The sequence below is a fragment of the Mesoplodon bidens genome (genome assembly GCF_964165515.1).
Source record: "Mesoplodon bidens genome assembly, chromosome: 7".
Lineage (NCBI taxonomy): Eukaryota > Metazoa > Chordata > Mammalia > Artiodactyla > Ziphiidae > Mesoplodon > Mesoplodon bidens.
Window position 1 is genome coordinate 55,104,109 of NC_138164.1, and position 142,470 is coordinate 55,246,578.

The 142,470-nt window shown below is 44.7% G+C and overlaps 5 protein-coding genes across 6 annotated transcripts in view; all 5 read left to right on the forward strand.

The window, feature by feature from the left end:
• Window positions 1-2,993: 2,993 nt before the first annotated feature.
• Window positions 2,994-70,284, forward strand: SCUBE2 (signal peptide, CUB domain and EGF like domain containing 2). The gene is made up of 23 exons (XM_081241454.1): window positions 2,994-3,129; window positions 4,332-4,454; window positions 10,119-10,244; window positions 14,574-14,708; window positions 19,786-19,911; window positions 22,279-22,395; window positions 23,361-23,450; window positions 28,687-28,803; window positions 29,762-29,884; window positions 32,604-32,720; window positions 34,311-34,433; window positions 34,862-34,978; window positions 35,225-35,311; window positions 37,025-37,129; window positions 39,733-39,888; window positions 40,282-40,488; window positions 55,676-55,846; window positions 58,068-58,235; window positions 58,949-59,110; window positions 63,122-63,319; window positions 64,752-64,904; window positions 69,011-69,090; window positions 70,001-70,284. The coding sequence occupies exons 1-23, from the start codon at window positions 3,009-3,011 to the stop codon at window positions 70,151-70,153; spliced, it is 3,075 nt and encodes a 1,024-aa protein (XP_081097580.1). The 5' UTR covers window positions 2,994-3,008; the 3' UTR covers window positions 70,154-70,284.
• A 12,323-nt stretch (window positions 70,285-82,607) lies between these two features.
• On the forward strand, window positions 82,608-107,098 carry NRIP3 (nuclear receptor interacting protein 3). 2 transcript variants are annotated; one of them, XM_081239097.1, is made up of 7 exons: window positions 82,608-82,847; window positions 97,518-97,679; window positions 98,193-98,275; window positions 100,365-100,504; window positions 101,137-101,189; window positions 101,305-101,399; window positions 107,019-107,098. In XM_081239097.1, the coding sequence occupies exons 1-7, from the start codon at window positions 82,674-82,676 to the stop codon at window positions 107,023-107,025; spliced, it is 714 nt and encodes a 237-aa protein (XP_081095223.1). In that variant the 5' UTR covers window positions 82,608-82,673; the 3' UTR covers window positions 107,026-107,098. The 2 variants fall into 2 exon arrangements, with proteins under 2 accessions (XP_081095223.1, XP_081095222.1); XM_081239096.1 differs by lacking the exon at window positions 107,019-107,098 and adding an exon at window positions 101,713-104,358.
• A 7,347-nt stretch (window positions 107,099-114,445) lies between these two features.
• Window positions 114,446-129,186, forward strand: LOC308619875 (transmembrane protein 9B). The gene is made up of 6 exons (XM_081239094.1): window positions 114,446-114,907; window positions 117,227-117,318; window positions 121,024-121,132; window positions 123,707-123,841; window positions 127,987-128,160; window positions 128,656-129,186. The coding sequence occupies exons 1-5, from the start codon at window positions 114,542-114,544 to the stop codon at window positions 128,140-128,142; spliced, it is 858 nt and encodes a 285-aa protein (XP_081095220.1). The 5' UTR covers window positions 114,446-114,541; the 3' UTR covers window positions 128,143-128,160; window positions 128,656-129,186.
• A 4,430-nt stretch (window positions 129,187-133,616) lies between these two features.
• Window positions 133,617-137,381, forward strand: LOC308620437 (achaete-scute homolog 3-like). The gene is made up of 2 exons (XM_081239986.1): window positions 133,617-136,410; window positions 136,608-137,381. The coding sequence occupies exon 2, from the start codon at window positions 136,620-136,622 to the stop codon at window positions 137,163-137,165; it is 546 nt and encodes a 181-aa protein (XP_081096112.1). The 5' UTR covers window positions 133,617-136,410; window positions 136,608-136,619; the 3' UTR covers window positions 137,166-137,381.
• LOC308620439 (uncharacterized protein C11orf16-like) overlaps window positions 137,381-142,470 on the forward strand; it is a 10,073-nt gene continuing 4,983 nt past the window's right edge. The window contains 3 exon segments of the mRNA XM_081239988.1: window positions 137,381-137,482; window positions 140,756-140,940; window positions 142,198-142,355. Coding sequence (XP_081096114.1) covers window positions 140,774-140,940; window positions 142,198-142,355 — 325 coding nt within the window. The 5' untranslated portion in view covers window positions 137,381-137,482; window positions 140,756-140,773.

Sequence of the window (142,470 nt, forward strand, 5' to 3'; positions counted from 1 at the left end):
AGGAAGAGGATGGTTTTGAGAGATGGTAAGAAGGTCGAGTTGACATGAGGGTTTGGCTGTGGTGGGAAGAGAGAAAATGGAGTCTAGGATGACTGCCAGGTCTCTGACCTGGTGTTGGCAGAATGGTGGTGCCCTTCTCTCTAAGAGAGGAAGTGCTTGAGAAGGAGCAGGTTTGAGGAAGAAGATGAACTCCATTTTGAACATCTTGAATCTGAGGGACCTGTGGGAGATCAAGGTGGAGGTATCCAGTAGACAATTGGAGACAATACACAGAACTGAAGCTAAAGGGAGGTTTCTATTATGGAAACAAGGGAATGAGTGAACCATCAGGGAGAGGATGTTGAAAGAGGAGGATCCCAAGAAGATGACCGAGAAGGCATTTCCTGAGAGGCTGGAAAATCAGGAGCTTGCCTGATGCCATGAAAACCCAAGGGAGGGAGAGTTTCTAAAAGGAATTTCCAAAGGCTGCTGAAGAGTCAAAAAAGATGGGCACTGAAAGGTGTCCAGTGAATGCAGAGTTTACCTTAGCCATATGCAGTTCAGGAACACCCGCAGCTTCTGCTTCCACAGTCTTCTTAGTGCCAGCAGCCCACACCAGTGGCTGGGGCTGGCTGGGCTGTCTCTACCCTCCAGTCTGGTTCATGGCCTCTCAGCCTGAGGGAGGGGAGAGGGAGTTTCAGCCTTAGTCCAGGGACAGTGTGGGGACCTGAGTGGGACAATAGAGGGCAGACGGCAGCTAGCTCAGGGCCCATGAAGTTCCTCCTGACACTGGAACACTGAAAACATTGACATTTGAGCACACATTTCCCCTGAAGCCTTTCCCCTATGGAAATTCCTGGTTGTAAACCATACTGACTTTAATCTGAAGTGTCAGAAAGGTTGCCGGGGAATCTGGGAGCCGACCAGCTGAAAGCACGGTTGTATGGAAGTTAGGGCAAACAAAATAGGATTCAGAACATTTTTGGAGATCTGTGCCAGTGGTAAACTTTTCTGGGAAACACGGGGAAAACTTACGCTCTTAGACAAAAAAGCATTGGGTCTCATAATTAATTTGTATTCTTACTGAAATATAAACTTGGGGAAACAGTTGACGGGAAGAACAGTGCATCTTATTTCTTACCAGGCACAAGGGGCTGGAGGAGGCTCCTGTAGAGTTTAATGGGCAGCTTTATGTATTTATATGCTTTGACTGGAGCTAACGAGGTCTGTGCCACACAATGGGCAGTTTCCAGTTGGATTTTAAAAGAAAATAACTTTGATCATTTCAAAAGCAATGAAGCCTGATGCAGCGGAGAGAAAAGAAGGCAGTAATTTATGGCTACCATTAAGAACACAAAGGCAAAGGCGGAGAGAACGTTTCACTAAGTGAAGATTTACAAATGTGTAAAAATAACTCTTATTACTAGAAATAGCTGAGTGTCTCTCTCCACACCAAACAAAAGGGGGAGGAAGGGAGGGGTGAAAGACAGAAAAAGGGATGCAACCTGCTTGCCTTTGCTGGGGATGAAAAGGTCAAAAGAAAAACAACCACAGAAAAGTTATTTTCTCAGATTCTCCATTAGACAGCAACACTAGGAATGAAGACCCAAAGAGTCAGTCCCAGCCTGGGTGCCGTGGGGATGGGACGGGCAGGGGCAGCCGAGGAGTGGTGCAGAGTGGGGAGCTCTGAGAGGGTGCTGGACCCTAGGAAGACAGGTTTTTGTGCATGAGCTCGGTGTGGATTTTTTGTGATGTTTATTTTTTTCTGATTATCAAAGGAATGAATATATATACACACACATACATACATATATGTGTGCATATATTCACAGGAGAAAATTTAATAAATACAGAGAAGCTCAAACAAAGAACATTAAAATCCCTGAGTATGGTGTTTTGTTGCATCTGAGAATTGCTACTACCTTCGTTCCTGGAGCGATGCTGATGCTGCGTGTGGTTGGCTCCAGTCACCTGTGCCTAGGGTGGTGTGGGAAGGCCCTGTGCAGGTGTGTTCCCTTATAAGGATGTCTTGCTTGGAGGGCCAGGTGACAAGCACTGCTTGTATCTGCAGCTGGCCAGAGCTGATGTTTATGAGTTCGGGTGGTCGTAGATACCACCTGTGCCCATGTTGGGCTGTCTTGTCCCTGGTGGCTCACCCTTGACATTCTGGCCCCCTTTTCCTTCACCTTTAAGCTGCTCTGAAGATACATTTAACCGGTTTTCAGTGAAATGAACACTTTGTGCTGTGCTTCTGGGCCCAGCACTGTGCCAGAGAGGTACAGTCTCAGCAGTGCCCCATGGGGAGACAAGTGGGCCACTGTCCTCCCAGGACTTGGGGGCAGGGGATCAGAGAAGGCCTGGGTTGGGCAGAACGGAGAAGGGTGTAGACAGTGTGTGCTGAGGTGAGCAGAGAAGCTGGGCTCACCCTCTCCGCTGAGTTCTCTTGAGGATCCGAAGTCTGTGGAATCACTTTCATTCCATCCACATTCCCCCTCCTAAGTGGAGAGATGGGTAAGCCCTATAGGTGGTTTTGGGGTTTGGGGACTATAGGACTCTGAGCTACACAGGACACTTTCTGGGTGCCCCGTGTCCGAGTATTTCAGGGTAGAAGTGCTGTTTGTCTTCACAAGAGGGACCGGGTCAGGTTGGAGGACGCCGCGAACGGGCGGAGCACGAGGCTCTCCGCGGGCCGGAGCGCCGCGGCGGTGCGGGAGCAGCGAGTTTGCGGCGGGGGCCTGCGCGGCGGGGGCCTCGCGGCCCGCCGGGTCCGCCCCCGCCAGGCTGACAGCAGTCCTCTGGCCACCGCGGCCGCGCCCCCTCCGCCCCGGCCGGGAGGGGGAAGGGAGGGGGCCGGGAGGGGCGGCCCGGGGAGGACTGTGTGAAAATGAGGCCGGGGCTCGGGGGCCGGGCGGGGCCGGGCCGGGGGTGTCAGAGCGCGGCGGGCAAGGCGCCCGCACACACCTCCCGGAGCCGCCGCCGCGCTCGCCGCCCGCGCTCCGCCGTCTCTGCCCGCAGCCGCCGCGCCTTCCATGGGGGTCGCGGGCCTTGGCTGCCCCTGGGCGGCCCGGGCGCTGCTGCCGCTGCTGCTACCGCTGCTGCTGACGGCGGCCGTCCCGCCCGGTTGGGGCCGCCCCGCGGGGCCGCCAGAGGGTGAGTGTCCGGCCGTGGGGGCGCACCTGGCACAGCGGGCAGGGAGGGCGCCGAGAAGGGGTCCCGTGCCCCTCACGGGGCGCCCGGGGCGAGCGGGGCCGGGGCTCGGCTGCGGAGCTCCGCGTGGCCCCCCTTCCCCTGGGGCCGCACCCGCAGGCCAGGCAGAGGCGCTGCCACCGCGCGGGCCAGAGGCCCAGGGCCTGAGTGCGCGGCCCGGCCTCGGACCCGGGGCTGATGACAGTTCCCGCCCCGATCCCTGGGGAGCGCCTGCTGGGCAGACTCGCGAGGGCTGAGCGGGGAGCAGGGCTTTGGAGTCTCCTTGCGGAGATGGGGAAACTGAGGGGTCCGGCCGAAGTCCAAAGTGAGGTTATGGCAGCCGCGCTCCTTTCTTCTGGGGCCGGGAAGCTCTCCTGGGGGCTTCAGGGTCGGCTCCAGGGATTTTTCTGTCTGTGGAACAGCTGCTGCTTGAGAATCTGGGAATACCCGTTGTGCACTAACTGGACTTGGAATACTTTCAAAACTCTTTTGTTTTTAATTAACATCCTGGAAGGGTATCAGCCAAGGAAAGGCTTCTGCCAAGGCCGGTTTCCAGGTTGAGAGGGTGGTCAGCGGTGAAGGGGTGGAGGGGGGCACCATTACCTCTCTGCATGGTCGGAGGGTTCAGGATGGTGTTCTCAGAGCCCAGGGTGAGCTTTCCCCCGATACCCAAACCCTGAGAAAGCCGACAGACACTGCTCAGTTTTCAGAGCATTTTTGCCAACTTGCTCTTTCCTTCAGCAGGCCTTTACCATCGCCTACTCATGTGCCAGGCACTGTGCTTTGCCTCAGGGACACAGGTCCAATCTGTAATAAAGACACCATCTAGATGGGGAGGCAGGCAGGAAAACAGTGACAATGTGATATGTGAGCATATTCTGGGGGACACCTCACCTACACTCTGGGGTCCTGGCAGGCTTCCTAGAGGAGGTGGATTTGAGCTGAGTCGTGAAGGCCAGTGGAGAGGGTATCCCAGTCAGAGGGAACAGGCTGTGCCTGGAAACAGGGGCCTGGACATGGTCCACTTCATCCCAGGGGCTCCCAAGCAGTTTATCTGGTGAGGCATGAAGTGGGATGGGCTGGTGGGAGATGATGCTAGAGAGGGGCCAAGGCCAGGTCACCAGGGCTTGGGGCAGCATATCAGGAACTGCTGTGCTCTTTTGCAGACGTGGACGAGTGTGCCCAGGGGCTAGATGACTGCCACACCAATGCCCTGTGTCAGAACACACCCACCTCCTACAAGTGCTCCTGCAGGCCTGGCTACCAAGGGGAGGGCAGGCAGTGTGAGGGTAAGTGACTTGGGGACCAGCAGTGGGTGGGCCAGCAGGGGAAGCTCCCTACCTCCTCAGCTCTTGTCGTGGCCACTTGCGTTGGTAAAAGTGCTTCAACAGCCCTCCCACCCCCACCCCGGGTCACATCACCTACTCTCTGAATTACATGTCAGATCCTCCTTAAAAAACAGGGAACATCAGGTCTTCCCGAGAGCTGATCATACAGTTTTATCTGGCTCTGAAATGTCCTTTTGTCTAGCTTCTGCAAAGGAAAAGAGCTGCTTTAGTACCTTTTGGTCCCGCTCAGTTTGGGGGCAGAAAGTCAACAGCCATGTTGATCAGGAGAGCCATGCTTGCCAGAACAGGGTTGATCCTGTGCTGATCCTGTTCCTCCCTGGGGCAGCACCCTTGCTCTGAAGTCTGAGTGCCAGAGTCCTGCCGTCCCCTGAGGTTCTGGTGACTCTATCTTGTCCTTGACTTCTGGTGGTTTGGCGTTGTGACCTGCCAAGCTTTAGAGCTGCACCAGGAGCCTGCCTCATTTGGAGCTGCAAGTTGGCCCTGGAAAGATGTGTGGAGGGATATTTTAAGCCCTTAGAGCTCCAGATCTGGGAGCCTGAAGTCTGGACTTTGCCATTTTGTGTTCTGGGCCGCGGGGGATTAGCTCAGTGTCATTGAGAACTAGCTGCAGACTGGACTCTCATAGGAAGAGGCTGCTTGGGGCATGGAAACTGTGGCATGTTGGAGCTGGCATGGCTCTTCAGGGAGCTCTGAGCCAATCCTCTCCCTCGTGTTACTGATGGGGACACTGAGGCTCAGGGGAATCAGGAAAGGGGTTGTGGGCATGATCACACAATTAGCCGGCAGGTGAAAAAAAGTCAGATTCCCACTCTAGCTCTGTCCCTGACCCCACGTCTCTGCTGTTCACGCAGCCTCCTGGTGTCCCTCTTTGGTTGAGTGAGAAATCCTAATAAATTTATGGTCTCCTTTGTGCAGGAGGAGCAAAACTCCTGCCTCTCCTATCAAAGGAGACGTGCTCCTGGTCAGGTTTGCGGCAAGTGGAATTGGTGGTCCATCCATAAAGCCCTTCTGTTTCTTCAGGCTCATATTTTCCCAGAGACAGACAGCCATCTCTCTCTCTATCTGCCCTACATCATGGGAGGCCAAAAGAGTACTCTCTCTGAAACATCTCTCTGCCAGTTCCTCCATACCACATCCTCACCATATCAAATATTCTATTTACAGTACTGGAATTCACACATGTTGGTACCCTGTTTGGGGTAAAAAATGTTCACTTTTTCACTGTGACCTTCAGTCACTGTATGCTCTCTGGGGGTAGAAACCATGCCAAGTTTTCTTTTGGATAAAGTACTTGTTTAGTAAATAGTGTTGAATGACAAGTGGCAAAAGTGTGGTTATTCTTAGCTGTTAGGTTTGGCTTATCACAAATGAAATTGAATTGCTAACAGTTTAGAGTGAAAAGTCTACTATTTAGTTTAAAATAATTAATGATTGACTGGCATCACTGCTTTTATACCTTTAAATTGGTTTTAAAATAATATGTGATTATTGTTATAGAAAGTCAATACAAAGCAATACAAAAATGTATAAAATAGAAAAGTAAAGACCTTCCTGTTTATCCACAGGTAATCACTATTAACAGAGAGCATATATTCTCCCTGTTAAGAAGGATTTGATCTTTTGAATACTTGTAGTGTTTATAAACCTAGTGAATAAGGATGACCCTGTTTAGTTTGGATTTCTGGTACAGGGATCCAGAAATGGAAACTTTCTTCCAGGAAGGAAAAGGAAAGAAAATGGGGATTGCAAAGATTCAAAAATATAGATATTCAAAGATGTAACTCTTTTATGTGCATTTCCTGGCTTATTAGTTTTTAAGCCTCTTGGGTCCAATCTGTGGTATCATTTGTGTTGTGATTATCACCGAAGTCACTTGCCCCTATTTAAGTTCAAGGATGGGAACGGGTTTGCTCAGAATGAACAGAATTTTATCCTCCACAAATTTCTTCTGCCAAAATGTTGGAAAAATGAAAGTATGGGCCCTGAATAAGTATTTTTAAAATAATGTGATTCAGAAGTGGCTTTAGGTAAATGATGTTTTATGCTAAATGATCTTTGCTTATATCCCAGACTTTGGGGAGGGGATGTTTCAGTGGTCAATATTAATTATATGGTCCTTATTTCTCAGTTTAAGGAACTGAATCAGGTTTAATAGGGATGAATCTAGACTTGACCTTTGTATTTTTTTTTTTTTACTTTTTATTTTGAAATAATTTTAGATTTCAGAAAATTTGCAAAACTAGTGCAGAACTCTTCACATATGTCTGTCACTTATCTTACCCTAATGTTAACAATTTATATAACCATCGTACAGTGTCAAAACCAGGAAATTAACACTGGCACAATATTATTAACTAAACTATAGACTTACTAAAATGTCACCAGTTTTTCCCTATCAGTTTTTCTATTTTTTTTCTTCCAGAATCCAACTCAAAGTCCCACATTACATTTAACTGTTGTCTCCTTAGTCTCTTCCATTCTGTGACAGTTCCTCAGTCTTTCCTGGTCTTTCATGGCAGTGACACATTGATGAGTACTGTTCAGTTCTTTTGTCGGCTTTATGTTTTCACATGATGAGAAGTAGTATGGTAGGAACTGACGCAATAAGAGAATGTCCTATGTCCTCTCAATAAAATTGAGGCTACGCATTTGTAGTAATACAACAGTGAAGCTTTCGGCAAAGCTGCTACAGAAGTGCTATTGTGTGCTTTTCAGTGCATCACATCTGGGGCACATGATGGCAACATTCCCACTACAGGTGATGTTAATCTTGATCATCTGGTTAAAATGGTGTATTCTGGGTTTCTCCACTACAGAGTTACTATTTTTTCCCCTTTATATATATATATTTTATATATATATATATCGGGGCAGATACTTTCAGCCTATGCTGATTTTAGCATCCAACTGTGGATCTTGCCTGCAACAATTATTACTGTGATATGTGACTCTCGGTAATTTTGTATTTCTCTAGTTTCTTACACATCTATTAATTGGGATTCTTCTGTAAGGAAGATCTGTCCCTCCTCCCCCATTTATTTATGCATTGATTTATGTGTTTATGTATTTATGCCAGTATGGACTCATGGGTATTTATTTAATTATATAGTTATTTATTTTTGGCTCAAGTTGTTCCAACTTTAGCCATTGGGAGCTCCTTCACATGGTCTCCTGTGTCCTGTTGACATGCCTCCATCCTTTTTTGAGAAATTCCTAATTTTCTGGTACCACAAAATGCTCCAGCCTCAACCTGTATTTTCCCCTCCCCAGCCCTGGAATCAATTACTTCTCCGGGAGCACTGGTTTTCCTTTTATTGGAAAACGATGTATAGAAACCAAGATCTGGATGCTTGGTGTTTTCATTGTTACTGGGATGTCATTCCTCCTAGGCCCTCTCAGTGGACAGAGCTAGGAAATATATGTATGTATACTAACCCACACATACACACTTATCTATTTTTATTCCTTGTATCTATCCATTTCTATATATATATTAAAAACAGTGAGTTACACTGATACTTCAGATTCCAAAACAGTATCACAGGATTTATTCTAACCTCCTTCTTGGCTTATTCATAACTTCTTTCTCCAACAGTGAGAAACCTGGCTCTCATTATCTGCAATATATGCACCTATTTGTTCAATCCCAGTATACACATAAAGTATTTACAGAATTACTACTCTATAATCCTGGGAGTAAAATGGATTTAATAATTAGGGTACAGTATTTGTATACAACTATTTTTATATTTGGCTTTATAACATCCAGTCAAGCTACTATTTTTCAAACATACTTAGGCTAGTACTTTTCTTCCCCATCCCCTACAGTGTGGTGTGTTACTCATTTACAGTACAGTTAGGTTCATTTGTTTCTCTCTGTGTTCCTTTTTTTTTTTTTTTTTTGCGGTACGCGGGCCTCTCACTGTTGTGGCCTCTCCCGTTGCAGAGCATAGGCTCCAGACGCGCAGGCTCAGAAGCCATGGCTCACAGTCCCAGCCGCTCCGCGGCATGTGGGATCTTCCCGGGCCGGGGCATGAACCCATGTCCCCTGCATCGGCAGGCGGACTCTCAACCACTGCGCCACCAGGGAAGCCCTGTCTTTTTTATTATAACTGTTCTAGGGAGTGTGAAATGGTATCTCATTGTGATTATAATTAGAATTTCTCCAATAATTAATGATGTACATTTTTTTCATGTGCTTATTAGCCATTAGCATACTGTCTCTGGTAAAATGTCGATTCAAATCTCTTGCCCATTCTAAAGTTGGGTTTTTTGTCTTCTTATTGAATTGTAAGAGTTCTTTATAAGCCCTTTATAAGGTATGTGATTTGCAGATATTTTCTACCAATTTGTGACTTCTCTTCATTTTCTTAATGTCTTTTGAAGTACAAAAGTTTTAAATTTTCACAAAGTCCAACTTATTAATTTTTAGATTTATGGATTGTGTGTTTGGTGTTGTATCTGGTGTTGTATCTAAAAAATCTTTACCTAACCCAAGGTCTCAAAGATTTTCTCATGAAAGTTTTATATTTTCTCTTAAAAGCTTTCTAGTTTTAGCTCTTACATTTAGGTCTCTAATGCATTTTTTTATTTTTGTGTATGGTCTGAGTTAAGGGCCTAAATCAACCTTTTTTGCATATGGATATCCAACTGTCTCAGCACCATTTGTTGAAAAGACTATCATTTCTGCCAATAAATTGCCTTAGCACTTTTGTCTAAAATCAAGTGACCATAAATATAAGGGTTTATTTCTGGACTCTGATCTGTTCCAGTGATCTATTTGTCTGCCTCTATGCCTGTACCACACACTGTCTTGATAACTGTAGCTTTATAGTAAGTGAAAATCCTCCAAATCTGTTCTCCTTTTTTCAAAATTGTTTTCCCTCTTCTGAGTCTTTTGCATTTCCATATAAATTGTAAGATAAGTTTGTCAAGTTTTGCAAAAAAAGCATGCTGGAATTTTGTGTGTGTGTATGTGTGTGTGTGTGTGTGTGTGTACCTCCTTATTTTTTACATGAAGATAACATACTACAGATACTCTTTTGCATTTTGGTTTTTTTTTTACTTATTAGTATATTCTAGAAATCACTCCAAATCAGTTCATAGAGATCTATCTCATTGTTTCTTTTTAACAGTTGCATAGTATTCCACCAAGTAAATGTACCTTAATTCTTCAACTGCTTGCTGTTCATGGGCATTTAGTTCATTTCCAATATTTTGTAATTACAAATGCTGCAGCGAATAACCTTATGCATATTTATTTTTCTGTTGTTGGAGATTGCTAGATGTGGGATGGCTGATTAAAAGGTAAATGCAGGGCTCCCCTGGTGGCGCAGTGGTTGAGAGTCCGCCTGCCGATGCAGGGGACATGGGTTGGTGCCCCGGTCCGGGAAGATCCCACATGTCGCGGAGTAGCCGGGCCCGTGAGCCATGGCCGCTGAGCCTGTGCGTCCGGAGCCTGCTCTTCGCAACGGGAGAGGCCACAACAGTGAGAGGCCCGCGTACAGCCAAAAAAAATAAAAATAAAAAAATAAAAGGCAAATGCATATTTCTCCACACTAAAGAAATAGTGCTTGTGTGGTTTACTTCTGTTTTACTCCTCAGATATTGATGAATGTGAAAATGAACTCAATGGAGGCTGTGTCCATGACTGTTTGAACATTCCCGGCAATTATCGCTGCACTTGTTTTGATGGCTTCATGTTGGCTCATGACGGTCATAATTGTCTTGGTAAGGAAAATGGTTGGAAATGGTAATTCTCCTTTACCTACCCTCCGGCACCTCCACCCCTTTCTTTTCTTTGACAAAAACATACTCATTAAAAGAAAAATGGAAGCAAAGACCTTTGTTTTCTGGCTGCCTAGAAATCACATTCCCTGATAGAAAACCAGGTTAAGTATTTTAGTTTTTATGTGATCATTCATAATATAAATCCTCCATTAGTCCAAGGAGGTGGATGGACATTGACATTACTACTTATTGATTTTCTGCCATTGACTTGTTACCTTTAAGATCTTTGGTCTTGTGTTAAAAGGGTCTTGACTTATAACCATTTCTTCAATGGTAAGTGTCTCTCTTCCAGAATCATGTAAAACTACTTGTCCTGAAGATTCCACATGTGTGCTTGGATCTCAGCCAGGTAGACCCTCCTCTTTTTTCTTAAAAGAGAGAGAAATTCAAATAGAAACCTTCCATTAACATCCTCCTAGTATTCCACAAACCAGAAACATCTGTTGGAGTTTCAGTCTCTGAGTTAGGGACTGCAAAGAGTATTGTTTACATTGGTTCCTTATGCCAGGAATAAAACAGAATTTAAAAATAGCAAGCAGTTGGATAGGATTGAATGTTGGATGGTCTTAGAAGATGCAGCACACCTGGAAGGCAAGTGTTTGTGGTCTGTTTGCACTTTAAGACTGGTGTTAGCAGTGGTACAGGAGGACGTGGGACCCAGATGGCGTCAGATTCCTTTGACACTGATGATCCTTCATGTGGCTGACCCACTTATATCCACTTGGCTAACCAAGGCGCAGCTTGAGCCAGGCCCTGGCTCTGTGGGGACAGCTATTCAGATGCTTCCTTGCTGTGCAGTGGGAATGGCCACTTGATCAAATGCTTTGAGATCAGCATAAAAGTCACTAAATGAGTACAGGCAGAACTTGTATTTTTCGTGTTGGGGAAGGAGAGTATTTGGGACTAAGCCCTGATATGACCTTTATCATGTCACCTGGAGCCCCCTCCTGATGTAGACTCTGTCCCTTCCTGTCTGAGCCCTGTGTGAGAGGTCAAGCACTGGTCAGACCGCTTGGCCTTCTAAGTCTGCAGCTATCAGGAAGAATTGATTGAGGGCTGGGGAGTCACTAACCCTTCTGCAGACCTTCTAGGCCATTAGCACCACAAAAAGACACATTAGAGAGACAATCCTGAGAGCAGCAATAAATTGAGATTAATTAAAAACTTTAAAAAAAAGAAAGAAATCACTTTTATTGTGTAATTTGTTGAGAAGCATACAGTGTGGGTTTTTTTTAAAAACCATTTTCTAGGGGAAATCACTCATTTCCCTTTGATTAGCCAATGGCATTTTGAGGATTTGTATTTGATGGAAGACCCAGTCATCACAGTTGTGCCCAAACCCACAGCTTGGAGGAAGTATGAGCTTCCTAAGAACAAAAAGTGCACACTTCCAAGAGTTAAGGACCTGGGCCAGCTTGGGTGGGGGTGGTTTGGAGTAAAGGCCTGAGGCCCCAAGTCCTTCCTGGCCTGACTGCTAACACAGGTATTTCAGCAGAGTATCTCCATTTCCCCTCTTTGGGGTCTTTGTGGGTTTGGTAGCAAGGGTCTGCCTTGGAGAAAAACCCTGAGTATATCCACTGAGTATATCTGAAGGGGCTAAGGATTCTATGAAAAGGAAGGCATGAGAAAATACAGTGGTACATTGAGAAGAGCAGGACCAGCACACATAGAGACTTCGCTGCCATTTGGACTTGAAAGAGCAGAAGCATTTTGTGACAAGAGAGGAGCTCAGTTAGCCGCTGATATATTAGCCAGGATATGCAGAGTACAGACACCACTTAGCTCTGGCACTAGACCCAGAGTGCTCGGAGATCCTGGGTGCCTGTGAACCTGAAAAACAAAATGAAGCTCTTCCACACAGCTCAGCCCACCTGAATTCAGCTTCTATTTATTGAATGTCTGGGAGCACAACATAGCTACTAGGTCCTGTAGCACATTGGCATCACTTGAGAAGTTTAAAATGACACCACTGCCCAGGTCTCATCCAAGGCTAGTTAGATCAGTGTCTTAGGAGGTGGGGTCCAGACATCAGGGTTCTAACATGCAAACAGGGTTGTAAAACACTGTTTTACATTCTGCAGAAACTCACCAGCCTAGTGATACACATTTGTGCATGTGAACTTTTGTATTAATTCAATCAGAGTGCATCACCCAACTTGATACATTTCTAATTGCTTTGGAGAAAAGGAATAGTGGGTTAAACACGGGGTGGGGCGGTGCAGCTCAGAGGGGAGCACACCTTTACTTAGAACCAGGCCAGGATTTGGTGTTCAGGGAAACATCTCTCCTGCTCACCCCAGGCCTCGCTGTGGAACAGCAGGGCCAGGTGTGTTCCAGCACATCTCACCCTCTGGAATGTGCTCCCTTCACCCTTTGGCACAGAGAAGGGCAAGTCTGTTAGGCTTCAGGGGATGGCTTAAGTCCCATCAGTTTAGAAAGACATCTGCTGGGTAGTGTGGGAGGACGGATGACTGTAAAATCTGAAGCTTGAAACCAGATAACAGATATTTAAATGTGAATGTTCTTGATACGGATGCCCCCAGGAGCTAGTGACAGGCACATGGGAAGCCAGGGCTAGAGAAAATAAATTGCTTTTACATTAGCCTTCTCCTTGAGCTTCTGTCATGTCTGAGATTTTTCTAGAATTTTACTCTTCTTTAACTCTGGTGATGCTGTGCTCTCCTGCTTGTTTGTTCATGCATTGAAGAGTTAATATGTGCCTGCAGGTTCCAGGGCTATGCTAAATTAAAAAAAAAATCTGTCCTCAAGGAGTTTGCAATCTAGTGGAGATGCATAAGTAAAAGATTTTGAGGAGTCAAAAGGTACAAATTAAAAAAAAGAGATTTTGAAAATGCATGGTGGTAAGTGTATTGATGGAGCCGCGCACAAGGTAGTATGTGACGCAGTGGAAGGAAGGCCCCCTAACCTTGCCCTGGGGGCATAGCACTGGGGCGAGGCTCCCTCCCTCCCTGCCGATGGCTCCTTTTCTGGGGCTCCTGCTGTCTCCTGCTACCCCTAGTGTTCTCCACATCCTACCTCTGGCCATCTCCTTTCTCTCCCCTTCTCTCCCTTCCTACACTCCTGCCTTTGACTTTCTCATCTGCATCCACCACTTTATTGGGACACCACAAGTAAGTGGTTTTCAAGGCTGTCTTTACACCAGGCTCAGGCTTCCCACAGCCTGTTGGAGCTAGCCCTGAATGTCAGCATCTCACACTTTCCACCTCCCTGCCCTGCTGGGGACCAACCACATCTCCACACCCAATTCTGTACCCAGCACTGGTCTTCCCCATGTTTCTCAGCCACCTCACCCCATGTCCACATGGCACCTTGTCCACAGTCCCCTTCTATTTCTTCCATCCTAGGCATCCCCACTGCTAGGCCCCAGGTCCGGTCCCCTCCTAGCGCCAGCCGTGGCTATTTCAGGCAAACGTGTGAAGCTGGACTTCCAGGCTTTCAGTTCTTCCCCTTCCCCGTGTCCTTCCCTCAGCTGCTGCCTTATCCTTCCCAACACGAGGGGCTGACCATGTCACCCTGCTCCAAGGGTTCCCAGTTGCCTCTCAAATGAAGCAGGAACTTCTTTGCTATTCAAGGTCCTCTGCAGTGTGACACAGTCTGTCTTCCCAGCTCTGTCTCCTGTAACTTCCCTGCATGTACCGTGCTTCAGCCAAATTGAATAACACTCTGTTATCTAAACATACTCTGTGCCTCCCAGCCTTCGTACTATGCTCACACCCTTTCTTTTGCCTAGAATCCCTTCTCCTGATTTAAAATGGAAGAAACACTGCAGAGCTCATACCTTCATCAGCTTTTCCATAAAACCCATCCCGATATCCACAGCCAGAGGTGACTTCTTTCCTTTGTACCACCATTTACCTTATCTCACGATTACTTGTACAGTTGTCTTTTTCCCTCTGCTGAAGGAGATGCTCCAGAGCAAAGGAATTCGATCTTACTCATCTGTGTTTTATTGTCTTCTCTAGCATGGTGCTTAGGAAAGAGAAGGTGTTCAATAAATACTTACTGAACTGATTATCCAGGTGTCCAGGTGGAGGGCCTATTTAAGGGAGCTCTAGACCCATGAGGGCTGGATTAATTACCTGCTGCCCCACTGGCTTCAGTTCTGAGAGCTTCTGTGATGCAAGGACCTGACGAGAGACCTCGTCTCTGCTTAGCAGGAGCCCCTGGGCTGCCGGGGCAGGGTGGTGGTGGGTGGGGCGGTGTGTGAAGCAGTCACAAAAGCAAAGGCTAAGCCTTCTCCCCCTCCAGATGTGGACGAGTGCCTGGAGAACAATGGCGGCTGCCAGCACACCTGTGTCAACGTCATGGGAAGCTACGAGTGCCGCTGCAAGGAGGGGTTTTTCCTGAGTGACAATCAGCACACGTGCATTCACCGCTCAGAAGGTAGCTCTGCTCGGCTGGGGGCAGGGGGCAGGGTCACATCTGAGAATCCCCCACCCCCATCCTCAAAGGCTCTAGAGGGGAAGCACGGGGTTTAGAAAGCCTGGAGGCCTGAGGACAAGTGGGAAGGTTATTTTAGCTGCACCTTTCTCACCCTGCTAAAAAAGTGTGTTGGACTGGGTGAGCTCTGAGGTCTCTTCAAACTCTCACATTCTCTGATTCTAATCTCTAAATGGAGTACATTTCAAACATGACTAGACGTCTCAGGAGAAATGCAATGGATGATCTGCCCAGTTTTTCAGAAAGGTGCTGGAAACCACAGCACATTTTTGGGGGACGGAGGGGCTGGAGCTTTCCTTTGGAGACTCAGTGAACTGCCCTGTTTTCAGCAAGACCTGGCATTCCCTGTGTTTTGCGTTTTTGAACTCTGAGCTTCTGGGACTCCAGGGGGCAGGTGGACCCCCTCCCCAGACTGGGTGTCTCTATACTATGGTTTTCTTCACCCATGTTGTCATTTACCATTCCTCCATAAATGTGCAGAAAATTCTTCTCCTCTGATGGCTCGTTCTCTCTGCTTTGAGTTTATACCTATTTTATTCTTCTATTAGTTCAGTGGATTCTCAGGAGGGAGAGGAATTAAGTACCTGTGGCCCATCAGCCACTTTGAACTCAGTGATGTGCTTTTAATTCTCTGCTCTTTCTTAAGCCAAAGAACCACATTTAAAAAAAAATTCTATTTATTTATTTTCGGCTGTGTTGGGTCTTTGTTGCTGCGTGCAGGCTTTCTCTAGTTGTGGTGAGCAGGGGCTACTCTTCGTTGCGGTGCGCGGGCTTCTCATTGTGGTGGCTTCTCTTGTTGCAGAGCACGGGCTCTAGGCGCACAGGCTTCAGTAGTTGTGGCTCGCGGGCTCAGCAGTTGTGGCTCACGGGCTCAGTAGTTGTGGCTCGCGGGCTCTAGAGTGCAGGCTCAGTAGCTGTTGCGCACGGGCTTAGTTGCTTCGCGGCATGTAGGATCTTCCCAGACCAGGGCTTGAACCCGTGTCCCCTGCATTGGCAGGTGGATTCTTAACCACTGTGCCACCAGGGAAGTCCCCAAAGAACCACATTTTGATGGCTGTATGTCTCCCAAGGTTGCCTGTGCCTGTTTTTAAGGGAAGTGCCCAAAATCCTAGACTATTAATTCCTTTTGGCATGTGCTGCGTATTCATCCTCATAACTTAAGAATGTGGTGATTTTCAGTTCTTCTTCTATTTGTAGGTTTTTAGATTTATTGTTTTAATCATGGTGGTTTTAATGATTTTTCAAGGGTTTCTTTGTGGAAGATGATTTTTGCCTCATTTTCCAAGAATCATGGGCCCTTTCTTATCCCTAACCAGAAGGCCTGTTTGGGTACTAAAAAGAAGAGTCAGGGAAATGGGGAGTCGGATGCTCTTATTCCCCAAGCCTGCTCATTGTCAGTGTGGAAGCTGGGTGGTCATAGACTCCGACCCTAATCAGGTGGATCTCTTATCTCATGCAGATATGTGGCCCTTGATTAAGTAGCAGTTAGGTTTCATTTTCACTTTCCTGCCGGGGTTCTCTGGACTCTTGGGTGAGCTCTGCCTCTGGTCAGAGGCTGAACTAAGATGCCAGCAGCACGAATGATCTGGATCTCAGGGCCTCTCCCTTTTGGTTGCTCGAAGCTGCTTCCTGGAAAGTCACTCTGGCTTTCTCTTCAGGCAGTGGGGAGGGGGGTGGCGCCCTGTAGGTCAAGCCAGGGCTTGAACACCCCCAGTACGGGTCCCACCACTCACGAAGCCACTCTCGGTGATTAAGATCACCTCTTACTCTCACTCTTCCAGAGCAGTGGCTCAGCCCCTTTCTCCTGTCCCAGACTGGACAAGGCTCCAAGCCCCCCAGACTGATTACAGACACGGGCTCCTCATACCAGGAGTAAATACAAGAGCAGTTCCTTTCCGCAATTTGTGTTTTCTAAATTTTCTACGATTCAGACATTCTTAGAACCCCTGAAGAGTATTTAAAATGAGCATATTTGTCTGGAGCTAAAAACCAAAATACAAGAATTTGAGTTGTGGTCTGGAAGCACTCTCTGTGATTTTCTGTTGTGTTTCAACCTGATTGCTGGGCAAATTCATGGCAGCGTGAGCCAGCAGATTGGAGAGGTCTGCAGCTGCCCCCTTCCATCCTAGGGTTTTAACTCTTCAAATAGAGCCATCTGTAAACAGTGTTACTGTAGGGTTTCCTCCTTGATGTGCACATTAAACCCTTAGAAACTGTATTAAAATAGACGTTAAAACCCATAGCTGATACTCTGAAGATGGTTGAAAGAAGGTAAACACCGCAAGCTAGTATTTTCTAGTGTAGCTGTTGTTGTTTTTAATAATTATTTACTAAATGTTCTTTAATATAGGGGATCTTAATAGCTGATTCTGAGAGAAACTCAAGCTATTGTGTTTTTTTCATCCTTAGAGACCCCAAAGCTCTGATAAAGAGACTGTGTGTTTTCACCCATGTAATGGGGGTAGGCTAGAGGGAGACACACCACCCCAGCCTGCCTTTGTGCCTATTCATGGGAGCTCAGGCTCTCAAAATGAGCATTCCTCTTTTGTTTTGTCCGCTCCGAGAGTATTTTTAGATGTTTGCACTGCTGCCTTTTTGGAGTAGTAAGGAAGGTGTCAGGTTAGTGAGGAAGAGGCTGTGCTCTCAGCAGAGGCTGTTTCCCCCTTTTCTTTCCCTATTTACAAGGCATACTTTTATTTGGTTTCCAGAAATATTCTTCAGTGAGACCCTGAGCCTGCGGACCACCAGAATGGGATATTTCTCACATTTCTGAGCTGTTTCCTTCCTGGTGAACTAACGACCCGAAACAGGCCTGCCAGGGCAGTTTCTGGGGGAGCCAGAACCATAGCCAGAACCAGATCCATCTGCCACCCCTAGCAGTGACCTTGTTTTGAGCCAGGGGACTGTGAAAAGCTTCGGGGTCAACTCTTAAAAAGCCCTTAGCATTTCCAGAGCCATTTAAACCTCCGATGTCTCCTGGTAACTTTAGGTCTTGCTTGATATGATATGACATCAGGGGGCAACTTCTTTGTATCCCCATGGTATCTGGCACACAGTCAGTTCTTACAAAGTATCTCTTGTGTAAATGGATTGCTCTGAGGCAGTAAAGGTCACTTTGCAAATGTCTGAACAGACTTGTAAACAGAATGAAAAAGAAGAAGAGGAAGAAGCAGCTGACCTGTTTAGGAGTGTACCTCGCAGGTGTTACTGCTGCTTTTTCTTGGGCACTGTTACGTTTACCCTTGGGTGCTCCTGGGCCCTATTATTTCAAATGTTCTGCTGATCTTACAAAGGTAATGCTTGCTGGGCCTTCCTAGGAGGACAGGACACTGCTTCTGGAGGCAGCTCTTACCTTCTGTGCCATCTTATTACTGGGAGCAAATAACGCCTTCAGAAGTCACCGGCCAGAGCAAAGAGAGAGCTTTCCACTGACCCCGTGCAAGCTTCTTTCTGTGTTAATTGACAGCAGCCCTTGGCACGGGTGAATGAATCCCAGCAACTTCCAGCAGATTGAGTGGTGGAGTTCAAACAGCTTGTAACTGTCAGATAAAAAACAAGATAGTTTTAAGAGAATATGGGATGTATTAACTGTTGCTCTGTCTTTTGGAATAGGAATGACATCTGTTTGTATTAAAACAATCATTCCAGTTAAGCACAGATCAACGGCCCCATGGTGAGAACTGGAGAGAAATGACTTTTGACTTCATTAGAACCAATTGGCTAAGGTTTTAGGGGCACAGTACGGAACAGTATTGGATCCTAGCGAAGCTGAATGAAAGCTTTTTGTACTCATGTTAAAACAGTGCCACTTCCAGTATTAGAAAATGTCTTGTTAGTGGAGAATCAATGAGAACAAAATCCCTACTCTTGAAGATGTTTTAGAGTTAACATTGCACAAATGCAAAGAAGCATCACATGAATACGTACTTATTAATGATGTACAAACCAAGAAGAGGTTTTGAGGTTACTCTTGGGTTTGATAACGGTTCCTTCAGAGTGCTGGGAGGCGGCAGAGCCCCCTAAAGGATTGGTACTGAGAAGAGGCCTGATGGTGGCAAACCACACAGGTGTCTACTTGGCTATGACCCCATCATTTAGATGCATGTTAAACCATCCAGGAAAATAACCCTGTTTCCTACCACATTTACCACAAGATCGGGCCTAATGAAAATTACAGTATACCTGAGAAGGATTTTACAGCAGCAAAAGGAAACCACATATATGAGGTCTCTCTCTGTTCTCTCTGCTGTTGTCCTCCAAGCCCACTGAGGGAGGGCCCAGGGACTAACTGAAGGTGGTCACATAAGAGAGGTCCCTGGGCAGGTGTCCATGGGGTGATGCTGAAATATGGTAGTCACAGTCACCTCCAAAGTGTGGATTTGGTGGGGGTAGAGTGGAGGGTTGAAATTTTCTGAAAGTCATCTTCAAGAATATGTGAAAAGGTTGGGAATCTTCATCAGTCTATCTGCAGATTTTTGTAGAGAGATTCTCCTTTTCTGTTTGTATTCTTGATCAGCATGGGTAACAACATGGCAGAGATAAGAGTCTGAGGACATGTTCCTGTGGTCCACAGGTTCTGATTCCACACCCAACAGAGAGCTCCTGGTGGGTACTTTCTTTTTTTTTTTTTTTTTTTTTAAATTTTTTTGGCCACGCCATGGGGGAATCTTAGTTTCCCAACCAGGGACTCAACCCGGGCCCTCAGCAGTGAAAGCTCGGAGTCCTACCCACTGGACCACCAGGGAATTCCCTCCTGGTGGGTACTTTCTTTTCAGTGTATTGGGAGAGCTCCTACCTCTTTTGGGGAATTGAAACATCCTATCTCTTGGGTGACATAAGAAAGTTTTCATATCTTTGTTAAATGATGTGGCTTGATTTGAGTGATGTATTCTTTTAAAACGTGGGACTGATGGACACCCAGGCAGGCAGGTCTGTGGCCCACCCCCCAGACCCTTGCCTCACTCCCGGGGTCAGGATTCTGTTGCAACCTGGTCACTGGCTGCGTGCTGCTGTTTTGCAGAGGGTCTGAGCTGCATGAATAAGAATCACGGCTGTAGTCACATCTGCAAGGAGGCCCCGAGGGGCAGCGTTGCCTGCGAGTGCAGGCCTGGTTTTGAGCTGGCCAAGAACCAGAGAGACTGCACCTGTAAGTACAGACTGGCACACAGCTGTGCTGGGAACCATCCTACCCCAGAGGTTGTCTTGTGCAGCCCAGCATCAGAAACATCAGGGAAGGCAGTCACGTGAGATATTGAGGGTAATCTCCTGTAGGGAAGGGAAATGATGTTTTCTAAAAGAACCAGTCGGAAGGAAATAGCACTCAGGAGTAAGGAGTGTGAATGTTGGGGGCCAGGTCTCTCTGTTCCCATAGAATAGAGTCAAATTTCCTCATCTGGCAGTTCTTTGGTACCTGGTGCCTGCTTCTTATACAAGCCTCATCAGCCTCCTTTCTCCAGACACAAGACTCCTGGCTTTTGGAGAAAGCCCCCATTCTTTCATGCCTCCAAGGCTTTTCCAAGCCTTCCTTCCTTCCTAGCTTGGTGAATTCTCACTCAATTTTTAATATCCTGCCTAACTTCTAATCATGATAAAGATAATAGCTACTGGGGGAGCATTTATTATGTGCAAAGCCTTGTCTAAAGAGGTGCCATATTGCATTTAATTCTTACAGTCACCACCTTATGAGCTAAGTGGAGAAAATCGTGGAGAAGGTAAAGCTACAAGGTCACACAGGAAGTAAGTGGCAAATGTAGGATTCACACGTAGGCCTGCCTAACTGTAAGGCTTGTGCTCCTAGTCGCCATGCTACATAACCTCAGAAGCCTTCCCCGATGGCCTCAGACAAGGCGGCCAGTTTGTATTTTGGCTCCCATAGCGCTGTTTATTCCTTGATGGTAGCACGTGGCACTCTGGGGTTGAATCGTGTGTTTGATTCAACCACACGATTGGGTTGAATCTGGAGTTGAATTTATGTGTCTGTCTCCCCAGCTACAAGCCCCACCAAGTCAGGGATCTTGTCTTATTTTTGCCTCCCAGTCTTCCCCTGGGTGTGCTCAATCCACATTTGTTTAATGGATGAGTCAATGAATGGTGTACACAGTCCAGACGCAGCTGCCACATGATGAAGAAACACAATAATAGCTCCAATGGATAATAGGAAACAACCGGTCATTAAAGGTGCTTCTAAACCACTATTTACGCCAGAGGAAACACTGAGAGTTTCCCTGTAGGAACTCTTCCCAAAGTCATGGACACTCTAGAAGACGCCTGCAGTTTGCTGGGGATGGTTTACAGTGAGTAGACCTCAGTGGTTAAGAGAAGGAGAGGCAGTTTCGTCAGTGAGAGACTCCTCTCTGTTGTCTCCACCGCAAACCAGAGTGCAACCTCAAAGCCTGACAAACCAGGGCTGATGCTACCATCACCAACAACAGGTTCTGACAGCCTCACAGGGCCCCTAAAAGTGGGGCTGGCTCCAGCTGTCTTCAAAAGGAGGACCCAGGTCTCTACAGGAGAGTCACCTGTGGAGTGACACTCAGCATTTTACAGCTTTTTGGGAGCCAGTAGAATACCTGAAAACTTACTTTAAAAAATTTAAAACGTTTTTAAGGTATCACTGCTCAAATAATATTATAAGATTATATTCAGATATTATAAAACTTGAGGATATAATAAAGAAAAAATACAGAATTCCACCACACAATCAGTTGTTTTGTTTTTTTCATACTCCTATTTTGTTGTTGATATGCGTACACAGTTTTTACACAGCTATAGTAACAGAACAGTTTTTTTTCACAGCGCAAATATGTTTTTAGTTCTTTTAAATTAGAAAATTAAAAATGGTTGTGTGAGAGTTTAAACAGTCCAAAGAAACATGTAACGTTTCCCCCTTTTCCTTTGCCCTTTCCTTTGCCAGAGGTAACCACTGTTGAGTTTGACGAATAGATAGTTTTGTAGTTGGCTTTTTCCCCCCTTGGCTTGTCATCAATGTGTTCATACATAATCTTTGTAATTATTGGTTAATGTTGCATTAACTGTGTGCAAAGAGTCATCATTTCCTCTGATTACCCTCCCTTTTAACTAATCCACATGGAATCTGATGAGAGAAATCCTAACATATACATACAAATTAAATATTGTCTGTTCCAGACATAAAGTGTAACAGCATTTCCAAATGCCCTAGTACTTCTTGTGATAGAGCAAAGCAGTAGTTTGGAATCTTTTGGTATAATTTCCTTTAAATAGTGAAAAATCTCCCCTGACCTTCCCATGTCCATCTTTCTGTATAACGTTGCTCTAAATCTGTCATTCAGCATTTCTACAAGTCGTATCGTGACTACCTGCTGATATAGACAGGGACGTGGTCTGAGTCAAGGTTCTCTCTTTTATGCACAATTCCTAGCACATGCTAGGTGCTTGAATACTTCCTGAATGAAAATCAGAGTTCTTCGGGAGCAAATACAGCCCCAGTTGTGGAAATCTCCGTGCTTTATGGTTTGATTCATTTTCCTCTCAGTGACCTGTAACCATGGAAACGGCGGATGCCATCACTCCTGTGAGGACACTGCTGCAGGCCCAGAGTGTAGCTGCCATCCCCAGTACAAGATGCACACGGATGGAAGGAGCTGCCTTGGTGAATGGTGACCCCAACACTGGGTTAGGGTCTTCCCCAGCCTGCTCACCCCAACCCAGCCCCAACCCTAACGATTAATATTGTTTAGTACTAGAGGCAGGGTGTTTCCAGTGCACATGCCCTCAAGCATGTCCCATGCTGCCTCACATGTGGCAGTGGAAGTAGTCCAGGCCCGGACTGGGGGCCCCTTTCTCCCTGTGAGACCTTGGAAAGCCCTTTTATTTTATTTTATTTTATTTTATTTTTTTGCAGTATGCGGGCCTCTCACTGTTGTGGCCTCTCCCATTGCGGAGCACAGGCTCCGGACGCGCAGGCTCAGCGGCCATGGCTCACGGGCCTAGCCGCTCCGCGGCATGTGGGATCTTCCCAGACCGGGGCACGAACCCGTATCCCCTGCATCGGCAGGCGGACTCTCAATCACTGCGCCACCAGAGAAGCCCTGGAAAGCCCTTTTTCCTCTCCTGGACTAGGCTGCTCCTGAAGCTGGTATTCTGGAGATTGGAACAGCACATCCCAAAAGGCCAGGGCAACGCAAAGTTAAAGCTAGCTGTTCATGATGACAGGTGGCCTTTGCCATCAGCAGGAGCCATGGTTGCATATTTCTGGTGGGATGCCTGCCTGCCCTGCTCTTCATGGCGTGTCCTTTGCTAGCTCCATTTCAGGTGTTCCCCAATCCAAGATTCTTTTTGTCCTGGACTGAGGGTTCTGGAGTGAATCTGAAGCTTGCGTTCCCCAAGGTCTCTGGTTAGTACAGTAGAATAAAAAAATCTTTTCCATATTTAATGTCTATTAAGGCTCTGAGGCCATTTAACACAGAGCCTCATTACAACATATTTTTATTGAATGAACAGAGTCACATTTCTCACATTGTTCTCATGTCTGGGATTTCCACAGAAGTGGTTGTGCAGGGGATGAACAATCTGACTCATTCAGTCTGAGAACTGTGCTGTTTGCATCTCTTGCAGAGCGAGAGGACGCTGCCCTGGAGGTGATGGAGAATAATGCCACATCCGTGGCGGATGGGGATAAACGGGTAAAACGGCGGCTGCTCATGGGTAGGCACCTCACCCACCCTCCCCCACCACTGACGTTGTCCCTTTCCCTCCCCAACTTACCGCATCAGGCCTGAACCTGGGGCCCATGTGTCCTCAGACCAGCTGAATTAGTCAGCAGCTCCTGTCCAGCCAGGGTGTGTCTGCTCTCCACTCACTGCTATTGCTTAGTCACCATCCAGGACCCCTGGTATTGTGGGAAGAGCGCCGGCCCAGCCATCAGAATAACTGGGTTAGCGTCATAATGCTGCTGAGACTTGCGCTGAGACTTGGGCAAACTGTCCCGAGCCGCTGTGTCCTGGTCTTCCTCTAAAATCAGTGTAATACAGTTGACCTCTTAGGGTTATCAGGAAGCTCGGTTAAGACAATAATATGCAAAAGTGCCCAGAGTCATCCGCTGTCTGGGACTTAGTGGGTGGTCAGTGCATGTCAGACCACCCCACCTCTGAGTAATTGTGATGAGAGAGGCATTTTGGGCAGCCCCTATTTAGCATATGGCAACTTGGCTGGGTTTTTGTCCACTGAGTCTTCTGTTTCGGACTCAGCCCATGTTAATGGCAGAAGAGATGAATGGAGAAGAGTGGCACTTGGCTGGGGGACACAGGAAGGTCTGGCAGCCGGTCTGCTGGAGCTGGAGGTAACTGCAGACGTTCAGCGGTGGCTGTGAGGGTGGGCATCAGATCATTTGACGTTATTATTCTGGAGAAAGCTCGACCTGGCCTCAAGAAAACTGATCTTTCAATAGCTTCTGGATTTAATAGGTAAGATATTAAGCAGCCATTGGTTACCAGGCACGTGACATTTCTGAGCTCTTTTCTGCCCTATTAAAATTATTATTTTTAATTGCCTTAAAACAGTACATATGAATAATATAAAAACCTTTAAAACTTAATTAGCACTGTTAAGCTTGTAATGCAATACATCATTTCCCTATCTCCTAACTAGCCATTTGCCAGGGGCCATAATTTTCAATTCTCCTAGTTGTTTCTTCTTCTCCTGACTCCCCCTCCCACATGTTTCTGAAAAGGGAAGTGTATACAGTTATTTCTTTTTTAATAAATTTATTTATTAATTTTGGCTGCGTTGGGTCTTCGTTGCTGTGTGCGAGCTTTTCTCTAGTTGCAGCCAGCGGGGGCTACTCTTCGTTGCTCTGTGCAGGCTTCTCGTTGCGGTGGCTTCTCTTGTTGCAGAGCACAGGCTCTAGGCACACGGGCTTCTGTATTTGTGGCACATGGGCTCAGTAGTTGTGGCTCACAGGCTCTAGAGTGCAGGCTCAGTAGTTGTGGCGCACGGGCTTAGTTGCTCCGTGGCATGTGGGATGTTCCCAGACCAGGGCTCGAACCTGTGTCCCCTGCATTGGCAGGCAGATTCTTAACCACTACACCACCAGGGAAATCCTACAGTTATTTCTTGATGTATCAGGTTTTATTTGTTTTGTTTTGTTTTTGTTTTTGCTGGCCGCACTGCACGGCTTGTTGGATCTTAGTTTCCTGACCAGAGATTGAACCTGCGCCCTTGGCAATGAGAGTGCGGAGTCTTAATCACTGGACCGCCGGGGAATTCCCTTGATATGTCAGTTCTAGATATTAGCTTTTGACTTCCTACCACAGAATACTAAGTTATATCTCCCTTCTGTCCCCTTCCCCCATACCCTTAATATAGTTTTATCACAATTTACATATTATGAATATCTAAATATGATTCACCCCTGAGTCATGTAATGTGCTATGATTATGTTTTCTTTGTTTGCTTAGTTTTCTTAGTACCTCTTACCAATTTTTTTGCAAATTTCTGGCAGAGCTCTAAAACCTTTACAATGTGTTCAAATACAGCAGGTAACTTATCAATTCTATTTTCTTCTTAAAAAGTCTCTTCTGAGGCTTCCACCCTGCTCTAGCAGGGCCTGAATCCTGGGCCAGTTGCACCTCTGTCATCCTGGCCTTTCCCTGAGCCACAGCCTGGGAATTCCCTTCCTCGTGCTCCTGTTTTGGTGGATCCCATGTCTTCTTTTTTGTTAGTTTACATGGGTAGATATAGATTTTTTAAAAACTTTGCATACCTGAAAATGCCTTTATAGTCTACCTTCACCCTTTCTTGAGAATTTGGCTCAGGATAGAATTCAAAGTTGGGAAAAATATTCCATCAGAGTTTTAAATAGCGCTCTGTTGTTTTGAGCATTCAGTGTTCTTTCAAGAAGTCTAAGTCACTTTTATTCTTTTTTTTTTTTTTTTTTTTTTGCGGTACGCGGGCCTCTCACTGTTGTGGCCTCTCCCGTTGCGGAGCACAGGCTCTGGACGCGCAGGCCCAGCGGCCATGGGTCACGGGCCCAGCCGCTCCGTGGCATGTGGGATCTTCCCGGACTGGGGCACAAACCCGTGTCCCCTGAATCGGCAGGTGGACTCTCAACCACTGCGCCACCAGGGAAGCCCCCACTTTTATTCTTGATTATTTGTATGGAACCTACGAGAGCTTCTCTCTGGATGTTCTCAGGGTCTCCTTTTTGTCCCTGGTGATCTGAAATTTCACAACGATGTCCGCACTGTGGGATTTGTCCCACTTGTTATTCTGAGCACTGAGTAGGCCTTTTTAAGGGGGACATTCGCATCCCCTGGTTCCGAGAAATCTTCTTATATTTTTCTTTTGATAACTTTCTTCACTTTTCTCTTTCTCTCTGGGACTCCTATTAGCTGGCTGTTGTAATTCCTGGATTGCTCCTCAAATTTCTTCTTTTTTCTCTTCTTGATATTTTTGTTCTACTTTCTAGGAGATCTTTCATTTTTTTCTTCTAATCCTTCTGTAGGGTTCTTTTTAAATTTCAGCTTTTGTAGTTTAATTTTTTAAGAATTTTACTTTAGTCTTTTGTTGTAGGAACCTGTTCTTATTTCATGGATGCTTTTCTTACCTCCCTGAGGAAATTAATGATAAGATTTTCTAACTTCTCTGTTGTTCCCTGTATTATCTTTGCTTTCCTCAGGTTCCTTTTCCCTTGTTTGTTTGATTTGGTGTGTTTATTTCATAATAGAGGCCTTTCGGAAATGTCCGGTGATCCTTGGCTCACTTTTCTTATTTAATAGTGGAATATTGAAAAGCCACTTTGATATTCTGTCAGCTGGTGGGCTTTATGCTTGGTTGACTAGGCAGTGGCTTAGTCATTTCATTTGGAGATCTTCAAATGACAGAATCTATAGGTCTTTTCACTTGGGCCGGTCAGTTTGGCTGGAGAGGAATCCTTCAGTCTCCTGATGAGGGGATTTAGGCTTGGCTGCCAGTGTCCTGGGAACTGGGGTGCAGAGGGGGTGAAAGTTTGAGATCTCTCTTTTCACATATAGACTTTCACCTGACAGCGCCTCCTCTGCTGTTACTGGTGCCCTTTTCCAGAGAAGAAATTTATCTGCCTTAGTCCAAATAGGGATGTGCTGTGGGCTGTGGAATCAAGATGGGGATCTGGGAGCCTATTTGTTATACAGGCTCTCAATCAATCTTCCTATTTTTAACTCCATCCTCACCTCTGCCTCTAGACTAACTTTAGTACCTCCAGTTCCTGAGCCTCTCTAGAATTCTGTGGCTCAGATGAGCTTACCACTTGTTGGCATCACTCTGCAGACTGCTAGGTTTTTTAAAAAAATAAATTTAATTAATTTATTTTATTTTTATTTATTTTTGGCTGTGTTGGGTCTTCGTTGCTACGTGCAGGCTTTCTCTAGTTGTGGCGAGCAGGAGCTACTCTTTGTTGTGGTGCATGGGCTTCTTGTTGCAGTGGCTTCTCTTGCTGTGGAGCATGGGCTCTAGAGCGCGTGGGCTTCAGCAGTTGTGGCACACGGGCTCAGTAGTTGTGGCTCGCGGGCTCTAGAGCTCAGGCTCGGTAGCTGTGGCACACGGGCATAGTTGCTCCGTGGCATGTAGGATCTTTGCAGACCAGGGCTCGAACCCATGTCCCCAGAATTGGCAGGCAGATTCTTAACCACTGTACCACCAGGGAAGCCCCACTGCTAGGGTTTAACTTTCTGCTATGCCAGTTACTGTTCCTCCATTGACATGCCACTTCCAGAAGATTTGACATCTTTCATCTATGGTCTTTTATTTGTCCTTAAGGATTTATATTTTATTTTATTTTATTTTTTATTTATTTATTTTTTTTTTGCGGTATGCGGGCCTCTCACTGTTGTGGCCTCTCCTGTTGTGGAGCACAGGCTCCGGGCGCACAGGCTCAGCGGCCATGGCTCACCGGCCCAGCCGCTCCGAGGCATGCGGGATCTTCCCGGACCGGGGCACAAACCCGTGTCCCCTGCATCGGCAGGCGGACTCTCAACCACTGCGCCACCAGGGAAGCCCAGGATTTATATTTTATTTTAAAAAATTTATTTACTCTCATTTTAATGAGTTTTGGCGAGGAAACAGAGATAAACATACATGTTCTATCTGTCATATTTAATCAGAATTAAGTTTACCCCCCCCCCCCCGCCCCCAAGGCTTTACAGAGGTAGCTATGGAAGTAAAATCAGTTTCTGGATGCCTAAGTGCTAACTGTTGAATGAATGTTGAATAACATTTGTGTATTACTTGGAATTCATGCATGATATACAGAAATAGAAGGCCATTAGCTTGTTGTTCTTCATCTCTATAGATATGATTTAACAACTGCGGCTGCTTTTTCATGTAACTATGACAGGTCTTTCTCCTTTCAAGGAAAGGTAAACTTCTAATCTGAGTTACTTGGCAGTTGCCAGGAGGAAGTCATTGGTCTGCAGCAAGGGAATGGGTGGCGTGGGCAATGTTTACCCTCTCTTGCTTTGCCCATTACACGTGGTGAATAGAGAAGGTTCAGGATAAAGGAAGGAACATCCCCCTTTGCTCTGTTCTGCATTCACATCTAGGCTGCTAGATGTGCTCATACTTGCAGGTCACTGGCTATCGATCAACAGGAACTTTTAGTGGCTTCAAATCTGCCACTAAAAAGGCTCAGCAGGTTGGAAGAGGCATCTTTCCCCCTCTCTCACCCTGTCAGGCTTCCTCGGGAGATGTCACTTATTTAGATGGGTGCAGGGAGGAGCTGCCCCTGTTCTCCCTCTAACTCACCTGTGGGTGGCAGAGGCTTGGGATATGACCATGAGGACCCCACATGCTTCCTGACTTTCATGAATTTTTGTCAAGTATTAACACTGCACCAATACCCCTTTTTTCCCAGCTGTGTGAGCACTTCGTTAGGAAACTAACTGCCTTTTTCTTACCTCCTTGGCAGAAACGTGTGCTGTCAACAATGGAGGCTGTGATCGCACCTGTAAGGATACTTCGACAGGTGTTCATTGCAGTTGTCCCATTGGATTCAGTCTCCAGTTGGATGGGAAGACCTGTAAAGGTAGCCTGTGCCTCTCCATGCGGCTAATGTGTGGGAGTAAAGGCAGCTCTTCCCCTCCACACCTCCTGAGTGACTCCAGATTTGCTTATGATTCATATTGATCAAAAGGAAGCTTTTCTTCCCTGGGCTAGTAGAAGGTTATAACTGAGTAAGCTTAATTAGAACCAGCTTAATTACACTAACTGTTGAGAAGGTCAGCTTCTACAAACATCAAATGATCCATTTCAGGCAGTGGCCTTATTAGAAGAAAGCAGTTGTTCAAGGGAACATTCATTTGCAGGAGATAATATCATCATATCATAAATAACAATCTAGAGATTATTATATAAATAACAGCCAAGATTGTTATCCAGAGAACAATGAATAACTGTACGATTAACTTGTACTAATGAATAGAGACCCCGATGACCTAGTATTTCATGGGCCAGAGTACAAAGGCTTAGTTCTTTAACGTGATAAAAAAGCAGATAACCAGTTACCAGTTGAAACTGAGAAAAGATAAAATTAATTGAGTATCAGAAATCACTTAAAAGCATTGAGGCTATTTGATCGTGGTGTAATTTGCCAAAACAAATATTTTAGTTCCTTATTACTTTAATCATTAAACTGGAATGGGAAGTATAGGAAAGGAAGCCATCTTATCTTGAGAGACTTGTGCAAGGATGAGAATATAATAGGACATCACTGTTCTTTCCCCCAGCTTGTTTCCTTAATGCTAGTCAAGGGAGGGGCAGTGTAAGTCAGAGTTCTCCAGGGGACCAGGCACTTGTCTTTCAAAATGGGTTAAGCCAGACAAGAGAACGTGTGTAAGTTTAAAAACATCAGCAAACATCCTTAAATGCTTTTATGGGTCTGTTTTGTTTCAGAGAATAATGAAGCACACACAATAGCACTTCAGGGATTTGTGGATAACGAGGCAAGTATCGCTGTCTGATTTGCCGATGCTTGACTGTTACAGATATTGATGAGTGCCAGACGTGCAATGGAGGTTGCGATCATTTCTGCAAAAACACCGTGGGCAGTTTTGACTGCAGCTGCAAAAAGGGATTTAAATTATTAACAGATGAGAAGTCTTGCCAAGGTATGTGCTGAAACATAGCTAGCTGTGCTGTGTAATGCCCACTGGTTGGATTGGAGAAGATGAAACCCTGCTCGGGCAGAGACTGGCTCGCTGGGCTTCTCTACGGAGTCATTAATCCAACCTCCACCCTGTGCTTCACTTACTTCATCTGTTAAGTAAAATAAAAACACTGAGGTAGCTCACAGGTATATTTTGGAAATTAAGCTGTTAATGATTAGAGATCACCTCAGTGAACCCATGTGGTGTGATTACAGCGGAGCTTGCTGCTAGAAATGGAATGGATCACAGAATGCAAGCAGGGTTGCATTAGGGTGTTGAAATTATGAATAATTTTCCCTTTCTAAAATTCCCTTTAATGTTATGGATTTTCTAACAAAATTTGGTGACAAAAAGATGTTGATTTAGTTAACATACCTTTTCTCAGCAAAAAGCTGGGGTCAACCAGTTGGTCCCTTCCTTATAGGCCTTGTTTAAATGACCAGCCTTTGGTGTTTGGGGAAAGGGTAGGGGTGAGGGAGGGGATTAAGTGGAGGAAAGGCTGGGCAGTCCTTGGGCAGGATTTCAGACCCCTTCTCAGACACATCCTTCCCATATAAGGGGCGCAGCAAGGGAACTTCTCTGGGTAGCAGTTGTTGATATTAATAAGTGTTTTGCACAGTGATAAGCTGTTCTGGGTTGGGGGCATCATACATTTTATGCCCCACTGATATATAGAAAGAAACTCTCAGGAAAGATGTGCTGTCATTTATTTCTGATCCATTGCTGAGAATAAGAACAGCCTAACTTATTTTGTTAGAAATCCCAGAATTAAATCAAAATCAGAAAATAATATCTGATTTCACTTCATATAATAAAGATGCACCATTACCTTTTTATAATCTTACGGTGTGAATTAGGTTTCTCTCTTTGTTTTTTCTTCTTGGTATATAATTTGTCAGACACTTCACACACCTTTATTTATTTATTTTTTATACTTTTAATTTATTTTATTTTTGGCTGTGTTGGGTCTTTGTTTCTGTGCGAGGGCTTTCTCTAGTTGCAGCAAGCGGGGGCCACTCTTCATTGCGGTGCGCGGGCCTCTCACTATTGTGGCCTCTCTTGTTGCGGAGCACAGGCTCCAGACATGCAGGCTCAGTAGTTGTGGCTCACGGGCCTAGTTGCTCCGCAGCATGTGGGATCTTCCCAGACCAGGGCTTGAACCCGTGTCCCCTGCATTGGCAGGCAGATTCTCAACCACTGCGCCACCAGGGAAGCCCTTCACACCCCTTTAAATTCAGCGAGTTCACTCTAGATGACTACTGCATAGTTTTCTTCTGTTTGACTTGGAAGGAAAATTTGCTGTTCCACATAATGTGTCATAATGTATAGAGCAAGAAATACTATTTAAGCTGTGTAAACACATTAAAAAGGAATTAGAAAAGCGATCTGCTTATTTTTGACAAAGCAAAAGCCTGTTGTGAGCAGCCAAAGTCAGCTACTGAATGAGCCCACTTTCTCGGTAACTGGCTGATATTAATAAAAGAATTCATAGAATGATATCAATTACTACAGAAGAAGTGGACTTTTTCTCATTTTTCACTGATCAGTCTTGGTAGAACAAATATTTACACAGAACAAACTTACTAAAGAAATTGTCAGGATTTCTGGGAAAAGTTACGGATGAAGAGGTTTTGTAAGATTTTGCCCTTCTTTATTTCATGTTTTTCATTCCTCCGGTTCCTTCCAAATGTTTGTTTTTTATTAACATAGTTTCTCGTGGCACGTTTGGTGTTGAAAAGGGATCTAGCAATGGTCTAGTTGGCTTCCACTGAGTCCTGTGCTGGTCCTGATTTATCCATTTGGAGAAACAAGTCATAACTCTGTTAAAATCTTCCAAAGAGTTGAGGAAGTGAAGCACTGAGGTTCTAGTGTACAGGAAAGATGTAAGAACCAGACCAGGGAAGAAGAGATGATTAGACTGACAAATACAGCCTCCTGAGGCTAGTTTCCATGACCTCAACTGCAGCCAAGGATGCCTTCATGCTGAACCGGGGAGGGAGGGGCCCCCTGGGACTGAACCATGGGGGAGGAACAAAGCCAAGGGATTGGCCAAGAGGATCCTGTTTGGTGCTTAAGCACCACATTTCAGTGTCTGCAATAGAAAATTACTGAGGATGTTAATGTTAATGCATTCTTTTAGTGCAGAGGGCATTAAAACCCAGGATCAACTGGCCTCCTGGGGCCAGAAGATGAATTCTGGCAAGACCCAAAAGAGATAGGAGCTAGATTTATCTCCAGCTCAAGTGTTTTCTCCTTTTAATTGGCCATAGCTTATAAAATTACTATTGCTCCTTTACCAATTAGTAATAGAACAGTAATAATGCACAGGCAGCACCCTAATAGTTTACAAAGCCCTTTTAGTTATGTTATCTCGTTTGACTTCATTTAAATATTTTAAATTATTCAACCCTGCAGATAAGCATGGGTGAGAGAGACCAACTGAGCTTTTAGGCAAGTGCAGTGTGCAACAGAATTTGGAAATAAGGGTCCTGGCTGTGAGTATACTTATTGTGGGCTGCTCAACACTTTGTTTAATGCAAGTGAGCAGGGAGAACTGATAGATAATTTTCACTTTGTTGTTTTTGTTATTGGTCAGCAACTGGTGTTCTTATAAGTGTGTTCTTCTCTCCACTGTCCCTCAGAGTTGGTTTCACCTCCCCTCTCCCTTTGACAATTACAGATGTGGATGAATGCTCTTTGGATAGGACCTGTGACCACAGCTGCATCAACCACCCTGGCACGTTTGCATGTGCTTGCAACAAAGGGTACACCCTCTATGGCTTTACCCACTGTGGAGGTGAGTGGAATCCCTCTAGAGTCGGATGAGACTGGGCCTTACTCCTAAGGTTTCCCCAGATCAGGGCCAGTTTTTCTACCTTGGGGGCTGAACCGGACATACCAGGCCCTATACAGTAGTAGGGAGTCCATCGACTTGAGGGAAGCAGCTGCTATGGGAGATCGTCCCACATTGATCCCTTTAACTCATCAGGTGTGAAATGGAGCAGCGAGAAGAGGTGAGCTCTTTCAGCTGTGAATTCTTTATGGACTTTATTGATACAGTTGTACTCAGACAGTGGGTGGGTCTCTCAGGAGCTGGTGCCCTGTCCGCTGGAACCTCCCAAGATAGTAAAGTCACTGCCCTCGGAGAGGTTTGGCAGTGCACCAACCGATTCCACAGCCCTGCTGTGCATAGGAACCGGCTGCGGAGCTTGGTTTGAGCTCTTTGAGCTGGTCTTTGTGCAGGTCTCTGAGCTGGAAGTGGGACCATGGACTCTGTCTCCCTGCTCTGAGCCCTTGCAGCAACATGTTCTGATGTCTCATGACCTTACAGCTAAGTAGACTATGGCTTTAGTCAGATTTGGCATTACTCTACTCTCTCTAATCATCAGATTCATTCAGCAATCTTTGAGAACACAGATTCTGATTCTTATTCTAAAAGTCTAGGGCTTCAGGGTGATTTTGGGGATCTGAGGATGTGGGAACCACTGGCTTTAGTACTTCCTACCCAATCCTTGTTTCCTGTGTCCTTAAGAAGAATGGATAATAGTGATTTGCTGTAGATAGTGTTGTTTCTCTTCTCCTTTTCAACACATCCCTGGCATGGCTGAACACATGCCCTTCCAGTCCATCAAGAAACCCCAAGAAAATATTCCCTGAATATGGACGTGTATTTGGGTTTTAGTTGGAGTCACCTTCTGACCTGGACTCAGTTTCAAGTTGATGGGGATTAGTGCAAGTCATTTTTCTTATCTATATCCCAACTATATGAACTGCCAAGTGGGGAATCCTAACTCTCTCTGTCTCTCTTGGGATGTAGCCCAGGAGGATGGTGGAGTTTTAAACTGGAAGCCTGTGCAGTGTCTGAATTTGACACCTGAAAATAGAGTGTGACCCCTTCTGAGTGTTCTTACTGGTGGAAATGTTTGGTCAAGAATGGAACTTGAGGGCTTCCCTGGTGGCGCAGTGGTTGAGAGTCCGCCTGCCGATTCAGGGGACACGGATTCGTGCCCCGGTCCGGGAAGATCCCACATGCTGCAGAGCGGCTGGGCCCGTGAGCCATGGCCGCTGAGCCTGTGCGTCCGGAGCCTGTGCTCCGCGACGGGAGAGGCCACAACAGTGAGAGGCCCACATACCGCAAAAAAAAAAAAAAAAAAAAAAAAAAAGAATGGAACTTGAGACCATGCTGGTGAGGCTCATGCCAGGAAGACCACTGACTGGGGAGTGGGTCAGCTCGTGCCAAGTGCACATTCTGAAGGCGGTCAGCACCTTCCCTTAGTTCAGTGAGCTTCAGCTGTGCGACTCGCCTCCTGCTCCTTCCTCAATGGAGGGATAGTGTCAGCCAGGTCAGCAATGGGCTGCTGTGACAGGAGAGCGTTTTGCTCCACAGACACCAATGAGTGCAGCGTCAACAATGGAGGCTGTCAGCAGGTCTGCGTGAACACCGTGGGCAGCTACGAATGCCGGTGCCACTCTGCACACAAGCTCCACTGGAATAAAAAAGACTGTGTGGGTAAGAGGCGCCGAGGCTCGGGCTCACTGCACGGGCTCACCGCTGGCCCAGCAGCACTCTCCCACGTCCCACTGGTCCCACTGGACCCAGAGTGCAGCTGACCAGTCCTCCACTGAATTCTCCTCCCCCGAGCTGCAGCAGCCGTTCTTTAAATCCTTCAAAAACAGGAGATACTTTGCAAGCCCTTCGGCGTTTCCTTCTGTGCTTCTGCGTAGGTTGGAACTCACTTCTGTTTTCCTGGTCGCTTTTCTGCATGAAAAGAATAGAGTACAAGGCACTCCTTTACCCTGGGGGGAATAAACATGGTGTCTGTGTTATGTGCTGTTCGTCGGCACTACCTTCTCTTCTTGGGGCCTTTGACGCATGGGACTCAGCCGTCCTTGTCATACCTTCTCTCTCTGTAAGTGTCTGTATTTTGTCCTGTCTAGAAGTGGAGGGGGTCCTGCCCACTAGCGTATCACCCCACGTGTCCCTGCAGTGTGGTAAGAGTGGTGGAGGAGACAGGTGCTTCCTCAGATGTCTCTCTGGCATTCACCTCTCTTCAGGTGAGTGGGTCCCAGGCCCTGGGGCAGGTCCTCATGCCAGGGCCAGGCCTTCCTGGCCTTCAGGTGTTAGATGGCTTCAAAGGGCTTCCAGGTCTTTGACCAGCTGCCCCCTGACCAATGGAGGCCCATGCTCTGAGACCCTGTATTCTGGGGTTCACGTGGAGTGGGGTTGCGGGTGACTTGAGCTGCCACCGGGAGAGACTGTAACCTTGCTTACCTGCTGACGATCCACATTCTGTCTGTCAGGACTGCAAGAGGCCTATTCTGTCACCTGCGGCTCTTCCTCTCCTCTCAGGAGCAAACAGCAAAAATCAAATGACTCTGCTTTCGGGGGTAATTACCAAACCTGCGTGTTGTCTCTGGGGCTCACCGTGTTCCATGGGCTTCATTTGTGGGATACTGTTCTTGGGCATTGGCTTTGTTTTCTTTTCTCCTAATCTCTTTGATGCCGCAAGCACGTTACAGGATGCTCTTACCTGTAGCCTTGGTGCCTGCGATCTGACTCGCCACATAACAGACACTTATTGAGTGTCCATTGAGTGCCAGAAGGCTCCGTGCAGCCCTGGTGGGTCATCATATTGGGCAGAGGCCCACGTAGCTCTGGGACCAGGAGACGCAGGTCTTCCCAACTCCCTGTACCATAGAGCACCTCAGAGGCTCGGCAGGAAATGTGGGCTTGGGGCACATGGCATCAGTGGAGACAGGGACATGACAAGGGGAGCAAGGATTCTGACCAGGGAAAGGGGCCCAAACCCTTTATCAAAAGACAAAGAAGAACATTTAGAGCTTTTAAGAGGCCTTGTCCTCCCAGATTTAGACAAACATCTGTGATGTTGTCATGTGAACATCTGAATAAGGAGATGGTTCGTGATGTCCATATTATGTATATAAGCAAAGATAGAGATGCAAAGCATGATAATAACAGCCCGTGTGAATTGATGGAGCAGTTAAAACATGCCGGCCACTGTGTTACATGTATTAGCTGATTTAATCCACACTACAGCCCTCTGTGGCAATTTTACTGTTATCCTCATTAACCAGATGAAGAAACTGAGGTTCAGAGAGGTGAAGTAACATATCCAGAGTGACTCAGATAGGAAATAGTGGAGCCAGGATTTTGACCAGGCATTTTGGGTCCAGAGTCTTAAGCACTATCCTTCACTGCCCCTCTTGTCTGATGTTTGGACCCAGCCAGAGGGGACGTCACAGTCTGTTTCACCAAAACTCGTAGTGATGATCACTTGGAGATTAAGGCCACCGTAAGGTGAGCAAGCAAATAGTTAACAGTTATTCAGTTCTTACTATGTACCAGACAGTAGGCTAAACATTTTTTGTTTTGCATTATCTCATTAATCCTCACAACAGCCCAGTAATGTAAGGACTGTAATTATGTCTGTTTTACAGATGAGAAGACTGAGGCTTAGGGAGACTAAGTACCTTGCTCAAGTTCTCATCACAAGTCGAAGGGCTGGAATTTGAATCCTGGTCATTGGCTCCAGAGCCTAACATGCTTAAGACTGACCATGGAAGGAGAACAGAATTTTCCATATGGGGCCCTCAAAGTAGGACTTGCTCCCTCACAGACCCTGAAAATCCTAGCCACGTTTAGTGAGTGCCATCCTTGTCTGGCATGGTGGCTCCCTCAGCCCTGTCCTCCCAGGACAGGCTTTATTTAGGAGAATCTGCCCTTCCATTTCCCTCAGCTGTCTTGCTCAAATTTGAACTGGGGGATTCTGGCCTTCCTTCTTGGAAAGGCACAGAAATGACCTCATTTTTCATCTCACCGTTGAGGCTGTTTTTGGCCCTTCCTTAGTTATGTTTGAGCCCTGGATTCATCTCAGATGGAGCGATAAGTGTAACTCTTAGGAGGCTCCTGGTGCCCCCAGTCCAAGGGAATGGGCGCTCCCCAATCCCAAACTTTCTTGGTCTCAGCATAAGAGAGGGGCTCAGGGTGTACTTCCAGCAATGGACAGCTCTCCATTACCCACTGGTGTTTCCATTCCTTTGCCTCTGAAGGTAACATCTCTCACTTGTTTCTTTCTGAAGATGTCGCCACCGTCAGGACAAGTGTAACCTTTAAGCTAAATGAAGGCAAGTGTAGTTTGAAAAAGGCTGATCTGTTTCCCGAGGGTCTGCGACCAGTACTACCAGGTATGGAATCAGATGGCTGGTGCAGGGAGCTTGCCTGCATGGTGGGAAAGGGGCCTGTAATGAGCCGAGCCATTCAGATGGGATCAAACAGTTTAGAATCTCTGTGGACTCTCTTCACAAGATGAAGAAGAGCCTCACCTGGCATCTCCGTATGCTTCTGGAGTTATACTTCAGGGTTTCCTTTGCGGGGTACAAAGAGTAAAGCTCTGGGGAAAGCCGTGAGTTAATAGGAATCAATGAGGGCTTAAGTTGCATTAGTAATTTGTGATCATACTGGGTTAAATTTTCTAGACCTTAGAGTTTCCTTAAAATAATCCAAAATCCGAATCCAAAGAAATGAAAAAAAGGTTTGGCTCAGAAAGGGTAATCTTTGGTGTAATATCCAGCTTTCCTGCTGGATTTAGTTTTTGGAGGCAGTGATGCCATTTGGCTTCAGCAGAACAAATACTCTCCAAGTAGACCTGGCCTTATGAAAAGAGCAGAATCCAGCATTCCTCTTTCTTCCCCAGCTCACATTTCCAGTATTATTTCATAGAATAATTTTAGTGAATAAAAAAAAAATCAGGAGTCATGTATTAGGGAGGGTTCTTTCCCCAATCTACCCTCAAATAAATTGTACAAACAAATAAATGCAAAATCACTCTAGTCACATTTGACTGCCTATTTTAAGTAACTAACCAAGATTAATTTGGGCACCTCCATTTGATGGAATATTATGCAGCTATTAATTATGGGTTTTCAAAGAATGTTTAATGACATTAGAAAATGTTATAATGCTAAGCTGGAAAAAGAGAGAGTAACATTGTGTATATCTAATACGACCTAAATTGTATAAGAAAAAGCGTGAGTAGAAGAAGAACAAAGAAAACTCACCATGTCCTTATTAGTGGGTTATATGTGGGTGGAAGGATGATGAGTGATTTTAATTTTTTTCCTGCATTTTCCACATTCCCCACAGTGAGCATTTATACTTTTAATCAGAGGGGAAAGAATTATTTAAAAATAGATTTGGGGGCTTCCTTGGTGGCACAGTGGTAGAGAGTCTGCCTGCCGATGCAGGGGACACGGGTTCGTGCCCCGGTCCGGGAGGATCCCACATGCCGCAGAGTGGCTGGGCCCGTGAGCCATGGCCACTGAGCCTGCGTGTCCGGAGCCTGTGCTCCGCAACGGGAGAGGCCACAACAGTGAGAGGCCCGTGTACCGCAAAAAAAAAAAAAAAAAAAAAAAAAAGATTTGGTCTTTAGTTCACTTAATGGTATTGTACTAATGTTAATTTCTTAGTTTTGATAAAGATACATGTAAATGTAAGATGTTAACATTAGGGGACACTGGGTGAAGAGTATATGGGAACTCTGAGTACTCTCTTAGCAACTTTTCTATACATCTAAGCTTATTTCAAAATAAAAAGTTTAAAAAATAGATATGGAAAAATGGAAAGGAAAACAGCTTCAGAATGAGCATCTGTTCAGTTTGAGATGTGAAGTTAGCCTTTTGAAAGGGTTAAGATAGATCTTTAGGGAAAAATTAGTTTGCCTTCTCCTTCCTTTGGTCCTGATGACCTGCTGATTTGAACATCCTTATAATGTTAGAGAAGAGCACGATACAGAGAATTCTTCAGTTCAATAAAGTAAGATTAGTTAATTGTGTGGATGGTATGCGGACCTGCTCTTTGGTTCTGGTTAACAATCATTAGTTAAAAGAGTCACTGGAGGGGGCTTCCCTGGTGGCGCAGTGGTTGAGAGTCCGCCTGCTGATGCAGGGGACACGGGTTCATGCCCCTGTCCGGGAGGATCCCACGTGCCACGGAGCGGCTGGGCCCGTGAGCCATGGCCGCTGAGCCTGCGCATCTGGAGCCTGTGCTCTGCAGCGGGAGAGGCCACGACAGTGAGAGGCCCGCGTACCGCAAAAAAAAAAAAAAAAGATTCCCTGGAAGCCATGGAGGGAGGAGTGATGGCCAAAGTCAGGAATGAGGATGCACAAAGCCCTGCCTTACATAACACTTTCACTCCCATCCTACATGCCTTCATGATATTGTTTGGTTCTGTTGATTCTTTGTGCCATTTATTGCTCCTGTTTATTTCAAAATGAGCCATCATTGTTGATGTGCTTTCCAGCTTTCCCTTTGGGTTGGAATTACTCCAAGGTCAGTTTGCCTGAAAGCAGGAGTTAATTTCCTTTCTACTCCTGTGCTCGTTCCTTACTTGAAGCCCCTCAGCCCCTGCTTGAGACATCATAGTCCAGCTTTAAAGAAACCAACTGTGAGAACATGAACGCACCTTAACAAATTACCAGTCAGGAATGCAAGACAATCTTTGGTCCCCATCTTCCACAGATGTGGCCGGTCAGTTGGAAACATCCAGCATTTATTCATGAAAATAAGTTTCAAGAGCTAAATTGTAAAGTTATATAGGTGGCAATACTGGTTCTTCAGGATTAAAGTGTCATCATGCTCCTAGCTGAGGGCTTGCAGCGTCTTGGCATATGGAGTTAATCATCTAGTCCCTTGAGAGTTGTTCTAATGAAATGTTTACAGAGTTGTAGCGAATGTTCAGCTGAGTGCTTTGCCAGGATTTGGCTTCCGATAATTTTGTTTCTTCATACAGAGAAGCACAGCTCAGTAAAAGAGAGCTTCCGCTACGCAAACCTTACATGCAGCTCTGGCAAGCAAGTCCCGGGAGCCCCCGGACGACCGAGCACCCCTAAGGAAATGTTTATCACTGTTGAGTTTGAGCTTGAAACTAACCAAAAGGAGGTGACAGGTTGGTTTGAAAACAGTCTGTGGTGCCAGACTTCTCACAGCTTGCTCCTTATTTCTTTGCCTTTCACTTTTCATCATTTTTGCGTGGGGTGGGGTGGGGTGCGGAGATAGTGCAACCACTGAAGTATCTCCTGTTTTTTTTCACCCCCAAACTAAACTGAATTGGTTTGGAACCTGATGATTTTATCTGCTTCATCAAAACCCAAAGCTACCATTTTGGTCAACAAATTTCTGTTTGAATTGAATGCTGCCCAGCCTGCTAGGTGCCTAGCTCCAGGCCTCTCCCCATGCTGTGCACAGGGAGCTGTGGGTGTTTGTGGGTCCTGCAGTTGATCTGGACATGCTCACATGCTGCAGCCTGACCCCTCCACTGCTGTCCCTCTCGTTTCTGCAGCCTCTTGTGATCTGAGTTGCATCATAAAGCGAACAGAGAAGCGGCTCCGGAAGGCCATCCGCACGCTCCGGAAGGCTGCCCACAGGGAGCAGTTTCACCTCCAGCTCTCAGGCGTGGACCTCGAAGTGGCTAAAAAGTCTCCCCAAACATCTGAACACTGGGCGGAGTCCTGTGGAGTGGGTCAGGGCCATGTAGGAAACCAATGTGGTGAGTGGCCTGCTGGCCAGGACATTCTTGCTAACAGAACTGTCTTGAGCTCCAAAAACACTCAGGGTAACCAAAAGCAAGTCTGGCCCATCCTTTCTCCCCAGGCTTCTTCCAGAGTACACCTGGGACACCCACACTCTTGGCCTTGCCTACAGGATCAGGAGCCCCCCAGCACCTGGCATAGTGCCTGGCACTTAATAACTGTCTGTTGGGTTGAGGGACAGAATGGAAGAGTCAGGGTTGATGAGAAGAGGAAGTGTTGCCCCTTAAGGATCTGCGGGACCACGGTCTTCAAAACACTGTGGTCCCCCAGCTGGGGCAGGACTGCAAGTATAAGGCACCCATGAGCCTTCTCGACACTCCACTATCACAGTTCCCTTATCATCCCTCTGGTGTGACGCATGGCGGCAAATGAACAAACTCCTGTCCATAGTTCTGTGCAGAGGCAAGGCTGGGGGTTGCTCAGCTGCCTTATAAGATCCCTGAGCTATGGCCCAAGCTTTCTAGTAGTGTCAGTTCCAGTGTATATTGTTGTTGTTGGTGGTGGCGGTGGTGGTGTGTGTGTGTATGTGTGTGTGTGCATGTATCAGAATTAAACTTGAGGCCCGGAACTTGAGCAATTATCAATTCTATTCCTCTGATGAAGTTCCAGGCAAGAGGAATCTGGGCAAGACGTTCCAGGGTGGTCAGTCTTGAGATTTGTTTGTTGTGAGAGACTGTTCTGGGCAATTATGAGAGATTCTACCTAAAAAGTCTTAGATGGGGGGAAATTAGGGTCTCTCTTTACAGTAATACTGTAACCATTTGTTGAATCCTCATCTGTCACAAGCGTAACACTAAGCATTATATCTGCATGACCTCATTCAATCCTTCCAGTAATCTTACCAGGTAGGTATTATTATCTCCATTTTACAGATGAGCAAACTGGAGCTCAGAGGGATAAGTGCTCTTGCTCAAGGTCACATGGATGGTCCCACTCCAAAGCCTGTGCTCTGGTCCCAAGAAAGGTGAATTTCAATAACCAGACCCCTCCAGAGTAAATTGATGTCCTTTCTGAAGTGTCATTAGAATCGTGAGGCCTGAGAAATGATGCTTGAGCTAAGGAGTAATAAACCAGTGTTTCTGAGGAAGCAAAGCTGAGCTCAGAGGCGCTTGTTCAGAAGAATTGTCAGCAATAGGTCCACAACCCAACTCTGTTGCTTTGCCAAAACATAGTGAAAATCATGTGTAAAATCAGTGTAACCGTCCACCAGGGGCTGGTTCTCAAATAGTCTTGACTTTTATTCCAGCTGACTCTCCTAAAAAAAAAAAAAAAAAAAAAAAAGGTAAGAACAACCCAGCTGGTTGGTTGATTCTCACTGAAAATTCTAAGAGTTCCAGTTTCCATACCAAAATGGTGATGAGAATTGGCTGTTGCCTCCCTGCTTTCCAGGGTGGGTTGCAGAAACTGTCAGGGATAGGCGGGCCAGCCTCCTTCTGGCCTCTCAGAGCTGAATTGCACCCCTTCCCCCAGCTTCTGTCCTGTGGGAAGAGGCCCTGCAGGCTCACCAGGGAAGTTTATGGCCAGTTAAGAGTTCAGGAAAAGCTAGTGTCAAGGGCCCTGTGGAACAACTCCCAGTGAGGGTATTATTAATACTACCGTGGGTATGCTTCTGGGGAATAAAGGCCTCAGGGTGAGGATCAGGAGTTACTTAATAGAGGCCTCATGACCGTGACAACTGGTGAAAGACACTCAGTACAAGGTCTGTGTAGCTGTTCTGTGTGTGAGCGTGTCCCTGAGATGCTTGTCACGCTGAGTTAAGTTGGATTTGCTTCTAAGAGAGGCCATGTATCTTGTCTCAAGAGCTCCCTCTAGCACTGGATGAATTTTGTAGTCCACAACATCAGGTTCACCCTGCCTGACAGCAGTGTTAAAGATTTTACCGTGTCAAGGAAACAGCACAAGGAACTACCAGTGAAACTCCTTTCTCCTGCTGGAGGGAGGAAGTAGGTGTAAAGAGGAATCAGGTGTGTTAATTAGAAAGGCTTTTACCCAGCAGACTCCTGGCACGGGCAAACCATGGGTGTGTGTGTGTGTGTGTGTGTGTGTGTGTGTGTGTGTGTGTGTTATATTCCTGATCTATTTAATGGTGTTAGAACATCATAAAAACCAGGCTTACTGGTATTTTCTGAGCTCTGATGGCACATGCAGTGGAGACAAACCTAGGATAGTTCTTTTTAGAAATTGTTTTGTGTTTCTAGAAAAGAGCCCAAAGACTGCTTTGAGTCACTTGGAAGGAGAGATGGGACCATTATGTTTTTCCTTTAAAATATTTTTTACTTAGTTTTTAATTACCTAAGTGGTGCATATTCCAAATGATACAGAAATGTACACAGTTAGGATGGACACTTTCCCGTCAGCTCCCAATCCCACTCCCCAGAAATAATCACTGTCAATAGTTTGCTGTTTATTTTTCCACATCTGTTTTTATGCATGTATAAAAATGAAATTTTATTTACTCATTCAATAAATATTGAGCACCTACTGTGTGCCGGATAATATTCTAGGTGCTGAGAATCCAATAATGAGACAAAAGAGCAAAAATCTCAGCCCTCATTGAGTTTACATTTCTGGAGGAGGGAGACAGACCACAAACCAATGAAGAAGAAAATACATTCTGTAGCAAATGGTGGTAAGGGGGTGACGAACAGGTAAGCAGAGAAGTAGAATAGAAAATTCTATTTTGGCAAGGGGAGGGGTGAGGAGGAGTGTACTCCCCCAAAACATAGACTGTGTTCAGGGACAGTGGTCATTGGAAAGTGTCATTTGGGCAGAGATGTGAAGGATGGGAGGAACCAGCTATGGGGAGATCTGGGGGACAGAGTCCCAGCCAAAGGCAACAGCAAATACAAAACCCCTGAGGGCTGGAGAGAAGGCCAAGATGATGAGAGCTGAGGGAGGGAGGGCAGAGGAAGAAAGTCAGAGCAGTAGCAGAGGGCCAGATCATGTGGGGAGTGGAAATCCTGGTGAGGACTCTGAGTCTGAGTGAGAGAAAAGCCAATGAAGGGATTTGAGTGAAGAGGTAACAAGGTTCTGACTTACGTTTCAAAAGGATAACTTTGGCTGCTGTATTGAAAATAGGCTGTAGGTTTGTGTGTGAAAAAAACAAAAAAATATATTAATGCAGTTTTAATAGTGCTGTGTATTGTTTTTAACTACAGGGTAGATCATGGACATCTTTCCATGCTAACAGAGGAGCTACTATACTTCTTTTAAAGTTTCATAATCTATATTTGTTTTAAGACACCAGTGTTTATTAGCCATACTCCTATTAGTGGACATTTAATCAAGTTATTCCTGATTTTTCTATTACAAATAATGCTGCAGTGAATTTTCTTTTTGTGCATGTGTCCAGTATTTCTGAAGGATAGACGTGTAGATGTCTAATTGCAGGTCAAAGGACATGCATATTTAAAACTGAATAGATGCTGCTAAATTACCCTCCAAAAACATACTAATATATGCTCCCTCCAACATTATATCTGAGTGTTTTTTGCCCTGCCTCATTGCTAACATGGATTATATATTACTGATCTTTTTCTTTTTTAAATTTAATTTAATTAGTTTATTTTTGGCTGCATTGGGTCTTCGTTGCTGTGCACGTGTTTCTCATTGCTGTGCCTTCTCTTGTTGTGGAACACGGGCTCTAGGAGGGCGGGCTTCAGTGGTTGTGGCATGTGGGCTCAGTAGTTGTGGCTCACGGGCTCTAGAGCGCAGGCTCAGTAGTTGTGGCACGTGGGCCCAGTTGCTCCGCGGCATGTGGGATCTTCCCAGACCAGGGCTCAAACTTGTGTCCCCTGCATTGGCCGGCAGATTCTTAACCACTGCACCACCAGGGAAGCCCTACTGATCTTTAAAATTTTGCAAATCTGATAAGTCAAAATAATAGTCATTTTAACTTGTTTTTCTTTGATTATTAGTAAGACTGAGCATGCTTTCATATGTCTGTGGTGATTTAGATTTCTTCTTCTGAGAATATCCTTATGCTTTGCCTATTTTTCCATTGAATTTTTTGGTTTTCCAATATCATTTTAAAAAAATAAAATTTAAAGTCCCAAGTTATATCAAAGAACATAGTCACGGGCTTCCCTGGTGGCGCAGTGGTTGAGAGTCCGCCTGCCGATGCAGGGGACACGGGTTCGTGCCCCGGTCTGGGAGGATCCCACGTGCCGCGGAGCGGCTGGGCCGGTGAGCCATGGCCGCTGGGCCTGCGCGTCCGGAGCCTGTGCTCCACAATGGGAGAGGCCACAACAGTGAGAGGCCCGCGTACCACAAAAAAAAAAAAAAAAAAAAAAAAGAACATAGTCACTTCTGACCAAACATTTTCTTTCTTATAGTCATTTTTATACAGTAAAGTCTCATTAATTTGACATTTAAGGACTTTGGGGACAGCCTGCTCTGCAGGTGACCTTTGTACCATCTGTGATCAATTTTAGCAAGATGGCAAAAAAGAAAAATAGCTATTATATTCTCCAAGGAAAAAATTCCTTAAGCTCACAGTAATTCATAAAGTCCTTCATATATAGAAGAAGAAAGAAAAGAAAAAATTAATGATGAAATGGATTTCTATTTTTCTTTCATAGCTATTTATCCTTTCATAAAGGATACATTAAAGAATATACTTGCTAAAGTATAAATTTTTGTATTTGATTATTTTGAAAACTTGTTGAAATTAAAAAAAAACACAATCCAGGCAACTGGCAAACTGGGAAGTATCCTAGTGCCTGGGTTCTTGAGAGACTAGAAAAGTTTAATTCAACCTTTAATAGTAGTAGCGTTCCTCTGCAGTAGTTGAAAAAAATTAATTAAAACAGAATTTATTGAGATCCCACTCTGTGCCACTCTATGAACTTAGGTTGAAGCAGTGAGAACATAATGGGTGAGAAACCTGCTTTTATGAAGTTCACATTCTAATGGAGGGAGATGGACAATAAAAAAGTAAAGAGAAAGATAATTTCAGAAATTATAAGTGTTACTGAAGATAATAAAACAGAAAGGGTCAGAGGGGAGGAGAGATTACTAGTCCCTACAGGGTATTCAAGGGAGACCGTCGGAGCAGGTGACGTTTGAGCTAAGACCTAATTGAGAAGGAGGAGCTGGCCATGCAAAACTCTGATAGAGGCAGGGGGTGCTCTGATGGAGGGGATAGCAACAAGTGCAAAGGGCCTGAGGCAGGAAGGAGCCAGGCATTTTCTTCTTAAGTTTTCAAAATTGAGAAATTATTTGGAACTGAACAGGCAGCAAATTTCTTTTCTGTTTTAAATCAAGGAAAATGTAAAGTGTATATTAGCAATATAGACCAATATTAAACCAATATTTAGCACATGGACTTGGTAGGAAACACTTTTAATTTAAAAAACATAATTTAATAAAATGTTGACATGTATTGAGCACTTAATGTGTTCAGCCTTGTGCTAAGCACTTTACATGTCTCATCTCATTTAGTCTCATCACAAGTCATTCTGCATCATGCCCTTTTTACAGATAAGGAAACTAAGGCATACGAAGGTAAGTGGTTTTCCCAATGTCATGCAGCAAGTCAGTGGCAGAGCCAGGATTCGTATTCAGATCTGACTCAAGAGCCTATGTTCCTAACCATCTCAAATTGAATGCTCTCACGTCTCCCACATATAGCCTGTGCCCTGTGATTATCTTACTCATGCCACACTCGTATGGAGTGCCCTGCATGGGCCAGCTCTGTGGTGGGTGCTGAGGAGGTCTGAATAAATAAGACAGCATCCCTCAAGTCGTAACCCTCCCAGGGAGGAGTCAGAGAAGCCTTCCCCAAAGAGAGAAAGCCTAAGTGAGTTTTGAAGGATGCACCGGTGAAGCATAAATGGGGAGGAGCATTCAGGCAGAGGAACAGCCTTAGGTAGTGAGGTTGAGCAAGATGTGCACAGGGCATTATTGGCATCTCAGTATTACTAACCCTGGAGTGGGAGGTAGGATGCAGTGAGCAGCTAGGCTAGTGGGAAAAACATGGCCAAGTCATGAGAGACCTTGAATATGTTGCTAAGGAGCCTTGACTTTATCTCTAGGTGACAGGTGTCATTAGAGGCTTTAATCAGGGATCATAAGGTCATATTTATATTCTAGAAAGATCTCTCTAACTGAATTGGGGGTCAGGACTGGAGGCAGAAAAACCGATCTGGGAGCTTCTGAATGCTTTACATAAGAGGTATTGAGAACATGAAGGCACTAGATGGAGTAGAATAGAAGCAGTGGATTAGAGAAATATTTAGGAGGAAACGTGAGTAGCATCTGGTGATAAATTGGGTTGGGGACTGAGACGAGGAAAGAGTTGGGGTGAGCTCAGAGGTTTCTGACTTGGCCTCTGATCCTGCACTTGCTTCCCATATGTCCCTCATCTCACCCAGCCCTGTTTCATATGCAGGAGGCACTGAGAAACAGCCTGTGGGTTGGTTGAATGGCTAGATGAATGTGATCACTGGGGAAGAAATAATCAGAAAAGATTTATAGGAAAAGCAGAAAAAAATGGGCTCTTGAGAGGGCATGAGAAAGAATGAAAACTCAGATACAGAAAAGGGGACTAAAGGCTGAGTTTGAGAAGTGCAGGGAGGCAAGTCAAGGAGGTTTTTGAGCCAGGGAGTGAAGCAGTCAGAGAAGCACTTTAGGAAGGTGAATCTTCTTTTTTTTTCTTAATTTTATTATTATTTTTTGCTGCATTGGGTCTTCATTGCTTCGCGTGGGCTTTCTCTAGCTGCGGCGAGCGGGGGCTACTCTTCGTTGCGGTGCGCGGACTTCTCATTGCGGTGGCTTCTCTTGTTGCAGAGCACAGGCTCTAGGTGCACAGGCTTCAGTAGTTGTGGCTTGTGGGCTCTAGAGCGCAGGCTCAGTAGTTGTGGCACACGGGCTTAGTTGCTCCGCGGCATGTGGGATCCTCCCAGTCCAGGGCTCCAACCTGTGTCCCCTGCATTGGCAGGTGGATTCGTAACCACTGTGCCACCAGAAGCCCCTAGGAAGGTGAATATGATGGCAGCATGTAATAACAGAGCTGAGGCCAGGAGGAACACAAGGCAAGGGAAATCATTGGAAGGTTATTGTAGTACTCTAGATACGAGATGGCGAGGAGCGAAGGACACTAGTGCCATGGGGATGAAGCCTAGGGGATGGGCAAAAGGGACACAACTGTAGGATGCTGCAGCAGGGAGGAGGGACGTCTGGGATAACTGTGGTTTGGAGCGTTGGTGACTGGGAATATAGAGGTGCTGTTGAGAAAGAGAGTAAAGCCAGAGGGGTAGGAAGGCTTGGGCAGGGAAGGGAAGAGAAGCATTCCCCTTGGGAAAGTTGAATTTGAGTTGCAACAAGACTCCCAGGCAGAAATGTCCATGGGCAGGTGGGAGTCTAGGAAAACGACTTCACCTCTCCATGTGTGGACTGACCCTCCTATCCTGCGTCTGTCCATACATGCTCTGGCTCGCCTGCTGCTGAAATGGATGAACAGCCCACGCTCCTTCCTAAGGGTAACTCCTCCACTGGGGCTCTGGAGCCCATTCCCTCTCATCGTCTCAAAAACGATGCTCCTGGGCTTCCCTGGTGGCGCAGTGGTTGAGAGTCCGCCTGCTGATGCAGGGGACACGGGTTCGTGCCCCGGTCCGGGAGGATCCCACGTGCCGCAGAGCGGCTGGGCCCGTGAGCCATGGCCACTGAGCCTGTGCGTCTGGAGTCTGTGCTCCGTGACGGTAGAGGCCACAACAGTGGGAGGCCCGCGTACCGCAAAAAAAAAAAAAAAGATGCTCCTGCTGTTGTCCCCACCGACCCCCATCTCAGAATTCTCCTTCTCTACTGGATCATTTCAAACAGCACGCAAATCTACCTCCTGTCTTAAAACCCACACAAATCCTCCTTTGACTTCCTGCTTCTCTCCAGATCCTGCCTCCTTTCTTTGACCCCCTTGTAAAGCAAAACTCCTTGAAGGACTTGTCCAAATTTGCTGTCTTTGCTACCTCACCGACCATTTTCTCCTCCACTTTAGCCAATCTGGTTTTCATTCCCAACCTCTCCACTGAAACTGCTTTTCCCAAGATTTTTAGCAACTTCCACGTTACCAAATCCAGTTGCCAGCTGTCCCTCAGACTCTGCTGATCATTCCTTCCTCCTGGAAACTCTTGTCATGGGTTTCACACACCACACACCTCTGGTTCTTCTTCTGCTTCACCAGCTGCTCCCTTTTCATTTTCCATACTGGTTCTCCCCTAATTTCTTATCTCTAAACATCAGGGATCCCAGGGCTCAGTCCTCCATGCCCCTCACCTATCTTCACACTCTCCTTGGTGACCTCATCCAGCGCCATAGCTTTAAATACCACCACATGCTAGTGACTTCCAAACTGCCCTCTCCAGCTCTAACCTCTATCTGAATCATGGACTTCTCTGTTCTAGAGGTGCTGAACGTTTTGGTTTTTTTTTGCGGTACGCGGGCCTCTCACTGTTGTGGCCTCTCCACAGGCCCCGGACGCGCAGGCTCAGCGGCCATGGCTCACGAGCCCAGCTGCTCCGCGGCCTGTTGGATCCTCCCAGACCAGGGCACGAACCTGTGTCCCCTGCATCGGCAGGCGGACTCTCAACCACTGCGCCACCAGGGAAGGCTGGTGCTGAACGTTTTTGATCACACATATACACACACACAGTGAAATACTTTTTTTTTTTTTTTGGCGGTACGCAGGCCTCTCACTGTTGTGGCCTCTCCCGCTGCAGAGCACAGGCTCCGGACGCGCAGGCTCAGCGGCCATGTCTCACGGCCCAGCCGCTCCACGACATGTGGGATCTTCCCGGACCGGGGCACGAACCTGCGTCCCCCGCATCGGCAGGCGGACTCCCAACCACTGCACCACCAGGGAAGCCCGTGAAATACTTTTGAATTTGTGAATGTTTACTTATTTTAAAATTATATACTCATACTATTGGCTAATATATTGTGTACAACATAACAAGTAGAAGAATGAGATACAGTTTACATAACAAAATTTCAAATAGCTGGCTAGTCTCTGAGGGACCGTATTGACAACTTGGCAAGGTTCATTGTGAACAGTAGTGGTTGTAAAGCATTTTTCAAATAGTCTTTTTGTTCATTACTAGTGTTTTGGCTTAACTCCTGTCAGATCTGATTAAATTGTCACTGTTTCTATCCCGTGATGTGGTTTGACAAGAGCTAGTACCAGGAGAACAAGCTGTGTCAGCTCTGCACTTCCCTGTGGTTCACCTGCACTTGCATCATTGGTTCTGCATCATGGGCTCAGGATTTCTACAGGAATTGTTTGAAGCTGCTTTCTACTTTGTGATGGTTCAGTTGGTTGAAACTAGATAATATTAATCAGGAAATATATTCAATGAGGCACAACTGAAATTCTTCTCGAGACACTGAAAAGAAGTGAGTCAGTCAGTACCTCACCACCCACAGGTCTCTTTCTTGGGGACCTTGTGTCTTCACACGTGTCTCTGACTTGTGGAGATGTGGACTGACTAAGGGACTAATTTCTTTTTTTTTTTTTTTGGCTGCATCGGGTCTTAGTTGCGGCACGCGGGATCTTTTGTTGCTGCGTGCAGGCTCTTCGTTGCGGCGCGTGGGTTTCTCTCTGGTTGTGGCGCGCGGGCTCAGTAGCACCGCAGCATGTGGAATCTTAGTTCCCCCACCAGGGATTGAACCCTCATCCCCTGCATTGGAAAGCGGATTCTCAACCACTGGACCACCAGGGAAGTCCCTAATCTTTTTTTTTGTTTTAAACTGAAGAACTTTAAAAAAATTATTTTTCTTTCAGTTTTATTGAGATATAATGGACATACAGTACTGTATAAGTTTAAGATGTACAACATAATGACTTGACTTACATGTGTCATGAGATGATGACCACAATAGGTTTAGTGAAGCTCCATCATCCCGTATAGATACAACATTGAAGAAATAGAAAAAAAATGTTTCTCCTTGTGATGAGAACTCTTAGGATTTACTCTCTTAACAATTTTCATATGTAACATACAGCAGTGTCAATTATATTTATCATGTTATACATTGCATCCCTAGTACTTATTTATCTTATACCTGGAAGTTTGTATTTTTTGACCACCTTTATCCAATCTCCCTTTCTCCCACCCCCAAGCCCTGAGCAGCTCTGGTAACCACAAATCTGATCTCTTTTTCTGTGAGTTTGTTTGTTTGTTTGTTTTTGAAATATAATTGATATACAACACTATGTTAGTTCCTGGTATGTGACACAGTGATTTGATATTTCTGTACATTTCAAAATGATCACCATGGTAAATCTGGTTTAACTACTAAACCAGTGAACCTTTCTTTATGTCTTATTTTTTAGATAAAAATTAATACACATAGATGTGAAAATGCTTTGCTCACACTCTGGATCATTTTGTAAATGTAAATGATACCCCTGAGGTGTATAGTATTCTACCTTGGAGACCACCGGTATAACCAGTGCCTTCTCAATACCAACACTAGCGTGGCCAAAAAATATCTTAAACTTGACATGTCTAAACAAAACATTTTATTCTCCTCTCTCCCTCCAAAATAAAACCCACTTCTCCCTCATCTCCTTCATCCCCCATCTCCGTAACTGGCATCCGTATTTGCCCAGTTGCTCAAGTTGAAAGCCTCAGTCTTCTTGGCCTCTCTTGTTCTGTCATGCTCCTTACTGAATCCATTAGCAAATCCTGTCAGATCTGCCTTTACATTATATGCTGAGCCTAACTAGTTTTCTCTTCCTCTGTTATTACCACTCTGTTCCAAACCACCACCACCTCCTGCCCAGTCTATTGCAATGGGCTCTGAATTGTTCTCCTTAGCCTTGCCTGTCTTCAGGCTGTTCTCCACACGGTAGCTAGAAGATCTTCTAGAAACATAAGTCAGATCATTTCACTGCCCCATTTGAAACCTCCAACACACTTTGAGTAAGGTCTAATTTCCTTACCATGACCTTCAAGAACCTCCGTAAGCTGGCCCTTGCTTGCTTTTAGAGTCCATATCCTATCACCCAGCCCCTTTCACTATGTTCCTGCTACATTGGCTCTTTTGCTGTTAGGCAATACCATCACAAGGCGGTTTCTCTCATTTCACTCTGCTGTCTGTTGAGAGAGGCCTTTCCTGGCTACTCTTCTAAAATAGCATTCATGCAAACTCCATCCCCACCACTCTTTGCCTTACCCTCTCTGCCTGTTTTACTTTTCTTCATTACACTTAACTCTAGTTAGCATTCTACTATGTATTTATTTGTTTGCTCATTTATTGTTCATATTCTCCACTAGAATGAGAGCCCCGTTAGGGCAGGGCCCTGTCTGTCTCCTCTACTGTATCTCCAACCCCCAGAACAGTACTCTGCACATAATCAGTGCTAAGTATTTAATTGAATAAATGAGTAGATAAATCTTCACAGGAACAACAGATGACGTCCCAAGGATAGTTGCCAACACTAAGAGAAAAGAGGGCCAAGGGCAAATCTTTGGGGAAATATTTAAATTGAGAGCAAAAGAGGCACTCTAGAGGAAGTGAAATCTCAGTCCCATTAACTAGGCATGAAGAAAACAGCATGCACTGGGGAAACTCAGCAAGGAAGGCGTCAAGTCTGGCTCATCTCTCTGCCCCAACTATGAGAATGTTTTCAAATAGCAAACTGAGCACACACCAAAAACCTGGACAGACGTGACAAATCAACCTCTCAGCCCAAGGGAATTCTCTCTCCTGTTATCCTGAAACACTCATTTAAAAGGAGTTCAAATCAGGATCCTGAGGCCACAGCACTGCCTCGAGCGCCATTGCCTCTGAGCCGTGACAAAGCAGCAGCTCCAGGAGACCCTGGGAATCCACGTGGGCTGCCTGTGGCTCTCCTTCAGAAGGCAAGGCGTGATTCTTCAGAAAACAGTCAGATGCTGGAGAGTGACCTCTTTTATTAGGTTCACCATCTTAGCCACAGAGAGACCATAGTGTTTGTCCATAGCCTGAAATACTCAAAGGCCGGTGGTATTGAAAAGAGGGCCAGCCTTCAGGTCTCTTTGTCACCATTAATCCTGGTCCCCACTGGTCTCTCCCTTTTGCATCAGAAAGGCTTTCTTTTTTTGAAGGGGAGAGAAAACAGCTGTGTGGGATTTGAGAATGGGATTTTAATGGTCATTGAAGACACACAAAAGCTTTGCTGTGACCGCAAAGTGTTCTGGGGGCAATTGACTCCTTTGTCTGGGGCAGCAAAACAAGCTGGCTGCTCAAGGAGAAAAGAGAAGCAACTGGAACTGGCATTGAGGTCTCTTTAGGTCAGATCTTTAGCACATTTGCAAAGAGTTGTTTTCAGGAGTCTCTTCATGACATTTCAGAATCGCTTTTTAGTGTTTAGCCCATTTTTACCTTGTGAAAGGAACAAATTAATCTGGAAGGTGATTGCCATGGATTATTTCTGTACGTCTTTCTCTCTGGAAGGAAGATGGAAACTGTGAGTGACAAGATGAGCTTGTTTATGTGGAGCAGGCCTTTCACTGTGAGAAAAAAGAACTGGTGCCCTCTTTTCTGCAGGGCGGCTCAAGGGGCATTTCTCAGTCCTTTGCTCACTTGAGAAATTGCAACAGATGTGGGATATCTTGAGGCTTCACAAAATGTAACCTTGAAAAGGCTTTGCAGGGTTTCAATAGTTCTGAGAAGGAGTGGACAACCAGAGCAGCGGGAGTCCATCCAGTTACTCTTCGCAGAGAGAACCAGGTCCGTTCTTGTCCACCTATATGAAGGGGATCGTTTTCTGCCAGAGGAACAGTGATAAAACAGACCAAACTGATCCAACTCTAAGTTATGATTCATGGGGCTGTTGGAATCATTGCCGTCGTATGGGCACTGTCCCTTTAGGTGAATGAGTGTTATGAAAACAGCCATTCCCAAAATGGACATGGCCTGGGCTAGAGGAGCTCCTAACAGCCCTGGTTTTATTTTCTTGCTGCCAGTCTTCATGACAGCTGGCTTGTTAGAGCCATGAAGGGGTTATGCTCTCATTTACTGGCCTGCTTTAGGCACTGGGATAGTCAGGTGGAACACAGGATAAAAAGCCATGAATTCCTAGTACATAATTCAGCTCAGCTTTTCATGGGAGGTGAGCTGAAACCAGAGTAATTATGGAAACCATTATCCTGTAGGGCTGCATTTAGAGACTAAGTCTGGAATTATAGGCTCTGTCTGCCAGAGTTCTGTGCATCATACCCATTATAATGTCGTTTGCCAAGAGTTTGGTTCACTTTTAATTTTTTAAAAAATGTCATTAAATTAATTAAAAATGATATGTGAGGGCTTCCCTGGTGGCGCAGTGGTTGAGAGTCCGCCTGCCGATGCAGGGGACACGGGTTTGTGCCCCGGTCCGGGAAGATCCCGCATGCCGCGGAGTGGCTGGGCCCGTGAGCCATGGCCGCTGGGCCTGTGCATCTGAAGCCTGTGCTCCACAACGGGAGAGGCCACAACAGTGAGAGGCCCGCGTACCGCAAAAAAAAAAAAAAGAAAAAAAAAATGATATGTGAATATTGTAAAAGAAAATCCAAACAATATAAAAAGTATTAAGATTTAGACTTTAGAGTAGACTTTGATTGATATCATTTAATTGTAAAAATAATATTTGAAATGTGGCATGTTTCATCTTACTATGATTTTTTTTTAAAGCCTCAGTTTTCTTTAAATTATGGGGTAAATAATGAAAAGACATTTTTATTACTGGTAATAGAGAATTTTGCCATGTTTAACCCTAAAAGTACATATACAAATTGCATTTGTAGGGTAGGATGAAAACCAGTATTCCCCCTTACACACATTCAAGAGCTATAATAGCTAATTTTATCATGTGATATTTTGTTTTCTATTTCTTAGCAGCTTAGGTATAAAAGAAAATGTGTTTTATTCCAGTCAAACTCCCCAAATGCCCCATAGAGAATCCTTGGCAAAGTCTGGAATTGTGATTCAGTCAGCACTTTTATTCAATGACCTTTTTCCTCTTTAAACTCAAAGCTCTTGATCTCATTGTAGGTATATTTCACAGATTAGCTTTGGGACCTTGGCCAAATTATTTAATGTCCCTAAGTCTCTGTTTCTGTGAAATGGAGCTAATCATAGCGCCTAGCTCCTTTGGGTGTTTCCAGAACTAAATGAGATAAAGTGTGTAAAGCTCGTCGTGGCACAGTGTCTAGTAGATCGTATGTACTCAACAAATGTCAGCCATCAGAAAGCCTGCTTTGGTGGTTATGATGATGTTCTTTAAATATTATACTAGGGAACCCACTTCAGTATATTTATATTCATATCCTAAAATAAGATATGAGCCCATGATTAACTAAGAACACCAAAATATATCAGAAGCAGAGTTTATTAATCTCCTTGTAGTTTATTCTTTCAGGAGACATTTACTAGGCTTTGCTCTTTGTAATGTATCAATTTTATTTCAAATATGAAGCATGCTGTTTTGCAGAGGTCATCTGTAAGACCCTTGAGATCACCCTCCCCACAGCCAACAGAGAGTGGGCTTTTTAAAACACAGCTTCTGGTCGTATTCTTCTCCTTTCGATGGCTCCTTTACCTGCAGGATAAAATCCAAAGGCCTGGCATTCAAGGACTTTTTCAGTCTATCCCCAACCTTCCTTTCTTCCCTTTCCTCCCATATGTCAGGCATGAATCTTTACAACCTGCCGCTCGTCCTATCTGGGGAGCTCCTACTCATCCTTCAAGGCCTGACACAAATGTGGCCTCTTCTAGGAAGCCTTCCAGGATGCCACCAGCCAGAATTAATAGCCCCCTCCTCTCTATCCTTTCAGCACCAGTCCTGTGTTCAATGAATGATTTTCACTTTTATACTCCTCCTGTGAAGTAGGGAATGTCATCAAGTGCTTGTGTTCAAAAATAATTAAGACCACTGTGATCCCTGCCCCCGAGGAGCTCATGGTCTAGGGAGAGAGGACCTGTAAATGCCTCTAACAGTGGGTGACAGAGACCATGGCAGAGAGGTGTGCACAGGGAACCCAGAGGTGGCGCACATTCTGTATTCAGGGGGTTTGTATGGGGGAGTGTGGGGTCAGTGGCATCTGTTTACCTTCATCTCTAGCACTCACATCATCCTTCCTTGGCCTCTGTGCCCTCACTGACAAGATCATTTCCCCCTTTGGCTAGTCAGTTGCAGGGCTGGAACATACTACGATGGAGTACAAGAACGCTGCATTTTATGTCCAAATGGAACCTTCCAAAATGAGGAAGGGCAAATCACATGCGAACCATGCCCAAGACCAGAAAATCCTGGGGCCCTGGAGACTCCAGAAGCTTGGAATGCATCTGAATGTGGAGGTGAGAATGCCCTCTGTCCCTTCTTACTCCTCCAGTCTCCGGTATTGTTTAGCAGAAGGCATAAGTGCATTTCAGTGCAGACAATGTGTACTGCACCATGGAATTCCTACCAGCAGGGACCGTATTGGGCTCCTCAGGGGCTCTCCAGTACCTAGCTCAATCCCTGACACATGCTGAACAAATGAAAGAAGATCTGATAGAATTACATTGACAGGAAAAAAATGCGTAAATGTTGCAATTGCATGTTTAATCACTGTAAATAAATATCTCCTGAGACCTGAGTGATCTCCCAGTGTGTAGGGACTACCTGAAAGTGTCAAAAAATGGAGGAAGTAGCGCTGATTCTTTTTCTAGCTTTGGCCTCAAAGTCAGAGCTCATTAATTGTTTTTTAAAAAGTATCCATCTGGTTATTTTGTTAAAACTCTGTGAAGAGTTTGTGTGCGTGTGTTGTATTTTTAGTTTTTATTTGTTTTTTAATTGAAGTATAGTTGATTTATAATGTGTTAATTATTGCTGTACAGCTCATACATGTATATACATTCTTTTTTAAAATATTCTTTTCCGTTATGGTTTATCACAGGATATTGAATATAATTCTCTGTGCTGTACAGTAGGACCTTGTTGTTTATCCATTCCATATATACTAGCTTACATCTGCTAACCCCGCACTCCGGCTCCACCCCTCCCCCAACCCCCTCCCCCTTGGCAGCCACCAGTCTGTTCTCTATGTCCGTGATTCTTGCAAAGAGTTTTTAATTGTCTTGTATAAAATGTTAACCCTGGAGCCACGCTTACTTAGGTTCTGTGGGCTTCTTTCCTATTTACTTTACTAGTAAATGTCTTTATTAAACAGGAGAAGGGCCAGCTGTACTGACACTCTGTGGGCTCAAATGGAAGGTGTGATTTGATGTGGCGATTTGTAGGTGATGTCCACGGCAGAGTGCGCCGGAGCTCTGGCAGCCCTGCCTCTCCTTCTAGTGATTCTCAGAGCCAGATTTAGTTCCCACCTAAATGACTTCAAACTCAAGTGCAGGACCTTTTCTGGTTTAAAAATCAGATCCTCAGATTGACTGTGTGACTCCTAGCATACTTTGGCCTGTTATGAAATCCTGGAACTAACGGCGAGGTTGATAAGGAGGTACTTTGGGGCGTCTGTTTACACTTGTGTGTGACCTTAATAAGATATATTTATAGTAAATCAGAATCTTAGTAATAATAATAATAATTGCTAACGTTTATTGTATACTTGCCTATACCAGGCATCATGCAGGCATTCATGAATAATTCCATGAGTTGTTCATATGGTTATTGTATCACTACAAAAACTTTATGAGGTTAAAGAGACTCATTCAAGGTCACACAGCCAAAGAGTGGAGGATGTGGAATCAGCAGCCAGGTCTGACAGATACCAGACTCCTCCCTCAGGTGTGTTTGTTAAATGCCATTATATCTGTACCTTATGGGTAGAAAGAAAACCATGAAAATTAATAGAGGAGAGATGATTAGGAATATAAGAGACGGCAGATTTTTATAGCATTTTGCCAATGCCAGGCCAATTCCTAAGGAACGTGTGCTTTTAGAAATTCTTTTGTTTATGGCTGTGATTCTTGTCATAAACTTAAAAAATATAATAAAGTAAGGTGTTTAAAGTAAATAAATGCCTCTGGGTCCCTCTGTCAATGTGGATTGGATTGGTTGTATTTAGTACACTAATTCAGGGAGGCCAGGACACACCTCAGCGTAAGGAGATGTAACTCAGTAAATATAATTGGTAAAAAGAGGAGACTCTTCCGTGACCAGAAGAGTCTTTATATCACTAGGATGTAATCAGCTGGGTGAGGGTGTACTTCTGGGTCAAATTACCACATTGACTGCAGGCAGAGAACCCTCTCTCTAGGGGCTCCTGCACTGCAGCGGCTGCCTGGGCCCTGGGTAGTCCTAAGCCTGCAGCCTACCCAGGCCTGCTCCATAATTCAGAAGGGTCCACACTTGTCTCCATCTTTGCACTGTGCTGTGTAGCCCTGTGTGTAAACATCAGGCACCCATATGCCACCTCGTCAGTGTCTGCAGCAGGGCCGGACAAAGTTTCTCTCACTGAGGTGGGAGCTGAGGTCCGCATAGGGCGACAGGCCTGACCACATCTCTCTGATCTCATCTGCAGAGAGATGGGAGAGGCTCTGCCCGGGGGCCTTGCTCACCTAAGGTCATTGATCCCCGCAGGTCTGTGCCAACCTGGTGAGTATTCCGCGGATGGCTTTGCACCCTGCCAGCTCTGTGCCCTGGGCACATTCCAGCCTGAAGCTGGCCGTACTTCCTGCTTTCCCTGTGGAGGAGGCCTCCTCACCAAACACCTGGGAGCCACTTCCTTCCAGGACTGTGAAACCAGAGGTGAGGACTTGGCAGCTTGCCTTTTCCCGGAATTGAATTTCCCCTTTTGAGAACCATGGTAAAGCCCCAGTCAAGCTCAGCCGAGGTGCCCTGTGTGGGCCCCAGTGGCAGGGAGGACAGGTCCCCAGGGCCATTCGTCCCTGCTGGATGTGCAGGGAGCACAGGCACTCCCTAGACATGGTCCTCCCCTTCGAACGGGGCTGACTGCAAGACAGCCGGGGGGACGGGCAGGTTTAGTGCACAGGCTCCCTCTGCTCCTTGCTTCCAGGCCTCCTCTAGCTCCTCACCCTTACCTAGAGTTCCCCGCTCCCGAACAGGCCCTACGCCTTCTCCAGAGCCTCACCCTGCTGCCTTCTGCAGGAGCCCAGCCCCAAGCCCGGGGTCAGCTCTGCGCCCCTCCATGCTCCCAGGCCCGCTGTGCATGAAGACAGAGCTGTGAGCGTTCACGCCTGACGGCGCAGACAATGAACTCAGAAGATACACCCGTACCTCGTTCCCTTTGTGTTTTTCTCAGTGTCATGAGTCACAGGTCCCACCCAAGCTGGCTATTTAGGGAATTAAGTGTTGATTAGCCCCAGAGTAGTAGGAAAGCAGTACTTCATTTGGGCATAGACATTTCTGTCACAAACTGCGAAACCTTTCGTGTTACATCTGATGAAAATGCAGTCTTTTTTTTTTCTTTTCATTCTCTCCACCTTCCCCCACCCCTGCAGTTCAATGTTCACCCGGACATTTCTACAACACCACCACTCACCGATGTATTCGTTGCCCAGCAGGAACATACCAGCCAGAATTTGGAAAAAATAATTGTGTTTCCTGCCCAGGAAATACCACGACTGACTTTGATGGCTCCACAAACATAACCCAGTGTAAAAGTAGGTCTCTCTCTAAGGCTTTTCACAGTCCTTGATTAAGAGGGCAAGCACCTGGGTCCACCTAGGGGGGCGGGTTGGCAGGGGTCCCTGGTTCATTCAGGACCACAGAGCCGTTGTTAGCCCTCCTCAGGGCTCTGCAGGTCAGTGCTGGACTTGCAGGCACTCACCTGTATCGATCCAGGCTACTTCTCCAGGCACATTCACAAGCTGTACTTGCTGTAATTTGCTCCCAAGGGTAATATGTCGGTTCAGCCCTGTTCAGCAAGCACTGTTTGAGGACCTGTTATGTGACAGGCAATGCAAGCAGAATCAGTCCCTGACCCTGTAGCAGCACAGGCTGCGGGACTGCAGAGGAAAGAGCTACTCCCTCTGGAGAGATGTGGAAAGGCTTCTACAGGGCAGGAGAAGGTTTTGATGGGGAGGGTTGGGGGAGAGTGGGAGAAAGAACTTCACGCCCAAGAGAGCAGCTGGGAGGAAGCACAGACTCAGAAAAGTGAAAGGCTTTATGGGAAGAGACCCCTGGACCTGATCATGGAATGTGCTGCAGGGAGTCTGAAGCAGACCAAAAAAGGAAGCCTTGTTGACTGAAAAAAAAAAAAAAAGCACAACCTAAAAGTTGAGAGTTATGTTTTATTCGGCTCACAAAACTGAGAACTTAAGCCCCGGACACAGCCTCTCTGATAGCTCTGAGGGACTGCTCCAAAGAGGAAGGGGAGGAACCAGGATATATATGAGTTTTTGCAACAAAGACCAGGTAGTCGGAACATCAAGATTACTGTTAATTAAACAAGACCCAATATTGCAAGGTAAGGAAGTTAGTGCTTTTCTGTGTAAGGGAAGATGCAAGAGTCTGGGCTCACTGAAATCGTTCCTTTGATGGGCACCTCAGCTCTCTGGGGCCAGTATCCTGTGCTTTCTCATCCTGAGTCTCCTCAGGGTGCATCATTTGGGGTGGCTGCAGTGTGATGGCTTGATGGTCGCAACATCCTTTGTATACTGACATGGCAGGCAACATTTCTTTTTTTTTTTTTTTTTTTTTTTTTTTGCGGTATGTGGGCCTCTCATTGTTGTGGTCTCTCCCGTTGCGAAGCACAGGCTCCGGACGCGCAGGCTCAGCAGCCATGGCTCACGGGCCCAGCCGCTCCGCGGCATGTGGGATCTTCCCGGACTGGGGCACAAACCCGTGTCCCCTGCATCGGCAGGCGGACTCCCAACCACTGCGCCACCAGGGAAGCCCAACATTTCTTTTTTTAAATTTTACTTATTTTTATTTATTTATTATTTTTGGCTGTGTTAGGTCTTCGTTGCTGCGTGCGGGCTTTCTCTAGTTGCGGCGAGTGGGGGCTACTCTTCATTGCGGTGCGTGGGCTTCTCATTGCGGTGACTTCTCTAGTTGCGGAGCACGGGCTCTAGAGCACGGGGGCTTCAGTAGATGCAGCGCATGGGCTCAGTAGTTGTGGCTTGTGGGCTCTAGAGCGCAGGCTTAGTAGTTGTGGCACACGGGCTTAGTTGTTCTGCGGCATATGGGACCTTCCTGGACCAGGGCTCGAACCTGTGTCCCCTGCATTGGCAGGTGGGTTCTTAACCACTGTGCCACCAGGGAAGCCCAGCGTTTTTTCATTGACCGTCTTGACTGCCACACTAGGGAGCTTAGTTTGTATTCTGTAGGAATGGGGCGGTAAATCATTCAAGGACTTGCTGTTTGGACTTGGTTTGTTTGCTTGTTTGTTTTTAACTATTGTGTAAAATTCTCTAGTAAAGGCCAGCTGACAACCTCAGCTGGTTCAGCAACGTAGGGGAGCAAGAGACCTCCCCAAACTGGAAGAGTAGAGGATTGAAGGGGGCAGTGAATCACTTGAATTTATGACTGGAAGCTTATCTAGTTTTCTCTATCCCAACGAAGCCCTTTTAACAACATCCTCACAAGTAGCTGTCTAGTCTCTTTTTCGTTAAATTAAAAAAATTTTTTAACATCTTTATTGGAGTATAATTGCTTTACAATGGTGTGTTAGTTTCTGCTTTATAACAAAGTGAGTCAGCTATATGTATACATATATCCCCATCTCCCCTCCCTCTTGTGTCTCCCTCCCACCCTCCCTATCCCACCCCTCTAGGTGGTCACAAAGCACCGAGCTGATCTCCCTGTGTTATGAGGCTGCTTCCCACTAGCTATCTATTTTACATTTGGTAGTGCATATATGTCCATGCCACGCTCTCACTTTGTCCCAGCTTACCCTTCCCCCTCCCCGTGTCCTCAAGTCCATTCTCTACGTCTGCATCTTTATTCCCATCCTGCCCCTAGGTTCTTCATAACCATTTTTTTTTAGATTCCATATATATGCATTAGCATATGGTATTTCTTTTTCTCTTTCTGACTTACTTCACTCTGTATGACAGACTCTAGGTCCATCCACCTCACTACAAATAACTCAATTTCATTTCTTTTTGTGGCTGAGTAATATTCCACTGTGTATATGTACCACATCTTCTTTATCCATTCATCTGTCAATGGGCATTTAGGTTGCTTCCACTTCCTGGTTATTGTAAATACAGCTGCAGTGAACATTGTGGTACATAACTCTTTTTTTTGTTTGTTTTGTTTTTTGCGGTACACGGGCCTCTCACTGTTGTGGCCTCTCCCGTTGCGGAGCACAGGCTCCGGACACACAGGCTTAGCGGCCATGGCTCACGGGCCTAGCCACTCTGCAGCATGTGGGATCTTCCCAGACCGGGGCACGAACCCATGTCCCCTGCATCGGCAGGCGGACTCTCAACCACTGCACCACCAGGGAAGCCCCTGTTTGCTTTTTTGATATAGAGCTGCATGAGCTCTTTGTATATTTTGGAGATTAATTCCTTGTTGGCTGCTTCGTTTGCAAGTATTTTCTCCCATTCTGTGGGTTGTCTTTTTATTTTGTTTGGTCTCTTCTTGAATACCTGCCTTAACAAGAAGCTTACTGCCGCTCATAATATCTTAGTCTGTTGGTAGATTAGACTTGGGAAGTTCACAGTGTAACAAGATTCTTTTCCCCATCAAGATGAAATGTTTCCTTGCCTTCCCACCCCTGGTTCTTGGTTGGCCCTTAGGAGCTGCATGGCACAGTTCCTCAGGTAGCCGGTCAGGCTCGGAGGCAGTTTTCTTGACTCCATGACTCTCTCCTCTCCCTCTTCTCTTCCAGGAGCAAAAGGCTGTTTTTTTGTTTTTTTGTGTTTTTTTCCTACTGGGAATAATAAATCCCAGTTACAACTAGAGAGGCCAAAGGTAATCCTTCAACATCTTCTCTTGAACAGGTTCACCTGACAGATTTAAACATTAAGCTCCTTTAGGGCAAGAATATTTGTTGGATGAGTGGAGATTCAGTGAGTGAAGTGTGGCTGAGGTGGTGTGTGTGTGTGTGTATGTATATACACACAAGTGTGTACACTCCTTGCCTTTGGTGCCAGAGGTGAGTATCCAGCATGACCTATACTGACTGATAGCTGAATGGAATTCTCTTCCCCACTTAAAAATAAAATGTGGTCTTGACCAGAGAGAAAAGTGAAAGAGTATGGCTGTCATGTCTTCATCAGAGATCTCTAGGAAAGGGTCAAATATCCTTTGCTGAGCAGTAAGCTCTATTCTCCCTATTTTGACAGACCTACAAGTTCTGTGCCATGCGTTCTCCTGGCACTTGGACTTTGTAAACAAAACAGTAAAAACTAAAGTTATCCTTTTGTTTCACAAACACCTGTCCCTGACCTTGAATGCCTTCAAGTTTAATGAGAAAATGATGCCCTGGAAACCCAGAGGGATGGGCTCTGTGTGGGAAGTTGATGTAGTTGGGCTCCCAATGGGGGCTGTGGGCACTACAGGGCAGACTCATTCCTGCGATGGTGTCATTTCCAGGGGCAGTAGGGTTCTCCTCAGCCGAGCGGGGGCTGGCCATGACATCATTGTTATTATTATTTTTTGACCATGACATTATGGCGGCTGTGTTGTACCTTTGTAACTCCTGGCATTTCCTCTTCCAGACAGAAGATGTGGAGGGGAGCTAGGTGATTTCACTGGATACATCGAATCCCCAAACTACCCAGGCAATTACCCTGCCAACACAGAATGTACCTGGACCATCAACCCACCCCCCAAGCGCCGCATCTTGATTGTGGTCCCTGAGATCTTCCTGCCCATAGAGGATGACTGTGGAGACTACCTGGTGATGCGGAAAACTGGTGCGTCTCAACTGTCTGCTCCCCTCCCCTGCTGAGGCCAGCTGGAAATCCTGATGGCACGCTGCCTGGCTTTATTATTTAAAACATTTTTTTATTGAAGTATAGTTGATTTACAATATCATGTACGTTTCAGGTGTACAGCACAGCAATTCAGTCATATATATGTTTGTGTGTGTGTGTATATATATATATATATATGTATATGTATATCTATTCTTTTTCAGATTTTTTTCCCTTATAGGTTATTACATAATATTGAGTATAGTTCCCTGTGCTTTACAGTAGGTCCTTGTTGGTTATGCTTGGCTTTAAATGGGAGAAGCAGGCCTAGAATGCCACCTCGTATTAGAACAGAGATGGGACATGAGTTTCTAGAGTTTGCCAAGAAAACAAAATTTAGACAAAAACCACAGGTTGAGGCCTCCTGTTGAACCCTAGAGGAAGCGATCCTGCAGGGCAGTCTTCCCTCTGTGCTCACTGGGAACCCTCTTCCACACGGACACAGAGTGTCAGTGAAGCTCATGCAGGGCTGGCTTCAGGACCCCAGACACTTGCCTCACCCTGGGAAGCAACTCATGGCTTAGGGACTGACCAAGACAAGGGGCATGGTCCAGCCAGGAGGGACCCGCCTCCCATCCTGATGCATGACCCAGTGTCCATAGAAGGATACTGTCATCCACGCAGCTTAGAGGCAGTGTCATGAGGGGGCTCTGCCTGGATCTGAATCCCAGCTCCACCTCTTATTAGTTCTGTGATCTTGGGAATACATTTGGGAACTTTCTGTGCCTCAGAGTGCTCGTCTGTTAAAATGGGGATAATAATAGTTGCTACCTCATAGGGTTATCATGAGGAATAAGTGCATTTTTATTTGTAAAGCACTTAGAATAATAATGACACATACTACGTAAGTATTTGCCATTCTTATTAGTGGTTACAATGTCTGAAGTCAGGTGTGGGTTTGAATCCTGATTTTTCCACATACTGGCTGTGTGACCCTGGGCAAGTAATTAATTTCTCCGTAAGTGAGATAACCACTGCACCAACTTCCTCTAGTTTTGGGGGGTGGGGGTTAAGTGAGATAAAAGTCTATAAAGTGCAGAGCACACTGCCTTGTCTAAGGACCCATGCAGTGAATGGCGGAGATTATTACCAGGTTACAGCAGGTTGGCCCGGCAATGTGAGATCCCTGACCTCAGCTCCTGCAGTGAGTGCTGCAGCCTGGGCTGCTGCTGTTTGCCAGCCATGGGCCTTGCAGTTAGCCTTCCCTGGAGCCCACAATCACGACTGTGGCCCTTACAAGGACTCAGCTGGTCCTGAAGAGCCCTTGTACATAACTTGTTTTGTGGTGTGAGTATTTGAAAAGATGAGTGTTCATTGTCTGCAGGCTCAGTGATGAGTCTTGAACCCCATCCCCTCCAACTTCCCTTGGCAGCTTCGTCCAATTCTGTGACAACGTATGAAACCTGCCAGACCTACGAACGCCCCATCGCCTTCACCTCCAGATCCAAGAAGCTGTGGATTCAGTTTAAGTCCAATGAAGGGAACAGCGCCAGAGGGTTCCAGGTCCCGTATGTGACATACGACGGTAAGCACTGTGAAGCCCAGGCTGCAGCATGAGTAAGAAGGTTCTCGGCTTTGAACAGAATCAACTCCTGGGCCAGCTGGTAGACTGCTGACAAGCACGCATGCTCAGAAAGGCAGGCAGGATATGGAGAAAGGACATCGCTGACTCACAGGTGCCAAGTTTTAAACAGGCATTTGGGGTCACTGACTACAAGGATAAAAAGATGTTTTAGAAAGTAAATGAAAGTGAGCATAGCTTTGTGGGTCAGAACATGGGCGATGGATTCAGCCAGGTTGGTTTTAATCTCTTCTGCAACTTTGTGGATGTTACTTACCATCTCTAGGCTTCATTTTCTCAGTGTGTAAATAAGGATAATCGTTAGACTTAATGTGAGAGTTCAATAGGATAATCCGTAAAGGACTTGGTGCAGTGCCTGGCACATAGTAAATACTCAATAAATATTAACTTACTACAATTGCAGCTTTTTTAATACAGAATCCTAGGGAATGAGGAAGAAGACCTGAGTTCTGGTCTTGTCTCTGCCACTAACTTGCTGTGTAACTTTGGGCAAATTAGATGACTTCTCTGGTTTCATTTTCTTCTTGTTAAATGAAGGGGTGGCCTGTGTGAGCCCTGGGGCCCTACCAAGCTCTGAGACTTGGGTGACAAACATTTACTAGGAACACAAAATGAACTGGACCTTGTCCTGGAGGACCTCCTAACCTAGCGGGGGAACAGTTTTCTGTTCATCATGAACTTATTCATTCATCCATGCCACAAATATTTAATGAGCATCTAGTATGCCAGGTATTGGGTGAGGTGCTGGAGACAACACGGTTAGTGACAGAGATACAAAAAAGAATATGGTGCCATAGATGCTCCAACGAGGCATGTACAAGGCTCTGTGTGAGACAGAAAAAGGGGCAGCCATTCATTTTGCATGTGTTTTTGGAAAGAATAGAGCAAAGTCTCAAGAGGTTTGGGTCTTGAAAGAATATGTAAGTTTTCTTATAAATGGGAGGAAGAACATTCAGGAAAAGGGAATGACGTAGGCCAAAGAATGGAGTACCTGGAATGTTGGGGACTACTGATTTTGCCAGTTGGTAGGGTGAATGGGGCTCAGCAGTGAGAGGTGAGGTTAGAAGCAGGGGGGGTTAGGCTATGAAGAGTCTCGAGTGCCAAGCTCAGAAGGGTGGACCTAATCTTATAGGGAGCCACTGAAGATTTTTAGGCAGACAGGTGTGAAAAGTAGGTGTTTTGGAAAGACAATATTCTATGGAGTTCCTAAAAACACCTCACATAGTTTATTTCTAACATGTGACAAACTCTAGAATCATCATCCTGGTGCCTGAAACCATGTCAAACACTAAGACAAGGGCCCTTAGTATCAGACTCCTAAGTGGACACAAATGGCTCCCAGGTGGCTCTGCTGGGATTCAGAGCATCTTATCTCCCCAAAGGCAGCCAGCCAACAACCTCCCCCATCTAGGATCAGGAAGGAGCCAAAAAGCCACAGAGACTCCAGAACAAATGTCACCAAAGTTCACACATTTTAGTCAGGCTGTTCTCAACTCTGTGACACATGAAAACGTCTTGATTTTTTTCTTTAATTCAAATAAAGGGTTGTAGCTTGAACCAGGGGAAATGACATATAACCCTGGTTAGGCCCACAAGAGTGTGTCTGAAATGTATGGACACCAAGGGGAGAAGAGAGGGTGCGGGTGGGATGAATTGGGAGGTTGGGATTTACATATATACACTAATATGTATAACATAGATAACTAATGAGAACCTGCTGTATAGCACAGGGAACTCCACTTCGCTGTACAGTAGAAACTAACACAACATTGTTAAACAACTATACCCCAATTAAAAAAAAAATTGTGTCTGTCACAGCAGAAAATAGTTGAAAACTGCTGTTTTGGCCATGCAGAAGCCTTTTAGGTCTTCACCAGAGCCTATGTAATTTTTTCTTTCAACCTATATTTCAGACAGTTTTGATATCTGGTTCCAAGCCCAGAAGAATAGCAGTCACATTGAGAAGGGGCAGCTGAGGCTGCTACAAACTAGCCCACTGGCCTGGAGAGCAGGGAGCACTGTAGCTGCGGCTAACGTGCTGAGCTTATGAGGACCAGGCATATGCCAAGTGCCCATGACACGGCACATTCCTCACAGCCACCCATACAGTGGACACGACTCTCCTGATTTTACAGATGAGGCCACTCTGGCTTAGAGATTTAAGTAACTGCCGGAGAGCACAGCAGGACAAAGTTGCAGGGGTCTTTGGGATTCCTGAGTTCTTACCCACAACACTGGAGTGCTTTTCTCATGACAGCTGGAGCAAGTGAGGAGACACAGTAGTTCTTTTTTTTTTTTTTTAATAAATTTATTTAGTTAGTTAGTTTTGGCTACACTGGGTCTTCGTTGCTGCATGCGGGCTTTTCTCTAGTTGCGGTGAGCTGGGGCTACTCTTCGTTGTGGTGAGCAGTCTTCTCATTGCGGTGGCTTCTCTTGTTGCACAGCACGGGCTCTAGGCGCACAGGCTTCAGTAGCTGTGGCATGCGGGCTCAGTAGTTGTGTCTCGCGGGCTCTAGAGTGCAGGCTCAGCAGTTGTGGCACACAGGCTTAGTTGCTCTGCAGCATGTGGGATCTTCCCGGGCCAGGGCTTGAACTCATGTCTCCTGCATTGGTAGGTGGATTCTTAACCACTGTGCCTGACACTGGGAAGCCCGACACTGTAGTTCTTAAAAGCAGAGGAAAGATTTTTTAAAAAGATGGTGGTTTAGGGCTTCCCTGGTGGCGCAGTTGTTGAGAGTCCGCCTGCCGATGCAGGGGACACGGGTTCGTGCCCCGGTCTGGGAAGATCCCACATGCTGCGGAGCGGCTGGGCCCATGAGCCATGGCCGCTGAGCCTGCACGTCCGGAGCCTGTGCTCTGCAATGGGAGAGGCCACAAGAGTGAGAGGCCTGCGTACCGCCAAAAAAAAAAAAAAAAGACGGTGGTTTGGAAGCATTTGGGATAGTGGCAAACAGCTCTCTAGAACAGTGACAGGTGTTCCTAATGGTGAACTCATCAAAAGGACCTAATTCTCTGAGGTAGAGACTCTGCAGTAGAGGAATTCAAGATTAAAAAGAAAAAATGGTACCCTTATTCATATTTTATAGATTTTGTGTTCACGAAAATGAAAGGATAAGAAGAAAGAGACCACATGAATAGAGGACCAGTGATATTGTACATGTATTAAATTAGTAATTATGAGTATTATCCTATGAATTTCCATTTCCCATCACTTGACCAGGAGAAACTTTTTCTCCCACACAGTTCCAGTGATGTTCTTATGATCTGTTTGGATTTGTTGCACATAATATGCGTACAAAGAGGCATTCTTTTCTGCCCGGAATTTAAAAAAGATTGTGTTTTGCATATGCTTGATTTGAATTATGACTGTAGGAAATAGGCTAGACTTTGAAATGCTACTGATGCATCAAGGAAGACGAGGACTAAGAGTTGAGCAGCATGAAGGTCACTGGTGACCCCAAGCAGTTTTGGAGGAGTGGTGGGGGCCAGAGTTGACTGGAATGGGTGTGAGAGAGAAAGAAAGGAATCAAGTTGGAGATAGTGAGTGCTGACAATTCTTTCAAGGAGTTTTGCTACAAAGGGGAGCGGAGATGTGGGATGGAAGCTGGAGGGAGAAATGAGGTCTAGAGAGGGTTTTTCTTAAAAACATTGGAGACACAACAGCACGTTTGCATGCTGATGTGAAAGACCAGCAGAGAGAGAATTTCATCATGTAGGAAAGGAAGGGCAGAATTAGTGGAACAACGTCCTTGATTTGGTGAGAGAAGATGGAGCTGGTAAGCAAAGTGGGGGGATGGGTCTTGGCTGGATGTACAGAGGTTCATCTGAGGGAGGAACAGGAGAGATGGGTGCAGACGCTGGTGGGTGCGAGGAGGTAGCGGGTGAGTCTGTGGAAGTCCTCTCTGATTGCCTTCTTAGTATCAGAGGGGTCATTGTTCTGATGGCAGCTACAGAAGGGGCATTTCTCAGAACCTTATTTGAAAAGTGAAAGAGTCAACCTGGGAAGAACTAAAGCATACAAATGCAAAATATGTCCTTTATTCAAACAGAGGACTACCAGGAACTCATTGAAGACATAGTTCGAGATGGCAGGCTCTACGCATCAGAGAACCATCAGGAAATACTGAAGGTGAGTATGCATCCAAGGTGGCCACGGCAGTCACCCACAGGGCCCGCCAAGCGCCACCGAGGAAGGGTTTCCTCTTGCTACCTTTCAGACACTGAGCCTGCTCTGGGCTGAGGTCCATTTTATATCTTCACCAGACTTAGTTTTTTTAAAAAAAATACTCAAGGGGCCATTTTTAGTGTTGTCAAATAAAGTTGTATTTTTTAGTTTGGAAATGTGTGGAGGAGCAGTGGGAAACTTGTTTATCAGAAATCCAAGCCAGCGGCAACTCATGTTTCCATGTTCATTCTCCAAATAGTTGAAGATTCTTGGCTCCTTGCCCATCCTTCCCGCCTGAAGTCCACCAAATTTTAGATACTTATAAGTATAAATAAACACTTGCCACATCACTAACGCTATAAATATTCCCCAAATTCCAAAGTTATCGCGTGGTTTAGAAAAACAATTTTTTACATATTAAATTTTTTTTTTTTTTTTTTTTTTTTTTTTTTTTTTTTTTGCGGTACGCGGGCCTCTCACTGTTGTGGCCTCTCCCGTTGCGGAGCACAGGCTCCGGATGCGCAGGCTCAGCGGCCATGGCTCACGGGCCTAGCCGCTCCGCGGCATGTGGGATCTTCCCAGACCGGGGCATGAACCCATGTCCCCTGCATCGGCAAGCAGATTCTTAACCACTGCGCCACCAGGGAAGCCCCTACATATTAAATTTTTAAAGTAAAAGTAATATGTGCTCTTTATAGATACTTAGGAAACAAAAATTGGGACTAAAAAAGACAAAAATCAGAGGGAGCAGTTTTCACAAAGTGTTTTTCAGCTGATCAACCTACCGCCTAACAGTGGGACATTATAGTTCCATTGGCAAAATATCATAATGTTAAAATATTTTGGCCCAGTAACAAAATTCTGTTCTTTTCAGGATAAGAAACTGATCAAGGCTCTGTTTGATGTTCTGGCCCACCCCCAGAACTATTTCAAGTACACGGCCCAGGAGTCCCGGGAAATGTTTCCAAGATCCTTCATCCGATTGCTCCGTTCCAAAGTGTCCAGGTTTCTGAGGCCTTACAAATGAGCCTGCCCACGTGCCACTCAGCACAGCATTGGGCTGTGGGCTGGTGGAACACAGCGATCTGCTTCTGCAGCCAGCATAGCCGGATAACGCTGCCTCTAGTAGCAGTGGCTGGTTAGAGTTCAATTTTTATAGATAATACAGATATTTTGGTAAATTGAACTTGGTTTTTCTTTCCCAGCATTGTGGATGTGGACTGAGAATGGCTTTGAGTCTTACTCGCTTCTCATTGCTGTGGGCACGTGTCTTGGATGTGTCAAGGGCTGGCTGAGCGGGACTCCAGTCAGCTCAGGTGAGATGCACGTGTCCTTCTTGGTCCTCACTCCTCCTTGAGGGGGCTGCCTTGTCTGAGACTTCAGCTTCTTCCAGCATAGTCCTCCCTAAGGGAACCCTCTGCATTCAGGTGTCGGCTCCGACCAGGCAGAGCAGGAAATGGGGGAGGGAGGGAGGGAGGGAGGGAGAGTCCTCCAGGCATCATCTACCTACCTGGGACCTGGGAGGACTCGGTGACTCCACAGCCTTCTCCAGCCTGTGTGACCGAAGCTTGAGTCCTAAAGCCGTGATCACTAGAAATTACTTACAGCAGAAAGAATTAGAAATAAAAAGATAGAAACTAAGCACTTCCACAGACATCGTAATGTAGACCTATCGATGGCCTTCCCTGTTGCCAGTTTCCACCTCAGAGCAAATGCACAGTGCTTGTCTTACACCTTCAGCTGTGCCTTCAGGGCACCACTCTTCTGGGTGCTGCGATAGAGCCTGGAGAGTTCAGACAGGATGTGATCTCCTCGATGGATGAGAATCCATCCATCATGAAAAGGAGATTTCACACACCCCGAGTCAATGCCGCCAAGGGTTCTCCTGCCCCCGTGGGCTTCTCAGCACAGGGCGTGCGAGGTCCAGGTGCGACGTGGTACAGACCAGCCTGTCATGTTTGCCTTCCTTCCCCTCGCCAAGCTCAGAGCCTGACTGGGGTCCAAGGGCACGGGCTGCACGGCTCAGGGTGGTCTCAGGCCCTTAATGGTCACCCACTGCCGGAAGCACACACATCCCGGCCTATCAGTACCACAGAATCATCTCACTTTCTCTCGGCACAGTGGGACCTCACAGTCACTTTCTCCCACAGGAATTTGATATTTCAATATTACTGAATTTTTAAAAATTGAAATCCACAGGCAAAAATCTCATTACAGTGAATAAAAAAGACTTCTGTCAAACAAGCTGCCATTTCCCTAATGAATGGGCTGACTACACACAACCATAGTGTTTTATTTCAGTAGCAAACTAACTCTGCACACAATCAATTCTCTACACCAAAGTACCAAAAAAAAAAAAAGATTAACAAACATTTTTGAAGAAAACAAAGATTATTTCATTTATTGTTGAATTCTCTTTTCACCACAGTGTTTTGTTTTTTAACCTATTAATAACATTGAGGTTTTAAAAGCCCAATCAAACTTTAAAAAATTTATTTGGATGGCCCTGAATACCCATTTATAAGTCTCTCTTCAAAAATTTGAGCATCTTCATTTTAAAAAAAAATCATTAATACAAGTACTTGGAATTGGTGATGCCGGAACTTGGCCTACATTTCTGAGTCTGACCCTAAGATGAAAACTCAAATGTAATATAACGTGAGTTAATGACCTGACCCATGGCAGCAGAACTGCGCCACCCCGTCCAAGCATGTTAGTAACTTTGTCCTTAGGACTGTCTGATTCTGTATTGCTGGTTTCACAAGAAGGCTAGGGATGGCAGTACACTGGGGGTTGGAAGGAGGCTGCATAAACCTGGTCTCTGTGAAGCATCCTCCAGGAGCTGGGCCATGCATGAGCCACTGAGGGCCTCCTGAAGCTTCCTCTCTGTACCCATCAACCACTCCGAGAGACTCTGTGGTCCTGTTGGAAGACTGGATGGCAGGGGCTACTGTTGCTACCTGTTAAGTCAATAAATAGTTATCAAACATCTGCTCTTTGCCAGGCACTGTTCTAGGTCCTAGGGATGCACAGTGACAGGACAGACAAGGTCTTGTCATTTTAGAGCTTACATTTTAGAGGGAGGAGACAATGAACAAATCAACACGGAAAGTATCAGCTAGTAGTAAGTGCTATGTTGAAAATTAAAATAAGTTAATATAACAGATGATGGTGTGGATTCTTTAGGTTTGGGAATTGTGGAGGTTTCTCTAGGTAAATGGTATTTCAACTGAAAAATAAATGGCAAGAAGGAACCAGCCTTGGACAAATCAGGGGGAAGAACATTCCAGACAGAGGAAAGCCAGGTGCAAAGGCTATCAGGCAGCAACAAGCATGTGTGTGGATCACAGACTAGTGAGAAGGCAAGTGGTATGAGATGAGGCCAGGGAACTGGGCAGGGGCCAGAGCACACTGGGCTTTGGAATTCAGAATGCGGGTTGTGGGTTTAATTCTAAATATGTCGTGCAGCTTTTGGAGGGGGTTTAAACAGAAAAGTGGGGTGATCTGATTTCTGTTTTTAAAAGATAGCTCTGGTTACTGTATGAAGAATAGGTTTTAGAAAGCAGGCACAGAGGCAGAGAGCAGTTAACAAACTACTGCAACCAACCAAGCAGCCATCCAGTGAGAGATGAGGTTGTCTGGGTAAGGTGGGAGTGGTGGAGAGGAGAGAACAGAAGGATTCTGGACATGTTTTGGGAGAGAGTCATCAGAACTTGCTGGTGATTGGGTGGAAGGGGAAGGGAAGGACAGCAACTGTCCCTAGTGACCAGCAACTGTCCCTAGTGACCCCTAGTTGTCTGAATAACTGGTAGATGGAGAAGACTGCAGGAGGAGCAGGTTTGGGACATGTGACAATCTAAAAACCTGTCTCCAACTTCTTTGATGCTCCTTCCATGCAAAGTTGGGGGCCTTTTGCCCTCCCCTTGAACCTGGGATCTGTGACTGATTAACCAATCTTATATGGCAGAAGTAACATTTTACTAGTACCTGGGCCCAGGACTTAAGATACTGGCAATTTCCACTTCGTCTTCTTGGGAAACTCACTGGGACTTCAGTCACCGGGCCTTGGGGAAGCCATAGCAGGTCGTGAAGAGAAACCAAGCCCTCCCCATCTCCCCACAGCCCAGCTGACTCCCAGGTGACAGCTGGCAAAACTTGCCAGCTAACCTTAGAAATGGATTCTCCAGCTGATGCTTCACTGAGCAGTCCCCGTTGAGCCGTACCAAAATGACAGACTTGTGAGCAAAATCAATGATTATTGTTGTTTTAGTCAGTAGGCTTTGGGTGCTTTCTTATGCAATAATAAGACACTGGGAAAGAAGAGAAGATCAAGAGTTTAATTTTGGCCATTCTAAGTATGACATGTCTATTAGGTATCCAAATGAAGAGTTCAAATAGGCAACTGGTTCTATGAAGTCCCAGGAGCGCTCAGGGCTGGAATATTAATTTTAATGTCACAGAATAAAGAATGAGACGGGTTGAGGTCACCTGGGAAAAGTATGTAGATAAAAGAAGACCAGTCAACGCTGAATTCTGGGGTTCCCTGTGTGGCCACAGGGACAGAACTTACAGGAGCTGTTGATGAAGTAAACAGGAAGAGGTCAGAGCTGAGCTTTGCCTTCCTTCCACGAGAACAAGTTTTGTGGGAGAACTCTGAGTGGGAGAGGAATCTGTACATGTCCTTCCCTCCAGCTGTGGATATTGTTCTTGAGCCATTTACTGAAGTGCTGCTTTTATGGCTTTAGCCACGTTTCCCTTGAGCTTCCAATGCTAATAAAAGAGTGCTTGCCTTTTCACACGAACAGATGATTATCTTCACTTTGGAAAATTGCTTCCTCTGAATCATTCTCTGAGCTGTTGAGTGTGTCATCTGTAGGCACTCACTGGATTTAGGTTTGCAGGTGATTTTATAATTGTCATGTGGAAACTTGGGAAAGGCAGCAGCTGCACTGCACAGAGCAAGGAATTGTGGATCTTTGCAGGAAGATGCACCAGGGCTGCTGCATGCTGCCCACCACTGCAGACCACTGCAGCCAGTGGGCCTGTGCTCCGGGAAACCCTGGGCTCCCTCCTGCACACCTCGATCTCCTCCTCAACTCAGAAGACATGCCTCTTACTGGGGCTGTCAGTATCTCTGCTTCTTTTCACGCAGGAGGATGGATCCCAGGAGCCTTACCCAAGTCTACATCGCTCTTAGTCAGTATTTGGGAGGCACATGGATTAGGTGAGGCTGGAGTAAAGCATTTCCTCACCAAGTCAAGGGAGCCTTGTTACCTGTGGCCTTCTTGCTAGGCAAGCCATCAGCTGCCTCCAAATCCAGGTCCTGGGCGTTGCCACTAGGAGCCCGTCCACAGGAAATTAGAAGCCTTGGAGAGGCTTCCTCCCTGTGTCATCTTCTACTCCAGGGGCTTGTGAACCCAGCTCAGGGGTGTCCTGGATATTTGTGGTAACATGCTTCCTTCTCCCTTCAGGCAGTCCTGATCAGCCTACAGGAGACCTACATCAGGGGCCTGATGGCCCAGCAAGGCTGCTCCTGTGATTGACAGCTATAAAGACATAACTACTCAGCAGGGATCACTTTCCAGAGAACACAGGATTGAAATAGATTTAGAAAGTGAAACCACTCATTCACAGGCAGGTTGCTCTAGCTGAATAAAAGGGATACAAATTAAACCCACCTACTATAAACAGTGATCATAACTCGGCATTGCTTGGTTTTCAGAGTATCTCATTAGGGGAATGGACTACAGACCTTAGTTACTAATAATTCTTTGTTACGTGTTTGCTCATTCATTCATTTATACAACATATATACTGAGGGCTTACAAAGTGCTAGGTATTGAGGAACCTGTGATCCTGTAATGAGCAAAATGCTCTTGTGGAGTTTAGTTTCTAGTGGGGGGAGACAGAAAATAAACAAACATGGTAAAGTCAAGTGTGATAACTGCTATAAAGAAAATTTAAAAGGGTGAAAAGATAAAAGTATGAGGAGGTGGTGGGAGGGAGCTGCTACCCTAGATAGGGTGAGCTCATCATTGGAATCATGAATCCAGCCCCCTCCCAGGGCATTGGCTCCGTAAACCAAGCCTGGCAGCACTGGCCCTGGCAAGTTCCTCTATCCACCCAGCAGGAACTTGACAGTTTGGCTCAGGCCAGGCTGACGAAAGCTCCAGCTTGTGAACAAGCCATTTTGCAATTCCTAGAACAGATGCCACCTAGTGGTTGTAAATGGAATCCACCTCTGTTTCAGTCATCCCTCTGCCTTGGAGCTTAAGTAACCTTGGAGCTTAAATGCTCATAATTCAAGACAAGATGTTACCAATGGGATGTTGGGGACTAGGGCTGTGGTTTGACAACTGATTGCATGTTGTTTCAAACAGCCCTTGGAATGTATCTGTTTAGCTCTTTTCCTTCCCTCTGCCTGGCCTAATGACTAATGACCAGGTGAGAAGTCATTGATCTTCAGGTCCTTTCAAACTATCAGCAATTCTCTGAAACGCATCCATGTCCAAAGACACACACACACACACCCCACATTCATTCATTCATTGTTATGGTCTCGGCACCATGCTAGGCTGGATACATATTCCTGAGACAGGAGGAAAAAGGACTTGAAAGAATGGGGTGGGGGGGAGGTGGGCTTCCCTGGTGGTGCAGTGGTTAAGAATCCACCTGCCAATGCAGGGGACACAGGTTTGAGCCCCGGTCCAGGAAGATCCCACGTGCCGCAGAGCAACTAAGCCTGTGTGCCACAACTACTGAGCCTGCGCTCTAGAGCCCGCGAGCCACAGCTATTAAGCCTGCTCACCTAGAGCCCGTGCTCCACAACAAGAGAAGCCACCGCAATGAGAAGCCCATTCACCACAACAAAAGAGTAGACCCCGCTCGCGGCAACTATAGAAAGCCCACACACAGTAACGAAGACCCAAGACAGACAAAAATAAATTTAAAAAAAAAGAATGCAGGGGAACAATCAGACCCAAATTGTAATCTTGTGTAATTTTCACCACGTGTTGTTTCAAGAGCTAACACAACCCACTGACTTGGATTGTCTTATGATCCTATATTTTATCCTAGGACTGAAGGATAACTTTGAGGCATAGTTTGGAGTTTTCTGTCTTTTCCTTGTGCAGCGCAAAAAGCAGAAATACAAGCCTACCTCAAATCTGAGCTTTGGTACTATCTTTGCCTTATTATACACACTTTGTGGTTGAAAAAAAATTAATAGTTTCTGAGCAGAAAATGGAACCAATGCCCCAGGGAGGATAGACCCAGCAATGTGTGACTGACACAGTCATGGCCAGCAGAAGAGTGTGGTGGTAAAGAGTGTGAAGTTGTGGTGAACCCTGGCCGGGCCTGCTGGGCTCAGCCCTCTGCAGCCTTGTGTGTAACTCACTGTGCATGACCACAAACTGGTCATCATTACACAGTGCCAGTGCAGCTGCAGTAAATGATGCCTGACCATTGCATAAAACTGTGGACAATATAGCCAGATGGTAATGGTGGCAAAGGAAAAATATGTGCTCAGAACCCCAATGTTAGGTCCAGGTGACTTGGCTTGAGGAAGGCAGCTTTTAGCAGCCACATCAGGCACCAAAGCTGAAGTTTTGAGTGATGTGGGTGCAACTATAAGAGGCTTGGTAAACCCTCACTCAGGGTTTCCAACGAGGAACTAAGGGGACTCAAGCAGCATGACTCACCCAATATTCCCCCTCTCAGTATTCCTAATGTACTTTTCTGAGAATGCATTCTTTCTGTTTATCTTAGTGAATGATTTCTCAAAGATTTATGTTTCATAATGTTCATTTTCTCCAAGACTCCCATTATGTCCTCTGCAGTACCTGGATTTGTATCCCAGCTCTGCCACTTAATAGCTGTGTGACCTTGCACAAGTTACTTGACCTCTCTGTGCCTCAGTTTCCTCATATAGTAAATAAAGAAAAAGATAGTACTTACTGGATAGGGTTGTTGAGAGACTAAATGAGTTCACACATGGAAAATTCTTAGAAAACTACCTGGAATGTAGTATGGGCTCAATAAATGTTAACTATCATCATCATTATCATCTTCCACCACTTCAGACTAGAGAAGTTAAATCCAAGATACATTTTATTTTATTTTTTTATTTATTTGTTTATTTATTTTTTTGCAGTATGCGGGCCTCTCCCGTTGCGGAGCACAGGCTCCGGCCGTGCAGGCTCAGCAGCCATGGCTCACGGGCCCAGCCGCTCCGCGGCACGTGGGATCTTCCCGGACCAGGGCACGAACCCGCGTTCCCTGCATCGGCAGGTGGACTCTCAACCTCTGCGCCACCAGGGAAGCCCCAAGATACATTTTAAAAATGGGTTCATACTCTGCTAGTTTCTCCCATTTCACTGAAATAGAGAATCCTTTAGTTTCAGGCTTTCTAGTAGGATGTGTTCTAGGACCAGAAGAATTGGAGCTTGAAGTAGGAATGAAAGGCCATAATGCCTGACTTAGGTTCTTCCACAGGACCTTCTGAAAACCCCTATTCTCCTGAGCTGGAAAGGAGAAATGTGTTCTTCCAATCTCCTAAGACTGAAAACCCCTATTCTCCTGAGCTGGAAAGGAGAAATGTGTTCTTCCAGTCTCCTAAGACTATCTCTCTCAGATCAGAAACAGCACCCATATACAGAGACCTGTCAGTCTTACACTTTCTGGAGGCCATCTTCACAGGTCTGTTTCCAGACGGTAGAGCTCTCCCCTGGCCTCTGGTTCTCGCCCTTTCTCCAGGTTCCCCCTATGTTGGACAGAGGAAGGAAAGAGGAACAGGACTCATATTTATCAAGGGCTCACTTTGTGCCAGGCCCTTTGCTTTACATGTTATCTTATTTAAACCACACAGAGCCTGGCCAGATGGATAAACTGAGGCTCAGAGAGCTGCAGAAACTTGGCCATGGTCCCACAGCAAGCAAGGAGCAGAGCTGGGATTCAATGCCAAGCCTCTTTCCACCCGACATTCTCGCTTGAGATACTGAGACTCCCCCCCACACTTTTCTGTCCTCTTTCGCTATCTTCTTTGAGATTACATCCTGTCCTCATGCCAGGAAATGAAACAAAATCACTGCTGACAGGAATGGATCCAAAAGACCTAGCCAACGTTGGAAAACACCAGCGGGGCTGCCATCGGTCTTGTTTTATGAGGCTATGGTGACACTGGCAATTACCCTGAAGGAAGAAGACAGAAGTAACGCTTGTCTTTGCGTTAACCTGCCAAAGTCGACAGTCTTCAGGGCTGGGTGTCAACTTGGGGGCAACGTGTAGCTAGAGATCCTGGTAGACATACAACATCTGCGGGAGACAGCTGTTTGAAGAATCTTCCTGCCAGAGGGATTTGGAGTGGTACTGAGGGCACCAGAGGAAGAAGGGGACTCTGCAGCTACAAGGATGGAGATGGTGAGTGAAGAGGGAGCCGGGCAGTGGCCATTACTTCCAGGGTGTGCCCAAGGGCAAAGTCAGAGCAAAATATGCATGGGTAGGAAGGGAAGGGGGATGAAAGTTCCTTGACTGTCTCCTCTTTCTCCTCTGATCTTCTCATCTACTTTTCTTGACTCTCACCCCCACCACTCATCTGTAGACCATTTTCAAAGGTCTCCCTGTTACCTGAAGACCCAAAAGAGAGTTTCTAGGTGAACAGATTATAAGCCTGGAGCTGCTGACAGCCATCACACTAGAAGAGCCGGCCTACAGTGGCATCAGCTCAGAGTTGAAACACAGTGTTAATGTTGTTTGAGCCCCTGGATTCAGCCATGCCTGAAACCCCTGCACTTTTAAATTAAGGGGACAGTTTTCCTTTTTTTAGAAAAAATTGAGGTATAGTTGATTTACAATATTGTGTTCGTTTCAGGAGCAAAAAGTTTTCATTTTTGCTTAGGAAATTTTCCACTTGGTTTCCTGTCACTTACAATAAGAACAACATGAATAAAATCCTAACTGAAGCAGCATCAGCTTATCTAGCATAATTTTCCAGGACATACCCTCTTTAACAGCCAAGGCAGGATGTTGAGGATTTTAGAACAGAATTTAAAACAGAATTTACTTCACATGGTAAATTCAGAATCCAGAGACACCACAGAGAGGAAGAGAGGAGGCCAGCTGCTACCCCAGGAGGCCCTGGTTCCAGGGAGGGGGCGAGACACTCAGGTCTGTAGGGAGGCTTGGAGGAAGCATAGGCCAGGGCCCATTCTGAGGCTCAGCAATCCTGAGACTGTCCCAGGTAATTACGGTAGCTACCTTCTGCTGAGCCCTTACTACATGCCACAGTGTGCTATGTGTATTATTATTTCATTCAATCTTCACAGCAGCCCTGAGAGGTAGATACATTACTAGCATCATTTTCTAGACGAGGAGCTAAAACTCAGAGTGGCGAAGTAACTTAGTAACTTACTAGTTGCATAGCTAGTAAGTAGAAGAGGAGGGATTCAAACCTAGTGTATCTAACTCCAAAACCTGTGCTTTTAACAACTATATTATAGTTTTTTCTAGATGGGTCAGTAGGGCAGGGGAGGTGGGCTATATGGAGAAATAATAATGATCTTTCCTTGGTACAGCCTTCCAGAGTTTACAAAGCCCAATTTTATAAGCAATCTTGCTGCATCCATTTTACAGATGTGGAAACTGAGGCTTAGAGGTAGGAAGTGACTTGCTCAAAGTCATTTGGTCAAACGGGATAAACTGCCCAGAGGTCTGCAGTCTGCAGTTTACAGGGAGTGGGGTTGGCCTCATACCTTGCCCCATGCTTAAGAGCAGTGATGGTATCAGTCTGGCTGAGGAAGATCTCTGAGAGATGAGGGGACCAGTAGGTGTTGTGGCCATAGATCCAATTGCAGAACACAAACCCCACTATAGCAAAGAGCTCTGCATTCACAAAAAGACTCTCAGCTCCAGCCAAGGCTCTATTTATTTTCCCATAACACTTGATATGGACAAATTCCACTTCAATCAGAGACATTCAGCTCCTGGTTTTCTGGGTAGGGGTGTGGGGGGAATCTCGCTATGAAAAGAGCCCCTTTCTTCTGTCGGGCCATCCCCAACAAAAAGCCTGCAAGACTGAGCTGACTGCGGATGGGGAGTTGGAATCTGCCTGCTTGGCTTCCTCTCAGAGGAAAGTAGCTGTCCTGGCCGGAGCCCCAGGGGCCCTCACTTTTGGACCTGTCCTGATGCTTTGCTGAGCTCAGAGGCACCTATCCTAGAGAGACAAGGCAAGGCTGTCTTTTACCATTCCCTGGGTGACTCAGGCCTGGAGGAGTGACTAGGCAGGGATCCAGGCGACAGGACAGAAGGGCCCAGGGCAGCCACTGTTGTTCACTGCTGGAAGTGTGCCAGGGAACTGGAAGGTGAGCTACAGTCCCATCCCCCCCTTTGCCCCCCTCCAGGAGGCTGTGTGCTCAATGTGTGCTGGGGGACAAGGAATCCCTGGGGCTTCCTTGAAGCCAGGTGAGCAGCCTTCTGACCTTCTGGATTTATTTCCCCACAGGAATATGTGAGCTCTGAATCTAGGACAAGTGCTGAAGGCAGGAACTGAGGGAAAGAAGCAAGGTCAAACCCAGCCCTTCCAGGTCTGGGAAGTCCAGCACAGGTTCTGGGGGCAGACAGTCTGAGGTTAAAATCCCAGCTCTACCTCTTGCTTTCCTCAGATAAGACCTTACCTTCTTGCTGTACTTATACTAGTATTTACTGAGTGCCTTCTGTGAGCTAGGGATTCAATGGTAAGCAAAAAATGGACTCAGTTGCCTTCTTGGAGCTTACAGTTAATTAAGGAAATAAATATTAACCAAACAACCAATAACGCCTCCGCCACTACCACCAAAAAAAGTGGTATGTCCAGGAGAGATGCGTAGTTTATAATTAAGAAGAACTCACTCCCTCTGGGAGGTTAGAGAAGGCCTTCCTAAAGACATGACAGTGGATTTGAGGTCTGTTTACTACACAGGTTTGGAGGGGACATTCCACACAGAGGGAACAGGATATTCAAAGGTCAGCCATTTGGCAAGAGGGAGAATGGCTCCTCCAAGGAACTGGAGGAAAGAAGGCTCATGAGGCTGAAGTACAGAGTGGAGATGCAGGTGTGGGGCAGACCATGCAAGAATATGGGTGTTTTGAGAGCGATAGGAAGCCTTATGTGGTGCTCTAAGCAGGGAGGTGAGATGATGACATTTGTAGTTTGAAAAGATTATTCTGGCAGCAGGGAACAATGGATTGGAAGGGAACCAAGGCACATTCAGGAGACCAGTTCGGAGGTCTCAGACATTTGCCTGTAAAATGGGAATAATGATACTATCTCATAAGTTGTTGCCATGATTCAATGAGAGACTGCATTTTAAGTATTTATTCCGGTGCCTGGTGCATGGTAAAGGCTCAGTAAATGTCGTTATTCTTACTTTTGTTGGTTCTCTTCAGGGAGCAGATCTTTCTATTTCATGCCTGCTCCTGTGAGATGGGGTGGGAGAATGCAGTGGTGGTAGTTTCTAGGGTGGAAAACGTGGTTTGTACTAAGTCACAACGTCGAGGCCAGGACCCAGGATGCCTGAAGGTCCAATTGGAATGGCTTGAGAGTATGACAGATTCACAAAGAAAACCGGGTTCCAGTTGCTCCCGGAGTCATGCTGGAGAGAGCCAGAGTGTTGGCTGAGAAAAACGTGCTTTTCTGCCGGGTGTTCCGAAGAGCAGGTGTAGGGCTCGCACTCGTGTGCAGTCGCGCGGAGGCGGGGACCCTCGCCACTCCTCAGCCCCAGGGTGACCCGCAGGCATCCACCAAGCTCTGCTTCCCTGGCTCGGATGCGCGGGTCCTGGGCCCGCGGGCAGAGGGAGCAGGGAGGAGGGAGGGTCCCCGGAAGGCCGATTCCGGCTGGCCCGCAGGGGCTGCCCCCTCCCCAATCACGTGGGCCTGGTGGGTGGGGACCGATCTGAAGTTGGAGAAATCCCTAGCAATCCAACTTCGGAGCGCGCCGCCGGTCCTCCGGAGCCGGGGCTTTGGGCGCTAGGGCTCCAGGAGGGGCGCGAAAGTGGGAACTGGTGAAGCCGAGCAGCGGCGCAGGCGGCAGGACTCGGGGCATGGCCCGGCTGTCGGTGATCCCGGGGTCGGCCACGTCGTGGACAGGTGAGCGGGGACCAGGAGGTGGCGGCGGCTGCCGTGGGAGAGGCCGCTCCTAGGTTGGCCTCCCCACACCTCATCTCGGTCCAGGGGATGCGGGGCACCCACAACGCGAGGGACCGGTTGGGTAAAGCTGCCGCGGTAGACCTTGGCGCTCGGAGTCAGTCTCGCCAGCACCACTCCTCTCCGGCCCTGTGCCCCAGCGGGGTGGTGCGGGGGTGGGCAGCGGCCCGGGACGCTGGGAAGCAGCGCGCAGGCTGGGGGCGCTGTGCGGGCCCCGCCCCCCGCGTGTACACTGGCTGCTCCTAGTGACGTCACGCTCGGCTATTAAAAAAAGGCGGCGCGCGGCTCGCGCGGCTGTGGAGAAGCTCGAGGCTGAGGGCTGCCGGGGAACGGGGAGCGACCGGGACGCTGGGCCGCGGGCGCCTCAGCGATGTTTTACTCAGGACTCCTCACCGAGGGCGGCCGCAAGGAGACGGACAGGCGGGAGGGGGCGTCGCTGCGGCAGCAGCGCCGGATGAAGCAGGCCGTGCAGTTCATCCACAAGGACTCGGCCGACCTGCTGCCCTTGGACGGCCTCAAGAAGCTGGGCTCGTCCAAGGACACGGTGAGCCCCCGCGGCCGCGCCCGCCTCGGGGTCCCCGCGCGCGGCGCCCCGTCACCATCGCGCTGTGAGGGCTCCCGGGACCCGCCCTTTGCAGCTTTCACTGAGTCAGCGGCCGGGCCCCCACCGGCCGCCGGCCGCTGTCGGCTGTCTCGCTGTTGCTCTGTTTCGGATTCCTCTCCATCCAGCACCCCCCTGCTTTAGTTTCTCTCGGGATTCCGTCGTAGCTTTTCCAGCTCGCCCTCCCTTCAGCGCAGCTTCCTCCCTTCGTGTCTCTCCTCTGGAGTAGAAGAGACCCAGCCCTGCCTTTTTGCCCTCAGGTCCCCTTTCCTTCCCATGTTTCGCAGTACCGAGTTTGATTGCTTGGGGCTTGAGCCTCGCAGCCAGGGTAGCTCCCGCTGCCTCCCAGGCTGCTTGGCCGGGCCCGTGACCCAGACAGAGGTGACTCCTAAGTGGTGTGAGAAGGAGAGAACGAAGTGGGAAGGGGTCTTTCTGGGCAGTCACCACATCCAGATCCACTTGACTTTTGTTGAATCCATTTCCCCCCTATGCAAAATCTACTTCTCCGTCTGACTTTGGTCTCATCTACCTTTGACCTTCCAACAGGAGGGCAGGGGGCGGGGAGAGAAAAAGGGTGGACCTTGAAGGTTTCCTGAGCCCCAAACCTCTCTTCATCATTTTCCTCTCCTGCTACTCCACCCCCAAAGAGTGGATGGAGGGAGGAGGCCAGGCTGCCTCAGCTGCTCAACCGGCTGATGTGTGGAGCTGGAGCTGGGGCTGGCGCAGTCTTTTTTTCTAACAGGGTTGTTCTTGGCATTAAGAAGGAGAAACTCCAGGACTGGAGGTCTGAGTTCAAAGACTGTACTGTCCTCTATGTATAGGAGGGATCCTATGGGGGCCTAAGGGTTACTAGTTTAAAGAACTGTATCTGACTCTTACATTTAAGTCACTGGACCAAATTGATGTTTAGCTTTGTAGTTTTATCTGGAATTTTCTTGTAGTTTAACTTGTTTTCTTGAATTTCACGATCACTTTATTCATCTAGGCAATAATTTAGGAAGCATTACTTAAATGTCTTTTAAATGAAGTAGATGCTCTGTTTAATTTTTCCAGTAGTTTTTGAGCTTTTGGAATGTTTAATTTGTCAGGGAAGGGGGGTGTCAGCCTGGGCCACTGAAATTGCCATTTCCCGCCACAAGATGGGTATGGAGGGCAGAGCTGCTGAATCTGCTTCTTCTTCTTCTTCTTCTTTTTTTAAATCAACTCTAATGACACATAGATCCCAAGGTTAGATTTGCCCTCCCCCATTGTGATAGAGAATTATTTTTAGTTATTTATTGTACAGGGGACGTCTACTCAATTATCCTGCTCTGTTTTTTAAAAGGTATTTTACCTGCACAAGCCACAGGATAGTTAATCTGATTCATGTTAACTCAGAGTGGTGAGTGACTGAAATGTATTCCTAGAAAAACGATAACTGTCTTTCTTCCCTCCTTTCACTTTACTACAGTCTAGATTCATTTAGCAAATCAGGTTCAAGTCTTCTTACCTTCAGGCCACAATAATCCTAGTTCCTGCCACAATAATCCTAGTTCCTGGAAGCCTCAGCCAATAAACAGTACTAGGAAAATACGTACAATGTGGAATTTTTTTTCCCTTCATGCTGGATTTAAGATATGATTGACATGTGGTTGTCCTGGGATGTGAAGAAGCTTCCTAGCCCTGAGGAACTGCCTCTCCATTCTTCTGCCTAGCATTCTTTATACTGCTTCATGCTGTGTAGGAAGAACTCCATCTGCTTTTCTGACTCCAGTCTGTCTTAGTTGAGCCACACAGGAGCTGATAGCGTAGAACACAGGCACTAGGCTGGAAGGAAGAAGCTTCCTCAGGAAGCAGGTTATTGCCGTGGATGTGACACACAGCAGTTTATTGTGAGACCCTGAACCATGGTTCACAGTTTCTCTCCCCTGCCTCCCCCCACTGCCATGAGTTGATGTCCCTCTCGCACTATTCTCACACCTGTAATGTGCAAGTGATTGCACAGAAGAGCTAGAACAGGTCACAGATGCCAAGGCAGACTGAGATAGGGCTGGGAGAGCTCTGAGTACTGGGGTGAAGTGGCATGCTTAAGCTTTCTTGGAACTTATGCTGCTGGATCAGGATAATCTTAGAAATAACCTTAGAAGTACTATATCACTTCAGTTTATGGATAATCTGGTAGTATAGACCAGTGCTGACTCAGTGTTCTCTCACCAAAGTGCAATTTTTTTTTTTTTTTTTTGCGGTACGCGGGCCTCTCACTGTTGTGGCCTCTCCCGTTGCGGAGCCTGTGCTCTGGATGCGCAGGCTCAGCGGCCATGGCTCACAGGCCCAGCCGCTCCGCGGCATGTGGGATCTTCCCGGACCGGGGCACGAACCCGTGTCCCCTGCATCGGCAGGCGGACTCTCAACCACTGCACCACCAGGGAAGCCCCAAAGTGAAATTTTTGAGGATACAAAAATTGACTGTATAAATCTATAGTACAAACTCAATAAAAGAGGGACAAGAAAAGGGAAGGGATGGCACCAGAGGGAGATAGGGGGGAAAGGACAAATTAGTTTTAATTGATTCTGGGGTTTGTGCCAGTGAGAAGATTGTGGGTTGTTTTCCTCATACTAGTGACCTATATTAGAATTATACTGCTGAGTTTTCTGAATTATCTACCTTTTACCGTGCTGTTTCTGTAACATTCACTATTTGAATCCAGCCTGCCAACTTTTTTTGGATGGGCAAAGAGCATCCATAGGCAGTCAAATGTGTTCTTGTCCTCTTGACCCTAGGGAGGTACCTTTGCCCTTTTCCTGTTTGTGCGTAGTTGGCTGCTACAAAGTCTACTGTGGAAATTAATTTTATTTCTTATGTCTGGCTGACTTATTTTGTTTGTCCTTTTATCTTGTGCTCTTTTTTGTGTATTAGATTAAGAACCAAAATCAGAGATATGAGTAATATTTTATTTCATTTATTATTATTTTTCAAGTTGATGAGGGTAGAGAAAAAAATCACTCTTGGAGTTTTGCGTATTCTAATTTCTTTTGTTTTAGCTACCAGGTTCATAAATGTTCTTCTCATTGAGGTAAGGACTTTTTAATTTTTAAAAACAGTCATATCATGGGATAATAGGCTGTCTTTCCTATATGATAATATTACTGACCATCAGGCTATATCCTTACTTGTTCAGCAATAGAAAGACAGTTTTGCTTTCCTATTTATGATTGATTCTGCTTCTAGCCAGATGCTTTAGCAAAACTCACTAGAATTAGGAGAAGGCTGGGGGAAGGATGGTGTAACACAGCAAAGCCAACTGACCACGAAATGACTAGCCCTGTACTCCTAGTATCTAATCTACCTGATCAGAATTTCTGTCAGTGAGGGAAGCCCTGGGTGGTATCCTGTAGATAAGTTATTCATAATGCCACAAGACATCCATAATGTTATAGATTTTGGACCAGAGAACTTGGGAGTCTTAGAAGAGGAGCATGAAATACCAGTATAACATCAGGATCTAGTGCAAACTGAAGATTTCCAGAGCCATGATCAAATCCTAGTTACAGCAAACATTATTTGAACACTTGCTATGTTCAGGACACAATGCTAGGTGCCAGGACCACAAAGAAGAAGACAGCAAAGTTTACCTGTACAATGAGTTTATAGATTAGGGGGAAGGATAGGACTGATTAATTAATTTATTCCCCAAATATTTATTGAACACTTATTACATGTCAGGCATGATCTAGGTATTGAAGATATAGTAGTGAACCAAAACGGAGTTCCTGCCCTCATAGAACTTACATTCTTGTGGGAGGGGGAGAAGGCAGAAAATAAATCAAGTAAATGTATAATATATCAGGATGTAATCAGTGCTATGGAGAAACTAAACCAGGATAAGGGAATAGGGAGTGTAATGGCCAGGGCAGGATGGAGTAGAACCCTGTTATTTTATCTAGGGTGGTCGGGGAAGGCCTGTCTGATGAGACTACATTATACGAGATATTGAAGGAAATGAGAGAGCAAAATGTCTTGGAGAAGAATGTTCTAGGCAGAAGGAACAGCAAGTGCAAAGGCCTGAATTGTCAGTGTGCTTGGCGTGATTCAAAAACTGTAAGAAGGCCATTGTGGCCAGAGCAAAGTGAGCAACAGGAGGGCGATAGGAGATAACATCAGAGAGAGAGTGGGAGGCCAAACTACTTAGGGCCTTACAGATCACCGTACAGATATTTGACTTTTAATCTGATATGGGAAACTGCTGGAAAATTTTATGCAGAGGGGTGACACGACATGACTTACTTCACAAAGTAGACTACTGTGTGGATTTCACTGTAGAGGGCAAAAGTAGAAGCAGGGAGACTGGTTAGGAAGCTGTTAGATAGTAATCCAGGCGAAAGATGATGGTGGCTCAGAGCAGTGTGCTAGCAGTGAAGGGGACAAGAAAAGATCAGACTCTCAGGTTATTTTGAAGACAGAGCTGACAAGTTTAGTTGAGAAGGATCTGAAAGAAAGAGTAGTCAAGAATGACCTCAAGGTTTTTGATCTAGCAATTGGAAGAATAAAGTTTCTCATTTACTGAGATGGCTAAGAATACAAGAGGAGTGGGTTAGGGATAGGGAATAAGAACCAGGGGGCTTCCCTGGTGGCACAGTGGTTGAGAGTCTGCCTGCTGATGCAGGGGACACGGGTTTGTGCCCCAGTCCGGGAAGATTCCACATGTTGTGGAGCGGCTGGGCCCGTGAGCCATGGCTGCTGAGCCTGCGCGTCCGGAACATGTGCTCCGCAACTGGAGAGGCCACAACAGTGAGAGGCCCGCGTACGGCAAAAAAAAAAAAAAAAAAGAGGAATTTGATTCTTGAAGAAGTTAAGTTTGGGATGTCTATTAGCTATTCAGTTGTAGATGTATGTTGACTAGATAGTTCCATGAAAATGTAGATAATACAACCAGGAAGCCTATGGTAGTTGTCAAGATATTATAGTCAATAAGCGCTAGAGGAGTTCAGTGGAAGCAGTGATTACTCTGGTCTGGTGTGACAGTAGTGACGGTGACCAACATCTGACTAGAGTTTCATCATTCCCTGGTGAGTCAACTGACTATGAGATGATACGGAGAGGAGGCTGCTTCGATTTTGCCCTATAGAACCTCAGAGTAAGAAGAACTTTACAGGTTATCTGGTTGAAGTCCCTGCTCTTGTGTGAGTCCTTTGAAACAAAAATGCAGTCTGCCATGGGTGGTTGAGAAACCACCATCTCACACCAGCAGGTAACAATCAGCAATAAAGCTGTTCTCTTTGAAATAACATGTCTATTGGGTCATAAGGTAAAGGCAAAGAGAACACAGCAGTTCTGGGACAATGTGACAAGACTGCCTTAGGTAGATTCCATGTGATTTTGAGCAGCAGTAAACCTAAGGACAATCTGTCTATGTTCCTGTGGTGTAGAAAGGGTCACGTGTTGTATATTCAGCTAGTAAATAAAGAAGAGAAGGCACAGATATTAGTGCCCTTTTAGACTTCCAAGACCAGACAGAGACGTGTATATTGGGCTTGAAGTGAGAGTCAGTCAGGAGCCCATGTCTGTCTACAAAGTGTACGTGAGGACAAAAGTGGAGTAAGATGACTTCATGCCCTTTTTAAGAAAAAAAAAGTGAATGGTAATCAGCTTCAATTTTAAGCCGAGCATGAGAATTTAAAATACATATGTACACATACATATAATTATTAAAATCTGAGTGCTTACTTTATACCTGACACGGTATTAAATGCTTCGTACAAACCATCTCATTTCATCCTCACAAAAGCTCTGCAAGGTGGTTACTAACTTGAACTCAGCTCTGTCTGACTCCAAAGCATATATAGTTTAAACAATACTCTAAGTCAAGGGTTGGCAAACTTTTTCTGTAATGGAGCAGATAGTAATTGTTTTTGGCTTTGCAGGCCAGTCTCTGTCTCAACTACTCAACTGTGCTGAGGTAATGCAAAACAGCCATAGACAATACAAATGGGGCTGATTGTGTTCTTATGAAACTTTATTTACAAAAATGGGCAGTAGGCTGGGTTTGGCTTGTGAGCCATATTTGCTGACCCCTATTTCTAAGTGGTTCTAGTTGTAGTTCTATTAGAAGCTAGAAACCTTGGGTTTCTCCTCTGAGAGTAAATGCTACAAAGAAAGCAGACTTCTATAATTTCTCCTATTTTCCAGTCTGATCCATTCTGTGGACCACAGAAACCCATTAGTTTGATTCTGTCTGGGTTCAGTGCAGCGTAGGTAAAGGGATTGAGAAGGTGGCCTTAGAAGTTCTTGCTCAAGTCATGATTCTGTGGTATCCTGCAGTATAGCCTGTTTCCTCTCACCTCACTTTTCTTCCCACTTTACAGCCTGGTTAGAAGAGATATTCAATCAGACTGGCTTCTAGATTGAGGAACCTCAGCTATATCTACCTGTAATACAGCATTGCCCACTGTGCCCATTTCTTTCAGAAGCTCCCAATGGTGATAAAGGCAGCACATTTGAGTTTGCCCGCTTAGGATTTAGATGCCTAAATGCTGGTTAGGGTTTAGCAGTCACACTGCAGGAACAGTAGAGAACCTATGACTGCTTAGTGTTGGCTTGTTGAGCTAAAGCATAAAGCAGGGTCCATGTCAGGAAGATGACATAGCTATGTCCAAAAGGCCACCAGAGTACCTGCAGCACCTAACTAATACTGTGTATCTTGAAGTACACCTGGAAAGTAGAAGATAGCCCTTGGAAAGGCAGTATTTCAATAAACAAAAATAAACCACTTAAGCATATTTACAAAGCAACAGTCAAGGAATGAGAATGCAAGTAGTACAAACTATGTAATGTACGAGTACTGAAGGGATTCTGAAGGAAAGAACTGGATGATATTAATCAAGAAAGGCTTTTTGAAGAAGTAAAGGGTAGAGATTTATTCATTTGGTATTATGCTAAGAGCTGGGGATATAGCTATGATCGAGACAATGAAGGTCCTTGCCCTTGTGAAATTAACACTCTAGTGGGGGAGTGAAATAATAAACAACTAGATAAGCGAAATAATTCTGAACTTATAATTACTCTGAAAGGAATAGTGGTATATGTTAGCAACTAAAGAAGTGGAGTGCCTACTTTAAATAGTATGGTCAGGGAAGACGTTTTTGAGGAAGTGATATTTGAACTGAGACTTGAAAGATGAGATCAAGCTACCTATTTGAAATATTAGGGGAAAACATTTCAGGCAGAGGGAATGGCAGGTGCAAGGGCATTAGAATGGGAAAGTGTTTTTGAGCAAGGAGGTGTGGATGAATAAAGGGTAGAGTGGTGTGTATATGGTATGTATGTGGAGGTTGGAAAGATAGACAGGGGCCAGATGGCACAGAGCCCTCTAGACCGTGGTAGGAAGTTTGAATTTTGTCTGAAGAAAAATGAGAAGCCATTGAAGGGCTTTTGAGTAAGGGAATGTATTATCTCACTTATATTTTTAAAAGCTTACTCTGGTTTCTGTGTAGAGAATGATTTGGAGAAGGGTGAAGGAAGAGGTGGAAGATAAGTTAGGAGGCTGTTGTAGCACAGATAAGAGATGATGGTGGCTTGTATTAGATTGGAAGTAGTAAAGATGAGGAGAAGTAGATCGATACCAGATAAGTTTTGGAGGAAGTAGCAACAGTACAGATCTTTCTCGACCTATGACGGGGTTACATCCTGATAAACACATTGTAAGGTGAAAATATTGTTAAGTTGAAAATGCATTTAATATACCTAACCTACTGAACATCGTATTTCAGCCTAGCCCACCTTAAAAGTGCTCAGAACACTTACATTACCCTGCAGTTGGGCAAAATCATCTGACACAAAGCCTTATTTTATAATAAAGTGTTGAATATCTCATCTAATTTATTGAATACCGTATAGAAAGTGAAAAAACAGAATGGTTGTATGGGTAGAGAATAGTTGTAAGTGTATCCGTTGTTTGCCCTCCTGGTCATGAGGCTGACTGGGAGCTGCGGCTGCTGCCTCTGCCAGCATCACGAGAGGGTGTTGTGCTGTGTATCACCAGCCTGGGAAAGGATCAGAATTCAAAGTACAGTTTTACTGAATGTGTATTACTTTAGCACCATCACAAAGTCGAGAAATCATAAGTTGAACCATTGTATGTTGGGGACTATCTATACTTGGGATGGAAGTTTAGGAAAAGAAAAGAATCAAGAATGGATGGGCGTGTAGTGATGCCATTTTACCAGGTTGGTGTAAAGGGAATAATCCAGAATGTTAAAATAGAACAGGACTTTGGAGCTCAAGCCTCTTTTATTACTGATGAAGAAGGTGAGACTGAGAGAAAAGTAATGCTTAGAGAGATTAGTGATTTGCCCAAGGTAGTATGTGATAAGTGGTCCTTTTGCTAAAGTAGAACGCCTTCATGGAGGATTAAAGATAAAACTGGGAAGGAGGATGAATTAGTGGAAGATCTTAAATGCTAAATTGAGTATTTTGTGTTTCATACAGCTGGCAAGGGAGCCACTGTAGGGGAAGGAGAACATGAACATAATGTCTTAGGAGATTATTTGAACTTAGCAATAACAGCAGAAGTGGAGAGGAAACTACAGGGTGTTAAAGAGGCAAAATTTCACTCACCAAGATGGAGAATACTGGAGAAAGTACAAGTTTTGTGGGAAAGATCAGTGGGACAAGTTAAGTTTGAAAGTGCCTGTGGGGTGTCTAAGTGGAGAAGTTCAAAGAGGCGGTTGGTTCTATAGGTCTGAAACTCAGAAGTGAGGGCTGGGCATGAGATGGAGTCATCATCATAAGTGTAGTAATTTATGCAATGAAAGCAGATAAGATTGCCGTACAAGGTTTTGTAGAGTGAGAAAGGGATCTAAGATAGAGCAACAAGGAACACTAACAATTAGGAAATGAGCAGAGACAAAGGAGCCAATAAATGAGGCAGATGCAGAATAGACAGAAAAGTGGTTTTAGAAGCCAGTGGAGGAGAGTTTCAAAAAAATGGAATGTTGAGTTTATTGAAGCATTGTTTCTAATGGCAAACATGTAGAAATAATCTACATGTCCATTAGTAGTTAAATAAACTGAGGTATGTTTGTACCACAGACTCATAGGTCTACAGATGATGTGCTATTTTAAAATGCAGAAAGTAGGGCAGATGTAAAAAAAATAGGTGCTAAGGTGGTTGGTTATAGGGTAACCTGACATTACATCTGCCTGTTACATTGTTGGTGTGTGCGTGTACGTGTGTGTGCACACATGTACGTGCATGCGCACACATGTACACACACTTCAGTTTTTGCATGATTTGGCAGGCACTGTTAGTTGGCTAAATCATCACCCATTTTCAGCCCTTTTCTATCTATCTGACTCCTCTACGCAGAAGCTAAATTCATCCAAACCCCTTTGCAGTTAGAAGTGGCTGTGGGAATTCTAACCAAGAAGATACAGGCAGAAGACTGCTGAGGGAACTTCTGGAAAGCTTTTGCTTTCCTGATAAAAAGGATAGATGGCGCAGAGTCCCTTCCTCCTTCCTCCTTCCTTAGATGTGGATGTAATGCCTGGAGCTGGGGCACCCATCATATGACCATGAGGGAATATCCAAGAGAATTACGGAAACAATAGCCCTGAAATTGTTAAGCTGCTGAATTAATGCCAGCAACTGCCTACCTCCAATCTTCTTGTTACGTGAGAAAAAAATACACCTCCATTTAAGCCATCATAAGTTGGCTTTTCTTGTGTCTGTATGCTTTCTTAATGTATATTTTTAAAATTTACTTTTTATCAAAAAACACATGTATATAATTTGAAACTTTAAAAAAATTTAAACTGTTCCTTAATTCTCTTACACCGTCCCATCATGTCCCCTCTCCTACTATATTAATATTGTAATATGTTAATAACAATTAAATAGCTATCTTGGGTCAAATCAGCATTTACTGCTTACATTATTATGACTATATTCATATTATTCACAGCTGAGTCAAATACTGTACCATAATTATGTTTCCTTTCTCATACAAATATTTATTTTTATCAAAATTAATAATTGCCTAGTTTTTTCCCTTTAATTTTCTATATAAAATTGAAATCTCCTCCAAGTACCTTAAAACTGCAGATGATCTAGCAGGTTCTTTTTTTTTCTGGGAGACATCCTTCCTGGAATGCTCTATCCTCCCATTTCATTTTGGGCTGGTTGCTCTCAAGGCCCACCGCACAGCCAATATCCTGGACTTTTCCTTCAACACCATTTTCAGAATTTCCCTTGTTTCTCTTCTCTATTGTATACTCTGTTTCTTGGATCCTATGCTTTTTTCTTTGTCTGTTGGTTTCCCTCGCTTTGGTGGAGTATATCCTTCAGAAGCTGCTTAAGGATTCTTGGGAAATAACTTTCCTGAGTCTTAATTGATAGCTTGGCTAGGTTTAGAAATTATGTGCTGTCAGATTTGTTAAAAGTATTATTCCAGGGGCCTCCCTGGTGGCGCAGTGGTTGAGAGTCCGCCTGCCGATGCAGGGGATACGGGTTCGTGCCCCGGTCTGGGAGGATCCCATATGCCGCGGAGCGGCTGGGCCCGTGAGCCATGGCCGCTGAGCCTGCGTGTCTGGAGCCTGTGCTCCACAACGGGAGAGGCCACAACAGTGAGAGGCCCGCGTACCGCAAAAAAGAAAAAAAAAAAAAAGTATTATTCCATTGTCTTTTAGCTTCCATTATTACCACTGAATAGTCCTATGTAATTCTGGTTCCTAATCCTTTGTATTTAAAATCATCTTTTTCTCTTTGGAAACTTTTGGAATCTTTGTCATCCATGATATTCCAAAAATTCTTAATGATGTGAAATCTTGGTTTGGGTCTTGTATCTTTCATTATGCAAGGCTCCATGTGAGCCCTTCAACTCATATTCTTCAGTTCTGGTATAGTATGGCACTCCACCCTCATTCTTAGCTGTTGTAGGAATCTGTTCTAAGCCTAGCCAAACTGTCAACCAACCAGAGTCTTTTGATTTACTCTTACAAAAAGAATAAAGTTTTGGCATTCTTCCCAGTTGTCTGGATCAAGTAGGAGTCTTATGCAGGCATTATACTAATCTCTTTCCAACTCTAATCATACCCTCCAATTGTAGAGGTTCTAATACCTCTAATTCCTCAGCTTTTCCAGGGTTTTAGGTTAAGTAGGAAAACAGCTTTTACAGCTAGACGCCCAAGTATAAAATAGTTCAAATATAATAGTTTATTTTTTCTTAGGTAACAGTTCTAGTGGAAAGGTCAACAAGACAGCCCTCTTTCATGTAGTCATTTAGAGACCCAGGCTGACAGTGAGTGTCTGGCTCTTCTGTCTTCAACATGTTACCTCCAGGAAGGTTACCCTAAGGGTCATCTCCATTCCAGTCCGTCAGAAGTGGAAAAGAATATGGAGGAGTGTACACAGGAGAGGTTTACAGGCCAGGCCTAGAAGTGGTGTGTGTCACTTCTACTCACATTCTGTTTGCCATACTCAGTTATATGGCCTTGCCTAACTACAAGGAAGGCTGGGAAACATAATCTAGGTATCTGTCCAGAAAGAAGAGGAGATCATGGATTTTAATTAGCAACTGGCAGTCTCTGCCACTCCAGTGTTCCATGAAGTAAAATGGTGTGAAGCACTTAGCTTTCTCTAGTCTAGGTCAGTTACCAGTTTTTCGTCTGCTTTTTAGATTCCAAAATTTTGTCAAAATCTCTTTTTTTGTTATTGTTGTTGCTTACTTTACTATTCTCTTTTTTCTTGTAGGTTTAGGCCTTTCTTGTTCCTTGATTATCATTTTAGTGAAATTTTCATTGGGAGCAGAGGTAAATGTACAGTTACGTTGTCATTTAAAACATGAGGGCAGGGACTTCCCTGGTGGTCCAGTGGTTAAGACTCCACGCTTCCAGTGCAGGGGGTGCAGGTTTGATCCTTGGTCAGGGAACTAAAAGCCCATATGCCATGTGGTGTGGCCAAAAAAAAAAAAAAAAAATTAAAACAAACAAACATAAGGGCATAATTAAATGGCTACAGAAGAGCATCTGTGAGGTTCATATGAGTTTATTGGCTGTGAATTTTCAACTCCTGAACTATACTATGAAGACTTCTAGTCATAAAAATGAATGAAAAGAATTATATGTACTGACATAGAAAAATGCCTTTCATATATTAAACAAAAATTTAAAAATTTAGAGGAGTATTACAGTATGCTCCTGTTTTTATTATTATTATTATTATTTTCATTTTATATAGTTATAATTTATTATTTTTTTTCTCAGTTTCCTTATACTTTATTTTTTTTTATTAGTTTCTGCTTTATAACAAAGTGAATCAGTCATACATATACATCTGTTCCCACATCCCTTCCCTCATGCATCTCCCTCCCTCCTGTTTTTATTTATGTTTGTAGATGTGTTAAAATTTTTGGAAGGATGTACTTCTAAATGTAATGGTTGTTCTTTGTAGGGAGTAGAACTGAGAAGGTTTGAAGGGTTGCAGAGGCTTTCCCTTTTAATTGTATATACTTCAGTGACATTTGAATATTTTATATTGAAGATGTATTACGTTTGAACCTTTTTTGGGAAACTAAATAAAGGAATAGTCAGCGGGACCGAAAGCCCTAGAGAAGTCAAGTACAATGAAGGCTGAAATATGTCTGTCGGATTTGGAAATTAGGAGATCGTTACTGGTGTTGTGGGATCAGAAGTGATTTCAGTGAAGAAAATATAGGATGTCAGGAAATAGACTAGTGATTTCGACCTTTTTTTAAGACCGTTTAAGGCAGGGTTGTGATTAGGACATGGCACTGAGGAGGCAGGCTCTGAGGGTTTGTGGAGGAGTTTTCTTCCCAGTGTGTGAGAACTTTGAGTATGTGTATAGCCTGTGGAGAAAGGGTAGAGTAGGAAAATTCAAAGAGAGATGACTTCAAGGAAAACGATTTCAGAACCTTCCTTGTTTGCCTGATCTGTCCAGTGATGATTAGACTCCTCTCAAGATTCAGAATAACCAGGTAAACTGGTGTTGGGCAAGACCACTGTAGAAGGAAAGCCTCAAACTTTAGGTTATGAGGGCTTTGTTTAGATGGCCTTTGAAGTCCCTTCCAGTCTTCAGTTCTACAAATCCAGCTTATCTGAGTTGGTCATGCTAAGCATGGACCTTACAGAAACAAACACCTGCTTTAGTATGAATCTAGGCTCATTAGTTAGATAAGAATGAAGAATTTCTGTTTCTTTTGAGGAGCAAAGCATTCTCCCAGGGTCCAATCAGGAAATCAGAGTTAGCACTTCCTCCAGCTCCTTGTCAAGTTAAGAAGCTCTCATTTTCTTTTAAATGCCCCTCTCTCTCCTTTCCCCAAGAATACTAATTTAAAATCTGCCTTGCCAAGAATTGGTGTATTTTGGGAATCCATTTCTTCGCCTCACCAGGGTTACAGCGAGTCATGGCTCTGACTCCATTCTTCCTCAGAAATCTGTAATATGGTGGAAATGAAGACCTCCTGCACTTCTACCCACTTCCTGGGGAAGGTTCTAGGCTCTGGGATTCTAGGAGTAACTCTCTTCCCCCCCTAGAATTGGAATGCCATCTAGTATGTGTCACATAGAAACTTGGGGTTAGACTCCATCCTTTGAGGGATTTTCAATATTATTGTAAACTAGGAATAATATGCTTTTGTATAGAAATTTCTCAGGTCAAACGACTTTAAGAGGTGGCTTACACTTTCTGGAGGCCACTTTGAGTAGAAACAATAAAACATAGATATATCTGCCCTAGTAACTCTCCTAAGCTCTATCAAAGAGCAGACTTGATTTCATATTCCTCATTCTTCTTCCTAACCTTAGGTATCCTGGCAGAGATATAAGGTCTAATTAAGTCCCCTGCTTCTTGGTCAGTTTCTGTCCCTTTTATACTCCACTTTTGGCCCACTGAAGAGAGCGGGAATGGATGACAAGCACACGGCAGGAGGAGCCTTATGCTCCTTGAGGCCCAGAGGATAACAGTAAGGATGATTCCTCTGGGTTCTGCCAGGTTCTAAAGTGTGTCTCCTAAGAGGGTTATTCAGCAGATATGAATCCCTGTCTTCCTACCTCATCCACCCATGGATAACTCAGCCCACAGGAGAGCCAAGTCACCAAGGCACATGCATTTGGGTCCAAAGGATAATACTGTGAGGAGTGAGACTTGAAATAGAGGTACACAGAAGTCCTGAAAACCAGTGCTAAGGAGGTTTCTTTGGCCTGTGAGAATTAGCTGCCCTTTCTATAAGTCCCCTGTAAAGATACATTTATTCCACATAGACTATGGCCACTTTCCTCCTGAAATGGCCTTGTAAGGGAAGGGAAAGCAGCAAGCCCCGGTAGTACAAGTTACAAGGGTCCCTTAGTTCTCTTTAGCCATGGACTATCAGCCCTGTCCACCTTTCCCAGGGTCCCACATTGCTCTTTCATTCACTCAGGGTTGCCTACTACAAATTGGTTTATAGATCCTGCTCTGATAATACCCACGAAGTTCCCTACTTGAAGGAAGAATAAATAAGAAGCAAAGGTAGAGCTCAGTTATGGGCAGCTCCTTCATTATTTCTGCAGCCCCTGGGGGACAATGAGAGAAGGGGGGAAATGGCCTGTCATTAAGAAGCCTCTGCTTTCTGTTCCTCAAGCAACCTCATAACATTCTGCAGAGGCGCCTCATGGAAACCAACCTGTCAAAGCTCCGAAGCAGTCGTGTCCCTTGGGCCTCCAAGACCAACAAACTCAATCATGCCAAGTCTGAGGGGCTAAAGAAGTCTGAGGATGATGACATGATTTTGGTTTCTTGCCAGGTAATGTTCTGAGAATAGCTTTTCCAGGTTTTCTGGAGAACAGGATTTGGGCCCATTATCCCAATAATGGGGACCTCTCCTCCAAATTGTATAGAATGTGGGTCTTATCATGGAATTTATAAATGAGTTTTAAGGGGAGCACTCCATGCAACACTGGAAATATATGCAGTAATTTGTATGCATGTGCATCTTTATGGGGAAAAGGACTAAATGTTTCATCAGATTTGCAAAGGAGTATGTGATACACACACACACACACAATTAAGAGCCACTTGGTGTATAGAATGAAATACCCAAAGTCCTTTGGGATCCTCTGTAAGCTCTAGATTCAGCAGGAAAAAGAACCCCTCAAAGGAGACTCAGCAATGGATAAAGATGGGACACTACCAACCCATAATTGTGAGGATGCTCTCCAGCCCTGCCTTTCCTATGACATCGATGCTGCTTGCTCTCTGGATCTCCTTCCCTTGTGCTTCTCTGGCTCCTGTTGAACAGTGTGTTTCCTCTCCACAGTGTGCTGGAAAGGATGTGAAAGCCTTGGTTGACACAGGCTGTCAGTATAATCTCATCTCTTCAGCCTGTGTGGACAGACTGGGGTAAGTAGCCGCTTGTGCTGGAAGTCACATGCTAATACACTCTTTGCTTGAATTTATTTTGAAGTCCAGGCTTTCCATTAACTCCCACCAATTAAGTTTTGAGCAAAGACCTTTGGGCTCCGGAATGAGAAAGTATGAGATCCTTGGCTCATTGCGTGCCATGCCCTGATCCTGATTTGTGCCCTGCCCAGACAACAAGTTAGAAGGATCTGCCCTGGTGGTGTACGCGCGTGAAGGAAAATCAGGGAGGTGCTTGGCCTTAGCTTACTTGGGGACCTTCTGGAGGCCACACTGCCTGTCCCAAGAAGTATCAGTCAGACCGTGGAATAGAGCTGCTATTGCTGTTGGTCCTGAACCATCACAGGGGTGATTAGTACCTTTCCTCTCTGCAAATAACAGATAAAATCAGATCTTACTGCTGCCCCTGCTGGGGACTGGGTGTGAGGCAGACACCTCATATATTGAATATCTTCAGTTCTCTAATAGCTGGAATTGGGTTCTTCCTCTTTTTTAGTCAGAGAAAACCATTTTGTATCTTTCCTCCTTTTCACTCAACCTGTATTTTTATTTCCTTTCTTCTTCCTTCTCTTTCCTCCAAAGTACCAGATGGGCCCTGAGGTCTAGCCCAGAATTGGGAGGATCAACCCAATATCCTTTTCCACTTCTCTAGCCCTAGGTACAACAAAGCATTCCCCAGCCTAAATCTCTGTATTGAAACAATCACTAGGGTAGATATAATGGCCCATTTTAAGCTACTTTCAAAATATCCCTATTCTTAAGCAGGGCTTGCACAAGTCTTGATTTGTATAATCAGTGACCTCTGCTACATGTTCTGTTCCTTCTCATTTCTACCTTCTCCTCACCCCTCACCACAACTGTGACTCTTTTTTTTTTTTTTTTTTTTTTTGTGGTATGCGGGCCTCTCACTGTTGCGGCCTCTCCCGTTGCGGAGCACAGGCTCCGGACGCGCAGGCCCAGCGGCCATGGCCCACAGGCCCAGCCGCTCCACGGCATGTGGGATCCTCCCGGACCGGGGCACGAACCCGTGTCCTCTGCATCGGCAGACGGACTCCCAACCACTGCGCCACCAGGGAAGCCCGCAACTGTGACTCTTTGAAGCTGGCTCTGTGGGTTTTGTGCATGGCTGTTTAGGGCGGTGGACGGGGTGGGGTGGGGGTGGAGTCCAAGGACACAAGTGCTCCTATGAGAAGCATCCTGAGCTTTTTTATGTGGTGAAGAGATGAGCTGTAGTGCAACATGATGTTTCCAGAAAGACTAATAATGTCCTGGTGCAGAATTAGGCAGAAGACTGCCATGATTCCAGAGGAATTAATAACCATCTGTAAAATTGCAATGATTTTTCTTTTGGATGGGCTATAACACCAAAAGAGAGGAAATGGAGTAAAACAGAAGTATTGGCACAGAAAGTCCATAATTAAGTATTTATCCACCAACTCATAATAGCTCGGTGCTAGCTGTTCCAATCAGCTTACATAACTGTGTGAAACCTTGGTGCTGTTCTTTCCTTCCTCCCCTAGACAAACAAGTTAAATTAATTAGGACTTTCTCCACAATATGCCTTGCTGATGCCGATATCAATATACTTAACAAATAAGTGCCTGCCTCCACCATCTTTATGGCCTAAGACTAAATGATGAGGATAGACTGAAATAGACAAAGAGAAAATTAGACACTGAACAAAGCATCTTCTAAAATTAGGATTTACCTGCCCTCTGTGAGATCTGTTACCCACAGACGGATAAAAGGATATGTTAACTAAATTGCCTTGCACATAGGTGGGGATGTTGAGATGCAGAAAAGGATTCTGTGAGTGTGTCAACTCTCATATTCCACCAGTGCAGATAGTGACATAGCTTTTTGAGAACAGGAGCTGAATCTTTAGTTTTTTATATCTCCTGGCATGTTTAGGATAAAGTGCTGAAACAAGAAATGTAGACTAGCATTTTTTTTTGGTAAATTAACCCAGGAAATCTCTGGAAAATTCCAGCTGTGTGTCAGAAGGTAGGCATTGCCAGATTCCACCAGAAACTTCTGCCAAGGGGATTCTGGTATTTCCTCTCTGGTGCAGACTCAAGGAGCATGTCAGATCTCACAAGCACGAAGGAGAGAAGCTTTCTCTACCCCGACATCTGAAAGTAGTGGGCCAGATTGAGCACCTAGTGATCACTCTGGGCTCCCTCCACCTGGACTGCCCAGCAGCCGTGGTTGGTGAGTAGAATGGGGGACTGGACCTGTGGACCCCTAAGCTCAACCCTCTCCCTCCTTCCACCAAACCCTCATGGGATTTTATGCCTGTAAATATTGACTTCTTCAAAATCCCAGGTTTCCACTTTTTTTTACTATAAATCTTGTCCCAGTTTTTGCCTTCTGAAGTACCAGATGGGCCTTGAGCTACATTCAAGACATGTTGAGAATCACTCAGAGAATAAAAAAATTCAAGGAGTAAGAACACATTTCTGTGTGCCCCTGAGAGCTTTCTGTGGGCTAGTTGGAGGTAGAGGGCAAGATCCTCTTACTCCTTTGCCATAATTCCCTTCATAATTTCCCACCAACTCCTATACTTTCCCTCATGTACTCTATTCTATCTAAGTTCCTGGTTTTTGTCCAAAGGCCTTTGTCCTTTAGAGTTAAAAAGACTTCAGTTTGAATCTTGACTCTATCACCTTTTAACTATAATGATTTGGGAAAATTACTTAATATAATAAATGCTCAACAGCTGTTTATTGGATGGATGGATGGAAGGAAGGAAGGAAGGAAGGTAGGTTGCATAGAACCTAATGGTGATAAGGCTGACTTCTAAACCAACATGAAAATGGTTAAATCTTAATTTTTTTTATTAGAGGACAACGAGAAAAACTTGTCCCTTGGTCTCCAGACTCTCCGATCCCTGAAGGTAGGATTGATTCTACATTCCCATCGGTACTTCTTCTCTGAGGCAAGGGTCCTCTTACGTGGAGACCCCATAGTGGGATCATTGACGGTAACCAGTGATTCTCCTTTGTTTTCAGTGCATCATAAACTTGGATAAGCACCGGCTGATCATGGGGAAGACAGACAAGCAAGAAATCCCTTTTGAGGAGACAGTTTCCGTGAATGAAGACAAGTGAGTGCCCAAATGGGTCAGGTCAAGTAAAATCCATTGGTCATTAACTGGAGGGATTCTCACGCAGGATATTGAGCTGTATCCTGCTTTTGACTTTCAGTCATACCACAAGTATACCCCTCCTCACCCCCAGAGTTCACAATCCCACAAAACTCTATAGCCCACATGATATCTTGTAGGCATTGATACTGCATACTATGATACTGCATAGAGTGGTGGGGAAGATGAGTAGCTTTTAAACTAAAATTGTACTTGCCTTCAGTCTAACTTCTTTGAATTTGGTATCATTTCTTTTATTTCTTTCTTATTTCAGCACTTCAGAAGCATAACTACAGCCTGCAGCATGTCTGCACGTGTGCACACATACCAGGTTGACAGATTAAGAAAACTGGGTTTGAACCAAATGCAGTAGCAACTTGCTTTGGACCAAGTCCTCCCCTCTAATAGAAGCTCCAGGGGGTCCTTCCCACCCAGACCTCTCTAGACTTTAGTCTGTGCTTAGAGATCTTGTCTGGTTATAGCCATTGTTTTTTACTCCTTTGATCACTTAATTTATAGACCTTTTTGACACTGCCAGGTCCCACTTGTGGCCTATTTCTCTGCTTCTTCAAGGAAATTGCTTTTATTAGTCACGTATAGGGGCTGCTAGGTTCTATTTCTCCATAGATACACTTGCTTCTTTTCCTGTAGTTAAAGTGTATAGTGAACAGGAATCTGACCTTTACCTCCTTCCAGCTATTTCAAAAAGATGCAGGGTACCTATGGCTCAGAATTAGAATTTCTTCTAATTCACTCATTGATTTCTCAAGTATGAATTAATCTGAAAGAGCCCAGAAAAATCATCTAGTCCAACCCTTTCATTTAAAGGTCTGGAGAGGCAATTGAATTGTCTAAGCTCATATACTGAGTCGGTGGCAGAGGGGACCTAGAATTCAGACCTGACAAGCCAAGGCCAAGGCCATGTTCATTCTCATTTGTTGCATCAAGCCTTGAGAGGAGGATGAAGAGGTGAGGGTTTGTAAAAAGGCAGGGTAGGGGAAGGCTATGCTTTGGGGATGGATGCCAGAGGATCTGGGTAGCCCTCCCTCCTGTGTGCTAAGCCCACTAGAAGTCCCCTGACCCAAACTGTCACATTTAGGTGCTTATCTTGGTGCCTAAAAGCCATGAGTATAAAGATGAATGAGGTGGCTTCTCACCTTGAACGTCTTGGAGTGGAGGAGGAGGAAGGACTCACAGACAGAAGAACATTAACCACTCTCTGAGATGGAATTGAAGGCTTCAGTAAATAATCTGGGCATCATTGTCAGATGTTGATAACCCCAAGATCCAGTCAGTATTTCTGCCTAGCCTGTTATTTGTCTGCATCAGACTCAAGTAGCTGGGAACAAGAGTGGGGAAAGGAGATGAAAAAACCCAGAGCAGGTCCAAAATAGAAGGATAGAATCAGTTGGTGGGAAAGCCTACCTAGGGAAACATTTCTGGGATGGGGGCCAGGAATGAAACTTCCTGGCGGGGAATTGATGATTGGGAAGCTCTTCAGTTCTGTCCTGGTATAAGGAAAGAGGCAGGGCGGGAGCCTGCCCAAGAGTTCACAGCAACTTTTTCTGACTCCTCAGTATTTCCTGAACCCTCTCAAAGAGGTCATGGGGTTTCTTGAAGCCTTTCTGTTGGCGTGTCAGTTGGGCACATAGATACCTGTAATGGAATCTCCCCTTCAGTTTGGTCAGAGATGTGCTCAGAGAAGTCAGAAAAATAGCCAGCTGTGGGTGTCCCTTTAAGAGATTCCCAAGTCTACCCTTGGTTCATAGCAGCAGTTCCTCGAGTATTTAATGATCCTACTTAAAACTTTGCCAGATCCCACCAACAATCTTGTCTAGCGTTAAGCTACTGTCTCTATCAAACAACTCTTTGGAACTCTGAATGTTTTCAGCTTTTCAGAAGCTCCCTAAAGACTAGGAACCTGGTGACGTGACCCCCATTTGAACAGCTAGGCAGCCATACTGTAGCCAGTTGTCAATGCGTCACCCCCAGGCCCTTCTTATCAGCCTCTACAGAGAAAGCAAGATGGAAAACTAAGCACAGCCACAGTAGGGGAGGCCACATGTGAAGCTCAGCAGGGGTGATCCCATGTTACCAGCCTTCAGTGCCCCCTCAAACTACCCCCATTTTCTTACATGGGGGCACCTGCACCTTTCCACTGAGGCCTCTCCACTCTCCTCCCTTACCTATCATGGAACCACTTTGGCCTGCTTCTCATCCTAGGACTGAGTTGAAATACTTCACCTCTTCCCTAGTTGAAAGTTCCACTCTGAACCTTGACTCTTGGCCACAAGTGAGGCATGTTAGAAGTTCCTTGGCCTGGTTTATCCTTATTTAGATTCCCTGAGGACCAAGTGAGGCCAGGAATTCTCAGGTGCTAGAAAGATGCCACTGATTTTGACCCTTCGAGTTCAGGATTATATGGCATCAGGGGGTTGATCAGATGGCCTTTAGTGATCTTTCTGGCCTCTGAAAATCAGTCAGTGACTTTCCAGTTTTGGAATAGAGACAATTGGGGTGATTTGAGCTTATGGTATCATAATCTCACTCCATGCAGTCAGACCATTTGAATTCACTAACCGAATAATTGTGCTTTAAACCTCAGGCTTGATAGAGGTACCTAAAGGAAAAAATGTTTTCTGACTTTTCTATTTCCTTGCCCTGCACAGACCCCACCTGGTAAGATTTTCTATTCCTTAGCTCAGAGTGTCTGTAGATGGGTTGCTTGGTATGTCAGCTGCCCTTACTCTTGTATAATAGAAATATCTTTCCAGGCTGGGCACATGGAGGAGACGAACTGGATTCCTCCCTCCTTCTGTTGCCAGGCCTCTGCATTGGCACTTTATCTGCTCAGTGTTTCTGGCTGTGTTGAGTTTATTTGTGAGATTAATGTAACAATAAAGTGAAATCTTCCGCTCTGTGTGCTTGTCTGACAAAGTCTTTGTGTCAGGTCCCCTGGAAGATGGCGGAGCCCAGGCATAGCCCAGCTGCATCTGTGTTTCTCTTAAAGGATCTTCTGAACACAAGGCTTTGTGGTCCTCATTTCCTCCATTGCTACTAGCCCTTTTGCTCCCTCTTACCGGCTGTATGTCCTTGGGCAAATTAGTGAACCTCTGTGAGCTTGGCTTTGTAATCTACAAAACAAGTGATAATAGTACTTACTTCACAGTATCAAATGAGATAACCTGTGTAAAGTAGTTGGCTTATGGTAGTCCCTCAAAGATTTGACTGTTTATGAGAACAATCTTTTATGGTGGATACCCAGTGTGTGAGAGAACATTTACTTCTAGAGATTTTATTTACGAATTTACTTTTTATAAATATTTATTTATTTAGAAAGGAAATATTTGGTTCAAACAAATAAGAGGTTTGGGAAGGGGGAGGGTTGAATGAACTTTAATATATAGTTAAAGTTAAGGTCTAAATGACGTTGCAAATAACTGCATTTTACAGATGATAGAAACTTACCTTTTAAGTGTTAATATTTTTAGTATTTAAACAGTGTAGTTATTAAATAGTCAACAAGAAACATTCTATATGTATGACAGTGGTTATCACAATCTAGAATTATATTTCTACCACTACTCAGATGATATTACCATTCCACCTCAAAAGGTTTTCTGTCTTACTTTTGTCCATTTATTCTAAATATAATAAATGTAAAAAGACTTAACCAATCTGACTCTTAAACAATGAGCAGCAGAATCAAGATTCATAATCACCTTAATACAATGAAACCAACAAAATTGTTTTAACAGAGTTTAAAAAATACATCCTGGGGCTTCCCTGGTGGCGCAGTGGTTGAGAGTCTGCCTGCCGATGCAGGGGACACGGGTTCATGCCCCGGTCCGGGAAGATCCCACATGCCGCGGAGCGGCTGGGCCCGTGAGCCATGGCCACGGAGCCTGCGCGTCCGGAGCCTGTGCTCCGCAACAGGAGAGGCCACAATGGTGAGAGGCCCGCGTACTGCAAAAAAAAAAAAAAAAAAAAAGTAGTTTCTTTTTGACTCATTGCCATCACTACAAACATAGACTCGTTAATTTGGACTGAAATTATGAGCTTTTTATGCAGCTTTGAAGAGTTGCAGGCTACTGTTCTCAAGAAATCAGAAAGCAGAGACGTACTAGTCTGTGTGTTATAGCTTGGACTCCTCTGTTAGCCGCTACTTCTTCCTTCCATTATCAGTGCATCCTAAGGTATGCTACTATCTTATTTTATGCTTGTCTGGTCAGTGACCTACTGACAGCTGTTTCTCACATGGTGTCAAGCATGTGGGCATTGTGACATCTATTTTCTCAGAGACCTTTTTATTCAAGGGTTGTGGTATGTTTCAGAAGACTGGGGCTGCCAGATGCCTGACCAGAATGGAGAAAAAGCTGGGTCTTTACCTGCTTTTAGGTAGTGACTTGTCCCAAGGTTCTAGCAGCCTGATGACTACAAGCCCTGTTCTTTCTTTCCAGCACCTTTATCACACTCTTTCCTGGACCTATGCCCCTAACCAGCAAATCCCAGCCACCAAAATCAGAGAGGGGAATTCAATCCTGGCATTGTTTTTACTGGAGGCAGAGTAGCCTTCCAATGTGTAATGAATACAGAAAACCTAACTCTTCAGGGAACCCACATACTCCAATGCTGACATACTCAAACCCTTGAACAGGAGAAATAAGCTGGGAAGAGGGGGTGTGGCTGATGTAGTAGAGATACCTGTGTTTGCCAGAGGAGAGACTTCGAGGACAAAGGGAGTGGAGACATATAATCTTCTGTGCTGTGAGCCTGGATAACGGGAATTTAACTTTGCTTCCATCATTTGGCAAACTAATATGGGATATCTTGGGATTCTGTTGTGAAATGCTGAACTCCTTGGATATACTGGATGCCCTTGTACTTGGGGGGCTGCTATTGTGGTTCTCATCTTACTTATTTTGAAAATGGGTAAGGACATAAGAATTTCATTGTTTCTGGGCTGCCCATATGAAGAGTCAACTACTCTGTTTTGAAGGTTCTACAGAAACTATCCCCCACGTGTCTGAGTTCATAACAGTTTCTCTGTGGTAGATAAGAACCGGTTGGAGAATAGAAAGTACATTGAAGTGAATAGGTTTCATAAAGATCAATTCAGTCACAGGGCTGTATGAAGGGGTCCTGTTCTAAGGTCTGAGGAAGGGTAGCCAGAGAGGAGAATCCAACTGGGTATGCCCCACGGAGAGTAGAATTTCAGATATAAAGGCTCAGTATCAGCAGGTAAGGCCTAGGAGGAAGGCCAGGACTTGAAAAGAGTGACAATTTAAAGGGAAGGGAAAATGGGTGGGAAGCTCAGCATCAGCCTAAGTTGATAATCAAATAAGGGGCACCAATACTGAAGTATACCTAAATTAACAAACCATACTATATAACTCATATTTGATTTATACATCTCATAATAATTTTAATTTGCTCTGTTTCATGGTGGTAAAATACATAGCACCAAAGACTCCATCAGTCACTAAAAACAAGATGATTACTCGAAAGACTGTAAAGTAAATTAGACCTGAGATCCTCACCCCCTAGTCATTCATTTGTTAATTTGTTTATCCCCTGGAGAAATTGAACTAGTTGGAGCCACCAGGAACAACTGGCAGCTGAGAGGAGGCATCCTACTGAAGATGGGTTCAGCATTCTGAAGTGTCAGATACCTCTTATGCTGACTTGGATCTCAGAACCCTGAAATGTGGCTGTTCTCTTAGGACAGTGCTTTCACTGCAGCTCTCTCAAGGTGGTTTTTTCTCCCACGGTTCTATTACTGGTCCTAGAGATGGGGTAGATGGTCTCCTTGCTTATTATTACATCTTGCAGACATTTCTCCCTCTGCTTTCCCTTAAAACCCCCCAGCTTTGAGCCTCATGCCATCAAATTATATCAATTCTGTCCCTTCATTGTTGCTATCATCTACAAAACCTACAAGCCCCTGGGTCGTTCCCCCTCAGTTTTCAATAAGTTTAGCTCTTGGCTCATTTCACTCCCCCCAACACTACCCCAGATTTAATTCTTCGTGATTTAATTACATAAATGGATGATCCTTTCAACACCCTGACATATTGGTTCCTTGAATAAACAGTCTTCCACTGATTTTATCCTCTACCTTTCCCTGCCATTTACTCCGATGGTCATACCTTAGATCTTGTTATTACCAAAAACTATAACCCTTTCATGATCTCAGGCTCATGTATCTGACTGTCTGACCACCAGCTCTGTCTTCCAGACATCTCGTAGCAACTTGATTGCAACACTCCCATGATTATCACCTTTCATTGTCCCTAACCTGAGTTTCTCTCCTCTCTTCATAAGCAACTTAAATCCCTGGGTCAATGGATATAATGATTCACTTGCATATACTTTTAACTCAGTTTACCTTCTCTTTTTGTCACACTCACTTTGCAAAACCACAATTCCAGTCAGAGCCAGCTCTTTGCCTACCCCTATGCAGCAACCATGCTGACTGGTCTCATTTTAAACTCATGTCCATAACTCCCAGGCCCTTAACACTTCCCAGCAATCATATTTCCCTAGTCATTCACCTTTTTATTCTAGATCAGGGGTCTGCAACCTTTTTCTGCAAAGGGCCGGATAGTAAGTATTTTAGGCTTTTCAGGTCATACAGTCTCTTTCACAACTACTATACTCTGCCATTGTAACAAGAAAGTAGCCAAAGGCAATATATAAGTATTTCCTTACATATTGCCATACAACTCATAAAATTTGAATTTTATGTAATTTTTATGTGTTGCAATTTAGTATTCATCTTTAGTTTTTTTCCCCCAACCATTTAAAAGTATAAAAATTATCCTTACCTGGCAGACTGTACAAAAACAGGATTTGGCCATGGGCTCTAGTTTGCTGGGCTGTGTTCCTAAGTTATTTCACACCTTCTCTTTTCTTTCAAGTCTCTAATACTGCCTTCTAATACTGCCAGCTGATGGCCTTGCTTTCTACTTCATTCATGAAATAATCAGAACATTCACCACTCCTACCACATCTAACCTCTTACCAGCATCTCTATGCATGAATTCAGCTTTCCCTTCTGTTACTGTGTTACCATAGCACAAAACCAAAATATTGTATAACTTACTGTGTTTATTGTCTCCCTGACTAGAATGCTAGTTTCAGGAGGGCAGAAAGTTTTATCTGTTTTACACAATAGCATGTAGTAAGTGCTCAACAAATGCTTGATTGAACATTGGCTACCAGACCAGCAGGCAGGAGTTTAGAGAATTTTTCTCTAGAGAAACTTACCTCTCCTTCCAAGAGAAAGAAGCTATGCATCTTGGCAGTTGATCTTGAGTGCCCTAAGTGGTATTTTTTTCAAACTTTTTTGAGAAAACACCCACAATAAGAAATCCCCATTTTATGGAATTGACCCAGTACATAATATGTACATATGATGTATATGTGTGTATGTGTGTGTATGTGAAACCAAAGTTTCACAAAACAATTTCCTTTTTATGTGTGATGTATTCTGACAGTATTTTCTATTCTGTCTTTTGGGAAAAAAAAGTTTGTAGCAAGTGATTAAATTGATTTCACAAACCACTAATGGGTTTGCAACCAGAAGTTTGAAAAATACCACAGTGTGTTCTACCAATCACAAGCCCTGTCTATGTACACAGAGCTTCCAGTCAGTTTTCTAATGCCTAACTCTTTTTTTTTTTTTTAATTTTTAATTTTTATTTTTTGCGGTATGCGGGCCTCTCACTGCTGTGGCCTCTCCCAGTGCGGAGCACAGGATCCGGACGTGCAGGCTCAGCAGCCATGGCTCATGGGCCCAGCCGCTCCGCGGCATGTGGGATCCTCCCAGACCGGGGCACGAACCCGCGTCCCCTGCATTGGCAGGCGGACTCTCAACCACTGCGCCACTAGGGAAGCCCCTCTAATGCCTAACTCTTACATGCGAATAGATAGCCAAGGATCTCCAGACATTTAAGGAAAGCTTCTGAGAATTCCCTGGCTGTCCAGTGGTTAGGACTCTGTGTTTTCACTGCCGTGGCCTGGGTTCAATTCCTGGTCGGGGAACTAAGATCCTGCAAGCTGCATGGCGTAGCCATAAAAAAAGCTTCTAACAGAAAAAAAAAAAACAAAACACAGCCACGAAACAAAGACTGAAAAACTCAAAACATTAGAAATATCGTCAGAGAAATCAGATGCTGTATTCCCAGATGGAACAGATTGCTATTTAAAAGGGGGCAGGGCAGTCAAGAAAGTAGTAAATTTAAAACAGGATAACAGAAATGTGAAAATTCAAAAGAAGACTTGGAAGATAGAAGTCTTTCAGAAAAACAAAAAGAGGTAGAAATGGGGAAGAAATGATAAAATTATTCAATTATTCTAGGGCAAAACCTGTGCAGTGGACTTAAAGAATAACTAGTCCAGAATGAAGGAGGTGATGAAGCCCTGGAGGGTTGTCTTCAATTTAAAAAAAAAATAATTGATAGGCTACCTGATGTGTTTGAAAGTATTGAGAGTTTGGGATAAATTAATTATAGATACTTGAATGCTAAATACTTAAGAAACATGGAAAAAGAGGCAGTGGCTAACTTCAGTCAAAAAAGGAAATGAGGGCTTCCCTGGTGGCGCAGTGGTTGAGAGTCCGCCTGCCGATGCAGGGGATGTGGGTTCGTGCCCTGGTCCGGGAGGATCCCACATGCCGCGGAGCGGCTGGGCCCATGAGCCATGGCTGCTGGGCCTGCGCGTCCGGAGCCTGTGTTCTGCAACAGGAGAGGCTGCAACAGTGAGAAGCCCGCGTACCGCAAAAAAAAAAAAAAAAAAAGGAAATGAAATCATATTATGCTAATTTATTCAACCGTGAATAAATATGTACACAGTTATAATAATGTAAGGAATAGTGATTTACCTAAGATGATATAGATATATTGAGGGATGGAGGATGGAGAAATAATACATGTGTTTATGAGAGGACATTGGAGTGTAAGTACATACCTTATTTCCTATAGCAAGAAGTAAAATAATAGCCCAGACTGAAAAATCAAGAACTAGTAGTATAAGCATGCTATTAAGAAATAGGGAGATAAATCCCAGAAGAGATTTATCTTAAAAGATAAGAAAGAAGTTGTCTCTGGGGAGCAGAAATTCAGAATGTAGAGGGCTGGGGTAGGGTCAACTGTGAAGTACCATTTGATATTTTAAATGCACTATACTGGGGACTTCCCTGGTGGTTCAGTGGTTAAGACTCCGTGCTTCCACTGCAGGGTGCACAGGTTTGATCCCTGGTCGGGGAAGTTCTGTGTGATGCGGCCAAAAAAAAAATACTATATTGGTAAAAATAAAGATGAATACAAGTAGTATAGTTTTTTCAGTTATTTGAAAATCTTAGCAGTCAGAATGGAGGAACTGTTTCCCTTAGGTATTGTAAGATATAAGACACTGGGAAACCAAGAATACTGATTTAGCACCCTTCTGAAAGAAACTTTAAAAATTCTCCCTGCTTTGCTACTAAACCTTGTGTTTCTTTGTTATTTTACAGTCTCCAGTAACTTGTCAGCTATTGCTGATACCAGCATCTCTAGGAACAGAAAGATGTAATTCTGGCCTTATGCATTGTTGTTACCATGGTGGGAGCCAGCAAGTATACTTATGTGGTTTTACAAGTAGCAGGGGGCAGAAAATCTTACTAAAGGGGGCTTAAGTAGTAGGGAGCACCTGGCAATACACATGGTAAAGGAGAGGGCTCACATGAGACATTCCCAGGGTATGCTCAGAAGAACTTCTGTGTGTCCTGTAACCACTGGAGACATGATCCAAGGAAACCATCATATTGATGCTGTGCATGACTCCATTTGTTCTCCTGGACTGCTGTGGCCTGGGAAAGTGCTGAGTAGATCAGAAAGGATGAGGTGGAGAAAGAAGACTGGGGCATCCAGAGAACCATTTGAGCACTGGAGGGAAAAGGGGTGAGGGGACTGCAGGCAGAGCTAGCAAAACCTCGGTCCCAGATACATAAATTGTCACTTCTGCTTCCTAACCTTCTGACTTGCACACTTAAATTTAGAGAAGTCTTCTTACTCTTCTGACCATCCCCCACCAGGGAATTTTTTAGGCCTTACAAAGAAGTGAGAGGGCGCATACCTGGACTTGTCACTCCTTAAGTGGAATAGAGTAAGGAAACGTAGTCACAGGGAAGCAGGGAAAAGAGTGGGTACTCACTAAGGCCAGTCTTGTCTGTAAACAGAACAACTCTGATGTGACCTGAAGGTCTAGGAAGACCCTAGGACAGAAAATCTCCCCTCTCCTGCCTACTATGGTGCCCAGATCCCATCTGTACTTCTTTGGGCATCTCAGCATTGCCCTCTCATGGTCAGAAAGGAATAAAGTAGGGATTCAAGTAGGTACCTGATTCTTGGAGACTGACCAGAGGAGCCTCTCCCATTCCTTTTCCCTTTTCCAGGTCCCCACAAACATTTATTGGTTTTTACTCTGTCCCAGTCTCCAGGTACAAAGGTAATGAACAAGGCCCCTGCCCTCAAAGAGTTTGCAAAATTTTGATGGAGGTTGGGAGTACAGAGGCAGATATGAAAACATAATTTTATCCTAACGGGTTAAATTAGGAAACAGATCTGCACAAATACAGATGGAAGTGCACCTAAGTCAGGGAAGGCTTTCTAGTTGAAGAGACCCCTGACCTAAGGGGAAAGTAAGAGTTATCTAGGCATGAGCAGGGCAGAACAAGAACTGACTCCTCCACTTCCATTGTGTCACCTGGAATTACATTCCTTGTTTAGTGACATATATCCCCCCAACCTCAAACCTTTGGCTCTAGCTGTGCCAGTTCAACTCTGTCACCCCTCTCCTTACCCAGGCCTGAGTCTTCATTCAGACTCTAGCCAGGCAACCGACCATCTTATTACAGTCACTCTACTCATGGCAGCCACACCCTATATTCTAGAACAGCTATGTCTAATATAAATATTAAATTTTCTAGTAGCTACATTTAAGAAGTAAAAAGAAGTGAAATTATTTTAATAACATATTTTATTTAACCTAATGCACCCAAAATATTTCAACCTTAATATAAAAACATTATTGAGATATTTTATGATTTTCATATTGTCTTTGAAATTCAGTATATATACATATATATATATATTTTTTTAAATTTTTGTCTGCACAGGGTCTTCGTTGCTGCGCGCAGGCTTTTTTCTAGCTGCAGCAAGCAGGGGCTACTCTTCAGTGCGCGGGCTTCTCATCGCGGTAGCTTCTCTTGTTGCGGAGCACGGCCTCTAGGTGCACGGGCTTCAGTAGTCGTAGCACACGGGCTCAGTAGTTGAGGCTCGCAGGCTCTAGAGCACAGGCTCAGTAGTTGTGGCGCACGGGCTTAGTTGCTCTGCGGCACGTGGGATCCTCCTGGGCCAGGGCTCGAACCCGTGTCCCCTGCATTGGCAGGCGGATTCTTAACCACTTCGCCACCAGGGAAGCCCAAGATTCAGTATATTTTACATTTACAGCATATCTCGATTCAGTCACACTTAAAGTGCTCAGTTGCCACATGTGGTTAGTGACTACAATGTCTGACAGTGTAACTCTAAAATTCTGCCCAGACTGAGTGTACTTGGTGAGGCACTATTATATATTTCCTCTAGGTCTCTGTACCCCGAGTCAAGGCCCTGAGAACAATTTTGAAGAAGAACGGGAAGGCCTGTGAGGTTTCAGCCACAGAGTAATCACTCCCTTCAGATGCTAGACCTAGACAACTAACCCAAAACTGATCTCAAACTTGCTGATAAGACAGCTTTTAGCAATCACAAATCCACGAGTGCATCACAGTCAGACACATTTGACCCCTGGTGTCTCCAGATTGTCCTCTGGCCAGCAGAACACCCGCTAAGAAAAACTGATAATTAACTAATGTAACAGCATCTTCAGAAGGCAGCCTGGAGGGGCCTTGGTGAAAAGACATCTAGTCCTGCCATTCTGGTTCTGGTTGGGACTGGGAACCACTTGCCATTTGGGACTGAAAGGGGCTAAAAATATTTGGCGTAGCATCAGACACCTTGTGTTAGAGTCTAGCATCAACAAGAATCACATGGGAGAAAAATATTGAGAAAATTCTATCCGTTAATTAAAACATTTCCACAAATTAGGAAAAGACCACCTTTTAAGTTTCGCTTAGAGAAAGGAAACACGGGGTATTCCATGAAAGCAGAATTTGAAATCCAGAGGTAAGAGTTCAGTCACCTCATACTGAGACCAGAAAAGGGAAGTGTTTGGACCAAGGTCATTCAAAAAATCCGTAGAGGTTGTGATGAGCCCCTGCATCCTTTCCACTACAACCCCACTGTCTCTACTAACTGAAAAATATTTTAATTGGAGACACTGTGCCATCTCCAAGGTTCTCCTAAATTACCCTTCAGGATGACCCGCTCTGAGAAGGATGGGTCAGCGCTCCCCGGCTTCTGACTTAGGGGACCAGCCACCCTGAATAGGATTGTAGCGCCGCGATCCCCCACCTTCTGGAATCCTGGACGGAGGAGGCTACTAGGGCGGTTCCCTCGCCAACTCCACACCTTCCGGAGCCTGGCCTGGCCCAGCCCAGCCCCTCCGCTGTTTCCCAGTTCCTGGCGGCAGGCTGGGCTTAGGCGGTCAGACCGCCAGTGGGAGGCAAGCGGGGAGCCCCAAACGGAGGCCACACCCAAGAAGGCAGCTCACAGACTGTTAGCAACTTCGCGGGGAGTGGGGTCCGGGATGCGAGTGGGCCGCAGGTCAGTACCCAAAGTGCCAGAGAGGGCCTCTCGACTCTCTGACTGGGGGTGGGCATCCCGGGAAGCGATGGCTCGGCCAGGCCCATACCTGTCCTCACGCCTCGCACCCGCCCCGCCGGCGCCGGCCGGGACGGGCCGCCTCTCAGCAATTCCGGGGGCTTATTAGGCTCACTCTGGGTCCGGCAACGAACTGCTCCGGCCTCACAGGGGTCGCTCGGGCCACGCCCCCCACGCCCCCCACCACGCCCCGCTGACAGCCCAGGCTTGCTGGGGGCGGGGGGGGGGCGTCTCCCTGGGCGGGAGGACCTGCTAGTGCACTGGCGGCCCACAGCGCCGCAGCCTCGGTGCTGGGGAAAGATGGCCTATCACCTCGAAGCTCCGCCGGACCCACGCTGCGCCCCCGAGAGGCCGCCTTTGCTTCTGGGGCACCGCGCAGCCTCCCGACCTTCGCACCGGGAACCGTTTCCGGGGCGAATGCTTTTCGTAGCTGACCCGGCGCGGCCCGTGACGCGAGAGCCCAGACGGAAGTGCGGGCGGAGGAGTCGGAGGCCGAGCCGGAGCCCGACCGAGAGCAGGTCTCGGGGGCTCCGGCTGTGGGGACTGCTGGGCCTGGAAGCGATGGCGACCCTGTGGGCCGGCTTCCTTCGTCTCGGCTCCATGCTCAGCCTGTCCTGCCTGGCGCTCTCGGTGCTGCTGCTAGTGCAGCTGTCGGACGCCGCCAAGGTGAGTCCCGCCCCGCGCTCGCCCCAGACCGGAGCTCCTCCCCTGCCTCCGGCCTTGTCCACCTGCGTCCCACCCAAGTCCTCTCCCAGCCCTGACAGGCCGACCCCTAGCTTCACAGCCCTGGCCGACTACCACCCGGAACCCTCCCGACAGCCAGAGAGCAGTCCAGCCCTCCTGCTCCAGCTGTCTGACGGTCCCCGTCCGCACCCCTCCCACCCACGGAGCTGACACCCCGCCCCAGCCCCACCCGGCCCTGACGGCGCCCAGAGTTGGGACAGCATCTCCGCCTCCTTGAATTTCTCTTCTCAGCCCCGACAGTACCCCCCGCCCCCAAACTTGACAGCCTTTCCAACTCTAAGAGCCTTTAACTAACTTTATACGCTTGAGCTCTGACAGTCCACCGCCGCCCTCCAGCGGCTTCACAGACCACTGCCCCAGTTCCCCAGGCCAAAATGATAGGAAGCCCGCATCTCACAGCTGTCTTCCCTCTTAGGAACTAACTCCTCTCAACTCACCCCTGAACAGATTCCCTTCCCACTGTGGGAACTTGCTTCTCCTGGCAGCCTTCCTTCTCAATACGACCTACAGGAGTCTCTCTCACCGGCCTCATATCCTCACCTGACTCCCTCCAGACCTCCTGGCCCCTTTCTTGCCTTCTCTCTTCTTGATAATTTAGTGGGTAAGGGAGGATCCAAACTACAGGAGAGGTGAGGTTGTGGCCTTCTCCCCTGCTCCATTTCTTGGCCCTTCTGGTCCCCCTCATGCTGCTATCTAGTCCCCTTCGTGCCCATACCCTCCAGACCTGTCCTTGATGAGCTAGCTCATTACTAGGGAAAACAGATGGCCTGCACATTAATGTGATGGGAAAACAGAATGACATTTTTCTTTTTTAAATTGGAGCTTTACTCTATAATACCTTTAAATATAGGGGCTGGGAAAGATGGGTGACAAGTATACAGATCAGGGGGGTTTTGGTCAGGGGTTCTTTTTTTATTGAAGCATGTAGTTAATTTTCAATGCTATGTTAGTTTCAAGTGTACAGCAAAGTAATTCAGATTCTTTTCCGTTATAGGTTATTACAAGATATTGAGTATAGTTCCCTGTGCTATACAGTAGATCCTTGTTGTTTAGGTCAAGGGTTCTTTTTGAAATCTTCCCTACTTCCCTCCAGAAGCAGGGACAGCAGCAAGTCTCCTGACTTTCAAAACACTGCTGGCACCCTCTGCATATCTTCTGTCATCACTCTAAGTGGTATATTGTAACCATGTACTTGTCAGTCTCCTTTACTTGGGCATGTCCTAATTATGGGCAGGAACCATGTCTCACGCTTATCTGAATCCACCTCATTGCACACAAGTTCTGGCACAGGACAAATGCTCACTAAGTAGTTGCTCAATGAGTAAATGAATTACCAACTCTGCCAGATATACCACCATATATAGGAGCTTTGGACCCGGTCCTCTGGAGACTAATGAGCCGCTGACTTCTCAGATTAGATTCCCCTTTGCTGGGGAAGCATCTCCTACTCCCTCTATTCATAAATTTAGCCACCCCTTCCTCCACTTCTTGAAACTTGCTTTATCAGTAGTTGTCCTCTCTGTCTCTCAGGGATTAGAAGCAAAGTTTCCTGGGAAGGGTAGACCAAACGGATCTCAGCTACACGACAGTACTTCCCTTATGTATTGGGTTGGCCAAAAAGTTCGTTCGGTTTAAAGTAAAAATAAAAGACACATTCTTCATTTCCACAGAGAACTTTATTGACCGTGTTCACAAACCGAACGAACTTTTTGGCCAACCCAGTACTTCCTTTCTAATTGTAGCTGAGTGCCTCCAAAACTTCATCCCTTCTATAGGACTCTGGCCCAACCCATTTTATCCATATCAATACCTTTCTACCAAAGGGTGGAAGGATGGTGAGGAGAAGAATTGTGATTTGTTTTGTGAGTAATTTTTAGTTTGATATTTCCCCATCCTTCTGTAATCAGCATTCTTATCTGCAGGCACAGCTGTCTGTCTACCTCGTCTTTCTACTGGCAGGTAGATGGTGATAACATTAGCACAATTTGATTGTCATGTGACACAAAAATGTGATTAACAAGTCACAGGTAGTAGATGTTATTTCAAAATAATTTTATGTAGTATATAATCATTCATTAGCATTACCAATGGCTTTAAAAAACGTCTATATCTCAAAGTTATTTAAAATTTTAAATGAATGGTTTTAGAATACTTGGCAGGGGATGCTTAGCAAAATGTGTAAGTTGCAGTTTTTAAAAATATTGATGATAAACTGTCAACAAGTTTCTATTTTGGTTATAGAATTCTGAGGATGTCCGATGTAAATGTATCTGTCCTCCCTATAAAGATAATTCTGGGCGTATTTATAATAAGAACATATCCCAAAAAGACTGGTAAGTATTCTGGATTACTGAATTACCTGTTAAATTTCTTTCTTTGGTTGTCACTGTTAGCCCTGGATATTCTTCCAATGTATTGTTTTCTCTTTAAGCAAAAGTGTTGAATTCCATTTCTATTTGAAAAAGTGAGAGTAAGGCCCTGAGTGCATGATGTAGGCCCAAAGGAATGTAGCCAAAATCCCCAGGCAGGGAGGCTTTTACATTGGGATGGGGCTGAGTTTGTGGCACCCAGACTACCCATAGCTACCCTTCTGTGTCCCCTTAAATTTTGGTCCTCCCTCTTGCTTCTCAGTGGAAGGTAAGCAGGCCTTATTTATCTGGGTCAGAGTTTTTACAATTTGTAGGTTTGGATGATATATTGTCAGATATAGGAGACTATGTTTAAAAGTGTCAAAAGGCTCAGGAAGGAATGGGAATGAGCCATGAATATCAGAGTGTACCAATTGGTGTGCTATTAATAGGTTATAGGTGTGCCAAGTCATTGATCCCTTCAGCCCTTGGCATATAATCAGGCAGGCCTGTGATGACTGGGATCCTGACTAGCTAGCCACCAGCAGCCTTCTCTATTTATCCCAGTGGACCTTACAAATAATAGCTTTTTCTACATGTGCCATAAAATGATTGGGAAGCAGTTGCTTTGTAGCAGCATAGGTGGGCTCCTTACCCTAGACTGGGACATTTTATGGTTTGTAATGGAAGATTGCCAGGATAGGCCTAGAAGAAAAATAGCTCCAAATGTTCCGTACTTTCACATGTGCCCGATTTCACAGCTAAATAGCCCCGAACGTTTGAAAGCAGAATTAAATTCATTCTGTTACAATATTCCAAGCTGACTTTGAATAAGAAAAGGCAGCCTTTGAGCATGTTTAGCTTTTCTGATGTCGTTGTCTGTTCTTCCCATGATGTGCATTTAGGTTCAATCCGACATTTGGTAAGTGTATTCTTGAGAACTTCTTGTGAGCTTTTAGTTCTACTTTAAATTGTCTCATACTACAAAGTGATTTAGCTATTTTTCTAGGTTTTATATCAGCAAGTTACTTTATATGAAAAGAAAACTCAAATTTAAGTTATTCCTATAAATTTTCCAAATATATTGAGCACTTACAATCAGTTTATTCTATTATCAGTAATAGAATGTGATGCCTGTTACTTGAGTGGCAAATGAACTCACTATTCAAGTGTTTAGCACTAATCTTTTCACTGACTTTTTGTTTTTCCAGGTTCACAGAGAACCGTATATCATTTATCCCTGGTTATTGGTGAAAATAGGGAGCTTTGAAAATAAACAGTTGAAAACAAGGCTTGCTTTGGAATTTTTCTTCCCTCTCTCCCTTGCTTCCTTCCTGCAGCTTAGTCTTTTACTAGGGATAGGTTCACAGATGTCACTGAAAGTTTTTTAACTGGCTTTAGAAGGGTAGGCAAGTTATGACTAATCAAGATGTTATGGCTTTCCGAGGCTTCCAATATCTTATCTGACCCTATATATATTTTTATATATATAGGGTCAGATAAGATATTGGAAGCCTGGCCTCTCCATTTTGTCCAGTTGTTAGCTTTAATTCTTCATTGACCTATACTGTCTAACTTAAGAAAAATTTGAGTTCTCTGGTTTATGTTTGAGGTGTGATTTGAAGCTGATAATGTCCTCCTTTTGGCACTAGGGGGAGGTGTCGCCTAGTGTCCTGAAGTGGTTGTGTTCTGTATCTGGGTTCTGTGTTCACAGTGAGTGGCCAGTCAGAACCAACCTTCCTGCTTCCTCTCCCATCCCGCACAGCACTCAAAATCTCCTTGTTATTAAACTGTATTTGTACTTCCAAAGAAACACTCAATACTCAACACTTAGATTCCCAAGTAATTCTTAAGTATTGTTGCTAAGGCTTCTGAAGCTGAAATAGAAAACTAAGTAGGAGATAAGTCTCATTTTCCTGAGGTTCAGAGAGATACAGGGGGGCTGTCCTAGGAGGCAGGAGCCCTGGATTCTGGTCCCTTTAGCTATTACTTTACTCTGTGACCTGTACAGGTGACCTCTCCGAGAGTGCTGGGCTGGATGACCTCTATGATTCTGAGCTAGATACCCCTGCAGTGGGATTTAGCTTCCTCTGCCTATTTTATGCCTGCATCCAGCTGGATACGTTCCTGGTCTTCTGTACATTTGGAACAAATATCACACACTTGTATGGTGTGAATTGTGGGACCTTACTCTTATTTGAAATTCTGCCAGTTGGGACTTATTTTTTGATTACTACCTTTGTTAAAATTAAATTACCTGTTAAGGAAAACTGACTGAACTTTTATCATTTATGCCATTTTGAGTTTTCTTTTTTTTTTTTTTAACTGTCTTTTGTAGCTTTTTTTTGGTTGTTTTTTTTTTAATTAATTTATTTATTTTTGCTGTGTTGGGTCTTCGTTTCCGTGTGAGGGCTTTCTCTAGTTGTGGCAAGTGGGGGCCACTCTTCATCGCAGTGCGCGGGCCTCTCACTATCGCGGCCTCTCTCGTTGGGGAGCACAGGCTCCAGATGCGCAGGCTTAGTACTTGTGGCTCACGGGCCTAGTCGCTCCGCGGCATGTGGGATCCTCCCAGACCAGGGCTCGAACCCGTGTCCCCTGCATTAGCAGGCAGATTCTCAACCACTGTGCCACCAGGGAAGCCCCTGGGTTTTCTTTCTTATGCCACAGCTCAGAGGGAACAGAACACAAAAAAGTACGTTCTGATAGGACAAAGGGAAAGAATCAGCCTGGAGCATTGGATGCCCTCAAGAAGGTGGGTGGAGTGAGACAGGATGCTGTGGTAGAGTTCTTGAGGCAGCCAGACATGCCTAAGGGAGAGAGCACAAGAGGGAGGGAAACTGCCCAGCAGCCAGCAGGAGGACAGCAAAGCTTTGCGTGCCTTTGCTGAAGGTGATCAGGGTAGTGGGCTCTTAATAGCTGGGGAGAGTAAGAATTTAATTATTTCCTAGAATCGACAGATTTCTGGGAAAAAGATTTTTTGGATAGGCTTGCTTTTTCATAAGCCATAAATAAGTGACCTGGAAAATGGGGAGAAAATAAACCTCCAACCACAAAAACATTCAGCCTTTTATTATTTTTAGGTACCATTGCCAGGTAGTGTTTTCACTTTAAAATATTTTTGTTGTCCTAATCCTACTTCTCCATGCTTTTTAAATAGACTTTTGCTCATTAAGAAAAGTAACTGTTTCTTACTCTGGTGTTCAGCTTTCAGAGTTTCATAATTTACCAACTGTTAGGTGTGATTAGCCATTCATATACCACACTGTGGCAGTTTAGATGATATTAGTTAATTCATAAAAGAGGTAATCTCATATTTGAATAATGCTCCAGGTCACTTTAAATCATTTAAAGCAGTTTTACTTGCTAAATGAACAAGTCTAAATATGACTTGATCTGCTAAGTAGTTTTCAGTCCCATTTGGGGTTTTTCAGGTGCATTTTAACTATAAATAGCACTTTTGAAAATAGCTGCTACATATGTGTCTTTATGGTTTCTTAGACTGTTAAAGCTTACCAAATTGCTAATGTTGAGAGAGGAAATGATTTCCCTTCCCTTACTGATTATTCGTTCCTTATATTCATTCTTTCATTGGGAAAGTTCAGTGATTATTCCTGATTTCAGGAAAGGTTTGATCAGTGCAAGTAGAAAATCCAGCTAGGTTTAGGCAGTATTTTATCTTTGTTTTTTCAGCGATTGCCTTCATGTTGTGGACCCCATGCCTGTGCGGGGGCCTGATGTAGAAGCATACTGTCTACGCTGTGAATGCAAATATGAGGAGAGAAGTTCTGTTACGATCAAGGTGAAAAAACAATAATCCATCTTTTCTGCTTCTGGAACAGTTTTTGATGGTATCTAGACAAGAAAGAAAATTTTGGACACTTGAATTCTATTTAGTTACCTAAACTATTGCTCTTCCATCCTGTTCCCCAGCACCCTCTTACCCCCTCCTTTCTCATCCCCAGCCCGCACCCTAAAAGGAGCAAGGGGCCTGCTCTCCACCTGCCTCGTTGAGATGCCTTGTGCATTAATTAGGATACCTTAGATAGATGTGATATGTGAAATGGCACAAAAAAAGCCCTGAGTATAATTAGCATTTCCCAGAAAGACATTCCAGCTTCTCTGCAGGCCACGTATGCCAAAGATTAGTGAGAAAGCAGGATGATTAGACCTTCTTCTTCCTGCCCTCTCAACCCTTAGAAAAAGTTATATATAGAGTGACTACTCTATCCTAGAAAACATCACTTCTGGATTTTAAGATTTCCTTTGTTTATCTTTTATAGGAAATGGAATGTAGATCAGTCTCATCACAATATGGACCTCTAATGGGTTCAATTACTTTATTATGGTGGCTAATAATTCTTCTCCCCAATTTTTTTATATGGAGGTCCCCATTCTTGTTGCGAAAAAAAAAAAAGCCTCAGGGGAATCTAGGGTGGTCAGCTATGCCAGTTACAAAGATCCCTGCTGTGATTGACCCTGTGGAGAGCTCCTGCTCCAGCAGGGTACTGTCCCATAGAGAAACCATCACTGTACTTTTCTATTTTTTAACAAAATTTTAATGTATAATTTCCATACCCCAAATGTCACTCATTATAAGTGTACAATTTTTTTTTTTTTTTTTTTTTTGGCGGTACATGGCCCTCTCACTGTCGTGGCCTCTCCCCTTGCGGAGCACAGGCTCCGGACGCGCAGGCTCAGCGGCCATGGCTCACGGGCCCAGCTGCTCCGCGGCATGTGGGATCTTCCCGGACCAGGGCATGAACCCGTGTACCCTACATCGGCAGGCAGACTCTCAACCACTGTGCCACCAGGGAAGTCCATATAAGTGTACAATTTTATAAATTTTATTTTATTTTTATTTATTTATTTATTTATTTATTTATTTTTGCGGTATGCGGGCCTCTCACTGTTGTGGCCTCTCCCGTTGCGGAGCACAGGCTCCGGACACGCAGGCTCAGTGGCCATGGCTCACGGGCCCAGCCTCTCCGCAGCATGTGGGATCTTCCTGGACTGGGGCACGAACCCGTGTCCCCTGCATCGGCAGGCGGACTCTCAACCACTGCGCCACCAGGGAAGCCCCCAATTTTATAAATTTTAGCAAATTTAAAACCAATTTTTAAAATCCAGTTTTAGGGACTTCCCTGGTGGTCCAGTGGTTAAGACTCTGCACTTCCAATGCAGGGGGCACGGGTTCAATCCCTGGATGGGGAACTAAGATCCCACATGCCCCGCAGCCAAAAAGTAAAAATAAATAAGTACTTTGGGTATTGGCCCTGATAACTTTCTAAAAAAAAATTTAAAAAATTCAATCCAGTCTTAGAACATTCCCATCACCCCAAAAAGATCCCTCATAACCATTTATAGTTAATCCCATTCCTACCCCCAGCCCTAGACAATCACTATTCTGCTTTGTGTGTCTACAGATCTGGACATTTCATATAAATGGAATCATAAAATATGTGGTCTTCTGTGACTGGTTTCTTTCACACAGCATAATGTTTTTGAGGTCTCTTCATGTTGTAGCATGTATCAGTACTTAATTCCTTCTTATTACTGAATAGCGTTCTATTACATGAACATACCACATTTTGTTTATCCATTCATCAGTTGATGGACATTTATTTCCAGATTTTTACTCTTATGAATAATGCTGTCATCAGTATCTGCGTACATGTCTTTGTGTGGGTGTATGTTTTCCTTTCTCTCTGGTAGATTCCTAAGAGAGGTAAGTTTATATTTAATTTTTTAAGAGACTTCCAGGTTGTATTCTAAAGGAGTTGTACCATTTTACATTCTCACCAGTAACATACGAGGGTTCAGTTTCTGTACATCCTCGCTAACGTTTGGTATTGACTGTCTTTAACTGTAGCCATTCTAGTGGGAGGTGTCACACTGTACTGCTTGACACCACACAAATTAAGATCTCAAGAAAATCATGTGCCTAACATGTATTTTTGTATATCTAAATTGATCTAAAGCAGTACGCTGTTGAAATTCATGTGAATTACACTTTCTGTTAGGGATCCTAACAGAAAGTGGTCTTGACTGCAGTGCTGTTCAATCTGGGACACTGTATTCAGGTGAAAAAAGAGAACTGCTGTGCTAGCAGTGGTGCAAATGATTAGCAGTAGGTGAAGATGGAATTTGAAGACTCGTGAAAAGATCCCAAAGGCAAAATGCTTTCTTTCCTTTTTTTCTATAAATAATACTTTGGTGAAGAGTTGCGTTTATTTCTTATGTTGGAATCTGATTTGTATGGAAATCCTATATGCTTGACAGATAGATCAGTCTTCACTAGGGCTTTAACGTTATTATACAAAATTCAGATTTCTTGGCTTGAACAGAGATATAACTTATTTTCAATTTCCTTTAGGTTACCATTATAATTTATCTCTCCATTTTGGGCCTTCTGCTTCTGTACATGGTGTATCTTACTCTGGTTGAGCCCATACTGAAGAGACGCCTGTTTGGACATTCACAATTGATACAGAGCGATGAAGATGTTGGGGTAAGTTCTTAGCATGCCCTAGCTGTTCAAGGCCAGTCTCTGTCGTCATCTGATATAAAGTGCATGTAAAGAGTAGTTACATAATAGATGTCCCTATCTGGAGCAGATCCTCCACCAGAGAACCTAAAGACAGTTCTAATATTAGTGTATGTCTATTTATGAGGAAATTGCTCTGTAAAGCCATAAGTATGGTGGTTAGACCGATGATCCTTGGTGAGTGTGCTGTACAAGGAAGGCTTTGCCTTTCACTACCAAGGGCACAATTTTCATTGCCTTTTCCTGTTTACATTGAGAAAAGCATTGGAGATAGTCTTCTTCCTAGGCTCCTGCCTGAACACCTTTCCTGTCAACATCACCAAATATTTTAAAAGGCAAAGAGGCTTTAGTGAAGGGAAGCATGAAAACCATAATGTTCTTTACTTAATGAAGTACAGCTTGATAACCTGCTGATGTTTTATATTTCCTCCTTTCCTCCTTTAAAAAAATCTGTGATCTTTAACTCTAGAGAAAAATAAAACCATCACTCCTGATTCTCTTCCTATCTTTAAAACACATTCATATTTGTATATATAATTAATATTACTTCACTCAAAACCTTTGAGAAATTGACATAGTCTGCAAATTTGTTATTCAGTATGGCTTAGAGAATTATATTGTTTGTTTTGTCATTATCCTGTTTGGGTTTGTTTCCAAATTTTCCACTATTTCATTATTACATATATAATATTCTTTAGAAATTACTTTTTATTTTGGATTACTTTATTGAACTATGTTTCTTAAAGTGAATAAAATTTAGTAGAGTTTCAAGAATCAATTCCAAAAGCCAAAGCCAGGATAAAGCCTTGCCAATCACAGTCAAAAGTCCTTTTACTCTGGAATGGCTTCTGGACCCATTGGTAAAAGATGAGAAAGGGGATCCCGAATGAATGGCTTAAGTTATAATTACAGAGCCTGCTTGTCTCATGAATATCGATATTGAATACTCAACTTAATTGGAGCAAGATTTCATTTTTGTTTTGTGAAGAACTTTCATAGAAATACCTCTCTTTGCCTCTTTTCCCCTTGCTTCCTTTAGTAATTCAACCAACACATAACAAGTAACTTTTCCATATCAGGAAGGATTAGAGTCTCAAATACTGTTCCCATGTTAATTTTCATTCACATACAACATTTCCCATTGACATTTTGGGTCAGATGATTGCTTTTTGTAGGGGGCTGTCCTGTTCACTGCATGATATCTAATAGCATCCCTGACCTCTGCCCACTAGAAGCCTCATCCCAATCATGACAATCAAAAATGTCCACATACGTTGCCAAATGTTCCTGGGGGTCAAAATCACCCCCAGTTGAGAACTACTAACATATGAAAACGTTATGTATCAAAGGCCACCTAAACCATTTCATTATAGACACAGAGACAGAAACTCTGACTTAAACTACATCCCTTATAGCATTAAATATCTGGTTCCTGATTTTAGGGGTAGACAACAGAACATAAAAGAAATGGATGCACAAATGTGTAGATAAAAAACAGGTAGGAAAGGCATTTGATGGGACCATGTGCTTAGTAGGCATTTTGTTCACCAGTGATTGATTCTGTGAGCATGTCGATCATATGAGAACATTGTCTTGAGAGGCCTGGCTGACTTGTGATATCTGTTAAATTGATTCTGGGCAGAGAGAGGTTTTCTAAACACAGGTATGAATTTATGGTAACAACTCTGTTCAAAAAGAAGTTCAATTTAAATTCCTACAATTGTTGCTAATCCAAGATGATAGTTCTTCTCTCTTTATGTGCCTTTAAACGTGCTTTTGTTAAATTCTGTTTTAATTTTGTCTATTTTTATTGGGTGTAGAGCACTTTGAACCAAGTGAGAGTCAGCACAAGTAGTCAAGAAGCTCAGTGCAAGGAGCCACAATATTTACTGTGTTATATATCCACGACACATCATTGCTATGATCAAAGCAGTACATTAAAACATGTTTTGTACTTATTGTAATTTTATCAGGTGGAAAAAGTGCAAACATATATAAAGGGTAAATCTCTATTTGCATTCTCCCGGCATCCATGACTATGAGCAGCTAGTTCAGTCTTGTTCTGATGGATGGAGAATAGGCCAGAAGGATTAACTGTTTGTTTAGTCCTTTAAATTTGTTCCTTAAGAAGATGTCTCTCCCCCTACCTTGAAGAGTAGATAACAGGACTATGAAATTGAGAAGCACTCTGCTGGTAAAGTACATCCTTCTTCCCAGTCTTGTTAATGTCAAAACAAACCAATGGTAATAATGTTTTATATACAAGTTCACTGAAGCACCACATTCGGATAGTGTCATTTTAATCTACCTGAACAAAATCAGTGTGCTAAGAAGATGTGACACCAAGTCAAGTTTAGGGGAGCTAAGACCTGTGCTTGTGCTCATTTGTTAGATGACCGTGGATCGGTTTATTTCCTCATGGGAAATAAAGTAATCCAACAACATTAGCCGCCTTCCTCTTTCCTAACGTTCTTTCTTACATCTTTGAAATATTTGAACTTTGCGGAATTGTTTTTATTATTTTCATTTGTAAGGTTAAAAAAAGGATGGGGTTTGCACAAGATATTACCTAAATTAAGTGAAAAGTTGAAGCAATTTTGGTAAAGAAGGCAGGGATAAATTCTTTACAGAAAACTCTTTGATGTCTTTGAAATGTCGACATTATATAAATATCTTGCTCTAAAAAGAAGACCAGGTGTTAAAACACTGTTTAGTTACAGTTTTATATATATAGTTATGCAGTTATGTATAGCTTTCCATAGACACGCTGACTCCTGCCCTGGGTATATAATAGAGCTTTTGCAAACATGAGAAACAATATTGTTTCTTTCCGGGCTTCCCTGGTGGCGCAGTGGTTGAGAGTCCGCCTGCCGATGCAGGGGACACGGGTTCGTGCCCTGGTCCGGGAAGATCCCGCGTGCCGCGGAGTGGCTGGGCCCGTGAGCCATGGCCGCCGGGGCTGCGCGTCCGGAGCCTGTGCTCTGCAGTGGGAGAGGCCACAACAGTGAGAGGCCCGCATACCACAAAAAAAAAAAAAAAAAAAAATATTGTTTCTTTCCGAGAGGCAAAGGTTAAGAGGTCTGACTTGTGACTTGTATCCTATGTTGGAACATTTAGGAGCTTTGCTAACCCAGGTTCAGGAAAAAGAGATCAAGGAAAAGGCAAACAAAAGCAATAAATTAATACTGAATGCCTTTTGTCATTTAGGCAGCTGTGTTTATATCTCATTCATAGATAGAGTAGCCTGGTGGTTTCCTGTGTATGACTACAAACATCAGTGGCATTGGTTTACGTTGGTTTACTTTGACCAGGACAGGTTCGTTTTCTACACAGATACCTGGGTGACCCTTCAATGGCCTCTTTCCTAATGCGGCAGCTAACATGGAAGCTACTGTGTGCTCAGCAATGAAAGATTCAAGTCTTTACCAAATAGAAACGCTGAAGTAATAATTCCTTACTGTCCTTAGCACTAGAGGGTAATTGTAGCACTTGAGCTATGTCTCTGTTCATTACAGATTGGGGAAGGGGGGAAATGTAGGTGTTGAGGGCATAAGAAGAGATGGAAACCAACCAAGATAGGATCCAGTCAACTCATCTCCCAGGATGAATGTGGCCCCAAGCTGGCAAGTAACAATTCTAATATAATGGGAGGCAGGAAATTAAAAGATAAGAGTTTCCTCAGCCACAGATTAGCTATATAGTATCAAATAAAACAAGGAAAAGCCCTACTTTCTGTATCTGTAACATATAGATATTAACATGCAAAATAGATTTTCTTTCCACCACTCATCAAGACGGGCTTCTCTTTAATATAAATGACCACTGTCTTTGTCTTGATCCCTACTTCTTAAGGGAATGTCTTTGGAAATGGTGACTCATGGGAACTTTGCACAAATACCTCCTCATCGCTTATTTTACTTGAACCAACTATTTCTGTAGTTGAGTTCATCCTGCTTCTGGCAGTTGAGTGCCTAAGAGTGCTTGGCCAAATGAGATGGTCTGTTTGAAAAGGCCAGCTGCTCCTATCTCCGTGGCTGGATAACTGCTATTGTGTGTGTGTGTTTTACACGGACCATACCGTCTGATGTTCTCCATTCCTGGACTTTCAGGATCACCAACCTTTTGCAAATGCCCACGATGTGCTGGCCCGCTCCCGCAGTCGAGCCAATGTGCTGAATAAGGTAGAGTATGCCCAGCAGCGTTGGAAGCTTCAAGTTCAAGAGCAGCGAAAATCCGTCTTTGACCGTCATGTTGTCCTCAGCTAATTGGGAATCGAATTCAAGGTGACTAGAAAGAAATGAGGCAGACAATGGGAAAAAATTGACTGAGTTTTCCTGGGTTTTGTTTTAATGCCCTGTTGATTTCACTAACTCTTGCTGGAAAATTCAAAACTGGAAACAAAAACATGCTTGGTATTTTCTTTTCTTGTTAATGTATTAATGGAGGCATTTTTTTTTTAAGCACATGCCTCAAACAACGTTAGCCTTTTCTTATTTGTGACTTTTACTAATAAAAATATGTCTGCCTGTAAATTATCTTGAAGTCCTTTACCTGGAAAAAGCACTCTCTTTTTTACCACACAGTTTTAATTTGGTTTTCAAGATAATTTTCAAGGGTGGTTTTTGTGTGGTGTTTTTTGTTTTTGTTTTTGTTTTTGGCAGAGTAGGGGAGGGATACGTGGGAAGTGCTTAACATGACTTTTCTCAAGTCACTTTACTAAACAATCTGTTGTAAATAGACTTTGCCTTTTATTTTCAAGTTTCACTTATATTTTGCAGTCTGCCAGCCTCATCAAAGCCCTGACTTACCTATTTGAATTTTGCACTGACTATGTTATCTGGACATCTGGTTGGCCTGTGGCTGCACTTCATGGTAAATTGGATCTGAAATACCTGGTGGCTCTTCACAAGATGCAGATTTTCTTCATGTACTGTGATGTCTGATGCAATGCATCCTAGAACAAACTGGCCATTCGCTAGTTTACTCTAATGAATAAACATAGTCTTGGTGTGTGGTCTTTCTCATCTTCTTCTAGTATCTTTAAGGATGAATCCTAAGGACTTGGACACTTGCAATAAAGAAATTTTCTTTTAGACCCAAGCCTCCCTGGATTGATGACATACACATATTTGTCAGCATCTCCAGTCAGGTTGAGAGGCAGCTGTTTGAGCTGTAGTGTGTACAGCTTTGAACTAGCACTGGAGTTCCAGTTGCCTCCCTCTGAAAGGTATAGCAGTTATTGGATAACTGGCTTTTTTCTTCCTATGTCCTCTTTGAAATGTAACAATAAAAATAATTTTTGAAACACCTACCAGTGTATCTATGTCTCCTAACTTTTCTCCCCTCCCTCTTTTGCTGTATGATGAACTTGAAGATGCAAAGACAATTTGTACCCTGATGTAAGACTATTGTTTTATACCAGTCTAATCATAAAACACTGGTAGTAAATTATCTGTGTGTGGGTGTGGGTGTGTATAGAGAGAGGGAGGGAGAGAGAATGTATGGATACTTAGATGGGTCTCTGAAAGTATACAGATACCATTTTTTTTTTTTTTTTTTTTTTTTTTTTTGCGGTATGCGGGCCTCTCACTGTTGTGGCCTCTCCCGTTGCGGAGCACAGGCTCCGGACGCGCAGGCTCAGCGGCCACGGCTCACGGGCCCAGCCGCTCCGCGGCATATGGGATCCTCCCAGACCAGGGCACGAACCCGTATCCCCTGCATCGGCAGGCGGACTCTCAACCACTGCGCCACCAGGGAGGCCCCTACAGATATCATTTTGATAAACGGATTTAAAATGCATGAAGGAGTGTTTGTTCTAAGAAATTTTTGAACTAAATTACATTAATTTCATAAGGATGAGATTTTAGGAGCCATTAATGCATTTTTTGGTTAGTGAAAAGCACTTTTTTTAAACCCCAAAATCTAACCTAAAATTATTGATTTTATTGTTAGTATTAAAAGATATAAGTTCAACTACAACGAAGTGAAATTTATTCCAGGTATGCAAGGCAGTTTGAACATTTGAAACTTAATGAAATCTATCACATCCACACACTCAAGAAGAAAAATGATGTGATCTTATCAATAGATGCAGAAAGGGCATTTGACAAAATCCAACACCCATTCACAACGAAAACTCTCAGTAAACTAGGAATAGAGGAGAACAAGACAAGGATGTTCTTTGTCACCACTCCTTTTCAACATCATACTGTAAATCCTAGCTAATGCAATAAGACAAAATAAAATAAAAGGTACACAGATTGGGAAAGAAAAGTTAAGACTATCATTGTTTACAGATGACATGATTGTCTATGAAGAAAATCCAAAAGAGTTAAAAAAAAAAACCTGGTACTAATAAGTGATTTGACTATAGCAAGGTGGCAGGATGGAAGGTTAAGATACAAAAGTCAATTGCTACCCTACATAATAACAATGAACAAGTGAAATTAAAACACAATTGCCATTTACATAAGTATCCCCCCAAATGAAATATGTATAAGTCTAACAAAATACGTACAAAATGTGTATGAGGAAAACTACAAAACTGATGAAAGAAAGAACTAAATAAGAGATTCCATGTCCATGGATAGGAAGACAATATTATCAAGATGTCAATTCTTCTCAACTTGATCTCTATAGATTCAATTCAATCCCGGACTTCCCTGGTGGCACAGTTGTTAAGAATCCGCCTGCCAATGCAGGGGACACAGTTTGATCCCTGTTCCGAGAAGATGCCACATACCGCAGAGCAACTAAGCCTGTGTGCCACGACTAATCAGCCCACACCCTAGAGCCCACGAGCCACAACTACTGAGCCCGTGTGCCACTACTACTGAAGCCTGCACGCCCTAGAGCCTGTGCTCTGCAACAAGAGAAGCCACTGCAATGAGAAGCCTGTGCTGTGCAACAAAGAGTAACCCCTGCTCGCTGCAACTAGAGAAGGTCTGTGCACAGCAACAAAGACCCAATGCAGAAAAAATAAATAAATAAATAAAAATCCCAATCAAAATCCCATCAAGTTCTTTTGTGGATATCAACAAACTGATTGTAAGGAAGCAAAAGACTCAGAAAGTCAACACAATGTTAATGAAGAAGAACAAAATGGGAAGACGGACGCTACCTGTTTTCAAGACTTATTGTACAGCTGCAGTAATGAAGTCAATATCAGTGTGGTGCTGGCAAAAGAATACAAACAGATCAATAGAACAGAATAGAAAGCCCAGAAATAGATGCACACAAATGTAGTTAACTGATCTTTGACGAACAATGGGAGCACGGAGAAAAGTCTTTTCAGTGAATCGTGCTGGAACAACTGGACAGTCAAGTGCAAAAAAATTAAACTAGACACAGGCCTCACACCCTTCAAAAAATTAATTTGAAATGGATCACAGACCTAAATGCAAAACAAAAAAACTACAAAACTCCTAGAAGACAACATAGGAGAAAGTCTAGATTACCTTTGGTTGCTGATGACAGATTCAATATCAAAAGCATGAATCAAGAAAGAAATCATTGATAAGCTGGACTTCATTAAAATTAAAAACTTCTGGTGAAAGACTGTCAAGAGAACAAGAAGACAAGCCACAGACTGGGAGAAACTATTTGATAAAGTACTGTTTTCCAAAATATACAAAGAACTCTTAAAACTCAACAATAAGACAAACAACTTGATTTTAAAATAGGGCAAAGACCTGAACAAACACCTCACCAAAGAAGATATACAGATGGCAGATAAGTATTTGAAAAGATGCTCCACATCATATGTCCACAGGGAAATGCAAATTAAAACAATGAGATACCACTACACACCTATTAGAATGCCCAAAATCCAGAACACTGACAACACCAAATTCTGGATGTGTAGCAACAGGAACTCTCATTCATTGCTGGTGAGAATGCAAAAATGGTATGGCCACTTTAGAAAAGAGTTTGGTAGATTCTTACAAAACTATACATACACTTACTGTGTGATTCAGCAATTGCACACCTTGGTATTTAATATCTGAGTTAGTTGAAATCTTATGTCCACACAAAAACCTTGCCCATGGCTGTTTATAGCAGCTTTATTCATAACTGCCAAAACTTGGAAGCAATCAAGAAGTCCTTTGCTAGGTGAATAGATAAGTAAACTGTGGTACATCCCGACAATGGAATATTTTTTTAAATTTATTTTATTGAAGTATAGTTGATTTACAATGTTGTGTTAATTTCTACTGAACAGCAAAATGATTCAGGTATGTATGCTTTTTTTTTTTTTTTTTTTGCAGTATGTGGGTCTCTCACTGTTGTGGCCTCTCCCGTTGTGGAGCACAGGCTCCGGACGCGCAGGCCCAGCGGCCATGGCTCACAGGCCCAACCGCTCCCCGGCATGTGGGATCTTCCCGGACCGGGGCACGAACCCGTGTCCCCTACACCGGCAGGCGGACTCTCAACCACTGCGCCACCAGGGAAGCCCCAGGTATGTATTCTTTTTCATATTCTTTTCTAGTATGGTTTATCACAAGATATTGAATATAGTCCCTTGTGCTATACAGTAGGACCTTGTTGTTTATCCATTCTATATTATAATAGTTTGCATCTGCTAATCCCAAACTCCCAATCCATCCCTCCCTCACTCCCCTCCCCCTTGGCAACAACAAATTTGTTCTCTATGTCTGTGTGTCTGTTTGTTTCATAGATAAGTTCCTTTGTGTCATATTTTAGATTCCACATGTAAGTGATATGGTATTCAGACAATGGAATATTATTCAGTGCTAAAAAGAAATGAGCTATCAAGCCACAAAAATATGTGGAGGAACCTTAAATAAATATTACTAAGTGAAAGAAGCCAATCTGAAAAGGCTATTTACTATACGATTCCAACTATATGACATCCTGAAAAAGGCAAAACTATGGAGTAAAAAAAAAATCAGTATATAATATGTCATTATACATTTGTCAAATTCCATAGAATTGTACAACACCAAGAGTGAACCGTAATGTAAACTATGGGCTTTGAGTGATAATGATGTGTCAATATTGGTTTATCAATTGTAACAAATATATCATTCTGGGGCTGGCCTATTGGTAGTAGAAGAGAATGTGCATATATGTAAGAGCAGGGGGTAAATGGGAACTATGTACTTTCTGCTCAGTTTGCTGTGCATCTACAATTGCTCTGAAAAATAGTTTATTTAGAAGGAAAAAAATTTTAATAGATATATAATAAAATGTAAGTTCATATTGAGCTTCCTGGTTATGGCCTTAATCTCTATTTTAAAAATATTGGCGAATAGTTGCACATTATGAGATTATTACTTAAAGATATTTTCCATAAATAATTTTGATATAAGATTATATAACTCAGATAAATGGGGGGGCATTCTTTTTATAAAAGAATTTGTTACAAGAGTCCAATTTTGCAAGCAAAGCTTTCTATTTAGTATTGTTGTATGTTGTCATATCTACATATTAGGTAGAGAAAACAGATAAACCAGACTGAGCAGTTCTGTTTAACTGTAAGCTATTTTGCATGTTGTTACTAAATGATCACCTATAAATCAGTTTAAGTCTGACTCAGCCCAAAGTACAGCCTCTCGGCAACAAAAGTCAGGTAAGAGACTTCTCCAGAGTGGCCCATGGTGGAGAATAAAAACATGGTTTTTAAGAAAATCCCTAGGCACGGTTGATAAATGATGAATTTTTTCAGCTATCTGATTATTCCATTATCTTAAACTATCAAATATGCTTATATGTTGAAAGAGTCAGTTTTGCTGATGATTCAGTCATCTGGAGGAGTGGAAAGTGTTTTTGGGTTTGGAAGTCAGGAGCTTTAGGTTCTGACCTCTGCTCTGCTACTAGCTCTGCAACAATTATGAGGGATTGGATAAGAGGGTTTCTAAGGTTTCTCTAGGCCTAACATTCAGTAATTCAATTATATGTGCAGTTGTAGCTTTTTGGTTTTTCCATGCTAGATATTTGTAATCTCTCAGAAAGTTGAAGCTTTTGTGCTCAGCAGAGCATCCAGAATCTCTTAGGATTTTATCATTAAGACCTCATCATTTATTTCCCAGAAGAGTTCTAAGACAGACACCTGAGATTTTCCCTAAAAGGCAGGTGCATTTGTTAGCTATGCGTGTATCTGGCTTTGGAGCTGCAGCACTTACAGCCTGTGTGGCTCTCTTTTAAAACCTTTACTCAATTTCTACAAACATGTCCAGCTGCCACTAGACTTCCTGTCTCGATCCTCTTTGCTACTGCCTTTTTCATTCTATCACTGTTGTTGTTAAATTTTCTTCTTTGAATACAGGGTCATTTAAATGCTGCTACACTGATCGGTGAACTTTTTGGAAATGCTCAATAGAAAAGGCTTCTCATCAGTGTGTCTCCAAAGACACCAGGCTCTTTTTCCAAGAATTATGCAACGTCTTGTTAAAACCTAGAAACTATTAATTACCTGCTGCGTATACAAATTACTCAGATTTCATCTGGGTCAAGGCTTAAGATATTGTTAAAATTATCAGTCAGGATGAACTATACCGAAAGAATTCTTGTGTGCAATTAGCTTTGATGACATCTGCTTTACTTTTTGGTACCCTGTTGTATCAGTTCTGGCTCGTTAGCTATAGGCAGAAATCAGGTGCTGATGTTCTCAGAAATGTAGTAATAGGGGCTCCATACCCACTGTGCCATCATTTCCCAACTTCTGCCATACACATCCTTTATCTCTTACCCTGTAGAATTCTTGGCTCGAGAATTTCCCAACTCTTTTTCTCAGCAACTTTTTCTTTTTGACAGGATCTTGGCTAGTTTGTAATCCAGAGATTTTCATTTTATGTTAGTTATTTTAGGCCATTGGATCAGTAACTTGGAATCTTTCATTTCCTCTGTTTTGATTTTTAATTGGACCTATGGCACTTATCTCATTCCCTCACCACCACACCTCTATATGGAAGAGCTTTTCCTGGCATTTATTCCTTTTTCAGCCTTTTTCACCATGACATTATAACCCTCCCCACCACTCACATTTCCCACCCCTCATCTGCTATCCCCCATCCCCTACTTCCCTTTCTGGTTCCAGAGTCATTGTCTTTTCTGTAGCCATACTTGATAGGATAGGTTTTTTCACAAGAATTGTAATACACTTTATTGCACTTGAATTCTGGTGCTTAGAGACTGCTCCTGTCATTACATAGTGCAGCCTGCAGAGTTTTGTTTTACTCAGGTAGAGAAACAAGTGCCAGTGTTTACCTAATCTTGCCCTTAAACATTAGGGCTGGGTTTTTTGTGGAAAAAGAAAGCCACCTTTCCTTCTTTTCTGAAAGCCCAAAATTAGATTTCATGTGGCTTTTCCTTTTCCATTTTGGGTATGTTCTTCATTTCTCAACAGATGTGCTTTGGATAGATCAATGTTTGATTTTCCAGTGTTAGGGAAAATATAAGCCAGGTTTTCTATAAGGTGCAGGTGAGAAAGGGATGCTGCACAAGTATTCATCTGTTAAGAAACGAAACAGGAAAAGAACTAATACCTAGTGCATTATGTATTTTTTTTTTCATTTAATCCTCACAACCACCCTGCAGAATAGTTGATAGCTCAGTTGGACATAGGAATAAGCCAGAGCTCCGAAAGGTTAAGAAATTTGCCTAAGGACACACAGCTAAGAAGAGGCAAAGCCAAGATGGAAACTTGAGAATGTTAATGACTGAAAGAAAAACACTCTTTTCCTACAGCACTTCCTTGACTTCCAGTTAACTAGTTACACTATAATGTTCCTGTGAAATCCATTGTGACCACATTATTACAGTCAAAGGCAAAAAGTAATGGTAGTGTAATAAATAAGCTGGATGCAGGCCTATTCAGAAGAAGGGAATGTGTTGATATGAGACATCTTGGAGTATAATACTTTAAGTTCCATGAAAAAAAAACACCTAAATACAGATGCACTTTACTCAATATATTTAAAGTTCTAAGTAAAAATATGTAAATTGACCATGTTTTAAATGTGTTAGGGGAGTTTCTCATTAAGGAAATCTTACAGTGAATTTTTAAGACCAAATGATTCCTTTCTTATTTTTATTTTCAGTTTTGCCCCAGGCATATCAGGTATCATTTAAGAAGTCTATGCCTGTGAGGTTGCATGATCACTAACTAGTTTGTAATTTCTCCAACACGTATTTGAATATTGTGGTGTTTCAGTGTTTCCCAAACGTCAGTATTTGAATACACCTTCACAATCTTCATTATATTAGTGTTCCACCTGTACTGCTATTTACTTACTATTTTTCTGTAAATCAATTTACATTTTTTACTCAAGTAGCTTTATTTTTAAAAGAGACGTTGTATCACTACTGTAAATGTGAAATCAGTATAATTCACAATAAATAGAAATTAATAGTAAAATATTATTAGATTCCAGCTAGATACTATTCCTGTTGAAGGCTTCCATCTGAGGAGGATTAGAAAGCATTCTAGTAGTATGGAAAACACACTGTCATCAGACTAAAGATATATCCTTGTAATCATAAGGACTGAAAGGGAATAACTTTCTCACAAGGCAAGTCAATGTTATTTCATGCTATTTCTGTGTACCATCAAAAATCCTCTCCCTTTCTACCCAAAGAATGTTGTAACCCCATCAGGTTTTCAGAATGAGCTCAGAAACTATTCATCAAAGCAGAAAAGTCTCTGATCTCTGTCGATACCTGTTCTCTTTTGATCTGGCCAAATTAATAAACTTGGTTCTGTTTCCAGGCTAAAGAGGAAATGATGGACAATAGAAGCTACTCCAATCTGCCAGACAAACTGCCTGTCTTCACTGATTCCACCCACTTGCCACTGACCGGGTCCTTCTATCTGGACCCCATGATCATGTTCCACCTGTACCCTGAGGGCCCGATGCCACCTCCTTACTCTGAAGACCTGCCATTGCTGCCTTTTTCCAGTGACTCTCTGATCATGGAAGATTATGGGGAACCCTGCGCCTTCTCCTTCCCAATGCCTTATCCAAATTACAGAAGGTGTGAATACTCCTACAGGCCAGCCTTTATCCAGAAAAGGAATGAGCGGGAAAGGCAGCCGGTGAAATGTGTCAATGAAGGCTATGCCCAGCTCCGACATCATCTGCCAGAGGAGTACTTGGAGAAACGACTCAGCAAAGTGGAAACCCTCAGAGCCGCAATCAAGTACATTAATTACCTGCAGTCCCTTCTGTTCCCTGATGAGGCTGAGGCCAAGAATAACCCCAGGAAAGATTCCTCCATAATGGCAACCACCAGCCGCCACACTGACCCCATTTTCAGAATCATTTGATTCTGTGTTTCTAAATAGAAACAAATAAGTTCACAAAATATGGTCCCTTACATCATTTGATAGTTTTCCTAATGGAGTTTCTGGGTGGGCAGATAATAGTTCAAATGCTAAGCTGTGTTGGATATTTCTTACCTGGGTTTCAGATGTACTAAACATTATCTTATGTAGATTGAGAAAACGCTTCTTAACCTTTGGTAATTTCTTTCAAGAACTTTAGGGAAGCAGGAGTCCCCAGAATTCTCTATATCTCTCACCTTGCCCTTCTCGCACACTTGGCCAGAGTCCCAGCTGTAAGAAACTCACAAGAGTATTGTAAGGTAAGACTAATGACTATTCAATGCCTGTACTGCACTTTGCAGACGCTTCATGCTAAGCAATCACAATGAACCTCCCTGGATTTGTCAGTTTGGTGGGTTTTATTATTTGGGGTTGGGGAGAAATCTATACGTCACTCATAACGTGATGCGGAAGTATCTTGGGGCTAAAGCAAAAGTAGTTAACAAAACCTTGTTGTCATTTGAAATTACTTCAGAGTCATCCATTTCCTGCATGCAGCAGACATCCTCAGGTAGCTCAGTTTGCGCTTAAGAGTGCAGGCTCCGCAGTCAAACTGCCTCCATTTACATTCTGACTGTGCTGCATCCCCACTGTGTTTTCTCAGTTCTTCATCCACAGAATGAGAATTATAGGAAAAGCAGCTACCCCTTATGTTTATTATCAATGTTAACAGTGCTTGTGAAACATAATGAAAACATTATGTGAAAACATAATGTGAAACATGAAAACACATAATGTTTTCATAGCCATTATTTTTAAAATTTATTATCCTCTTTTTTTTCTTTTTTGCCCATGACATCAACATTCTTTAGGTTCTCCGGGCCAGAAAATGTGGGAAGGACAGTGACGTCCTCTATCTTGGAGTCTGCCTTCAAAATGTTTCTATTTCTGTTCCTATGATGAGCTTCAGCTCTTCCTTCTTCCTTAACTCCCACGTCCCCTCTGTCACCAAGCCCAGGCAGGACTTCCAACACACTGTCACATTCACCTCCACTGTCACCTCTCTGTGAAGCCTTTCCACCACAGCCATTACTTGTTCCTTTATTGTGAACACATATTTCCTTGCCATTCCTTTCCTGCTATCTTTACTCCTGCTATCTTTGCACACCTATCTCTGCCTTCAGTAGAATGTAAGCTCCTTGAAGATAGGTGTCAGTCTTATACATCCTATATTCCTAGCACCCAGCAAAGTGATTCAAGCCAGGTAGGCATCAGGAAATATTTGGTGGTGTTATTTTCCTATTTCCATCCTGTCACATTGTGTCTGGATAACTCCGTGGCCTCCTGGGCTCTGTTCTCAACTGGCTCTATCACCACTCTGATATTCTTTCTTAAAGTATTTCACGTCGCTTCATCGCTCAAGCCCCATGACAACTTCCTTTTGACTCTGACATTGTTGACGTTTATCTGCTTGGTTTTCAAAGCTCCCATCAATTTGGCCCCTTCCCGAATATCCACACTTGATTTTCCCATGACACCCCATTCCCTCCACCCCAAAAAGAAAATCACAGTCTTGCAAATGCATCCTTCTCTCTTAGCTCTTGCTTCCTACCAAGAAGGAATGGAATATTCTCCTTCTTCCTTTCACCATTGAAATCCCACCTATCTTATTCAGGAATCCTTCTCTCATAGCCAGAGACTAAATCACTCAGCCTTTAGGGTAACAGTCGTTCTCCTGGCTGCAAAGTTAAGCTCTGTGAGGGTAGACATCAGTTAGGATGCTTTTGGTTGCAACCGATACAAAAATCTGATAAAAATTGGTGTAACCAATAAAGGGAATTTCTTGGTTCACATACCTTCGCTTCTAGCAGTAGGGCCGCCTTCAGGCAGGGCTCAACACTGTCACCAAGAACCTGGTTTCTTTAGATCTATCCTCTCTGGGAATAGCTTCAATGTCCCAGAAAGACTGTCAGAAGCTCCCAGAACCTCAAGCTTTCTTATTTATGTATAGGAGGAAAAAGAAAGTCTATAACCCAGGATTTCCAACAAAAGTCTTGAGATTCATTCTGATTCCAGAGGCACATGCCCATGCCCTAGTGGCCAGGGGATGGAATGTGCTGATGGACACACATGAATCGGGGGGTACAGTCAGCCTCTCCTAACCACACAGAGCCACAGCAGAAACAGGAACTGGTGGAAGGGGGGGATGGATGGGGTAGAGACAACCACAAACGTCCCTGCATACTTTTTGGGTCTTCTACACTGAACACAGTGCTGGGCACACAGCCAGTGCACAGTGACTGTCGGATGCCTCAAATACCAGCCTCCTCCTCTGGAGGTTCAAATGAGAGCAGAATCTAGACTTCTGTTCCTTTGGTCCCCACTGTCCACTCCCACCACCCCAAGTGAGCATTACACCTCCGCTCCTCAGCAGTCCTGTCTGTTACAGACAAACATGCCCACACTTCCGGTTTTTGGTTTTTTTTTTAAACTAAAGACAAATTCTATCTTAGAGTGCTTAGGCCACCCAGTGGTTCCCTCCACTCCAGCCTCCTGCCCGCACCGGGTGAAGGCAGGTCAATAGCCTTGAGTCTCTGGGGGACCAGCTCCCTCCCTCACGAGGCTCTCCTGGGATCCGGGAGGGCTGCGCATCTTGATGGACCCTTCCGGCAGAGGGGAAGCCCGAGCTTTTGGGGAACTGAGGTCGCACTGGCCTTTCCCGCCAACACCCCCTCCCCAGCAAGGCGGAGAACTACCCGCTACCCTCTCGCCCCGCGCATGCGGCCCAAGGCCCCAGTCCCACACCTCTGCACATGCTCAATACACTCCCTCGGCCCAGCTGGCTCGCATCCATGGCAACCTGCTAGGCAACCAGGAGTCAGTAGGTCTGAGGCCGTGAACTCCATCTGTCCGAAGGGGCTGAGGCTGAGGTGGAGTTTGAGGCTGTGGTAAGTCCCCTTGGGGTCAGAACTGTGGACTTGGGCAGGAGCAGACTCAACAGGGCCGTGGTGGGCTGGGCCAGCGGAGTGGGATCTCGGGCCCTGGGTGGCAGCTGGCGCCTCTGAGCACGTCTACGGAGGCCACAGCCCTGGGCTCTCAGCTCGGTCTAGTCCCGCAGGTGACTGGGTTAGGAGGGAAGTCTGTGGCTTGGGTTAGGGGTCAGTTTGTCACCAGGCCTACGATTTGCGAAGGGACGTGTGGTCTTACCCCCGAAGTCCCTACAACTGGGGTGGAGATGGGGGAAAAAATACTAACGTATGTTGAGCTACTTAAATATGCCAGGTGCTTTCCACATCTCATCTCCTGGGCGGTAACTGAAGCACCGAGATGAAGTGAGCACGCAGCCAGCAGGCTGTGAAGGATTTACTACAGCTAAATCCTTCTCTGAAATCCCAGCTCTTGCTCTTTCAACCCCTCCCCTATTTCCTGAGCTGAGCCTCCCGGGCAGGTGATTCTGGGGACACCCCGTGCAGCAGTGGGACCTGGTGCGGCCACAGAGAGGCTGCAAACCGCAGAGCTGAGCCCAGCCCGGGCCAGGCGCCCTCTCCTGGGCTGTGGGCTGCAACTCAGATAATACCGCCGCTTGTTCTCAGGTGTTTTCTCCCAGGGCCATGGACTCCTCCGCAGGGCCTGGGATGCCTTTGCCCAAATACTGCAGCGTGGTCACAATCCTGAAGGCCCCTGCCTGGGCCAGCACTGCTTCTCCCTGGGAACTCTCCTTCGCCTGCCCTCTCGCCTCCCAAGCACCCTGGCTCACCCAGCAGAGCCCCCTCACCAGGTATCGATCTCGGCTTCCTTTTTCCTCTCTGTTCTTGGTTCTAGATGGTGGGAGAGATGGCCCAGGAGGGAGAGAGCTTGCTTCCTGGGAAGGCCGAAAGGGTTCTTTACCGTGTGGGCTCTGAGTTGCTTGGGGTTTAATATTCCCCTAGTCTAAACTGCACTCCCAGTGACATCAAAGGTTGACCTGGCTTTCATCCCACCTTTTAGCGGAGTGGCAGATGTCAGAGTTGGCATGTGTGAGGGAAGGCAGTCAGGCATCATCAGTTATAAAACTTCTAGCTCATTTTACCATCAGCTCTGAGACTTGCCATGGGACTACATGAGAAATTAGGGTTTCTGCTACCAGCCGCTAAGGTGAGGTCTCCAGATCCCTCCTCAAGTTCCCTCAGTATCCCTCAGTTATCCTGGCTTTTTATGAATGGTATCCTTAGTTGGCTGTCTACAGTGTGAATACGAGAGGGGAAAGGAAGCTCAGCCTATAAGCACATACAGGTGGTGCAAGTCCCAGGGATTCATGTCCATGCTATTCAAGTCAGTCTGCCCAGGTTAGAGACACGCCAGCCTGAACCCTTTAGCCCCTTTCTTGATTCACCTGTGTAGACCATCTCATTCAAAGCCTGAGTTAAGCATCCCTGTATCCGGGCTTGCCCACAAAGTAAACAGTTTTTTTCAGAAACCCAAACCCTGACTCAACAATTCCCTACAGCTTGGTCCTGTCCACAAGATTTCCCAGAACTAGCTTCTCCTTTTTTCTGTCTCACAGCCTCCTAGTCAGCTCCTCTGTGCTTCCCGTGCTCAAACGCCTCCTCCTCTCTTATTGCCCCACAGTGCTCAGCTTTCTTGCAATTTTGCTCCTTTGGCATCACCATCCAAGCCTCCACGCCTCATCGTGGAATCCCACACACCGCCTCAGAATTCCCCTTCCTGGAAGTCTTTCCTGGCCTGCTGTCTAGTCTCAGACCAGCACTCATAACCAGAATGTATAAAGGCTAATCCCACCCTGATTACCTTGAAACAATTCCCAATCCTCAAACGACGGTTCCCTTCACTCTCCTCTCCTCCTGCCCCTTCCAGTAGCTTACCTTATCTTACTGGAAGTCACAGATTGCCACTCTTTACATGGATTTCTGTTCCATATTGCCTTATCTGTCATGCACACACCATGGCGCTGCTCAGATCTAACTCTGAAGCATGTTTCTTCATGGTTTTAGGTCTTGGTTTTCTCTACTCCCTAATTCCATTTGCTTTTTCCCAGATATGCATCTTATGACCCGTGTCTCCACATTGCTGACCCAGCACGGCAGGGGCCTGGCTGGCTGAGAAGAGGTGGACATGCTGCGGACGCATGGGTCCTGGCAAGAAGGGAAGCAGATGGCTTTTATTACAGGGGCTGCTCCCGAGGCAAGTCCCTAAGTCCCAACATCTCCCCATATGCTCCTCTGGGTGGCCCTGTCATACCTGATATGCCTCAGCTGTGTGTGCCCAGCAGTTCAGTTACTTGGATAAGCACAGATCTTCCATGGTCAGG

What these genes read in the sequence shown, in the direction of transcription:
- LOC308620437 (XM_081239986.1), top strand. Translation starts at nt 136,620, where the DNA reads ATGATGGACAATAGAAGCTACTCCAATCTGCCAGACAAACTGCCTGTC.
- SCUBE2 (XM_081241454.1), top strand. Translation starts at nt 3,009, where the DNA reads ATGGGGGTCGCGGGCCTTGGCTGCCCCTGGGCGGCCCGGGCGCTGCTG. An exon ending in GAACCAGAGAGACTGCACCT is followed by an intron (nt 19,912 to 22,278) that starts GTAAGTACAGAC and finishes TTTTCCTCTCAG; the next exon opens with TGACCTGTAACCATGGAAAC. An exon ending in GAATGCATCTGAATGTGGAG is followed by an intron (nt 55,847 to 58,067) that starts GTGAGAATGCCC and finishes TGATCCCCGCAG; the next exon opens with GTCTGTGCCAACCTGGTGAG.
- LOC308619875 (XM_081239094.1), top strand. Translation starts at nt 114,542, where the DNA reads ATGGCCTATCACCTCGAAGCTCCGCCGGACCCACGCTGCGCCCCCGAG. An exon ending in AGCTGTCGGACGCCGCCAAG is followed by an intron (nt 114,908 to 117,226) that starts GTGAGTCCCGCC and finishes TTTTGGTTATAG; the next exon opens with AATTCTGAGGATGTCCGATG. An exon ending in GAAGTTCTGTTACGATCAAG is followed by an intron (nt 121,133 to 123,706) that starts GTGAAAAAACAA and finishes AATTTCCTTTAG; the next exon opens with GTTACCATTATAATTTATCT.
- NRIP3 (XM_081239096.1), top strand. Translation starts at nt 82,674, where the DNA reads ATGTTTTACTCAGGACTCCTCACCGAGGGCGGCCGCAAGGAGACGGAC. An exon ending in TGATTTTGGTTTCTTGCCAG is followed by an intron (nt 97,680 to 98,192) that starts GTAATGTTCTGA and finishes TCCTCTCCACAG; the next exon opens with TGTGCTGGAAAGGATGTGAA. An exon ending in CTGCCCAGCAGCCGTGGTTG is followed by an intron (nt 100,505 to 101,136) that starts GTGAGTAGAATG and finishes TTTTTTTATTAG; the next exon opens with AGGACAACGAGAAAAACTTG.